At 48.0% G+C, this 144,179-nt stretch overlaps 6 protein-coding genes across 9 annotated transcripts; 4 read left to right on the top strand and 2 right to left on the bottom strand.

The window, feature by feature from the left end:
• The first annotated feature begins 30,664 nt into the window (after positions 1-30,664).
• SH2B1 (SH2B adaptor protein 1) lies at positions 30,665-44,577 on the top strand. 4 transcript variants are annotated; one of them, XM_040439401.1, is made up of 10 exons: positions 30,665-31,428; positions 33,166-34,004; positions 35,430-35,531; positions 35,874-35,965; positions 38,101-38,228; positions 38,501-38,689; positions 38,780-38,991; positions 39,079-39,250; positions 41,133-41,232; positions 41,682-44,577. In XM_040439401.1, the coding sequence occupies exons 2-10, from the start codon at positions 33,189-33,191 to the stop codon at positions 41,698-41,700; spliced, it is 1,830 nt and encodes a 609-aa protein (XP_040295335.1). In that variant the 5' UTR covers positions 30,665-31,428; positions 33,166-33,188; the 3' UTR covers positions 41,701-44,577. The 4 variants fall into 4 exon arrangements, with proteins under 4 accessions (XP_040295335.1, XP_040295338.1, XP_040295336.1 ...); XM_040439404.1 differs by having other exon boundaries at positions 33,163-34,004; positions 38,122-38,228; XM_040439402.1 differs by having other exon boundaries at positions 33,163-34,004; positions 38,119-38,228.
• Positions 44,578-49,297: 4,720 nt separating this feature from the next.
• On the top strand, positions 49,298-68,284 carry MTO1 (mitochondrial tRNA translation optimization 1). Its single transcript, XM_040440932.1, has 13 exons — positions 49,298-49,449; positions 52,918-53,116; positions 53,272-53,471; positions 53,689-53,806; positions 54,050-54,339; positions 55,576-55,688; positions 55,769-55,959; positions 56,120-56,250; positions 56,368-56,572; positions 58,739-58,910; positions 59,180-59,298; positions 63,681-63,838; positions 67,117-68,284. Exons 1-13 carry the CDS (start codon positions 49,393-49,395, stop codon positions 67,291-67,293), a joined length of 2,130 nt encoding a protein of 709 aa, XP_040296866.1. The 5' UTR covers positions 49,298-49,392; the 3' UTR covers positions 67,294-68,284.
• A 4,675-nt stretch (positions 68,285-72,959) lies between these two features.
• On the top strand, positions 72,960-82,976 carry LOC121007488 (serine/threonine-protein phosphatase PP1-gamma catalytic subunit A-like). The gene is made up of 7 exons (XM_040439431.1): positions 72,960-73,252; positions 78,711-78,842; positions 79,340-79,570; positions 79,646-79,750; positions 80,222-80,445; positions 80,523-80,657; positions 80,878-82,976. Exons 1-7 carry the CDS (start codon positions 73,198-73,200, stop codon positions 80,980-80,982), a joined length of 987 nt encoding a protein of 328 aa, XP_040295365.1. The 5' UTR covers positions 72,960-73,197; the 3' UTR covers positions 80,983-82,976.
• A 3,133-nt stretch (positions 82,977-86,109) lies between these two features.
• Positions 86,110-91,663, bottom strand: LOC121008584 (tectonic-3-like). The gene is made up of 14 exons (XM_040441219.1): positions 91,515-91,663; positions 90,983-91,106; positions 90,733-90,848; positions 90,527-90,657; positions 90,064-90,169; positions 89,845-89,963; positions 89,723-89,758; positions 89,581-89,652; positions 89,318-89,440; positions 89,085-89,177; positions 87,809-87,888; positions 87,571-87,727; positions 86,548-86,682; positions 86,110-86,353 (listed from the first exon to the last, which is right to left on the bottom strand). Exons 1-14 carry the CDS (start codon positions 91,591-91,593, stop codon positions 86,153-86,155), a joined length of 1,572 nt encoding a protein of 523 aa, XP_040297153.1. The 5' UTR covers positions 91,594-91,663; the 3' UTR covers positions 86,110-86,152.
• Positions 91,664-93,379: 1,716 nt separating this feature from the next.
• LOC121008408 (B-lymphocyte antigen CD19-like) lies at positions 93,380-104,086 on the bottom strand. Its single transcript, XM_040440940.1, has 11 exons — positions 103,831-104,086; positions 103,520-103,627; positions 102,982-103,012; positions 102,781-102,842; positions 101,431-101,532; positions 99,009-99,062; positions 98,881-98,934; positions 98,741-98,791; positions 98,563-98,652; positions 96,204-96,374; positions 93,380-93,583 (listed from the first exon to the last, which is right to left on the bottom strand). Exons 1-11 carry the CDS (start codon positions 104,015-104,017, stop codon positions 93,543-93,545), a joined length of 951 nt encoding a protein of 316 aa, XP_040296874.1. The 5' UTR covers positions 104,018-104,086; the 3' UTR covers positions 93,380-93,542.
• A 15,212-nt stretch (positions 104,087-119,298) lies between these two features.
• On the top strand, positions 119,299-129,430 carry RABEP2 (rabaptin, RAB GTPase binding effector protein 2). The gene is made up of 11 exons (XM_040440929.1): positions 119,299-119,457; positions 120,624-120,898; positions 121,213-121,329; positions 121,411-121,509; positions 122,695-122,826; positions 124,259-124,397; positions 124,737-124,748; positions 124,822-124,877; positions 125,173-125,271; positions 125,510-125,626; positions 128,966-129,430. Exons 2-11 carry the CDS (start codon positions 120,641-120,643, stop codon positions 129,065-129,067), a joined length of 1,131 nt encoding a protein of 376 aa, XP_040296863.1. The 5' UTR covers positions 119,299-119,457; positions 120,624-120,640; the 3' UTR covers positions 129,068-129,430.
• The last annotated feature ends 14,749 nt before the right edge of the window (positions 129,431-144,179 follow it).

The following is a 144,179-nucleotide window of genomic DNA, read 5'->3' as shown; positions in this document are numbered from 1 at the left end:
TGAAAAACTATAAGGAAAAAAATAGAACATGTAAAAGACAAATAAAAGCAGCCAAACTAGAGACCGAGAGAGTAAAACTAACCCAAAAAGTTGCAGAGAGCGCTGAGGAGAAAGCAAAGCTATTAAATATTTTTTTCTCCAATGTATTCACTGAGGAAAATAAACTGTCAGAGGAAATGCAGAATGTAAAAGTAAATTCACCATTAAAAGTGTCCTGTCTGACCCAGGAAGAAGTACTTAAAAAGATTAAAATAGACAAATCGCCAGGACCAGATGGCATACACCTCCGTATCCTAAGAGAATTAGTTAATGTCATATCCGGACCCTTATTTCTGATATTTGCGGACTCTATACTGACAGGGAATGTCCCACAGGATTGGCGCATTGCAAATGTGGTGCCAATATTCAAAAAGGGTTCATATCAGCATTAGTTCATGAGGGATCGGTCATGTCAATATTACTCTCAAAGGTAACACTCCAATTGGGTTATTAGTTAATTAAAACATAACTTTTAATATGAATATTCTAAAATAAGGTGATAAATACGTGACGAGTTACCTAATAGGTAGGGAACTCATCGCTGGGGACAAGCGATGGCATTAGTGATCACTGCCCCCTATACTGTGGGGGAGATCGCTGCATGCAAATGTGTCTCTGACGAGCAGGCCATAGTCGGGACAGAATACTTCTTCATGACAATCGTCTTCTAAATCTATCAGTGTTATACAGCCCTAAATCATGAAGAGGCTGCCCCTTGAAACAGCTGATCGACAAGGTGCGCAGTGCTGGCCCCCTCCCCATCTAATATTGATGACCTGGTATTCTCCTTTAAAGTGGTTTTCCTATAAACTGCCTGATTGTGGGGATGGTCCCTGACAAATGCATGGAGGCCTCCTGCTGCATTCGCGGTCTCTAACACTGCAGTCCTACAGGTAGTGAATGCATAACGCCCAAGGTTTGAAAAGCCCAAAAGAGAGACACTAGCAGAAGTGCAGCAGCTTAGTTTATGTATACTAAGCCAGAGGCCTCATTCACATTTCCATTTGATGCCCGTGGAAAAAAAACTTCCGCGTTTCATATGTGATAGGTCATTTGAATTGCACGGACACTGCTCAGCTGAAAGTTAATATCCAGAGCATCTCCTACTAGTGGTCTGTGAAAAACGGACCAAACGTGAATGCCATCCATGTTGTGTCTGTGATGTGTTGTGTTATATGTCAATGGGTACGTGTGCTGTCCATGGGAAATGCAGACAGCACACATCGAAAAACGGAAAGGTGAGTGAGGCCTAGCAAAACGGAAAGGTGAGTGAGGCCTAGCAAAACAGAAAGGTGAGTGAGGCCTAGCAAAACGGAAAGGTGAGTGAGGCCTAGCAAAACGGAAAGGTGAGTGAGGCCTAGCAAAACAGAAAGGTGAGTGAGGCCTAGCTCCGCCCAATGTCTCTGTATCCTTATTGCATAACATTATATTATATGTATTTTTATTGTTTATGATTCAGGAAATTATTATATGCAAATATATTGTAACCTAGCCATTTTTCCTAATGTTGAAAAATGTTATTGTCCGTAACCCCCATCTCCCCCCTCAGAAGTGCGCATTCAAAAATTTGCTGTGGGGCCTACGGTTGGGCGATGTCAAAAATATTCCCACGATAACGATATTAAGAAATTTATTGCGACAACAATATATATATATATCTCGATAAATGCCTATTTAGAAGAAAAGACACTCAAAACATGTCCTCGTGTTTCCTTGTTGCCCCCGTACATTATAAAGGTCTCCTTGATGCCCCTATACGGTAATATCTCTTAGTTGCCCCACCAAGAATGGGGTCACTGTTCCCCCCAATCTGATGGAGCAGCCCCCGGAGCGCAGCGACTGTTATCCAACACCAGTCTCTCAGCGCAGCAGCCCCCGGAGCGCAGTGACTGTTATCCAACGCCGGTCTCTCAGCGCAGCAGCCCCCGGAGCGCAGCGACTGTTATCCAACACCAGTCTCTCAGCACAGCAGCCCCCGGAGCGCAGTGACTGTTATCCAACGCCGGTCTCTCAGCGCAGCAGCCCCCGGAGCGCAGTGACTGTTATCCAACGCCGGTCTCTCAGCGCAGCAACCCCCGGAGCGCAGTGACTGGGTTCCAACACCGGTCTCTCAGCGCAGCAACCCCCGGAGCGCAGTGACTGTTATCCAACACCGGTCTCTCAGCGCAGCAGCCCCCGGAGCGCAGTGACTGTTATCCAACGCCGGTCTCTCAGCGCAGCAGCCCCCAGAGCGCAGTGACTGTTATCCAACACCGGTCTCTCAGCGCAGCAGCCCCCGGAGCGCAGTGACTGTTATCCAACACCGGTCTCTCAGCGCAGCAGCCCCCGGAGCGCAGTGACTGTTATCCAACGCCGGTCTCTCAGCGCAGCAACCCCCGGAGCGCAGTGACTGGGTTCCAACACCGGTCTCTCAGCGCAGCAACCCCCAGAGTGCAGTGACTGTTATCCAACGCCGGTCTCTCAGCGCAGCAGCCCCAGGAGCGCAGTGACTGTTATCCAACGCCGGTCTCTCAGCGCAGCAACCCCCGGAGCGCAGTGACTGTTATCCAGCACCGGTCTCTCAGCGCAGCAGCCCCCGGAGCGCAGTGACTGTTATCCAACGCCGGTCTCTCAGCGCAGCAGCCCCCGGAGCACAGTGACTGTTATCCAACACCGGTCTCTCAGCGCAGCAGCCCCCGGAGCGCAGTGACTGTTATCCAACGCCGGTCTCTCAGCGCAGCAACCCCCGGAGCGCAGTGACTGGGTTCCAACACCGGTCTCTCAGCGCAGCAACCCCCAGAGCGCAGTGACTGTTATCCAACGCCGGTCTCTCAGCGTAGCAGCCCCAGGAGCGCAGTGACTGTTATCCAACGCCGGTCTCTCAGCGCAGCAACCCCCGGAGCGCAGTGACTGTTATCTAGCGCCGGTCTCTCAGCGCAGCAGCCCCCGGAGCGCAGTGACTGTTATCCAACGCCGGTCTCTCAGCGCAGCAGCCCCCGGAGCACAGTGACTGTTATCCAACACCGGTCTCTCAGCGCAGCAGCCCCCGGAGCGCAGTGACTGTTATCCAACACCGGTCTCTCAGCGCAGCAGCCCCCGGAGCGCAGTGACTGTTATCCAACACCGGTCTCTCAGCGCAGCAGCCCCCGGAGCGCAGTGACTGTTATCCAACACCGGTCTCTCAGCGCAGCAGCCCCCGGAGCGCAGTGACTGTTATCCAACACCGGTCTCTCAGCGCAGCAGCCCCCGGAGCGCAGTGACTGTTATCCAACGCCGGTCTCTCAGCGCAGCAACCCCCGGAGCGCAGTGACTGGGTTCCAACACCGGTCTCTCAGCGCAGCAGCCCCCAGAGCGCAGTGACTGTTATCCAACGCCGGTCTCTCAGCGCAGCAGCTTCAGGAGCGCAGTGACTGTTATCCAACGCCGGTCTCTCAGCGCAGCAACCCCCGGAGCGCAGTGACTGTTATCCAGCGCCGGTCTCTCAGCGCAGCAGCCCCCGGAGCGCAGTGACTGTTATCCAACGCCGGTCTCTCAGCGCAGCAGCCCCCGGAGCACAGTGACTGTTATCCAACGTCGGTCTCTCAGCGCAGCAGCCCCCAGAGCGCAGTGACTGTTATCCAACACCGGTCTCTCAGCGCAGCAGCCCCCGGAGCGCAGTGACTGTTATCCAACACCGGTCTCTCAGCGCAGCAGCCCCCGGAGCGCAGTGACTGTTATCCAACACCGGTCTCTCAGCGCAGCAGCCCCCGGAGCGCAGTGACTGTTATCCAACACCGGTCTCTCAGCGCAGCAGCCCCCGGAGCGCAGTGACTGTTATCCAACACCGGTCTCTCAGCGCAGCAGCCCCCGGAGCACAGTGACTGTTATCCAACACCGGTCTCTCAGCGCAGCAGCCCCCGGAGCGCAGTGACTGTTATCCAACGCCGGTCTCTCAGCGCAGCAACCCCCGGAGCGCAGTGACTGTTATCCAACGCCGGTCTCTCAGCGCAGCAACCCCCGGAGCGCAGTGACTGTTATCCAACACCGGTCTCTCAGCGCAGCAGCCCCCAGAGCGCAGTGACTGGGTTCCAACACCGGTCTCTCAGCGCAGCAGCCCCCGGAGCGCAGTGACTGTTATCCAACACCGGTCTCTCAGCGCAGCAGCCCCCGGAGTGCAGTGACTGGGTTCCAACACCGGTCTCTCAGCGCAGCAGCCCCCGGAGCGCAGTGACTGTCATTCAACGCCGGTCTCTCAGCGCAGCAGCCCCCGGAGCGCAGTGACTGTTATCCAACGCCGGTCTCTCAGCGCAGCAGCCCCCAGAGCGCAGTGACTGTTATCCAACGCCGGTCTCTCAGCGCAGCAGCCCCCGGAGCGCAGTGACTGTTATCCAACGCCGGTTTCTCAGCGCAGCAGCCCCCGGAGCGCAGTGACTGTTATCCAACGCCGGTCTCTCAGCACAGCAGCCTCCGGAGCGCAGTGACTGTTATCCAACGACGGTCTCTCAGCGCAGCAGCCCCCAGAGCGCAGTGACTGTCATTCAACACCGGTCTCTCAGCGCAGCAGCCCCCAGAGCGCAGTGACTGTTATCAAACGCCGGTCTCTCAGCGCAGCAGCCCCCGGAGCGCAGTGACTGTTATCCAACGCCGGTCTCTCAGCGCAGCAACCCCCGGAGCGCAGTGACTGTTATCCAACACCGGTCTCTCAGCGCAGCAGCCCCCAGAGCGCAGTGACTGTTATCCAACACCGGTCTCTCGGCGCAGCAACCCCCGGAGCGCAGTGACTGTTATCCAACACCGGTCTCTCGGCGCAGCAGCCCCCAGAGCGCAGTGACTGTTATCAAACGCCGGTCTCTCAGCGCAGCAGCCCCCGGAGCGCAGTGACTGTTATCCAACACCGGTCTCTCAGCGCAGCAGCCCCCGGAGCGCAGTGACTGTTATCCAACACCGGTCTCTCAGCGCAGCAGCCCCCAGAGCGCAGTGACTGTTATCCAACACCGGTCTCTCGGCGCAGCAGCCCCCAGAGCGCAGTGACTGTTATCCAACACCGGTCTCTCGGCGCAGCAACCCCCGGAGCGCAGTGACTGTTATCCAACACCGGTCTCTCGGCGCAGCAGCCCCCGGAGCGCAGTGACTGTTATCCAACACCGGTCTCTCAGCGCAGCAGCCCCCGGAGCGCAGTGACTGTTATCCAACGCCGGTCTCTCAGCGCAGCAGCCCCCGGAGCGCAGTGACTGTTATCCAACGCCGGTCTCTCAGCGCAGCAGCCCCCGGAGCGCAGTGACTGTTATCCAACGCCGGTCTCTCAGCGCAGCAACCCCCGGAGCGCAGTGACTGTTATCCAACGCCGGTCTCTCAGCGCAGCAGCCCCCGGAGCGCAGTGACTGTTATCCAACGCCGGTCTCTCAGCGCAGCAGCCCCTGGAGTGCAGTTACTGTTATCCAACACCGGTCTCTCAGCGCAGCAGCCCCCGCAGCGCAGTGACTGTTATCCAACACCGGTCTCTCAGCGCAGCAGCCCCCGGAGCGCAGTGACTGTTATCCAACACCGGTCTCTCAGCGCAGCAACCCCCGGAGCGCAGTGACTGTTATCCAACTCCGGTCTCTCAGCGCAGCAGCCCCCGGAGCGCAGTGACTGTTATCCAACGCCGGTCTCTCAGCGCAGCAGCCCCCAGAGCGCAGCTATTGTTATCCAGCGTGGTCTTTACAGCCGTAAGATGCCATTTCTTGGTGAGCTAAAGGACCTGAGAGGACGTTATGCCCCCGTGAATAGGGTTGTCACAATACCAAAATTTTTATTCGATTTCGATCCCATAAAAAACTATTGCAAAACTCAATACCATTCGATACCACGCAAAAGAAAAAGAAAACACCAAAAAAGCCGTTTGTATTCCGCATTTTATGGAACGTCCAGGCCCATAATAGAACAGTCCTATCCTATTTTTTGGGGGGGACAAAGTGTTTTCTTTTTAACTTTTTTACTTTTAAATTTATATTAGCCACCTTAGGGGTTAGAACCCTTGTCCTATTCACCTTACTAGAGCTCTATTAGGGTGCATAAGACTTTACACTCTCCCTGCGGCCCTGGGCTCTGTGCACACAGCAGCCATGGAAGGCTTCAACCATGGTAACCGATTGGAGCCCCGCGATTTTACTGATGGGGCTCCAAGCGGAAGCAGCCACCACTGCACCACCAGCGAATATACTGAGGAGGAGGGGAGGGGACCCTGTGGCCACTGTGCCACCAATGATTAAAATACTGAGATGGGGGGGGGCGCACTGCGCCACCAGTGATTACAATGCTGAGGGGGGGGGGGGGCGCACTGCGCCACCAGTGATTATAATGCTGAGGGGGGCGCACTGCACCACCAATGAATATAATTAACCCATTATTACAAATGGAAAGGTTATTTGATGGGGATCGCAGTGCTCTGTTGCCTCCATTTGTATATATTTTTTTTTATTCAATTACAAAACTTATACTTATACTTTCAACCAATTTTTCCCCCTTTCCATTAACCCACCACCACCCAAACCACCCCTGAGAAGAGAGAAAATGGGGGGGGGGGGGGGGGGAACATCTACCTCTCTATATTATTACAATAATCAATACATGGCTGGCTCTATTTCAGATATAACTATCTTTTATTACCTGTACCATAAAATACCTAATTGCATATCAAAAAGGAATACATTCAAAGCTAAAACATATAATAATAGCATATATGATAATAAATATCACTTGATAGAAAAAATAATAACAAGCCGTAGTCCCAGTCCTTAGTTCTTATTGCGGAGCGAACATGGAGAGCGGTTCCATAAAGATATTGGGTAGTTGAAGTGCCAATTTTTTACTTCAACTACCCAATAAAGATATTTCTACAATGGAGAACGGGTATCATGGTTGGTGATATTAACCTCCTGTTTGTGGCACATTAGTATATGTGAGGGGGGAAACTTTTCAAGATGGGTGGTGACCATGGCGGCCATTTTGAATCCAACTTTTGTTTTTTCAATAGGAAGAGGATCATGTGACACATCAAACTTATTGGGAATTTCACCCAAAAAACACCCTCACATACCCTGTATATTATTATTCAATCAAAAATTCCATAATCTAAAAGAAAATTCCTTCTTACCCCTATTTTTATAGATTATCCTCTCTATCTTAATCATATTATCAACCGATCTCTTCCAGTCTGTTACAGAGGGTGGATCTTTGTCTATCCATTTCTTTAATACGAGAAGTCTTGCTTGCAACAACAGTCTACAAAGTATCTGTTTGTCCATTTTTGAGACACGCAGATGGATTGTCCCCCCTAATACACGAGCCAATGGATCCTCTATTATTTGTATTCTTTTAAGGCTACTTTCACACTTGCGGCAGAGTGATCCGGCAAGCAATGCAAACGGACAGCATTTGTAGACGGATCCGGAAACTGATCCGTCTTACAAATGCATTGCAAGAACGGATCCGTCTCTCCGTATGTCAACCTGGAGAAACAGATCAGTTATATATTTTTTTCATTTTTACCGGTCTGCCGGATCTGGCATTCCGGCAACTGATCTGGAATTTTGGACGGAGATAATACCGCAGAATGCTGCGGTATTTCCTCTGTCCAAAGCGCCGTTCAGTGACTGAACTTAAGACATCCTGAACGGATTTTTCTCCATTCAGAACGCAAGGGGATATAACTGATCAGTTCTTTTTCTGTATTGAGCCCCTAGGACGGAACTCTATGCCGGAAAAGAAAAACGCTAGTGTGAAAGTACCCTAACTTTTTAAATAATAATCGCTATCTCTGACCAATATCTAAACAACTTGGGACATCTCCATACTAGATAAAAAAGGCCTGGATGTTCCATACCACATCTGTGGCATTCATCCGTTGGTTTTAAAACCATCTTTTTCAATAAAAGAGGAGAACGATACAACCTAGGGATAATAAAAAATTGAGAAACCCCATGAGAGGCCATCATTGAAACCAGAGACCTATTCTTCAATGCGTCCGCCCACTGTTCATCTGATAACCCAACAATATCTTTCTTCCATTTTTTTTTAGCCACTATTTTAATCTTAGGCTACTTTTACACTAGCGTTTTATGCGGATCCGTCATGGACGGATCTGTTCCGATAATACAACCGTCTGCATCCGTTCAGAACTGATCCGTTTGTATTATCTGTAACATAGCCAAGACGGATCCGTCATGAACTCCATTGAAAGTCAATGTAGGACGGATCCGTTTTCTATTGTGCCAGATTGTGTTAGAGAAAACAAATCCGTCCCCATTGACTTACATTGAGTGCCAGGACGGATCCGTTTGGCTCAGTTTCCAGAGCGGAACGGAGGCAAACTGATGCATTCTGAGCGGATCCTTTTCCATTCAGAATGCATTAGGGCAAAACTGATCCATTTTGGACCGCTTGTGAGAGCCCTGAACGGATCTCAAAAACAGAAAGCCAAAACACCAGTTAATTTTCAACAATAATCTATATCTTCTTGAGATACTTCCTTTTATCTTTCTACAACGCTACACCTGTGTGCGTCATCCTGCACCATCTACTCAGCCGTATGCAGGGTGGGGGGGGGGGGGGGGTACAGGTCTATCGGGGCATTTATACCCTTGGAAACCTACCTTGTGTACTCTGGTTATCCCTGAACATCGATCTGTGTCATTGGCTATGTTCTTCACCCTTTCATCTATCAGTATACTGGTCTTGTATACCCTTTATGTACTGTCTTTTTGTCTATAGTTGCACTGTTTCCCATACGGACACCCTGAAGGGGGAAACGCGTTGGGTTAGAGGGAAACCCCTTTTATTAGGGTCTGTCTAGGGTATGTAGGGTAGGCACGAGGACGGAGGGTTTCCACCATTAGGAGATTCCTCCGGGCTTTAGGGGTTATAAGTAGGGTGTTTCTAGGGGAAGATACCCCCACCCTTTCACCCCCTTACTCTGCCTAACTACCTCCCCCTATGGTGTTACCGTATCTATGTTCATCGTCACTGACTGGGATATGTGTTTATATGTACATGACCCGATTGATAGGTCTTTTTAGAGGATCATAATAAATATCGACATTTTAAGGTCTTATTTGATTTGGTTTAGTGTTGTTTGAATAATAGGACCCATGTTTATCTGATTATAGAATCATTTTGTCTGTTTCTTTCCTCTTTTATCCTTCTATCATCCAGGAATTGAGTAATATTATCCACAGGGGCCTTTTTATATTTCTGGGAGTCTGCCTTTGTTGAATTAATTGTATCCCTCAGTTGCAGATATTAATTTAATTTATTCAATATCCCAAATTATTTTTTTAATGTTTCAAACTCTTTTAATTCATCCCCATCAAACAAGTGAATCAATAAATAAATTCCTTTATTTTCCCAATTTAAATAGTGTTTAATTTTCAGAATTTCTCCCAAATTAATATTACTCCATATGGGGGTAAAATTTGTGTATCCTTTAATACCCATCATTTTTAAAATTTCCCTCCAAACGTGATCTATTAAATTACAAACGTGATTATCACTACTTGTACTTTCCAATAATCCTGATTCTAATAACTGCATCAAATTCAACTGATTAGATTTACAACCTAATTTCTTAAGATTCCAACCCAGAATGTGTGATATATGACCCCCACTCATTAATCCAAACTGTGCAACCAAAAATTATAAATACCAATCTGGAAGCGCCATTCCCCCTTCTTTAATCGGTAACTGCAAAATCTCTTTCCTTATCCTAGAGTTCCCCCCCTTCCAAACAAATTCCCTCATCAACCTATCCAAACTAGTGAAAACCCTAGTAGGCAACAAAACTGGGACACAATGTAATACATATAAAATTTTGGGAAGAAAAATCATCTTTATCAAATTAATATGTCCCATCATTGAGAGAGGTAGCCTTCTCCAGATATGGGTTCTTTTTTTTTTAACTCATCCATAAGCGAATACACGTTCAATTTCACATATTCACTCAGGCTTCTTGAAATATTTACTCCCAAATACTTAAAAGGAACCTGTCACCGGGAATTTGTGTATAGAGCTGAGGACATGGGTTGCTAGATGGCCGCTAGCACATCCGCAATACCCAGTCCCCATAGCTCTGTGTGCTTTTATTGTTTATAAAAACCGATTTGATACATATGCAAAATAACCTGAGATGAGTCAGAGCTTGAAAATATGACTCTTCTCTGGTCACACAAGTAAGATATGACTCTTTAATGTTAATTTGCATATATATCAAATCGTTTTTTTTCCCACAATAAAAGCACACAGAGCTATGGGGACTGGGTATTACGGATGTGCTAGCGGGCATCTAGCAACCCATGTCCTTAGCTCTATACACAAAATCCCGGTGACAGGTTCCCTTTAAAACTATTTTCCCTATCCACCACATGTACAGTCAGGTCCATAAATATTGGGACATGGACACAATTCTAACATTTTTGGCTCTATTCACCACCACAATGGATTTGAAATAAAACAAACAAGATGTGCTTTACCTGCAGACTGTCAGCTTTAATTTGAGGATATTTACATCCAAATCAGGTGAACGGTGCAGGAATTACAACAGTTTGTATATGTGCCTCCTACTTGTTAAGGGACCAAAAGTAATGGGACAATTGTCTTCTCAGCTGTTCCATGGCCAGGTGTGTGTTATTCCCTCATTATCCCAATTACAATGAGCAGATAAAAGGTCCAGAGTTCATTTCCAGTTTGCTATTTGTATTTGGAATCTGTTGCTGTCAACTCTCAAGATGAGATCCAAAGAGCTGTCACTATCAGTGAAGCAAGCCATCATTAGGCTGAAAAAACACAACAAACCCATCAGAGAGATAGCAAATACATTAGGCCTGGCCAAAACAACTGTTTGGAACATTCTTAAAAAGAAGGAACGCACCGGTGAGCTCAGCAACACCAAACGACCCGGAAGACCACGGAAAACAACTGTGGTGGATGACCGAAGAATTCTTTCCCTGGTGAAGAAAACACCCTTCACAACAGTTGGCCAGATCAAGAACACTCTCCAGGAGGTAGGTGTATGTGTGTCAAAGTCAACAATCAAGAGAAGACTTCACCAGAGTGAATACAGAGGGTTCACCACAAGATGTAAACCATTGGTGAATCTCAAAAACAGGAAGGCCAGATTAGAGTTTGCCAAACGACATCTAAAAAAGCCTTCACAGTTCTGGAACAACATCCTATGGACAGATAAGACCAAGATCAACTTGTACCAGAGTGATGGGAAGAGAAGAGTCTGGAGAAGGAAAGGAACTGCTCATGATCCTAAGCATACCACCTCATCAGTGAAGCATGGTGGTGGTAGTGTCATGGCGTGGGCATGTATGGCTGCCAATGGAACTGGTCCTCTTGTATTTATTGATGATGTGACTGCTGACAAAAGCAGCAGGATGAATTCTGAAGTGTTTCGGGCAATATTATCTGCTCATATTCAGCCAAATGCTTCAGAACTTATTGGATGGCGCTTCACAGTGCAGATGGACAATGACCCAAAGCATACTGCAAAAGCAACCAAAGAGTTTTTTAAGGGAAAGAAGTGGAATGTTATGCAATGGCCAAGTCAATCACCTGAGCTGAATCCGATTGAGCATGCATTTCACTTGCTGAAGACAAAACTGAAGGGAAAATGCCCCAAGAACAAGCAGGAACTGAAGACAGTTTCAGTAGAGGCCTGGCAGAGCATCACCAGGGATGAAACCCAGCGTCTGGTGATGTCTATGCGTTCCAGACTTCAGGCTGTAAGTGACGGCAAAGGATTTGCAACTAAGTATTAAAAAGTGAAAGTTTGATTTATGATTATTGTTGTGTCCCATTACTTTTGGTCCCTTAACAAGTGGGAGGCACATATGCAAACTGTTGTAATTCCTACACCGTTCACCTGATTTGGATGTAAATCCCCTCAAATTAAAGCTGACAGTCTGCAGGTAAAGCACATCTTGTTCGTTTCATTTCAAATCCATTGTGGTGGAGTATAGAGACAAAAATGTTAGAATTGTGTCGATGTCCCAATATTTATGGACCTGACTGTACATGAAAACTCCTCACCCCTACCTCTTCTCCTAATAACATCAAATGTGACTTTTCCCCAGTTTATTCTCAATCCTGAATAATATCCAAATTTATCAATTACCTCCATTACCTTAACCAACTTCTTGGCAAAAACACTCCAAATCTGTCAGATTGCGAGGGCATCTCCTGGGCACGGCCCTCTTCAGATCACCCCACAGATTGTCAATCGGATTCAGGTCTGGGCTCTGGCTGGGCCATTCCAAAGCTTTCCTCTTCTTCTGGTGAAGCCATTGCTTTGTTGATTTGGATGTATGCTTTGGGTCGTTGTCATGCTGAAAGATTAAGTTCCTCTTCATGTTCAGCTTTCTAGCAGAAGCCTGAAGGTTTTGTGCCAATATTGACTGGTATTTGGAACTGTTCATAATTCCCTCTAGCTTAACTAAGGCCCCAGTTCCGGCTAAAGAAGAACAGCCCCTTGGCACGATGCTGCCACCACCAGGCTTCACTGTGGGGATGGGGTTCTTTTGGTGATGTGCAGTGTTGTTTTTGCACTAAACATATCTTTTGGAATTATGGCCAAAAAGTTCAACCTTGGTTCCATCAGACCATAACACCTTTTCCCACATGCTTTTGGGAGACTTCAGATGTGTTTTTGCAGAATGTCGCCTGGCTTGGATGTTTTTCTTGGTAAGAAGAGGCTCTCGTCTTGCCACTCTACCCCATAGCCCAGACATATGAAGAATACGGGAGATTGTTGTCACATGGACCACACAGCCAGGACTTGCCAGATATTCCTGCAGCTCCTTTAATGTTGCTGTAGGCCTCTTGGTCGCCTCCCAGACCTGTTTTCTTCTCGTCTTTTCATAAATTTTGAAGGGACGTCCAGTTCTTGGTAATGTCACTGTTGTGCCATATTTTCTTCACTTGACGATGACGGTCTCCACTGTTTTCCATAATATATCTAATGCCTTGGAAATTCTTTTGTCCCCTTCTCCTGACTGATACCTTCTAACAATGAGATCCCTCTGATGCTTTGGAAGCTCTCTGTGGACCATGGCTTCTGCTGTGGGATTCGACTAAGAAAATTTCAGGAAAGACCAACTAGAGCAGCTGAGCTTTATTTGGGGTTAATCAGAGGCGCTTTACATGATGGCCGGTGTATGCTGACTCCTATCTAACAGGATTCTGAATGTGATTGCTTAATTCTGAACACAGCTACATCCCCAGTTATAAGAGGGTGTGCACACTTATGCAACCACATTATTTTAGTTTGTTTTTCTTCCCTCCACCTAAAAGATTTCCGTTTATAGGTCACATTAAAGGTGAAAAAAGTTCTGAAATGATTTATCTTTGTCTAATTTTTTTTACAGCACAGAAACCTGACATTTTAACAGGGGTGTGTAGACTTTTTATATCCACTGTATATCCTCTTCCGATTCCTCTGGGCTTCAGTAAGTCTCCTGAAGGGAATACCATCCAGATATTGACATAATTGTTCCTTTTTGTATGTAATTTTTGATGTATACAATTCTTGATAATATTCAGAAAATATGTTACTAATCTGTTTTGGGGTTTTGACTATATGTCCCATTTTATTCCTTATTGCCCCAATCCAACTTTTTTTCTTTTGTTGATTATTGATTATATTTACTAGAAGCTAACCCGCTTTTTCACCCTCTGCAAAGAACCTAGCTCTCTGGAAATCATCGACGCTTGAGATTTTTCAATATATAATTCTTTTTTCTCTTTCCAGCATCTTAAATTTTCCACTGAGGGATCCTCTGCAGAGTTTTTGAAATTCTTTCAATCTCTGTTCCCCATTTAAAATTTTACTATTTATTTTATTTTTTTAAATTACTTACCTGTTTAAACAGTATTCCCCTCAGGAAAGCTTTTGCCGCATCCCAAATCACTTGCCTATTGGCCGAGTCTCTATTTACACAAAAGAGAAACTTCAATTCTTCTCTAATACCATCTTTATCATTCATCAAGTTAAAGAGGACCTTTCACGGGTCCAGACTTTATAAACTAAGTATCAGGGTATGTAGGGCATGAAGCGGGGATCTAATTTTTTCTGGGCGCCGCTCCGTTCACCCGCTGTGGCACCCGTTAAATTCTCCCGCCTTGGCATCGGTATAGGGAGGAAGAGACTGCCCTGTTTCTCAATCGGCGTCTCCTTCCCCCTGGCGGTAGCGCTGTCCAATCGCAGTGGAGAGCGTCACAGCCGGGGAGAAAAAAAAAGCTCCCCTTCTCCCTGGGTGTGACGCTCTGCGCTGCAGTTGGACAGCGCTACCGCCAGGGAGAAGGAGACGCCCATTGAGAAACAGGGCAGTCTCCTCCTCCCTGTACCGATATATAATAATATATACGTGCGATTCCACCATTGATTTTAGGTTTTGTTTATTGTGTGGTGAAAATATGATGAGGGTATTCTGCGGTCAGTGCAATTACTGTGATTTATAGAGATGGGCCCGTAGACTTTGACTCTGATTCCGTTTTCTGTAGCAAGAAACAGAAAGGGCGTTATGTTAACACTCCTCTCTCCTGGTTCTAGTGATCAATGGGGGTCTCAGCACTCAGACCCCCACCGAGCAAAACCTTTCATATATTTCTATATATTCCATACGGCTGCACACAGACACCCTATAGGTGAGTGCGATGGATTTATTGTGCGACTTGTGTTACATTTTGGCACATACCACTTATTTGTCCATAAATCTTCACCGGTTCCCAGTCGATCCCCAAATATAGCGCCAATCTCAATATGAATAGCTACTGAGGATAATACACAGTCCAACAAGTGGATTATAAAAGTTAAAAGAATAGATTATTTGGCGAAGGGAATTGGATCGTCAGATGGTTTCCCCCAGAAGGTGATGGAGATTAGCCATAATGAATACAAAAAAAGCCTAATATTTCGAATCCAATGGTGAATAAATAAATAAAATAAGTAGCTGAATATATAAACAATAAAGTATGCAGATATTGGTTATTTAAAACCTAATAAAACCAAAATATATATCCAAAGTATATAGTATCACTTCACTGGGGGGTGGTCTGTAAGATAACCTCAAGACACCTACAGATCCTAAAACCCCCCCTGGCCAGAATCGCCTGTAGAACGGTGGATACTTGATGGCAGCCCAATAAGGAGATGGCTTCAGATCAATATCCTTTATTAAAGATTCTGCTCAACGCGTTTCCGGGAGTCAGCAGGGTCCCCTTCATCAGGAGCAATACAGAGAAAGCATAAAAACAACATACCAGTGCCTGTACATATATGTGTGGATGTCCAAAATGCCACCAGAAAACGTGGGGAGGCTCGTGTGGGGCCAGGGATGACAAGTTCCGGTCCCACGTGTGACATACTTCCATTCTTGCGTGCGTTCCAACATGAAACGCAATGCGGAAGTACCTATGTATAAAGGAATTGGAGGATGTCTTCTCTCTACAAAGCATAGGTAGCGGTATTGTTAGTGAGCGCAACATACGGGATGGAGTTTGGGAAGATGGATATGTATGTGGGGGCTCGGTTCTGTGTATGTCGCTCAAAGTATGCCAGTATTAACTTTACAGGAGAACAGGCAAGGGGTTGACAGTATTAAAGGGGTTGTCCGGGTTCAGAGCTGAACCCGGACATATCCCCATTTTCACCCAGGCAGCCCCCCTGACTTGAGCTAAATCACGCAGGGCGTTCTGGTGACGGACCGGGCTCTCCATAGGGCTGCCAGGTGGAGGCTTCCACCCATCAGAGCCGGTGATGTCACCGAAGACACTGCTGGGTGGAAACCTCCGCCCGGCAGTGTGTTATTGTAAATAAAAGAGCCCTTGCCCTGCGCGATCCAGTGCAGGACAAGGGAAAGCATTTTCTTTGAGTTTCCTATTGGTGGATTCCTTAATGAGTTGTAGGGGATAGCCCTTCTCCATTAACCTAGTACTCAGGTTGTTAATCTGTTCTTTCAAAATGGCCCCATCTGAGCAGTTCCTTCAGATCCTTTTCATCTGCCTGAAAGGAATGTTTGTTTTCCACTTGTGGTGGTGACAACTCTTGAAATCGAGATAACTGTTGGCGTTGACACTTTTGAAATGTGTCTTGGTGGAAATTCGGTTATTGGTACTGCTCAGATGAAGATCTAGAAAGGTGGCATCTCTAGGCTGGTATTCTCACGTGAGGTTCATATTCCAATCATTGGAGTTGACCTCTTCTATGAATGATACCAAATCCTCAGTATTTGTCACATCTGTGACAGGTCCCAGAAGGTCTGAAAAATTATCTACACATTAGTGATCTGACAGCCTCTTTTGGTTTTACTTTGTCTGTGTGTTGCTGGTATGTCCACACCTCCTGTTCAGGTGTGGATCATGTGACATTTACCTCGCCCTATTTAGTCTGACTTTTTCCATCACTCCTTGCTCTGGATTTGCGGCAGGGAGATCGTTCCACGGAGACCTATTGCTCAGAATATAGGAGATGGGCTACCGATACTGAGTGGAATGATTCTGCTCTCCATAGCCAATTCTGCCAGGGTCTCTCTGAGAGACTGCAGGACGCGTTGGCCTTTCATGAAAATCCTGTGTCATTGGAGGCAGCTATGTCCCTTGCTGTACTTCTAGATAGACGCCTGAGGGAGAGATCTAGGGGTCCTCACCTTCAGGACGTACTGTCCAATAAGGGTACTGCTTCCTTTGACACTTATGGTGGAGAGACACTGGTAGTTGCGCCTTGTGATGAGTCTATGCGGTTAGGAGGAGCTACTCCTGGCAAAAGCTTGGGTCATATGAAAGGAGTCTGCTTTTATTGTGGCAAGAAGGGACATTTTGTGAATATTTGTCCGTACTTGCAGCATCAAGGTGTAAACAAAAAGAAAAAACCTTTTAATCCTCAAATTAGTATTGGTGGTGTGCATGGGGAGCAAGAAAACCTAAATTTGTCTTTTACTGGTAGTACCTGTTTTCTCCTGTCTGCCGAGGTGGCGCTAGAGTCCAAAACTGTGAAAATCAAAGCATTTATTGACAGTGGGGCAGGAGTTAACTTGATTGATGGAGAGTTTGTACGCATTCACGGGTTGACTACTAATGCATTAGAGAAAAGTATTTCTGTCTTTGCAATTGACTCAGCACCTCTCGCCCAAAAATGCCCGTCGCAGGTAGTGAATGGCATTCATTTAAGAGTCGGTGATTTGCATCAGGAATCTATCTTCTGTTATGTATTGGAGGGTCTGCCTTCTCCGTTGGTGTTGGGCTTACCATGGTTAAGCAAACATAACCCTAACATCAACTGGCAAGCGAGACAGATTCTCGATTGGAGTGATTTTTGCATGGACAACTGTCTTAATGCATCATTCTCTATGGTGACCACTAAAACTGTACCCTCGTTCATTTCAGAATTTTCTGATGTTTTTTCTGAGAGTGGTAATCAGGAGTTGCCTCCACACCGGGAGTATGACTGTCCCGTCAATCTTATTCCCGGAGCTATATTGCCCAAATCTCGGTTGTATAATCTTTCAGAACCCGAATGAAAGGCCATGCGAGAGTATCTTACCGAGAGTTTGGCAAAGGGACATATTAGACCATCCAAGTCCCCAGTGGCTACTGGGTTTTTCTTTGTAAAGAAAAAAGATGGTACCCAGAGACCATGCCTGGACTTCCGTGAGCTCAATCGTATTACCGTCCGTGATCCTTACCCCCTTCCTTTGATTCCGGATTTGTTTAGTCAGATTGTCAGTGCCAAGGTGTTCTCTAAGTTGGATCTGAGGGGGGCATATAATCTGGTAAGGATCAAGGAGGAGGATGAGTGGAAGACCACATTTAATACCCCTGAGGGTCATTTTGAAAACCTGGTCATGCCCTATGGGTTAACCAATGCTCTTGCGGTTTTTCAACACTTTGTCAATGACATCTTTCATCATCTGGTGGGGAGGTTTGTCGTTGTATACCTTGATGACATACTAATTTATTCGCCTGATATGGAGACTCATCAGGATCATGTGAGACAGGTGTTACAGATCCTAAGAGAGAATAAGTTGTATGCTAAGATTGAAAAGTGTGTATTTGCTGTACAGGAAGTGCAATTTCTGGGTTTCCTGCTCTCATCCTCAGGTTTTCGTATGGATCCCGAGAAGGTCCGTGCCGTGTTGGACTGGGATCGACCCGAAAATCTGAAAGCGCTTATGCAGTTTTTGGGGTTTACCAACTACTACCGTAAATTTATCTTGAACTATTCATCGGTGGTTAAACCTTTAACAGACATGACTAGGAAGGGTGCGGATATTTCTATTTGGTCTGATGCGGCATTACAGGCCTTTTCTGCCTTAGAATTTTTTTTTGCTTTGGCCCCTATTCTGATGCAACCGGACGTGACTCAGCCATTTATTGTTGAGGTTGACGCGTCCGAGGTAGGGGTAGGAGCAATCTTTTTGCAAGGTCCTTCACCTAGTAAATCGCGCCCATGTGCATTTTTCTATAAAAAAAACTCTCTACTGCTGAAAATAATTATGATGTGGGGAATAGGGAATTGCTGGCCATTAAGTTGGCGTTCGAGGAATGGCGGCATTGGTTGGAAGGAGCAATTCACCCTATTACGGTAATTACGGATCACAAGAATCTGGCCTACCTGGAGTCTGAACCCAAGGCAGGCCAGATGGTCATTGTTTTTCACCAGATTTAACTTCATCGTCACTTACTGCCCTGGGGTTAAGAACGTCAAGGAGGATGCTTTGTCGCGTAGCTTTCCTGGGGGGGGGGGGGGGGGGGGGGCGAGTCTAATGACCCTAGTCCCATTTTATCTGAAGGGGTAGTCCTATCCGCTCTTTATCCTGATCTTGAGACCAGGGTGTTGGAGGCACAGGAGGATGCTCCGGACTCTTGTCCTCCGGGGAAGTTGTTTGTTCCCTCCGAATTACGTCACAAGGTGTTCGAGGAACATCACTGTATTGTGCTTGCTGGGCACCCTGGGAGCAGATTGACTGTCGATCTCATCTCTCGCAGATTCTGGTGGCCGGGGTTGCGTAAGTGTGTTGAGGACTATGTGTCAGCCTGTGATACCTGTGCACGTGCTAAGGTGACACATACTCGGCCTTCCGGATCTCTGCTTCCATTGCCCATCCCGTCCAGACCTTGGACCCATTTGTCCATGGATTTTATCACGGATTTTCCGAATTCTTCGGGAAAAACTGTGATTCTGGTGGTTGTAGATCGTTTTAGTAAAATGGCACACTTTATTGCATTACCTAGTCTACCCAATACGCAGGTGTTTGTTGACAACATCGTGAAACTACATGGCATTCCCTCTGATGTGGTGTCCGATAGAGGGACTCAGTTTGTTTCCAGATTCTGTAGAGCATTCTGTACTCGTATGGGCGTACAATTGTCCTTCTCTTCGGCTTTTCATCCTCAGTCGAACGGACAGACGGAGCACACTAATCAGAGTCTGGAGACTTACTTGAGATGTTTTGTTTCAGAGAATCAGGAAGAGTGGTCTTCATTTTTGTCGTTAGCTGAGTTTGCTATAAATAACCGTAGACAGGAATCCACTGATAAGTCGCAGTTTTTTGGGGTATATGGGTTTCATCCACATTTCGGTACATTTTCTGGTGCTCAAAATTACGGCATTCCTGAGGAGGAACGATTTTCCTCTTCTTTGTCTTCTATTTGGCGGAAAATCCAAAATAACCTGAAAAAGATGGGCAACAGGTATAAGCGTGCGGCTGACAGGAGACGTATGAGTGGTCCGGACCTGAGAGTGGGTGATTCTGTGTGGCTGTCTACAAGAAACATTAAACTTAAGGTACCTTCTTGGAAGTTGGGACCAAGATTTATTGGTCCATATAAGATCACTTCCATTGTTAACCCTGTAGCCTTCCGTCTTGAACTTCCTCAGGCATTGAAAATCCATAACCTATTTCATAAATCGTTGCTAAAGAAATGTGTCGAACCTGTTGAGCCGTCCTCCTTACCTCCCGCTCCTGTCATGGTGGACGGCAATTTAGAATTTCAGATCAGCAGGATTGTGGACTCCCGAGTTCTCTGGAGATCCCTCCAGTATCTCGTTCATTGGAGAGGGTATTGTCATGACGGGTAGACCGTGCGGTGTCAGAGGGTAAAGAGGATCAGCCTGGCCAAAAGGAGTAATGAGGGAGCAGGTCACCTCCTACCGAGTCCCTAATCCTCTCCCTGACTCCTCACTGTATGAGCGGACCCCGATGGTAGGACGACTCATACTCAGGATTCCTAGAAACCCTGAGTCGCCCTGGTAATCCCTCACCAAGGAGCAGGGAAGAGACGACCTGTTCATCCCAGTCATGGAGGAACAGGAGTCTCTATTTGAGGCCAGGCTGCAAGGAGAGGGGAACACATACAGCATAAGGAGATGGCAGGTAAGCAAAACCCATAACACACTTACCTGATACAGACACACTGACTGGAACCTGTGCACAAGTGCTGGTGTCCACACCAACATTAAGGGACACAGCACACACCACAAACCACACAGGAACCCAGGACACCCATAGCTGCAATAAACGTGAGACACCATAAGAACATCTAACATCTTCTATGACCACAAGGGTGGCCCTCACTGGACAGATGGCATATGAAGACCAGGAGGATAGCTCCAGCATATACCATGGCTGGAGTACCCCTCAGCTTCAGGCATCCAGCAGAGGCTAAATAGCCTAAGCAGCCACACACACACATAAACCAAGTGTTAAAACACTAGGAAGGGAGTTAACCCTTCCAACACCAGACAAGGGGAGGAAGCCACTTAAAGGGGAAGTGCACACACAAGCATAGGAAAGCTACACGTTGCCGCAGGCAACAGCATGCGTGGAAAACCATGTCACAGCAATCACCCAGAAGGCCAAGACACTGCCACCGCATGCACACACAGCAACACGTTGCCGCGGGCAACTGCAAGTGTAGCAACAGTGTCACAGCGCACACCATAGGCCGTGACAGGTACGGACCAGAGGAGAGGATGTGGGTTCCAGCGACCGATGTTAATGCTAGTAGTCTGGTGAGAGCATTCCACAGAGCTCATCCTGATAAGGTCGGTCCTGGGTGCCCGGAGGTCACCCATAGAAGGGGGGGTACTGTCAGGTCCCAGAAGGTCTGAAAGATTATCTACACATTAGTGATCTGACGGCCTCTTTTGGTTTCACTTTGTCTGTGTGTTGCTGGTATGGCTACACCTCCTGTTCAGGTGTGGATCATGTGACCTTTACCTCGCCCTACTTAGTCTGACTTTTTCCATCCCTCCTTGCTTGGAATAGCTTCATTTGGTCTTGGAAGAGCTGGAGTGTGGTTCGTGTTGAAGTCCTGTTCATCCTTCATCCTCTGAAGTTAAGTGTTCCGCTTGTCGTGTTTTGTATCCCCCCCCCACCCCCGGTTGTTTACTAGGCCTCACCAGGGAAGGAACAGGTGGTCTCTGCCCTGTCATTATCTTTAGGGCATCTGAGGGTCACCAGGGTTTTCTAGGTACCCATGTATGGGTATCTCTACCATCGAGAGCTGCCCATACAGATAGGAGTTAGGGCCAGGAGCAGGGTTTGATAGGTGGTGACCCTTTTACTTCCCTAGCGGTGAGGCCTAGTGTCTTTCCCCTTCCTTCTTGATTGCCTTTTGGTGTTCTCCCCTACTACATCCGTGACAGTATTACCATTCCAAATTAAAATAATGTCGTCAATATACCTTCTGTAAAATATGATATTAGGGTTTTCTTGGAGTCCAATCTGGTTTTCGAAAGCCCCCATTAAGAGGTTGTCATACGATGGGGCAAATTTTGTGTCCATCGCAGTCCCTTTTTCTTGTAAGTCGATGGTACCATTAAACGTGAAGTAATTATGAGAAAGGATAAACTCAGTTGATTTTAGTACAAAATCCCTTTGTACAGGTGGCATGTGTGCATCGAAGTTTAGGAATTCTTGAACTGCTTTGATGCCTAATGAATGTATTATGTTACTGTATGTAACTGGATGTTACATCAAGTGTAGCCGATAGGTATCCCTCTTCCCATTGTACCGTTTCAAGGATATCGAAATGTGAAATATCACGGAGATAGGAAGGCAGAGCAAGGACGGGTCTCTGTAATAAAATGTCGATATATTCATAAAGGTTGGAAGTCAATGAACCTATTCCGGATATAATTGGTTGTCTGGGGGGTTGGAAAGAGATTTGTGTATCTTGGGTAGGAAGTAAAATTGGGCTAAGACTGGATGAAGTGTCTTAAGGTAGGTGCTTTTTTGTTTGTTTATGAGGCCCCTATCGAAATAGTAGTTTCTTATATTCTTTTGTGGGGTCCTTATTCTGTGGTCGATAATAATTTAAATCAGAGAGTATTCTCAGGGATACAGTTAGGTAATAGCTTGAATCCATGATAACAATTCCCCCTCCCTTGTCTGCATTTTTGATGACTATTTCTCTATTATTCCTGAGGCTTTTTAGGACAAGAGTTAAGTCGGAGTTTAGATTATTAGGTTCATGGTTGTGGATGGGAGGATTTCCTAAAGAGAAATTGTCTCTCAGGTCTCCCAAAACCATATTGTAAAAGCTCTCAATGTGGGGGCCTCGGCTTTCAAGTAGATAAAAGGTTGATTTGCTGTGAACGTTAGACGGAATAGGAGCTAGATGTGGCCCCAGACTCTTCTTGGTTGGTGGTAAGGAAGAAGGGAGATCACTAGGCAAGGTGTTCGTACGAGGCCCCCCCTGTCCGATAGGGGTCTTTAATGATGAAATGGCGTTGAATTGTTAGTTTTCTTGTAAATTGATTTAAAGGGGGTTTCTCATCTCAGACAATGGGAGCATATCGCTATATCAAGAACGGAGCCCCGAAAGTGAAGGAGAGCGCACTGCGCATGCGCAGCCACCCTCCATTCATTTCTATGGGGCCGCCGAAAATGCTATCTGCCACATAGAAATGAATAGGAGCATGGGCCGCACGGCACGCTCCCATTCATTTCTATGGGAGAGGCGGGGATTAGCGCTTGGTGGTGGATGGACCCTGGTGGGGCCTCCAGCCACAGCGCTCCCCGCTCCATTCTCGATATAGGTGCAGGTCCCAGCGATATAGGTGCGGGACTACCTCTTGAAGCTCATCAAGAGAATGCCAAGAGTGTGCAAAGTAGTAATCAAAGCAAAAGGTGGCTACTTTGAAGAACCTAGAATATGACATATTTTCAGTTGTTTCACACTTGTTTGTTATGTATATAATTCCACATGTGTTAATTCATAGTTTTGATGCCTTCATAGTCATGAAAATAAAGAAAACTCTTTGAATGAGAAGGTGTGTCCAAACTTTTGGTCTGTACTGTATATAGATATCTCATGTGGATGGTTTACCCCAGAAGGTGATGGAGATTAGCCATAATAAATACAAAAAAAGCCTAATATTTCAAATCCAAATGGTGAATAAATAAAATAAGTAGCTGAATATATCAACAATAAAGTATGCAGATATTGGTTATATAAAACCTAATAAAACCAAAATATTTATCCAAAGAATATAGTATTGACTCACTTCACTTCTGTAAGATAACCTCAAGACACCTACAGATCCTAAAACCCCCCCAGGCCAGAATCTCCTGTAGAACGGCGGATACTTAATGGCAGCCCAATAAGGAGATGGCTTCAGATCAATATCCTTTATTAAAGATTCTGCTCAACGCGTTTCGGGGAGTCGGCAGGGTCCCCTTCATCAGGAGCAATACAGAGAAAGCATAAAAACAACATACCAGTGCCTGTACATATATGTGTGGATGTCCAAAATGGCGCCAGAAAACGCGGGGAGGCTCGTGTGGGGCCGGGGATGACAAGTTCTGGTCCCACGCGTGACGCAATGCGGAAGTCTCTAGGGATAAAGGAATTGGAGGATGTCTTCTCTCCACAAAGCATAGCTAGCGGTATTGTTAGTGAGCGCAACATACGGGATGGAGTTTGGGAGGATGCATATGTATGTGGGGGCTCGGTTCTGTGGATGTCGCGCAAAGTATGGCGGTATTACCGTAACTTTACAGGAGAACAGGCAGTATTAATAAATGATATTGGTTATGCACCGGATAAACCCTTTATTAAGTTTGGCACAGCTTACTCCAGTGCATTTCTGATCAAAATGGTGTATATCTGCCTGATGATACTGATCCGTAGGAAACGTGTATGCCGCCACCTATAGAGAGTGTAATACAGCAGCTCTGTACACAGTGACACTATACACAGTGTAATACCGCGGCTCTGTACACACTGACACTATACACAGTGTAATACCGCAGCTCTGTACACACTGACACTATACACAGTGTAATACCGCGGCTCTGTACACAGTGACACTATACACAGTGTAATACCGCAGCTCTGTACACAGTGACACTATACACAGTGTAATACCGCAGCTCTGTACACAGAGACACTATACACAGTGTAATACCGCAGCTCTGTACACAGTGACACTATACACAGTGTAATACCGCAGCTCTGTACACAGTGACACTATACACAGTGTAATACCGCGGCTCTGTACAGTGACACTATACACAGTGTAATACCGCGGCTCTGTACAGTGACACTATACACAGTGTAATACCGCAGCTCTGTACACACTGACACTATACACAGTGTAATACCGCAGCTCTGTACACAGTGACACTATACACAGTGTAATACCGCGGCTCTGTACACACTGACACTATACACAGTGTAATACCGCGGCTCTGTACACAGTGACACTATACACAGTGTAATACCGCGGCTCTGTACACACTGACACTATACACAGTGTAATACCGCAGCTCTGTACACACTGACACTATACACAGTGTAATACCGCGGCTCTGTACAACTGACACTATACACAGTGTAATACCGCGGCTCTGTACACAGTGACACTATACACAGTGTAATACCGCGGCTCTGTACACACTGACACTATACACAGTGTAATACCGCGGCTCTGTACACACTGACACTATAAACAGTGTAATACCGCGGCTCTGTACACACTGACACTACACACAGTGTAATACCGCAGCTCTGTACACACTGACACTATACACAGTGTAATACCGCAGCTCTGTACAGTGACACTATACACAGTGTAATACCGCGGCTCTGTACACACTGACACTATACACAGTGTAATACCGCAGCTCTGTACACAGTGACACTATACACAGTGTAATACCGCGGCTCTGTACACAGTGACACTATACACAGTAATACCGCAGCTCTGTACACACTGACACTATACACAGTGTAATACCGCAGCTCTGTACAGTGACACTATACACAGTGTAATACCGCAGCTCTGTATACACTGACACTATACACAGTGTAATACCGCAGCTCTGTACAGTGACACTATACACAGTGTAATACCGCGGCTCTGTACACAGTGACACTATACACAGTGTAATACCGCAGCTCTGTACACAGTGACACTATACACAGTGTAATACCGCGGCTCTGTACACAGTGTAATACCGCAGCTCTGTACACACTGACACTATACACAGTGTAATACCGCAGCTCTGTACACACTGACACTATACACAGTGTAATACCGCAGCTCTGTACACACTGACACTATACACAGTGTAATACCGCGGCTCTGTACACAGTGACACTATACACAGTGTAATACCGCGGCTCTGTACACACTGACACTATACACAGTGTAATACCGCGGCTCTGTACACACTGACACTATACACAGTGTAATACCACAGCTCTGTACACACTGACACTATACACAGTGTAATACCGCGGCTCTGTACACACTGACACTATACACAGTGTAATACCGCAGCTCTGTACACAGTGACACTATACACAGTGTAATACCGCAGCTCTGTACACAGTGACACTATACACAGTGTAATACCGCGGCTCTGTACACACTGACACTATACACAGTGTAATACCGCGGCTCTGTACACAGTGACACTATACACAGTGTAATACCGCGGCTCTGTACACAGTGACACTATACACAGTGTAATACCGCAGCTCTGTACACAGTGACACTATACACAGTGTAATACCGCAGCTCTGTACACAGTGACACTATACACAGTGTAATACCGCAGCTCTGTACACACTGACACTATACACAGTGTAATACCGCGGCTCTGTACACACTGACACTATACACAGTGTAATACCGCGGCTCTGTACACACTGACACTATACACAGTGTAATACCGCAGCTCTGTACACACTGACACTATACACAGTGTAATACCGCAGCTCTGTACACACTGACACTATACACAGTGTAATACCGCAGCTCTGTACACACTGACACTATACACAGTGTAATACCGCGGCTCTGTACACACTGACACTATACACAGTGTAATACCGCGGCTCTGTACACAGTGACACTATACACAGTGTAATACCGCGCTCTGTACACACTGACACTATACACAGTGTAATACCGCAGCTCTGTACACACTGACACTATACACAGTGTAATACCGCAGCTCTGTACACAGTGACACTATACACAGTGTAATACCGCAGCTCTGTACAGTGACACTATACACAGTGTAATACCGCGGCTCTGTACACAGTGACACTATACACAGTGTAATACCGCAGCTCTGTACACAGTGACACTATACACAGTGTAATACCGCGGCTCTGTACACAGTGACACTATACACAGTGTAATACCGCGGCTCTGTACACACTGACACTATACACAGTGTAATACCGCAGCTCTGTACACACTGACACTATACACAGTGTAATACCGCGGCTCTGTACACACTGACACTATACACAGTGTAATACCGCAGCTCTGTACACACTGACACTATACACAGTGTAATACCGCGGCTCTGTACACAGTGACACTATACACAGTGTAATACCGCGGCTCTGTACACACTGACACTATACACAGTGTAATACCGCGGCTCTGTACACACTGACACTATACACAGTGTAATACCGCGGCTCTGTACACAGTGACACTATACACAGTGTAATACCGCGGCTCTGTACACAGTGACACTATACACAGTGTAATACCGCGGCTCTGTACACAGTGACACTATACACAGTGTAATACCGCAGCTCTGTACACAGTGACACTATACACAGTGTAATACCGCAGCTCTGTACACAGTGACACTATACACAGTGTAATACCGCGGCTCTGTACACACTGACACTATACACAGTGTAATACCGCAGCTCTGTACACACTGACACTATACACAGTGTAATACCGCAGCTCTGTACACAGTGACACTATACACAGTGTAATACCGCGGCTCTGTACACACTGACACTATACACAGTGTAATACCGCAGCTCTGTACACACTGACACTATACACAGTGTAATACCGCAGGCTCTGTACACAGTGACACTATACACAGTGTAATACCGCGGCTCTGTACACACTGACACTATACACAGTGTAATACCGCAGCTCTGTACACAGTGACACTATACACAGTGTAATACCGCAGGCTCTGTACACACTGACACTATACACAGTGTAATACCGCAGCTCTGTACACAGTGACACTATACACAGTGTAATACCGCGGCTCTGTACACACTGACACTATACACAGTGTAATACCGCAGCTCTGTACACAGTGACACTATACACAGTGTAATACCGCGGCTCTGTACACAGTGACACTATACACAGTGTAATACCGCGGCTCTGTACACACTGACACTATACACAGTGTAATACCGCAGCTCTGTACACACTGACACTATACACAGTGTAATACCGCAGCTCTGTACACAGTGACACTATACACAGTGTAATACCGCGGCTCTGTACACACTGACACTATACACAGTGTAATACCGCAGCTCAGTACACACTGACACTATACACAGTGTAATACCGCGGCTCTGTACACAGTGACACTATACACAGTGTAATACCGCGGCTCTGTACACACTGACACTATACACAGTGTAATACCGCGGCTCTGTACACACTGACACTATACACAGTGTAATACCGCGGCTCTGTACACACTGACACTATACACAGTGTAATACCGCAGCTCTGTACACAGTGACACTATACACAGTGTAATACCGCGGCTCTGTACACAGTGACACTATACACAGTGTAATACCGCGGCTCTGTACACACTGACACTATACACAGTGTAATACCGCAGCTCTGTACACAGTGACACTATACACAGTGTAATACCGCAGCTCTGTACACACTGACACTATACACAGTGTAATACCGCGGCTCTGTACACACTGACACTATACACAGTGTAATACCGCAGCTCTGTACACACTGACACTATACACAGTGTAATACCGCGGCTCTGTACACACTGACACTATACACAGTGTAATACCGCAGCTCTGTACACAGTGTAATACCGCAGCTCTGTACACACTGACACTATACATAGTGTAATACCGCAGCTCTGTACACACTGACACTATACACAGTGTAATACCGCAGCTCTGTACACACTGACACTATACACAGTGTAATACCGCAGCTCTGTACACAGTGTAATACCGCAGCTCTGTACACACTGACACTATACACAGTGTAATACCGCAGCTCTGTACACACTGACACTATACACAGTGTAATACCGCGGCTCTGTACACACTGACACTATACACAGTGTAATACCGCAGCTCTGTACACAGTGTAATACTGTACACACTGACACTATACACAGTGTAATACTGCAGCTCTGTACACACTGACACTATACACAGTGTAATACCGCAGCTCTGTACACACTGACACTATACACAGTGTAATACTGCAGCTCTGTACACACTGACACTATACACAGTGTAATACCGCGGCTCTGTACACAGTGACACTATACACAGTGTAATACCGCAGCTCTGTACACAGTGACACTATACACAGTGTAATACCGCAGCTCTGTACACAGTGACACTATACACAGTGTAATTCCGCGGCTCTGTACACAGTGACACTATACACAGTGTAATTCCGCGGCTCTGTACACAGTGACACTATACACAGTGTAATTCCGCGGCTCTGTACACAGTGACACTATACACAGTGTAATACCGCGGCTCTGTACACACTGACACTATACACAGTGTAATACCGCGGCTCTGTACACACTGACACTATACACAGTGTAATACCGCGGCTCTGTACACAGTGACACTATACACAGTGTAATACCGCAGCTCTGTACACACTGACACTATACACAGTGTAATACCGCAGCTCTGTACACACTGACACTATACACAGTGTAATACCGCGGCTCTGTACACAGTGACACTATACACAGTGTAATACCGCAGCTCTGTACACACTGACACTATACACAGTGTAATACCGCAGCTCTGTACACAGTGACACTATACACAGTGTAATACCACAGCTCTGTACACAGTGACACTATACACAGTGTAATACCGCGGCTCTGTACACAGTGACACTATACACAGTGTAATACCGCAGCTCTGTACACACTGACACTATACACAGTGTAATACCGCAGCTCTGTACACACTGACACTATACACAGTGTAATACCGCAGCTCTGTACACACTGACACTATACACAGTGTAATACCGCAGCTCTGTACACAGTGACACTATACACAGTGTAATACCGCGGCTCTGTACACACTGACACTATACACAGTGTAATACCGCGGCTCTGTACACACTGACACTATACACAGTGTAATACCGCAGCTCTGTACACACTGACACTATACACAGTGTAATACCGCAGCTCTGTACACACTGACACTATACACAGTGTAATACCGCGGCTCTGCACACACTGACACTATACACAGTGTAATACCGCAGCTCTGCACACACTGACACTATACACAGTGTAATACCGCAGCTCTGCACACACTGACACTATACACAGTGTAATACCGCAGCTCTGTACACACTGACACTATACACAGTGTAATACCGCAGCTCTGTACACACTGACACTATACACAGTGTAATACCGCAGCTCTGTACACACTGACACTATACACAGTGTAATACCGCGGCTCTGCACACACTGACACTATACACAGTGTAATACCGCAGCTCTGTACACAGTGTAATACCGCAGCTCTGTACACACTGACACTATACACAGTGTAATACCGCAGCTCTGTACACAGTGACACTATACACAGTGTAATACCGCGGCTCTGTACACACTGACACTATACACAGTGTAATACCGCGGCTCTGTACACACTGACACTATACACAGTGTAATACCGCAGCTCTGTACACACTGACACTATACACAGTGTAATACCGCAGCTCTGTACACACTGACACTATACACAGTGTAATACCGCGGCTCTGCACACACTGACACTATACACAGTGTAATACCGCAGCTCTGTACACACTGACACTATACACAGTGTAATACCGCGGCTCTGTACACAATGGCCACATGACACTAATGGCCGGTGTGCTCTCCCTCTATACACCGGTTGTGCGCACCTCCCTGCTCTAGGGGGCGCTGACGTGACTGATATTTGCCCTCAGCTCTGACTGGGAGGCGCTCCTTCGGCTCTCCCCGTATCTCCATGGTACGTGTAAGACGCTCTTGCTTTGTTTACATGCCATCTCGATGGTTTTTGTGGCGACGTCACGCTCATTGCGCAGGCGTGGTAGTTCCGAGGCCGCAGCCCCTTGGACGCGACTGGACCGAGTCAGTCAACAAGACGGACCGTGGAGCCGCGCAGGGAGGGGCCAGTGATATCGGGGAGATGCTCCTGGGAGGTCCGGGGGCAGGGGGTCTGTAACCTGCGACAGAAGGACGAGACTGGGGCCTGTGGGCGCTGTTCACACTGCCAGCAATGCCGACAGGGTCTGAGTGACAGGAGGCCAGCACTGTCACTGGGGGGGGTCTCTGAGCCGAGCCCATCCACCCTGCATTGTCACAGGGGCCCTCATAGTTGTATCAGGGCCCTCCTCTTACTGTCACTTGGAAGCTTTCTCATTACTGTGTCAGGGGCCCCTCCTCAGGAGCCCAACCTCTGTCACAGGAGCTCACCCAGCATTGGTATTGGGGGCCCTCTTATCCTGACATTTGGGGCCAACATTAGAAGCCTGCAGATTTCAGTTATAGAGTTCCGCTTTAAGGGCCCCCAGGAGCCGTGAGGGAGGAGGTGAAGGTGGCGGCTTCCCATCCAGCTCAAATAACACTCTTTCCAGGGGCCCCACGTCTAAATGACCTGAGGCCACGATCTCCCCTCCTCACCCCAGAGATCTGCGGCCCCAGGAGCCTTACCTAAGGAGCGGAGCAGCAGAAAGGCTGGGGCCACAACCCAGGAGAATCATACACTGCCAGGGGCCACATCCCGGGGGCCCTGTGCAGAGAGGTTCCGGGACAGGATGGGGAGAGACGAAAGGGATTCCAAGAGGTAACTATGAGCTCCCTCTGTGTCACGTGACTACTATCACACCCATCAGGTATCCGGAGGATGGGAGTGTGTGGTCATGTATTTTCTCTGTGTGCGTGATTGTATTTCATCAGATTCACTGTCATGTTGGGAAACATCTCTGAGTGCAGCCTGCGGTGTAAAGCATGGTGCTATTCACATTTATCTCCGCTGTGATTGAGTATCTTAAAGGGGTCTTCCAAGTGTTTCATACTGATGACTTATCTTTAGGGTAGGCCATCAGTATCTGATGGGTGGGGGGTCAGCTCCCAGCACCCCCAGCCTATCGGCTGTTTGAAGAGTCACCAGTGCCGTGGTCAGTGACATCATTGGTCACATAGCGTAGACGCAGGCCAGTCTTATTCAATGGAATGGAGCTGAGCTGCAATTCCAAGCACCGCCACTATACAACGGAGGGCGCTGTGCTTGGTGAACTGCGAGGAGGTCACAGCCGATCAGCGAGGGCGCCAGGAGTCAGACCCCCCCACCGAGGACAGGAGATCAGTAATACGGGACACCCCTTTACCCAGTTCCTGACCAGGAGCATTTTCCGTTTTTTTAAGGATGTGCATGTTTTAAAGCCATAATTTTTTTTCTCTCCGTTCGGTTATATACATAATGTATTATTTAATGTGGGTCAATATTTTTGTCATATTTTATTTTAGTATTATTTATTTTTATCCACATGGAACTATTTAAAAGAAGGGAAAAAGTCAGTTTTTCACATTTTAAGTCTTTTTCTTTAGTAGCGCAACATGCAACAAAATATTTTATTGTCATTTTGTCCCTTTTCTGTACCGGTTATGGTGGCCGGGGGCGGGGCAAGAAGCTGAATTCTGGAGGATGGTGGTGGTTATGTGTTCATAAAAAATATTTTTTATTTTTTTAATACACCTGAGCCGCCCATAAGATGATATCAGCCCTTTGTGTTTATTGCTGGTAGCCCCAGTGATGGGGGGTATACAGACCCCAGAGTGGTTTCTGGAGCTTTACTATGACCCAGCTCCGCAGACTCCCGGTGGTCACATGACCAGAGCAGTAAGGGGGGCGCCGCGTATAGATGGATGGGAAAGACCTTCTCTCTGGGAGGCCCCGCTGTCACTGACATTACAACCTTACATTAGCGGACTCTGCAAGGACGCATATAAAAGTCCTTGAAGAGACGAGTGCCGACCGCTTGGCGGTAAGCCTGGAGGAGACGTTGGGGGTCCTTTATGAAAGACCCCGCTCTGTCAGAGGATGTGCCTAGTTTATGACGAGCAATGTACTCCAGGAAATTTGCGTAAATGATGCTTAGACCCCCACCGATCAAACATTTCAATATTTCTCTTATACATATATTCTCTTATATATATATTTCTTTAAAATCTCCTTGACAAGTTTGCTGTGGAGCCTCTAAGCCTGTTTTTAGACAAGTTACCTCCACAGAGCTTCTGCTCGCACCTCCATAACAGCAGAATTCACTGGTGGAGCTGAGCAATAACCAATATGGCTGCCATCAGGGATTTCACATGGGCTGGCACCCCCTTGAAATCAGTGGCTGGGCGATTAACTGGTGAGCCACATGATATCTCCACCGCCGGTATACAGCCCCACTACAAAATAATGTCCACGACTCGCACCAGTCCGTTTTTAAAGGGCCACTAACCAGTCCCACATCTGGATGTGAATGTTGTTGATCCGCAGTACTCATCACGTTTCTGTCCTTCTGTCCAGCAGCTGATCCTGCCGGAGCCCCCGCCATGAATGGTAGCTTACCCTTGGAGGGTCCCTCCTCCTCTCCTTCACCAAACTGGAAGGAGTTCTGTGAGATCCACGCTCACGCCGCTGCTCTCGACTTCGCCCGTCGCCTCCGGGCTTTCCTGACCGAGAATCCACAGTACGCCACGCCAGGGGCCGAAAGCAGCTTCTCCAGACGGTTCGCCGAGCATTTTGTGGAGCACTTTGAGACTGAGGTGAACAAGACCAACGCGCCCGACGGCCCCTCCCCCACCCACTGCAGCATTGCCCCGTTTACAGGAGCGCAGACCTCCACCAGGGATCTGTCGGAGACGTGCAGCGACTCCTCTCTGGCCTCCCCTGTAGAGACTCAGCCCCGGCAGGACTCGTCCGGGATCACTTCTGGTCTCTCCAGCAGTCAGTCCCACAGCTCGGAGGAATTCTCCACATCTTCTGCCACCGCCAAGCCGCGCTTGAAGAAGCGATTCTCGCTGCGCAACGTGAGCCGCAGCGTGCGGGGGAGCGTCAGGGGAATCCTGCAGTGGAAAAGCTCAGCGGAGTCTCCCACGGACGAGACAGGGGCCAACAGCAACTGCAATTCCTCAGCCGGCGGCAGGGCCGGAGGAGATAGATGGATGCATAGATTTGAGAAGCTGCGGCTCAGCCGGCCTCCAGCACCCCGGGCCGACCTGCGGGATGTCAAGAGGGAAGGGGTCCTCAATTATGTGGTGGCCGAGGAGGTCAACAGCAGCAGCAAACCCCGGTGGCAGAAGTGCCGGCTTCTCCTGCGGAAGGCCGAGACTGAGGGCTACCTACTGGAGTTCTACATTCCTCCCAAGGTAAGATGTCAGGTACCTTCAGTAATGTGTCTTATTCGGTAGCCTCAGAAAGCTGGTGGGGCCGATTAAGGACGGCCATGTTGGTGGTCCCTCAGCAGAGTGGCTGACGTGAATTTTTTTATGTTTTGGGTTTTCTCTCCATTTTCAAATTTTCTGACCTGCAGAGGGCGAGAACGTGTCTTGACCGCGTCCAGCTGACATAGACCTTGCTTGTTACAGGGTAACAGTTTGGCCACGCGGTGTGGCGAGAACCACGCGGCTCGGCAAGCTTCACTGGTATTCAATTAACTCATTAAAAGCTGATTGGACTTTCACAGCGCATTGTTTTGCGGGTTACCACATGGCCATTAACTACGCACAATGAAAGCAACCAGTTTTTGAAGAGTTACTTGAATGCAGCGAGACCCACAGGATTGGTTACATTTTGGCACCCAGCGGCACGGCCCTGCCATGTGGCCCTCGGGGTCCCCTCTTTATTATATGTACCAGTGCACTTCTTGGATACGATCAGGACGGGTTGTCAACCCATAGGGTGCATCCACACAGAACAGGTACGTTGCAGAATTGCTGCTGCGGATCTGTGTGCGGAGATTTCTCAGTCTGTCACAGTACCTGAAAAGTGGATGAGGTTTTAGGAAATATTATGCACACCCTGCAAAGGAAATATGGGGGGTTTAGCACCAAGCGGACCTGCAGTGTGAGCCTTAAATCCTCAGCATGTCAGTTCGTGCTGCAGATTTCCACTGTGGATTTCACCCTTCACAAATGAGCTATCCTAATGACAGGCCGTCAGATCTTGTAAATGCAGAAACCCTTTGAGGCCCTGGTGCAGGTCCTGGTGGCGCGAGGCCCTGGTGCAGGTCCTGGTGGCACGAGGCCCTGGTGCAGATCCTGGTGGCACGAGGCCCTGGTGCAGGCCCTGGTGACACGAGGTCCTGGTGACACGAGGCCCTGGTGCAGGTCCTGGTGGCACGAGGCCCTGGTGCAGGTCCTGGTGGCACGAGGCCCTGGTGCAGGTCCTGGTGGCACGAGGCCCTGGTGCAGGTCCTGGTGGCACGAGGCCCTGGTGCAGGTCCTGGTGGCACGAGGCCCTGGTGCAGGTCCTGGTGGCACGAGGCCCTGGTGCAGGTCCTGGTGGCACGAGGCCCTGGTGGCACGAGGCCCTGGTGCAGGTCCTGGTGGCACGAGGCCCTGGTGCAGGTCCTGGTGGCACGAGGCCCTGGTGCACGTCGCAGTATTGCAGTGCTACACTGTTACACATTTAAAGTGCATACATGGGCACATTGCGAGCCTCAAGGCACCGTGACACAGAAGCCGGCAGAGATCCAGCAGGTTGACTTACATTGAGTTGAGATGTCGCCTCTTACTTGTGGCCTCAGTTCTTCTCAGACATGTGGCACAGTCTAACTGTATATCTTCTCACAGGCCACCAAGCCACGGGTCAGCATCCTCTGCTCAACTATTGCTGACGTACGGACCACAACCCCTTTGGAGATGCCTGATAAAGAGAACACCTTTGTGCTGAAGGTAAGGACTCCATGGCAGCCTGTACTCTGTTACACAGGACGCACCCGCTGGTGCGGGGGGAGATGGAATTGCTGTTTATTAAGTTTCCGTCATATTCACCAAAGATCCACACATTAACATTGGGATCTGAGCCGACGGGAGCAGCGATCACCCCAGGACCAGGCGATGTGAGTGGAGCTCCCGTACACTCAGCTGCTCGTGCTGCACTTTTCTCCTCTTCTGTTTTGTACCGACGGTTGTCCCTGGTCTGAGTTGTGGATGGTCATGGCGGTCATTTGTTATTACTATTCTGCTTTCCTCACTGTCCACGATCTACATTATTATTTTCTTGTTTTACTTCAGACAGAGAATTCCTCAGAATATATCCTGGAGTCAGTCGACCCTCTGCAGATGAGGTCATGGCTCTCCGACATATATGACTGCATGTTATCCAGGTAGGTGTAAAATATAGACGGGAAGAGTCGGCTCCTGTAATGTAATGTACTCGGTGACTCCAGCAGCAGAATAGTGAGTGCAGCTCTGGAGTATAATACAGGATGTAACTCAGGATCAGTACAGGATAAGTAATGTATGTACACAGTGACTGCACCAGCAGAATAGTGAGTGCAGCTCTGGGGTATAATACAGGATGTAACTCAGGATCAGTACAGGATAAGTAATGTAATGTATGTACACAGTGACTGCACCAGCAGAATAGTGAGTGCAGCTCTGGGGTATAATACAGGATGTAACTCAGGATCAGTACAGGATAAGTAATGTAATGTATGTACACAGTGACTGCACCAGCAGAATAGTGAGTGCAGCTCTGGGGTATAATACAGGATGTAACTCAGGATCAGTACAGGATAAGTAATGTAATGTATGTACACAGTGAATTCACCAGCAGAATAGGGAGTGCAGCTCTGGAGTATAATACAGGATGTAACTCAGGATCAGTACAGGATAAGTAATGTATGTACAGAGTGACTGCACCAGCAGAATAGTGAGTGCAGCTCTGGAGTATAATACAGGATGTAACTCAGGATCAGTACAGGATAAGTAATGTATGTACACAGTGACTGCACCAGCAGAATAGTGAGTGCAGCTCTGGAGTATAATACAGGATGTAACTCAGGATCAGTACAGGATAAGTAATGTATGTACACAGTGACTGCACCAGCAGAATAGTGAGTGCAGCTCTGGAGTATAATACAGGATGTAACTCAGGATCAGTACAGGATAAGTAATGTAATGTATGTACACAGTGAATTCACCAGCAGAATAGGGAGTGCAGCTCTGGAGTATAATACAGGATGTAACTCAGGATCAGTACAGGATAAGTAATGTATGTACAGAGTGACTGCACCAGCAGAATAGTGAGTGCAGCTCTGGAGTATAATACAGGATGTAACTCAGGATCAGTACAGGATAAGTAATGTATGTACACAGTGACTGCACCAGCAGAATAGTGAGTGCAGCTCTGGGGTATAATACAGGATGTAACTCAGGATCAGTACAGGATAAGTAATGTAATGTATGTACACAGTGACTGCACCAGCAGAATAGTGAGTGCAGCTCTGGGGTATAATACAGGATGTAACTCAGGATCAGTACAGGATAAGTAATGTAATGTATGTACACAGTGACTGCACCAGCAGAATAGTGAGTGCAGCTCTGGGGTATAATACAGGATGTAACTCAGGATCAGTACAGGATAAGTAATGTAATGTATGTACACAGTGAATTCACCAGCAGAATAGGGAGTGCAGCTCTGGAGTATAATACAGGATGTAACTCAGGATCAGTACAGGATAAGTAATGTATGTACAGAGTGACTGCACCAGCAGAATAGTGAGTGCAGCTCTGGAGTATAATACAGGATGTAACTCAGGATCAGTACAGGATAAGTAATGTATGTACACAGTGACTGCACCAGCAGAATAGTGAGTGCAGCTCTGGAGTATAATACAGGATGTAACTCAGGATCAGTACAGGATAAGTAATGTATGTACACAGTGACTGCACCAGCAGAATAGTGAGTGCAGCTCTGGAGTATAATACAGGATGTAACTCAGGATCAGTACAGGATAAGTAATGTAATGTATGTACACAGTGAATTCACCAGCAGAATAGGGAGTGCAGCTCTGGAGTATAATACAGGATGTAACTCAGGATCAGTACAGGATAAGTAATGTATGTACAGAGTGACTGCACCAGCAGAATAGTGAGTGCAGCTCTGGAGTATAATACAGGATGTAACTCAGGATCAGTACAGGATAAGTAATGTATGTACACAGTGACTGCACCAGCAGAATAGTGAGTGCAGCTCTGGAGTATAATACAGGATGTAACTCAGGATCAGTACAGGATAAGTAATGTATGTACACAGTGACTGCACCAGCAGAATAGTGAGTGCAGCTCTGGAGTATAATGCAGGAATAACATTAATAATTATATGGGTACAGTGGGACTCTGCAGTGTATGTAGCCTAATTCTGTGTAATTAGTAAAGCGTAGTTCAGATGTTTTAGCACTGTTTGTGGTTGGTGTTGATGTGTTTTCAGGGATTTTGTATTTTCCATTATTTTCAGAGTCTTTTACTTTTCCAGCAGGGACAGAGCTGACACCTCAGACCTTCCACACATAAACCATTCAGAAAGCATGCCCAGCCGGGACCTACCTCTGTTACCCACAGAGAGCAGTGAACAGCTCTGCCAAGGTATGTTACCCTGACCTCTGCAGGGGGCCCTGTGCTTACCTGGGATCTGGGGCCCATCTACAGCAGGGGCAGACGTGGATTGGTTTACACTGTTGGGTTATTATGATTGGGCACCTCCCATGTGTCGTTTATTCTACAGCATAGCACCATATAACAGGACATCCTTCTAGCAAGACAGTTTGATTGTGTTTCATTGAAGAGCTGATATTTATGGATGAGAAGTGCCTAAAATGTTGTAAATTGTCCAAAAACTATTTACTTCCCCTTAACAGGAGCCTATGGCGGTCTGTCCGATCGTCCCACTGCCTCCATCTCACCCAGCGCTGTTTCCATGGCGCCCTCACACTTCGACTCTATGGAGCTCCTCCCGCCAGAGCTGCCTCCTAGAGCCCCCATCGATGAGGGGGAGAGGACACAGAACCCTATAAGTGCCCCCTTCCCTGAGATAGCCGATGGCACAGGTATGACGGCTGGCTAGGTTCAGATCCGCCTCGTACCGCGCCTGGGGTATTCACACTCCTATTAGAATCGGATCTTTTTCATTTGTGCAGCTTCATTCCTGTTCCAAGGAGAACCCGATCCCGGTGATGGCGAGCACCCGTTGTCAGAGTACCAGTGGTTCCATGGCACCCTGTCACGTCTTAAAGCTGCACAGCTGGTACTGGCTGGAGGCACCAACAGTCATGGTGTCTTCCTGGTCCGGCAGAGCGAGACGCGGAGAGGAGAGTATGTGCTGACGTTCAACTTCCAGGGCAAGGCCAAGGTGAGCGCGGGACTCTGGACCGGCGTCCGCGCTATCTGTTCACCCTGCCCCTTGGCCGCTCACGACTTTTTTTGTTTCCTCCCTCAGCACCTCCGCCTGTCCCTGAACGAGGACGGCCAGTGTCGAGTCCAGCACCTCTGGTTTCAGACCATCTTCGACATGCTAGAACATTTTCGCGTCCACCCCATCCCGCTCGAGTCCGGTGGCTCCAGCGACGTCACCCTCATCAGTTACGTGGTGTCTTCTCAAAGGTTACACGGTGAGCAGAGAGAAAATGTATAATGGCCCGTAACCCCTTAATGCCCAGACCTGTTCAGGCACTACTTTCTATAATTATAATATCCCGTTTTTCACGTTTGTATTTTTCCTTTTTGAATGTATGAGGCCTTGTGTATGCAGAAGAAATGATTATTTCTAGTATTTGTGTGTACTTCTAGATTATTGTGCAATTTATGTCATTTGTTTTCTGTGGCAAGAATTTATAAAAACATGCAATTTACAGATTTTTATTTTTATTTTATACAGTTCTCATTTTACTGTTAAGTGAATTCTTCAGCTTTTTATGTAAAGTATCTGCAAGGAAATGTTTCTTATATTCAATAACTACTTTTTTTGTTAATTAATCTTTCTTTTCCCATTTACGTATTACTGTATCACGTGCCTATTTTGCACTTAGTATGTTTTAGCATGCTCCTACGTCATAACTCTGTCTTGCAGCCGGATTTACATGGGCCGACTGAGCGGGGGGGGGGTCGCTATTGTGATCTCTCGTCCCCATACAGATTCATGGTTTCTGAGCAGCAGATCACGGTTTAGACCAGGGATACCCAACCTGGTGGCCCTCCAGCTGTTGCAAAACTACAACTCCCAGCATGCCCAGACAGCCTACAGCTATCTGCTGACTGCAGAGCATGGTGGGAGTTGTAGTTTTCCAACAGCTGGAGGACCTCAGGATGAGCATCCCTGGTTTAGACCACACGATCTGTTGCTCAGAAGCCATGATCGGTGGTGCCTGTATGATCGGCAGCACATTTACATGGCCAGATTGTCGGGAATGACCGTCCTGCCCGATTCTCGGGCCGTGTAAATGCACTTTTAGCGTCGCTACGAGCACCTTCTCCAGCAACATGAGACTTGCTAGAGCAGGCATGCTCAACCTGCGTCCCTCCAGCTGTTGCAAAACTACAACTCCCAGCATTCCCAGACAGTCCACAGCAGGGCATGGTGGGAGTTGTAGTTTTACAACAACTGGAGGGCCGCAGGTGGAGCATGCCTGTGCTAGAGCAGCAACGACATTGAGCTCCAGAATAAGGCCCCTTAACGGGTGCAGCAGAGACATAGCGTGGTCATTACAGGGGGTTGTCTCCCTTGAGTAAATGGCATTTATCATGTAGACCAGGGGTTAGCAACCTTCGGCACTCCAGCTGTTGTAAAACCATTACTCCCAGCATGCTCCGTTATCTTCTGTGGGAGTTTCAAGAACGGCCCAGAAAGTTTGCATGCTGGGAGTTGTAGTTTTACAACAGCTGGAGTGCCAAAGGTTGCAGCTCAAGATTGCTCGATTCGTTTTTCCATCACATCATACACTGCTCGTTTCCCCCGGGGGTTCGCTGCCATCGCTGCAGCGCAGATACAAGGGATCGGTGCTTTTTCCTATAGTGTGCAAGCACGACCGCTGCTAGATTGCTGGGTGGTCGTAACCCCTGGTCAAGAGCAATGTAAAAATGAATGAAGCGCTATGGACAATCACAATACATTAGTAAGTGCCTTGTAACTTTATCTACATGATAAATGCCAGACAACCCCTTTAATGTTTTTTTTTTTAAAGCAGGGCAGGGATTGATTAGTTTTTCTCTGTGGAGGTCTCCATCGCCAGGTGACTTCTGTTTCTATGATGCTTCCGAGACAGAGATTTCTTTCCTTTTTGGTCCCTTTTATATATTTATTTGGACGTATATTGCAAATCTTCATCTTCTATGCGTTGCGTCAGGTGGAGGAGACCCCGGAGTGTTACAGGAGCGGGTGGAGAGCTGGATCCTCTTAGTGTCTGTGTCCTTCTCTCCCCCTCCCTTCACGTCATCGCTCCTTCACCCTCCACCCCATGCTTTTCTCTGATTGGGCCCCGTCTGTGTTCTTTGCAGGCCGAGACAGGGCTGACAGTAGAACAACCGTGTGTGAGGTTCCCCACCGCATCCCAGACTCACCATCAAACCCCATCTCCATTGGAGCGAATGACTGTATGTAAGTGCTGGTTACAACCATTCATGCCCCTTATGTATCCCCCCCCCCCCCACCATCATCCCCAGAAGGTGAGGGCTCACAATAGTGAATTGACGCTTATCCCCTCGCCGCCAGGAGAAGCGACTCCACAGAAGACCATGCCTATAGTAGGACTAATATGGTCACGGGGTGATTTGGACTTAGCCAAAGGGGTCAGACACCTTCATAATAAGCCCTACAGACCTAATGCATCTCACAGATGAGGGTTTGTTACAGTTGTATCCAGTCGATAGCTAAATGTATCATCAGTTTAGTGTGATACATTGTAATAAACTGGAATAAAAGGGGTCACTAGGGGGGGGGGGTCGTCTCTATTACAAAGCCTTGAAGACCATTGAAGTTCTGTGTTTCCTCCATCTTGTGGGCGGAGTCTGAGATTTATTCCTGATTGGTTGTTTGTTCTCTTGCAGAGGCGGCCAGCAGCCGTAATCCTCCCCCACTGCCTCCCCATCCCTTATCCCGTCATCACAGCGCAGAGGGGAACCTGCAGCCTCCTTGGTATCCACCGGGCACCTCTCCCCCTGAGGAGCCCCTGGCCAGCAGCAGCAGACCCCCTCCAGAGCCCCCCGTCACTCAACACGAGGAGGGACCGTCACCTGCCGAAGATCAGGAAGACGCTGCCATCCGCCTGCAGCAGCTCCAGCCGGGTAGCGCCAGCCTGGAGGACCCAAGCGATGCGGCTTCGAGAGCCCGAGCTGTCAACAACCAGTATTCCTTTGTATGAGTGGAGGTTGGAGTGACTAACACACAGACGTGGAGTTTAGCTTTCCCTCGTTTTCGCTCTCTGATATCGTCTGCTTTTTGTAGCTTGTCCTTATAAATATTTTCTGCTCTCTGACACACTAAAACGGAAACCCACCACCCCAGCCTTACAATACTGGGGTGCAGCCTAAGCCTCGTATCTTAGGAGACACTACACCTAACTGATTATATCCATACACTACTGGGGGGGAGGGAGGAGAGCGGCTGACGAGGGTCCGTCCTCTGTAAACGCATGTAGTGAAAACATAGTTCAAATGCAGACGGCCCCTTACTCGTCGTGTTCACTCGGCCCTCCTCCGAATGGTTCCGTGCCAAACAGGCTCTGTGCGGTCCGTGCCCAGTAGGTGTGTAAACCTGAGCATGAGGGTAGGGGGTGACAACCATTGGGTATTGACCACTATGGGGTGTAGATGATCCGTGGGGCGGTGGAGACCCCTCAACACAACCTGAGCAATGTCCTACCGCCTGGACACAGCTACGTCCTTGGACCCCGATGGAGAGTGAACCTACCACTGGTACTATATAGGGTCAATAACGGTACACGCACTAGAAAGTGGCAGCGCCACTGAGGCTCGAGGTACAAAGTGCTGAATGGTGATAGGACGATATCGGTACGGAGGGGCGTCCAGGTACTCGTTATAATGAGCCCCGGGTTCTATCAGATTAAGGGACGCATCAGCGATCGGACTTCAGCTTCTGAAATGATTCAGGTTTTTGGGATTTGTGGAGTTTACCACGTAGGTAGAGGCTAAAGGGGCCCCTGATGGATCAGATCACAAGAACTGGGGATCATGTGTCCCCGTGTGTGAATGGAGCGGCGGTCAAGCACGCGCACTGCCACTGTATTCATTCTCTATGAGACTGCTGAATGGATACAGCCCCGCAGAGGTGGCCGCTGCTGCATTTACACAGGGGAGCCTCCCCTCCCCCTCTCCGACTATCCTCTTGGGACAATCCCTTTAGCTCTACGTACCGCCTGGGTAACTCTCTATGCACGTCTCCTACTCCAGTCACGTCCAGATCTGCTTCCTGCCCTCTGTACGGCACCTGATCTGCTGCACTGTCTTCTGGCAGGAGCGGCGGCGGCCACAGTAGACCGATGAAAACCCCCTCGAAGAATGCAAAAAACATTGCAGTATGTGCATCAAGTTGAACGCAGCTTTGGATGTGACCGGAGTACAGAACAGAATCGAAGAGCGGTACGAGATATAAATAAGTCATGAGGTGGAGCGGCCCCTCGGAGGAGGCGGTTTACGGTTTCCACAGGTGAACGGTGACATCCATTTCTCTTTGTCCTTTCGCTTGTGAATGAATTGAACGGTACAGGAGTTTTTGGGGGGCTGTGAACCCCTTTCCTCACTACAGTACATAGTAATTTAATAACCACAGGCTGCTCCCCCCTGTTGTGGCCCCCTCATACCCTAAAGGGCCACATCCATTTTTTTCTCTCTCATTTTTTAATTTTTTTTAAATGCTTTTTCTAATAGTAAAATGTCAGAAAAAGCGTTTTGGTCGCTGACGGCTCTGAGATAGTTGTGTATTCCACTACTTGTCGCCCCAGTCCCTTCTACCCTTTACCACAAAATCCCACGTGGGGCGGCGTCAGTGGCCAGCATTGTGCCCATAAACTTACAAGGGAGGGGTAACCCTTTATGGAAAGTGATCTGCCCTCCTCGCTCTGCCCTATCCTTAGACAATGCCAACTTGCTATGTAACGAGTTGCTGCCTACGCACCAAAAAATAAGAATATTACCCGTCACCGCCGCCCGGAGGGGGGGCAGCTATTTGGGTTTAATGAGCCAGTATTTACCTATGGAATCTAGGAGTCACAGGAAGCCACGCGTCAGGGTTATTGACCCTCGGCCTTTGAGTTGAGCCCTATTAGGTGGGAGCGCCCCCACATGGCTGTTTTTGGATACATTCGGCGGCTGCTGCCGTCATTGAGCCATAGAAGAAAATTGAGGCGCTGCGTTATCGCGGTTGTATGTACCCCAAATGTCAGTCCCCCCGCCGTGCGCACGTGATGGGTAACGCATCAGTCCATGATTTCAATTCAGTGCAGAGTCTCCATTTTTGACAAGGGTGCGGTCTGCTTCTAATTCTGCGTACACACGTGTGTGTATATATATATATTATATATACATATACAATGAGTGTATATATTACTCCTCCCGGCAAACACTATAGAGATATATATATATATCTCCCTATTATTAATTAATCCTTTTTTTAATTTATTTTTCTACTGTGTAATAGTGAGAATAGGAACTTTTTTTTGTTGTTGTTTGTTTTCTCGGAGGTTTTCTGTTTGTTTATTTTGCATTTGTAAAACCGTATTTACCAATAAGATCTATTTGCCTAAAGTCTATAAATTATTTATTATGGGAAGAAAAAATAAACCACACAGAACATTGTTGGATCGGTTTTAGATACAAAAAAAAAAAAAGAAAGAAAAAAAAAAAAAGGGGGGGGGGGGGAAAGAGACATCTCTTCCTCTGAAATACAAAAAATGTATTGTTTAACAAGATTAAAACACTTAACTAAGTTGTGTGCGTCCTGTGGTTACTTAAAGGGGAGGCTGCCTCCACACAGCACTGTTATTCTGCCATTTTGTACGTCATGGAAAAATTGCACTTAAAGGGGTTGTCTCATCGCAGACAATGGGGGCATACAGTATCCTATAGGTGCAGGTCCCACCGCTTGAGAACGGAGACCCGAAAGTGGTGGAGAGCGCACAGCGCATGCGCAGCCGCCCTCCACTCATTTCTATGGAGCCGCTGAAAATTGCTGAGCGCTGGTTTGGCTATTTTCGTCGGGCCGATAGAAATGAATGGGAGAGGCGGCCGGTCATGCGCGGTGTCCGCTCCCGTTCACTTCTATGGGGAGAGCGCTTGGTGGTGGCCGGACCGGAGTCCTCCAGCCACCACCTTGCGGGGCTTCAACCCCGATGCCTGATATAGGGACCCACACCTAGCAATATGCCCCCATTGTCTGTGATGAGACCACCCCTTTAAAACCCCAGTGTTGATTTTTTTATATATATTTTTTTTTTTTACTTCTAAGAGTTGTAATTCAAACCATATACACATTGATTTTGTATTGTTCTTTTGTATTTTTTTTTTAGTTGATTGCTGTTGCACATCACTCGAAGTATAGGAATTATGAAACCCAGGAAACAAATCCATTTGGTGTTTCCAATTTGGTGGCATTGTTTGTGTCTCTGGCATTTTCTTTTTTTTTTTATCCAGCTTGTTGATGTTTTGGTGTGTTTTTCTTTTTTTTTTTTTATTCAAACAATTTTCTTCCCCTTTTGTACACCCTGGAAAAAGAATGGCATTCAAATCCAAAAACGCCAGTAAAAAAAAAAAATTCATGCAAATTTTTGTGTGAAAGAAGTCTCTAAAAAGAACCTATTGGCAGGATCAACCCATTGTAAAGCTGGTACACTGCTTGGTAGGGTTGATCATGATGAGTGCACCAACCCGTCTTTTACAATCCTTCAGTTGTTTCTGAGAAATTAGTATTTTATTTGTATGAGACAACCCCCCTTCCCTCAGAGCACCTCTTTATCACTTACTGATGTATTGTGATTCTCCACATTGCCTCCTTTACTGACTTCATTCATTTTTCCATCACATTATACACTGCTGCTTTCCGTGGTTATGACCACTCTCCAATCCATCCGTGGTGCTTGTGATTGCACACTATAGGAAAAGGGGCTGGACTCTCCGGTGGGTGGGAGCGCACATAGGCTGGTGCTTTTTTTCTATAGTGTGCAAGCGCGACCACCGCTGCTGTCCTCGCTTCTGAGATCCAATCTGATTAAACTCTGGGCGGTGTGTGAGATTTCAAGCCCAGCCATCAGAACCACGATTTTGCCACAGATGATGTCGGGGGGTAGAGAAGGATTGAGTGTGTGATCTCCAGGGAGAGGGGTCGGGCAGCTCTTCTCTTTCCACTGAAAATACATATTCAGCAGATCTGAGCAGATCCTGTGCATTAGGGAGAAGCCTCGCTGCCTGAACAACCCCTGTAACATTATGGCGGGTAAAAAGCTAAACATGCTTTTGCTCTTTTACCCAGAATGCATGGGGGGGGAGATGCAGGCGTTCAATGTAACATCTGTATATATTATCCCCCCACAGTGCCCCAAGTATATATTATCCCCCCACAGAGCCCTCAGTATATATTGTGCCCTCAGTATATATTATCCCCTCACAGTGCCCCAAGTATATATTATCCCCCCACAGTGCCCCAAGTATATATTATCCCCCCACAGAGCCCTCAGTATATATTGTGCCCTCAGTATATATTATCCCCCCACAGTGCCCCAAGTATATATTATCCCCCCACAGTGCCCCAAGTATATATTATCCCCCCACAGTGCCCCAAGTATATATTATCCCCCCACAGAGCCCTCAGTATATATTGTGCCCCAAGTATATATTATCCCCCCACAGTGCCCCAAGTATATATTATCCCCCCACAGTGCCCCAAGTATATATTATCCCCCCACAGAGCCCTCAGTATATATTGTGCCCTCAGTATATATTATCCCCCCACAGTGCCCCAAGTATATATTATCCCCCCACAGTGCCCCAAGTATATATTATCCCCCCACAGTGCCCCAAGTATATATTATCCCCCCACAGTGCCCCAAGTATATATTATCCCCCCACAGTGCCCCAAGTATATATTATCCCCCCACAGAGCCCTCAGTATATATTGTGCCCCAAGTATATATTATCCCCCCACAGTGCCCCAAGTATAGATTTTATCCCCCCACAGTGCCCCAGTATATATTATCCCCTACAGTATATATGATCCCCCTATAGCGCCCCCAGTATATATTATCCCCCCACAGTGCCCCAGTATATATTATGCCTCCAATATATATTATCCCCCACCACCACACCCTCACAATGCCCCTAGTATCCTTAATGGCCCTAGGGATCTCCTCTGTACCCGGAACATAAAACCCACTTGCCTGTCTGCGGTCCCGCCGCTGCTCTGGCCCCATGACATCTGTGATTGGCCGCAGTGGTTATGGGACCATGCCGCCTCCTGTTCCTGTGGGACCGCAGACAGGCAAGTGAGTTTTATTTACATTCTGGGGGGACAGAACTACACTTTAAGGGTGTATTCACACACAGTGGATGTGCCCCCAGTATATATTATCGCCCCACAGTGCCCTTAGTATATATTATTCCCCCCACAGTGCCCTTAGTATATATTATCCTCCCACAGTGCCCCCAGTATATCTTATCCTCCCACAGTACCCCCAGTATATCTTATCCTCCCACAGTACCCCCAGTATATCTTATCCTCCCACAGTACCCCCAGTATATCTTATCCTCCCACAGTACCCCCAGTATATCTTATCCTCCCACAGTGCCCCCATTATATCTTATCCTCCCACAGTGCCCCCATTATATCTTATCCTCCCACAGTACCCTCAGTATATATTATCCCCCCCAGTGCCCTCATTATATATAATCCCCCCCACAGTGCCCCCAGTATATATTATCCCCCCAGAGTGCCCCCAGTATATATTATCCCCCCAGAGTGCCCCAGTATATATTATCCTCCCACAGTGCCCTCATTATATATAATCCCCCCAGAGTGCCCCCAGTATATATTATCCTCCCACAGTGCCCTCATTATATATAATCCCCCCCCCAGAGTGCCCCCAGTATATATTATCCCCCCAGAGTGCCCCCAGTATATATTATCCCCCCAGAGTGCCCCCAGTATATATTATCCCCCCACAGTGCCCCCAGTATATATTATCCTCCCACAGTATATATTATCCTCCCACAGTGCCCTCAGTATATATTATCCTCCCACAGTGCCCCCAGTATATATTATCCTCCCACAGTGCCCTCAGTATATATTATCCCCCACAGTGCCCACAGTATATATTATCCTCCCACAGTGCCCTCAGTATATATTATCCCCCACAGTATATATTATCCTCCCCACAGTGCCTCCAGTATATATTATCCCCCACAGTTCCCTCAGTATATATTATCCCCCACAGTGCCTCCAGTATATATTATTCCCCCCCACAGTGCCTCCAGTATATATTATTCCCCCCCACAGTGCCCTCAGTATATATTATTCCCCCCACAGTGCCCTCAGTATATATTATTCCCCCCAACAGTGCCCTGTCCGCTGCTTTGGCCCCATGACATCTGTGATTGGCTGCAGTTGTTATGGGACCATGCCGCCTCCTGTTCCTGCGGGACCGCAGACAGGCATATGGGTTTTATTTACATTCTGGTGGACAGAACTACACTTTAAGGACTCATGCACACGACCGTATGCCCTCCGAGACATACGGTTCGTGAGCGGCATACATCGTGCGCACGGGAGCACACAGCATCATAAATACTGTGCGCATTGGGCTGCCCGCGGGACTATTGTTATGCACTCATATGAGTGCAGGACAGTAGTCCCGCAGGCGGCCCGATGCGCACAGTATTTATGATGCTGTGTGCTCCCGTGCGCACGATGTATGCCGCTCACGGACCGTATGTCTCGGAGGGCGTACAGTCGTGTGCATGAGCCCTAAGGGTGTATTCACACACAGTGGACTGTTGCAGAAATTTTGGGGACAGAAAAGTCACATGGGACTGTTTTGGCAGCAAGCACGTGGACGTCTGTGCCTCATACAGTGTGATCACATGTAACGGATGTGCAGATTAGGACACATTTGTCTCATGCACAAAACCATTCCGATTTTTGCAGAAGCCGCCAGTTTGCCTTCAGCAATTTGCGGAATGGAACGGGCGGCCCATTGTAGAAATGCCTATTCCTGTCCGCAAAACGGACAAGAATAGGACATGTTTTTATATTTTTTTTTGTGGGGCCACGGAACGGAGCAACGGATGCGGACAGCACACGGAGTGCTGTCCGCATCTTTTGCGGCCCCATTGAAATGAACGGGTCCGCATCCAAACCGTAAAAACTGCGGCTCGGATGCGGACCAAAACAACGGTCGTGTGCATGAGGCCATAGACTGACACTTTTCTGCCACGGATCCGCACAATTAGCGCATTCGATGGAGTGAATCCATCACTTGTGCGGTGCAGCCACTGATGTGCACTGGTTGCGGATTGGTGGAAGATGCCTTTAAATCCTGAACGTGTGAACAGGGCGCTAATGTTGTGTGACGTGATGTGCGGGTTTGGTGCCACTGTCCATGGAGATGTTATGGCCGCTCTCCACAAGGACACACACAGGGCTCTATGAGGAAGGAGGGAGCAGCATGGAGACCATAGACACAATGCCACCATAGAGACCTGCCGCTGCGGTCCTCCAGCGTGCAGAGCGGATGGCAGAGCGTTTCCCGTCTGCATGGTAGGTCGGAAGGTCATCAAGATGGCGGCGTCCATCGCAGAACATGGAGGAAAGGTGAGGATGGAGATACCGGGGGAGACAGGACACCGGGAGCCGGGACGTCCTCATCACACGGCACCGGCTGTTATCAGAGACGTCCTGCAGGGAGCCGCACCGGCTGCGACCTGTAGTCCTACAGCATCTCAAGAGTGCATCGCCCATGACAGGCTGAGATTCATCAACCAGTATCACAAATACAATTACATACACGGCTCAGTCAGCAGACAGTATCACACTGATGGGATTAGATACACAGCTCAGCAGACAGTATCACACAGGATTAGATACACAGCTCAGCAGACAGTATCACACAGGACAGGATTAGATACACAGCTCAGCAGACAGTATCACACAGGATAGGATTAGATACACAGCTCAGCAGACTATCACACAGGACAGGATTAGATACACAGCTCAGCAGACAGTATCACACAGGACAGGATTAGATACACAGCTCAGCAGACAGTATCACACAGGACAGGATTAGATACACAGCTCAGCAGACAGTATCACACAGGATAGGATTAGATACACAGCTCAGCAGACAGTATCACACAGGAGAGGATTAGATACACAGCTCAGCAGACAGTATCACACAGGACAGGATTAGATACACAGCTCAGCAGACAGTATCACACAGGATAAGATTAGATACACAGCTCAGCAGACAGTATCACACAGGAGAGGATTAGATACACAGCTCAGCAGACAGTATCACACAGGACAGGATTAGATACACAGCTCAGCAGACAGTATCACACAGGACAGGATTAGATACACAGCTCAGAAGACAGTATCACACAGGATAGGATTAGATACACAGCTCAGCAGACAGTATCACACAGGAGAGGATTAGATACACAGCTCAGCAGACAGTATCACACAGGAGAGGATTAATTTACTTTCACATCTGCGTTTTCCCTTTCTGCTATTGATATCCGTTGTAGGATCTCAATGGCGGGGGAAAACGCTTCCGTTTTGTCCCTATTCATTGTCAGTGGGGACAAAACTGAACTGAACGAAACGGAGTCACCAAAATGCCTTCCGTTCAGTTTAGTTGCGCTCCCATCACGGACAGAATAATGCTGCAAGACGGATCCGTCCTGGCACACAATGTAAGATTTCTGACAAAATCGAACACAATAGAAAACGGATCCGTCTTGGCTATAGAAGACATCATACAACCGGATCCGGTCATGACGGATGCATGCGGTTAAATTATGGTAACGGAAGCGTTTTTGCAGATCCATGACGGATTTGCAAAAAACGCGAGTGTGAAAGTAGCCTTAGAAACAGCTCTTTGCTGACAGTATTGCACATAAGAATAGATACACCTCTCAATAATTCACATTCCTTGGATATGTTACAGAACTGCTTGGTTACCATGGATACGCTGAATATCAGGAAGGGTTAATGACTGTCTCTGCCTCTACAAGGAGCAGCTCTTGCTCGGGGTGATGAGGAATCCTGACATAGGGCGGGGTTCCTCTGGGGATAGTTCATGGTGGGCAGCAGGACCCCAATCTGCTCACTATCAGGGGGTGCCTCAGGGTTTATCTGGGGGATATGGAGGGCAGAGCTGGTCACATGTCCAGGCCGTTGCCTGCCTCTGACTCTGTCTGTGACTATCTCACTGTATCTCTGCCAGTATCTCTGCCAGTAGTCCTGACTGTATCTCTGCCTGTATTCCTGGCTGTATCTCTGCCAGTATCTCTGACTGTATCCCTGGCTGTACACTGCGTGCAGAATTATTAGGCAAATGAGTATTTTGACCACATCATCCTCTTTATGCATGTTGTCTTACTCCAAGCTGTATAGGCTCGAAAGCCTACTACCAATTAAGCATATTAGGTGATGTGCATCTCTGTAATGAGAAGGGGTGTGGTCTAATGACATCAACACCCTATATCAGGTGTGCATAATTATTAGGCAACTTCCTTTCCTTTGGCAAAATGGGTCAAAAGAAGGACTTGACAGGCTCAGAAAAGTCAAAAATAGTGAGATATCTTGCAGAGGGATGCAGCACTCTTAAAATTGCAAAGCTTCTGAAGCGTGATCATCGAACAATCAAGCGTTTCATTCAAAATAGTCAACAGGGTCGCAAGAAGCGTGTGGAAAAACCAAGGCGCAAAATAACTGCCCATGAACTGAGAAAAGTCAAGCGTGCAGCTGCCAAGATGCCACTTGCCACCAGTTTGGCCATATTTCAGAGCTGCAACATCACTGGAGTGCCCAAAAGCACAAGGAGTGCAATACTCAGAGACATGGCCAAGGTAAGAAAGGCTGAAAGACGACCACCACTGAACAAGACACACAAGCTGAAACGTCAAGACTGGGCCAAGAAATATCTCAAGACTGATTTTTCTAAGGTTTTATGGACTGATGAAATGAGAGTGAGTCTTGATGGGCCAGATGGATGGGCCCGTGGCTGGATTGGTAAAGGGCAGAGAGCTCCAGTCCGACTCAGACGCCAGCAAGGTGGAGGTGGAGTACTGGTTTGGGCTGGTATCATCAAAGATGAGCTTGTGGGGCCTTTTCGGGTTGAGGATGGAGTCAAGCTCAACTCCCAGTCCTACTGCCAGTTTCTGGAAGACACCTTCTTCAAGCAGTGGTACAGGAAGAAGTCTGCATCCTTCAAGAAAAACATGATTTTCATGCAGGACAATGCTCCATCACACGCGTCCAAGTACTCCACAGCGTGGCTGGCAAGAAAGGGTATAAAAGAAGAAAATCTAATGACATGGCCTCCTTGTTCACCTGATCTGAACCCCATTGAGAACCTGTGGTCCATCATCAAATGTGAGATTTACAAGGAGGGAAAACAGTACACCTCTCTGAACAGTGTCTGGGAGGCTGTGGTTGCTGCTGCACGCAATGTTGATGGTGAACAGATCAAAACACTGACAGAATCCATGGATGGCAGGCTTTTGAGTGTCCTTGCAAAGAAAGGTGGCTATATTGGTCACTGATTTGTTTTTGTTTTGTTTTTGAATGTCAGAAATGTATATTTGTGAATGTTGAGATGTTATATTGGTTTCACTGGTAAAAATAAATAATTGAAATGGGTATATATTTGTTTTTTGTTAAGTTGCCTAATAATTATGCACAGTAATAGTCACCTGCACACACAGATATCCCCCTAAAATAGCTAAAACTAAAAACAAACTAAAAACTACTTCCAAAAATATTCAGCTTTAATATTAATGAGTATTTTGGGTTCATTGAGAACATGGTTGTTGTTCAATAATAAAATTAATCCTCAAAAATACAACTTGCCTAATAATTCTGCACTCCCTGTATCTGTATCTCTGCCAGTATCCCTGACTGTATCTCTGCCAGTATCTCTGCCTGTATCTGTATCTCTGCCAGTATCCCTGCCTGTATCCCTGACTGTATCTCTGCCAGTATCCCTGACTGTATCCCTGACTGTATCTCTGCCTGTATCTGTATCTCTGACTGTATCTCTCTCTATCTCTCTTGCAGTGGATCCTCTATCATGGAGCTCGCTCATCATTTTCCCAGATGTCCAGACGGGCACTCAGTTCAGCCCCGAGCGATGAGGAGGTGGCGCGCTACAACGTGGTGGTGGTGGGGGGAGGACACGCGGGCACTGAAGCTGCTGCAGCCGCGGCACGGTCTGGAGCCAGGACCCTACTCATTACACACAAGGTGGCGACAATAGGTAACAACTTCAGTGTATGCCCTATATACACAGGGCAATGTTCAGATAGTCTGCCATCCATTGGGCTTGGCATAATGCCATGCTGTCACCTTAGCCAGACTGCCGGGCACATGACTAAGCTGTGATGCCCTCTATGGTCCATATCTTACCTTCAGGTCAGATGTCTTGTAACCCGTCCTTCGGGGGCATCGGTAAGGGTCACCTAATGAGAGAAGTGGATGCTCTGGATGGAGTTTGTGGGAGGATTTGTGATCTCTCTGGGATCCATTACAAGGTCTTGAACCGACGCAAGGGCCCAGCAGTATGGGGGCTGCGAGCACAGATCGACAGGAAGTTATACAAGCAGAACCTGCAGGTAGGTGCCTTTCACCAGTAGGTTGCGTTGCGCTATTTATACAGTGGGCAGATTGACACAATGTGAGAAGACTGTTTTCTATGCACAGTTTTCTTGTCCGGAGACATTGAGAGATCTGTCCTACATTGTGTATCGGCGTTCACCAGCAGATGGCAGCACACTTGCATTGTACTCTATGGGACAGCTGTATACGTGAATATCTGTATACTCTCTACAGAAGGAAATCCTGAACACACCGGGTCTCACTGTAACAGAAGGTTCTGTAGAAGACTTAATCCTGGACCCCCCAGACCCCAATCACCCTGGGAAATGTCAAGTCAGCGGGGTCATCCTGGGTATGTATGGTCCCCATGTCCTTCCCCACTCTTATTGCCTGTTGTTTTCCTGAGCTGAATAGTCCGTGACCTGCACATGTGATACATACAGTCTCCAGGCTCCCTGAGTCCGGATTTCATGCTCAGCTTGTGTTTATACACTGCATCCACTCAGAGTAGGCAAAGCTGCAGTGTAAAGCATGGAGCAGAACTTGGTACCAGCACAATATCACAATGTTACATTATGCCTCTTTATTTCTCCAGCGGATGGAAGTAAGATTTTTGCCCACAGCGTGGTGCTGACCAATGGCACGTTTCTGCGTGGAATGGTGCGTGTGGGTACGGAACATATTCCGGCCGGACGTTGGGGTGAAGCTCCGGCTGTCGGTCTTGCACAAACTCTGGAGCGCTTGGGGTTTGCTGTTGGGAGGTTGAAGACTGGAACCCCTCCTCGTATATCGAAGGATTCTGTTAACTTCAGTGCTGTGGCGAGACACGAGGCTGATAATCCACCTGTGCCCTTCAGCTTCATGAATGACCGGGTCTGGATCAAGGTATGGAAGGCTGTGTGCCTGGAGATGACTGGTCCTGGGCCGGCATGTCCCCCGACTGCCGCTTGTAATCCATTAGCTCTGTGCCGACTGATCTGACCCTAACAGCTTAGGCGAGGTCCTGCTGCACCGCGCTGTTGGGGCTGGAGATTCTGCACTGCGGCCGGCCATGGGGAGAACCTAACTGTTAAGTGCTGATATGTTACCCCAATACCCAGACTCCTTAATAATCAGATCCCAAAAGTTATTCAGACCCCGGACCTGACCCTTAAACTCTTTCAGACCCCGGACCTGACCCTTAAACTCTTTCAGACCCCGGACCTGACCCATAAAATCTTTCAGACCCCGGACCTAACCATTAAATTCATTCAGACCCCGGACCTGACCCATAAAATCTTTCAGACCCCGGACCTGACCATTAAATTCATTCAGACCCCGGACCTGACCCATAAAATCTTTCAGACCCCGGACCTGACCCATAAATTCATTCAGATCCCAGACCTGACCCTTAAAATCATTCAGACCCCGGACCTGACCCTTAAACTCTTTCAGACCCTGGACCTGACCATTAAATTCATTCAGACCCCGGACCTGACCCATGAAATCTTTCAGACCCCGGACCTGACCATTAAATTCATTCAGACCCCGGACCTGACCCATAAAATCTTTCAGACCCCGGACCTGACCCATAAATTCATTCAGATCCCAGACCTGACCCTTAAATTCATTCAGACCCCGGACCTGACCCATAAAATCTTTCAGACCCCGGACCTGACCCTTAAATTCATTCAGACCCCGGACCTGACCCATGAAATCTTTCAGACCCCAGACCTGACCCTTAAATTCATTCAGACCCCGGACCTAACCCCTAAATTCATTCAGACCCTGGACTTGACCCATAAAATCTTTCAGACCCCGGATCTGACCCCTAAATTCATTCAGACCCTGGACCTGACCCCTAAATTCGTTCAGACCCTGGACCTGACCCCTAAATTCATTCAGACCCTGGACCTGACCCCTAAATTCGTTCAGACCCAAATCCAGACCTCAAAATGATCAGATCCCAGACCCGAAAATGATCAGATCCCAGACCCGAAAATGATCAGATCCCAGGCCAGACCCCTAAATAGCAGCTTCCGCATTGATACGTCCGCCATTGTACAGGGAGATGTTGGGTCTTGGAGCAGGAGGACGGCAGATCTTCATTAACAGTGAGAACTTTTCATGCCTTTTCTTCAGCCCGAGGAACAACTTCCGTGTCACTTGACCTACACGACGGCTGCGGTGGAGCAGATCATTCAAGAAAACCTCCACCTGAGCAGTCATGTGAAGGAGACGAGCGCTGGCCCCCGGTAAGGACTCTCAGATCCTACCTGTCATTAAACCTAACCAGACCTGTCCTGATCACCTAAGCTTCACCTTTCTCCCTTAGATACTGCCCCTCTATTGAGTCGAAAGTCTTACGGTTTCCGGGTCGGAGACACCAGGTCTGGCTGGAGCCCGAGGGCCTGGACTCTGACGTCGTCTACCCCCAGGGCCTGTCTGTGACTCTTCCGACCGAGGCTCAGGAGAGGCTTTTGAGGGAGATCCCTGGACTGGAGAACGCTCGTATGCTGATGCCTGGTTAGTGGTCCTTCCTCTACCGCTCTGCACACTGTGTTGGTGCGATAGGAAAATAATAAAGTATGTTATTTTTTTTCTACGCTCCCCTCCCCCATCAGTGCAGTGTATGTGTTACCCATCATGTAGGTGTAAATTCTGACCCCGCTCGTCTCATCTGCAGGTTATGGGGTGCAGTATGATTTTCTCGACCCTCGGCAGCTCCGCTCTTCTCTGGAGACGTTACTAGCCCAAAGACTGTTTTTGGCCGGACAGATCAACGGCACCACTGGATATGAAGAGGCGGCGGCCCAGGTAGACATCTGCAGGCTTAGCTGTTTTTGATGTGTCCATGTTCATACACGGAGATCGCGCCTTTAAGGGCGCACGTGCTGTAATGGCCTCCTTAATTTCTATGTCGTGTCCTTCCAGGGGATCGTTGCAGGAATCAATGCCGCTCTCAGGGCCAAGGGTCGGCCGGCCTTCACCGTGAGCCGCACGGAGGGGTACATTGGAGTCCTTATTGACGACCTGACCACGCAAGGCACGCGAGAACCGTACCGCATGTTCACCAGCCGCGCAGAATACCGCATGACTCTGCGACCGGACAACGCGGACACGCGGCTTACACTGAGGGGTGAGGAGGTTGACGGGTGCGGTGGAAAGTTCTTTCTAATGGACCATGGGGCAGATGTATAGAAGGTTTTACACCACACGTTTGCACTTTGCGACTTTTCTCTCACCGCGTGGCGAGAAAGGTGGGTGTGGCTTATCAGGAGAAGGTGGGGTCATCCGTGGCCTGTCACATTTACTATAATTTCCACCGGAAGGTGGCGTAGATCCGAATTTCTGCCACACAGACCTTTGAATCATCTTCATAAATTTGGTGCATTTTTCGCCAATTCACTTTTCATGGACTCTGACTTAGGAAACTCGAGCGAGTATTCCGCGCGGGTGCAATGCGTGATGCGAACGCGTTGTGCGCCCGCACGGAATCCAGACCCATTCATTTTAATAGGGCTGTGCACCTGAGCGTTGGTTTTTACGCATCACTTGTGCGTTGCGTGAAAATCGCAGCATGCTCTATATTGGGCGATTTTTTTTTTTTCACGCAACGCAGGCCCCATAGAAGTGAATGGGGCTGCGTGAAAATCGCATCCGTACTTGCTTGCGTTTTTCACGGATGGTTGCTAAGAGATGTTTGTATACCTTACGTTTTTTATCACGAGTGTGGAAAACGCATGAAATTGCATTGCACCCGCGCAATAGAAACTGAACGCGATCGCAGACAAAACTGAATGAACTTGCTTGCAAAATCGCGCATTTTTCACTGAACACATCCGGACCTAATCCGCTCACGCTCGTCTGCAAGGGGCCTTAGGCTACTTTCACATCTGCATTTTGAATTCAGGTTTTGAGATCCAGCCGAGGATCTCAAAACCTGAATTAAAAGGATCCGTTACATTTAATATATCCTGATGACGGATCCGGTTGTATTAAATCAAAACGGAACAAACCTGATCAGGCATGAAAAGCATTGCTCCTGAACGGAATGTTCTCCATTCAGAATGCATAGGGAAGAAACTGATCAGTTTTTTTCCCGGTATTGAGCTCCTGCATCCTGATCAGTTCTGTCTCCATTGGCAACGAATGGGGACAAAACTGATCGGTTTAATTCAGGTTTTCAGATCCTCGGCCGGAATTGAAAACCTGAATTAAAATGCAGATGTGAAAGTAGCCTTTTAGTATATCTGCCCCATTAGGTTTCAGTTCCCTCTGCTTGCTGCCAGTGACTGGGAACCTCCTGACCTACTAGTTCTCACAGCTGACAGATTGGATGCAATTGTAGCAAACTCTCATCTGTGTGAAGTGTTAGGACTGTTCACGGATTTCAGCCACTTGACATAAACTTCCACTGATTGCAAGCAGAGATCTTGAAACTGGTGATGGAGTAAACAGAGCATGTTAGAAAGTTGCAGACATTTACATAATGCAATGATTAAAGGCTGTGAACACATTGGGGGCAATTTTGGTTTATGAGTGCCTTTTACTCAGTTTGGGCTAAAAATAATTTTTCACTTGCTCTTTATTAAAAGTTCTTGTGCTACAGGTTTAGGTCTTAGCCTGGTTGTGCACTGCCTCCTTGATGCCTTGCTCTATAGCCCTTATCTCTGAACTCCTGACAGCTCACATACACACATTGTAGCTCAATTATTAAGATAAATGAGTGTTAGTGAGCTGTCAGGAATTCAGCGATAAGACTACACATGAGCACTCGCTGAACATCCTGCTACTCTACAGGCTCACATCTGTGCAAAGAAATATGATTTGTAGCTCAAAATTAGTAAAATGCAATAATAAAAACCAGTTTTTACGTAGCCCTCCTCCCACCCAGCATGCTTGACCTATACGAGAAACATATGCTGCTCCGGTGTTGTGCCCTCACTGCATTCGGCTATCTTCCAGTCCCAGGCCTGCAAATTGGGTCATGTGCACTGCTGCAGCCAATGACTGGCTTCAGCAGTGTCATGTCCCCAAGCGGTACGTCACTGCAGGAGCACGTGCTGATTGGGGACACTTCACCGCAGAGGCCAGTCATTGGCTGCAGCAGTGCACGTCCACAGGACAGGATCGTAGCGACTTGGACCAGGTGAGTGTGATACAGGTCAGACACCCCAGGGGAAGGGGGCAAGTAAAAACCGAGGAGCTCCTGGAAGACCCCTTTCCTGATAATTTGGCATGGGGACAGGATTTTGGATTAGCGGTGCCTCATTAATGTCATATTGCATTCTTGTTTGTTTAGGATATGAAGAAGCGGACTGTGTGTCTCGGGAGCGGTACGAACGGGCGTGTGCCACCAGACAGGCTTTAGACGACGGGCTCTCTGCTCTCCGCTCCCTCCAGTTTCCATCCGTCAAGTGGCAGAAGCTGATTCCAGAGGCGCAGATCAGCAGAGCCCGTGTGAACACGCTCAGGTAATCTCTACTGCCTCCATCGGTGCAGCTCATAGCTTCACCTGCAGGTGGCGCCATCTAGGTATGGGAAGGTGGAAGTGGAACTGTGCAGCCCCCATCGTACTGGGATATCAATGCGGTACGCTTCTCTCTCTTGATGGAAGGTTGTGTGGTCATGAACTGGGAATTCCCTTCATCTGGTTAATCGTGCATTTACTATTCCGAGTCTGAGCCCGTATCCGCCATCTTGGCTGCACAGATGTCTAACACGTTGTCATCTCATCCTCTAGTGGGGTGGAAGTGCTGCGCTACGATGGAGTGGAGCTCCAGACCCTCTCCAGGCTGTTTCCGGAAGCCCTGAGGAGATTTAGCGAACGGCATGATATAGCTCAGCGCTTAAAGATAGAAGGTAACGCCAGTTATAGGACATTGGGGGGCAGACTGCCATGTAATGCATGTGCTGTAAAACGTCTTCTGTACATCCAGATGCGGTCATCAAACAAGGCGTCTGCTCTTTTACACAGTAGACACCTGGGTCTGCGATCGGCAATAATGCGGATTTCATTGTCATTAATGGCTTTCCCCATTCTCTGCTCAGAGGTCAAGGGAGCCATTCGGTATCGATGGCAGCATCAGGCTTTCCGAAGGCTTCAAGGCCCGCCACAACAATGTTCATATGTAGCAGGGCTCCATCGGTGTGTGTATTGAGCTTCCCATAGGCTGCAGTGTTAAATCACTGCAGTCAATAAGAGAAACGGTCAGATGATCGCACGGTAAAGTCCCCTAGAGGGACTTAATTTTTTTTTTTTTTTTAAATGCAAAAAATATACACTGCTCAAAAAAATAAAGGGAACACAAATATAACACATCCTAGATCTGAGTTAATTAAATATTCTTCTGAAATACTTTGTTCTTTACATAGTTGAATGTGCTGACAACAAAATCACACAAAAGAAAAAAATGGAAATCAAATTTTTTAACCCATGGAGGTCTGGATTTGGAGTCACCCTCAAAATTAAAGTGGAAAAACACACTACAGGCTGATCCAACTTTGATGTAATGTCCTTAAAACAAGTCAAAATGAGGCTCAGAAGTGTGTGGCCTCCACGTGCCTGTATGACCTCCCTACAACGCCTGTGCATGCTCCTGATGAGGTGGCGGACGGTCTCCTGAGGGATCTCCTCCCAGACCTGGACTAAAGCATCTGCCAACTCCTGGACAGTCTGTGGTGCAATGTGACGTTGGTGGATAGAGCGAGACATGATGTCCCAGATGTGCTCAATTGGATTCAGGTCTGGGGAACGGGCGGGCCAGTCCATAGCATCAATGCCTTCGTCTTGCAGGAACTGCTGACACACTCTAGCCACATGAGGTCTAGCATTGTCTTGCATTAGGAGGAACCCAGGGCCAACCGCACCAGCATATGGTCTCACAAGGGGTCTGAGGATCTCATCTCGGTACCTAATGGCAGTCAGGCTACCTCTGGCGAGCACATGGAGGGAGGGCCGCACGCCCTCCAAAGAAATGCCACCCCACACCATTACTGACCCAATGCCAAACCGGTCATGCTGGAGGATGTTGCAGGCAGCAGAACGTTCTCCACGGTGTCTCCAGACTCTGTCACGTCTGTCACATGTGCTCAGTGTGAACCTGCTTTCATCTGTGAAGAGCACAGGGCGCCAGTGGCGAATTTGCCAATCTTGGTGTTCTCTGGCAAATGCCAAACGTCCTGCACGGTGTTGGGCTGTAAGCACAACCCCCACCTGTGGACGTCGGGCCCTCATATCACCTTCATGGAGTCTGTTTCTGACCGTTTGAGCAGACACATGCACATTTGTGGCCTGCTGAGGTCATTTTGCAGGGCTCTGGCAGTGCTCCTCCTGTTCCTCCTTGCACAAAGGCGGAGGTAGCGGTCCTGCTGCTGGGTTGTTGCCCTCCTACGGCCTCCTCCACGTCTCCTGATGTACTGGCCTGTCTCCTGGTAGCGCCTCCATGCTCTGGACACTACGCTGACAGACACAGCAAACCTTCTTGCCACAGCTCGCATTGATGTGCCATCCTGGATAAGCTGCACTACCTGAGCCACTTGTGTGGGTTGTAGACTCCGTCTCATGCTACCACTAGAGTGAAAGCACCGCCAGCATTCAAAAGTGACCAAAACATCAGCCAGGAAGCATAGGAACTGAGAAGTGGTCTGTGGTCACCACCTGCAGAACCACTCCTTTATTGGGGGTGTCTTGCTAATTGCCTATAATTTCCACCTGTTGTCTATCCCATTTGCACAACAGCATGTGAAATTGATTGTCACTCAGTGTTGCTTCCTAAGTGGACAGTTTGATGTCACAGAAGTGCGATTGACTTGGAGTTACATTGTGTTGTTTAAGTGTTCCCTTTATTTTTTTGAGCAGTGTATAAAATTCAAATCGCCCCCTTACCCCATATTAAAAATAAATAATAAAAATATGAAGACCATTGGCATTGCCATGTCTCAGAATACCCAAACTATGAAAAAATATAAATGTAATTATGACTGGAATAATTCCCACTAGATTGCGCCTGACTGGTATATGGATGATGGGGGCGCTCCAGCAAAACAAAGTGCGATAGAACCTGGCAGATATTATACCAAAATATTAGGATTTATAGTTATATAAAATATTTCTTCAAAATGAATAATGAATAATAAACCGTATATTTGATTACACATAATCCCTCCACTAATAGTGACCGCGGGGCCCTCGTGGTTAGGATAAATAATGTGTCCTGTGGGAAATGTCCTTGTAGTGAAGGGTATTATATAAAAAAGTACAAAAATGAAAAAAACAAAAGATATAGAATAAAAAAACTAGGTAACGTTAGGCAGTCCACTTATTTAATCAAGTTCCCAATATCCATGTCCATCCACGATATGGCTGCCACGTGAAAAGAAGTGTTCAAAAGAAAAAGGTTTGGCACCGTGTTAGCGAATTGTACAGGTGGATTTACGTTCCTGCGAAAGCTCATTCCCGACAATCTGCTCGTCTCAATGTGCTGCCGATCGCCCACCTATCTTGATACCACGGAAGAAGGAGTTGAGATGAAACTAATACGCGTCTGGGATCTTTATGACGGTTCATTTATGGCGACCCAGTCACAGACCTGTCTGTGCCGAAAGATACACGAGGACGCTGCAGCGTTACTGACACCGGAGAGAAGGGCCCGTTCAGGATTACATAGACGCACAGTCGTGCAGAACGGTCAGACCCCGCAACTCAGAAAACCGTGAGCGGCGATACAGCCGCAGAGACGATACCCAAAGCTTAAAGGGATCATTAACTGTACAACATGCAATGAGGCGCCTGATCGGCAGCGCATCAGATATCCTGTACTCACTTATATTTATTCTGTACTAGGGGCAACGGCGCTAGAATTACCCGTAAGTCTAATATAAAGTCTGGGGACACTTCTATTCATGTGGCAGCCATCACAGAAACTATATCGTGGATGGACATGGATATTGGGAACTTGTAGACTGCATAACGTTACCTATTTCAATTCTTTATCTTTTAGTTTTTCATTTTTATATTTATATTTTTTTATTAAATATAACCTTTACTACAAGGATGCCTCGTTTTATGAGGACATTTCCTACAGGACACATTATTTATCCTTACCACGAGGGCCCTGCGGTCACTATTAGAGTCCAGTCACAGGTCCGTAAAACACTGACACCGGCCATGTGCACATCGCCGGCACTATAATAGAAAATGCCTATTCTTGTTGAGCCGCGGACCGGAAGTTCGGGATGCGCTGTCCGCGTCTTTTCCGGCCCCATTGAAAATTATTGGGTCCGCATAATTGCGGAACGGATCCGGACCATTCTTATGGATAACTGAATGGAGCCTTAGAGGAGGGATTGCGTGTAATTAAATATACCGTTTATTACTCCTGTTTTATATAACTATAAATCTTAGCTTTTTGGTATAATATCTGCCAGATGAGTGAGGGCGCCGCTTCTTTGTCTTAAATCTTGTACAGTGAACACCATAACGGAAAGAAAAATCAAACCTGCCGATTCAGTTATTTATTTATTTTTGCCGCTTAACTTGCGCCAAAAAACTTAAATAAAAAGTGATACACACTGCAAAGTGGTATCAGTAAAACTAGAGATCTCCCTCACACAGCTCAGAGAAGTTATGGTGATGCAAAAAAATATATATGTATATAAAATGTTTTTCCAATTTTTTTTTGCAGTAAAAACCTATAAGAAAAAAATATTCTAACCCCATCACTTTTTTATATTTCCATCTATGTGGTATCACTGTATTCCTACTGACCTGGAGAATGAAGGTAACAGGTCTGTTCTACCGCATAGGGAACACCCTTAAAACAAAACCCATAAAAACTGTGGCAGAATTATGTGGGTTTTTTTTTTTTTTAACAATTCCACCCCATTTTTCCAGCTTCCCACTACATTGTATGCAATATTAAATGGTGCCATTACAAAGTACAACTTATACAGGCCTCATACAGCTACATGAACAGAAAAATAAAAAATGTATGACTCTGGGAAGGCAGGGAGTTTAAAAAAAAAAAGGAAAATGGTTGAGGCAGGAAGGGGTCAAAACAAGAGCTTGATCAATGGTCCCAGTCAATCTCTACTTGCTGTCAGTGGAAGGAATTTTTCTTGCTCATATCCGAGCTGAAAACCCAACCAAGTCAATGATCTACTCAAGACTGGTCAGAGGTCTACTGGTTACTTTATGGGATGTCTACATCACTCAGGAAGACATAAAGGCTTTTATATTGCAGCTTTGTACGAGCTATACGTCACATTCCAGCAGAAAGAGATCGCTGATGTTCAGAGAGACGAGTCCTTGATATTGCCAGAAGACCTAGACTACATGGACCTCAATGTCACTTTATCACATGAAGTCCGGGAGAAGCTATCACTGAGTCGCCCTGAGACGGTAAGATTTTTACATGCTGGGATATAATATTGCCTCCTATGTACAATAATATAACTACTATAATACTGCTCCTATGTACAAGAATATAACTACTATAATACTACCTCCTATGTACAAGAATATTACTACTATAATACCGCTCCTATGTACAAGAATATAACTACTATAATACTGCTCCTATGTACAAGAATATAACTACTATAATACTGCTCCTATGTACAAGAATATAACTACTATAATACTGCCTCCTATGTACAAGAATATAACTACTATAATACTGCTCCTATGTACAAGAATATAACTACTATAATACTGCCTCCTATGTACAAGAATATAACTACTATAATACTGCTCCTATGTACAAGACTATAACTACTATAATACTGCCTCCTATGTACAAGAATATAACTACTATAATACTGCTCCTATGTACAAGAATATAACTACTATAATACTGCCTCCTATGTACAAGAATATAACTACTATAATACTGCTCCTATGTACAAGAATATAACTACTATAATACTGCTCCTATGTACAAGAATATAACTACTATAATACTGCCTCCTATGTACAAGAATATAACTACTATAATACTGCCTCCTATGTACAAGAATATAACTACTATAATACTGCCTCCTATGTACAAGAATATAACTACTATAATACTGCCTCCTATGTACAGGAATATAACTACTATAATACTGCTCCTATGTACAAGAATATAACTACTATAATACTGCTTCTATGTACAAGAATATAACTACTATAATACTGCTTCTATGTACAAGAATATAACTACTATAATACTGCTCCTATGTATAAGAATATAACTACTATAATACTGCTTCTATGTACAAGAATATAACTACTATAATACTGCTCCTATGTACAAGAATATAACTACTATAATACTGCCTCCTATGTACAAGAATATAACTACTATAATACTGCTCCTATGTACAAGAATATAACTACTATAATACTGCTCCTATGTACAAGAATATAACTACTATAATACTGCTCCTATGTACAAGAATATAACTACTATAATACTACCTCCTATGTACAAGAATATAACTACTATAATACTGCTCCTATGTACAAGAATATAACTACTATAATACTGCTCCTATGTACAAGAATATAACTACTATAATACTGCTCCTATGTACAAGAATATAACTACTATAATACTGCCTCCTATGTACAAGAATATAACTACTATAATACTGCTCCTATGTACAAGAATATAACTACTATAATACTGCTCCTATGTACAAGAATATAACTACTATAATACTGCTCCTATGTACAAGAATATAACTACTATAATACTGCTCCTATGTACAAGAATATAACTACTATAATACTGCTCCTATGTACAAGAATATAACTACTATAATACTGCCTCCTATGTACAAGAATAGAACTACTATAATACTGCCTCCTATGTACAAGAATAGAACTACTATAATACTGCCTCCTATGTACAAGAATAGAACTACTATAATACTGCTCCTATGTACAAGAATATAACTACTATAATACTGCTTCTATGTACAAGAATATAACTACTATAATACTGCTCCTATGTACAAGAATATAACTACTATAATACTGCACCTATGTACAGGAATATAACTACTATAATACTGCTCCTATGTACAAGAATATAACTACTATAATACTGCTCCTATGTACAAGAATATAACTACTATAATACTGCTCCTGTGTACAAGAATATAACTACTATAATACTGCTCCTATGTACAGGAATATAACTACTATAATACTGCTCCTATGTACAAGAATATAACTACTATAATACTGCTTCTATGTACAAGAATATAACTACTATAATACTGCTCCTGTGTACAAGAATATAACTACTATAATACTGCTCCTATGTACAAGAATATAACTACTATAATACTGCTCCTATGTACAAGAATATAACTACTATAATACTGCCTCCTATGTACAAGAATATAACTACTATAATACTGCTCCTATGTACAAGAATATAACTACTATAATACTGCCTCCTATGTACAAGAATATAACTACTATAATACTGCCTCCTATGTACAAGAATATAACTACTATAATACTGCCTCCTATGTACAAGAATATAACTACTATAATACTGCCTCCTATGTACAGGAATATAACTACTATAATACTGCTCCTATGTACAAGAATATAACTACTATAATACTGCTCCTATGTACAAGAATATAACTACTATAATACTGCTTCTATGTACAAGAATATAACTACTATAATACTGCTCCTATGTACAAGAATATAACTACTATAATACTGCCTCCTATGTACAAGAATATAACTACTATAATACTGCCTCCTATGTACAAGAATATAACTACTATAATACTGCCTCCTATGTACAAGAATATAACTACTATAATACTGCCTCCTATGTACAGGAATATAACTACTATAATACTGTCTCCTATGTACAGGAATATAACTACTATAATACTGCTCCTATGTACAAGAATATAACTACTATAATACTGCTCCTATGTACAAGAATATAACTACTATAATACTGCTCCTATGTACAAGAATATAACTACTATAATACTGCTCCTATGTACAAGAATATAACTACTATAATACTGCTCCTATGTACAAGAATATAACTACTATAATACTGCTCCTATGTACAAGAATATAACTACTATAATACAGCTCCTATGTACAAGAATATAACTATTATAATACTGCTTCTATGTACAAGAATATAACTACTATAATACTGCTCCTATGTACAAGAATATAACTACTATAATACTGCCTCCTATGTACAAGAATATAACTACTATAATACTGCCTCCTATGTACAGGAATATAACTACTATAATACTGCCCCTATGTACAAGAATATAACTACTATAATACTGCTCCTATGTACAAGAATATAACTACTATAATACTGCTCCTATGTACAAGAATATAACTACTATAATACTGCTCCTATGTACAAGAATATAACTACTATAATACTGCTCCTATGTACAAGAATATAACTACTATAATACTGCTCCTATGTACTAGAATATAACTGCTATAATACTGCTCCTATGTACAAGAATATAACTGCTATAATGCCGCCCTCTATAGATAAATGACATCATCTAGTGGACTGGATTTCCGGGTGTTATACTTGTCATGTGCCGCTCCTGCCCGGTGACGGAGCCTTTACATGGTGGATGTGATTGTCTTATATATATTTTCTCCACTTCTCACAGATTGGTGCCGCCTTCCGTATTCCTGGAGTGACTCCGGCCGCCATACTGAATTTACTAAGATACGTGAAGTCCAGCGTCCCGTCAACAGAGGCCACTAAAGGATCGCACAGATGCGGAGTGGCGGGTGATGAGCGCCCCTCCACTGATAGCCGGGCACTGCGTCAGCGCCCCCTGTAGGATAGCTCTGGAGGACTCCACCATCTGCTGTCACACATGAGGATGACTCCAGTCACCCCTCAGCCTTGGACTCGTCGTCTTCTTCTGTCAAGTTGGTGAAAGAAACCCTGGCTATCTTCTTTATATCTGTTTGTGGGAAAGCTGGGTGACAACCCATGGGCTCCTGAACAACAGGTCCTGCATCCGGCTGCTGCACAGCTCAGATTTAGGAGTCAAGGAAGATTCAGTGACAATCACGATGAGAGTTGTAGTTATTTTTTATTTATTTTTTTACGATCACTCAGCCTTGGACATCTAGCTTTATACGATATTCTCTAACTTATTACTGTCGGATTGTTGTTCTGCTTTCAGAAATATTTCAGTTTAAGTCTACACAAATTTGCTAATTATTTTGCCTCGTATTTCTCTAGTCACATCCAAAGCTGCTTTCAAAGTCTTCCTTGTTGCCTTGGAAACAGACTGCAGTCTAGCGCCACCTGCCTTCAGCTTTTTGTATCTGCTAGTTCCCTTCCCACAGTGCACACTGATTTCTGCTTATAGCTTTGAATGTGAGTGGGGAAGAATGGTTCATGTATCTAAAGCTGGCCATACACTTGAGATCCCGGTTAGATGAATTTACATTAAGGTTCCGGACCTCCCCGTACACGTGCATCGGAAGATAGGAGTTATACCACCGTCTGATATGTCTCCTGCGGTGGCTTCTCTCCCCCAATCCTCCACTCACCACCCGCTGATCCATTCCTACAGGGACACGGCCTCCTTCTCTTCTATGGGTGGGATATGGCTGATTCTGGCGTGCTGTATGCTCAGATACGTAGACTTCTTACTTAAATGCAGAAGAAGAGGTCCCTTGGTCTAAACTTCTCGCTCCCCGCCTCCTTCCATCTCTCTACAGTGCAAACTGTTTCTGACTGTCACACGAGAGGACCATTCCAATACATTGTGGCCTCACTGTGTGAAAGGTCCTGGGTGGACACTAGTGAAGCTGGTAATGAATAAACAGCAATTCTCCTACTTTCACTGTGCCACAATCTGGGATTTTTGTCTTCTGGTCCTTTCCACCCAGCGGTGCACAACCTGCAGCCCAAGGCACTTACTAATGTATTGTGATTGTCCATGTTGCTTCCTTTGCTGGCTGGATTTATTTCTCCATCACATTATACACTGCTCGTTTCCATGGTTATGACTAGAGATGAGCGAATTTCTCAAAAATTCAATTCGGCCGGATCACCAAATTTTTTGAAAACATTTGATTCGACCCGAATTTATTTGCGGTGAATCTCGTTAAAAACGTCTATTTCCTGGCTGCAGAGAGCCTCCATAGCGGTGTAGAACACTGTGCCTCCATAGCGGTGTAGAACACTGTGCCTCCATAGCGGTGTAGAACACTGTGCCTCCATAGCGGTGTAGAACACTGTGCCTCCATAGCGGTGTAGAACACTGTGCCTCCATAGCGGTGTAGAACACTGTGCCTTGCAGTAACACGCATAGGGAGTGAAATAATAGTCTGTATGACAGGCGTCGCTCTTAGAATCACACTTCACTTATTTGGGCAGTCACTGGGTCAAAACTGACCAAATAACTGAAGTATGAACTCAGCCTTACAGGTCGATGTTAGCGCCAAGAAGAAGCGCACTCCTTTTACACCGCCGTCAGCTGATTCCACATGGATGTCTACAGAACCTTTTCTATTACACGCTTATACAAGTAGAGCCCCCGACAGAGTGGAGAGGGGGTCAGCAGTAAGTTTGTGTTGACGTCACTGACTATTTTGCCCTTCCTCTGATCCGTCAGAACAATAACCCCCCAAAAAACGGATCCTGTCTGTTGAGCAGTCGCCTTCACTCGTCAGCATTTGGTCAGTAATCCATCAGTATTGCTAATGCCAAAAAAACAGAGATGACACGTGAATGGAATATTTGCATGTCTTCTGTGTTTTATAACCACTCCTGCTTTTGGCTTCCAAATCATAAACCAATTCTGATGGGACCATACAGGCCTTACAGCTGCTACACAGACAGGATCCGTTGTGTGTCTCATTTTTCCTTCCTTCTGACAGATCCGAAGGGTCAAATAAACGATGATGTCAGCCAGGCCGAAATGCTAAATAGTGGCCCAGTCATGAAGTGGGGAGGGTGGGAACAGCATGAGAAGTCCACAGAGTGGCCCTATGACAGAGTGTGGAGGTGGCGGCAGCATGAGGAGACCATAGAGTGGCCCAATGACAGAGTCTGGAGGTGGCGGCAGCATGAGGAGACCACAGAGTGGTACTTGGAACAGATGTGTGGCAGCATTAGAATAGTAGCTGAGGCAGGTAGCCAGAAGAAACCGGTCTCTTTTGTCAAGGTTTGGGTGAGGCAGCATGGATGATCTAATCTGATGCATCAGGAATTGGTGGGTGGAAATCCTGGCTGATCCACGCCTGATTCCTTGACAAAGGTCAGTCTCTTCACATTTTGGATGGACAGGCGAGTTCTTCTTGGGTAACTATGGCTTCCACTGCACTAAACACCTGCTCTGATACCACACTATTGGCCTGGGCAGGACTTTTCCAAGGCAAACTCTGCCAGTTTAGCTGCCCAGTAGTCCAGCGGATCTTGACGGCTGGCAGAGTGCACTCCAAGTATGAAAGCTGCTAATCACCAACTCTAGACTCAGAATGCTGCTGATGGAGCAGCCATGCCAGAGGAACGTGAGCGCAGAGGGCTCCCCCCCCCCCCCTGGTCAGACCTGCGAGAGGATGGACGATGGCGCAGATAGGCAGCCGCCAACTGACTACATAGGATGTCTCTATAGTAGTTAGTTCAGTTTGTCCTCCCTTTCAGCGGGTGTAAAAACGGACCCCATTTTGGACCGGTAGCGAGGGTCCAACAAGGTGGAGAGCCCGAAGTCATCCCGTTGACGAATGGTGACAATTCGGCTGTCACTACTAAGCAAGTGAGCATGCATCGGGCCATTTGTGCAAGTGACTCGGAGGGACTCCCTGCCTTCATCTCCACTGCATACTGCCACGGTGTGTCTGGGTCCTCTGTCTCATCTTCCTCATCGCCCTGTAGCTCCTCTGGCTGCTCCTCCTCTTTTGTCACCTGTGTAAAAAAAACACCCATTTCGCTTCACATTGCTTGTGCTCCAATGTCCTCCTCCTCCAGTTCAGCCCCCACAGGGCTCATGTGGCCGTGAGATCTAGACGCCACATCTCCTGTCCCCTGACCAGCCATATTCACCAGCATCTGTTCCAGGACATGAAGCAGTGGAATGACGTTGTTCATCCCGTAGTCCTGGCGACTGACAAATAACGTGGCCTCCTCAAAGGGCCTGAGCAATCAGCAGGTGTCACGCATGAGCTGCCACTGGCTGACATCGAAGTTACACAGGAGAGTACTCTTGTCCGCTTGGATCATCAAGAAATCGTTGATGGCCTTTCTCTGTTCGTACAGTCGGTCCAACATATGGAGGGTGGAAACGTTGCATATCAGCCTATGCTGGGGGATGCCGTTCTGCCGCTGCAGCTCAAGGAAGGTGTGCTTTGCGATGTACGAGTGGCTGAAGTGCATGCAAAGTTTCCTGGCCATTTTTAGGATGTCTTGCAGATGGGAGGAAGACTTCAGGAACCGCTTGACAACCAGATTGAACACGTGTGCCATGCAGGGCGCATGGCTCAGCCCTCCTTGACGCAGCGCAGGCACCATGTTTTTCCCGTTGTCGGTCACCATGGTTCCGATTTTGAGTTGTCGAGGAGAAAGCCAGGATTCGATTTCTTGATTTAGGACACGGAGCAGTTCCTCCCCTGTGTGACCCAGGCAAACGAGGTGTAGAACAGCGTGACACCGCCATGCCCTGCACATGTGGTATGCTGGCGGGGCACTGTGAATTGTCCCTGCAGTGGAGGCTGAAGACATGGTGGAGGATGAGGAGGCAGAGGCGGACATTGTCGCAGGACCAACGGACTGAGAACATGGAGGCAGAAGCAGCATCACCTGGCCAAGTTGCTGGTGTGGCTGTGCAGGAACCACATTCCCCCAGTGGGCCTTAAAGGACATGTACTCTCCCTGACCGTAGTTACAGCTCCACACATCAGCGCTGCCGTGCACATTGGCAGACACCGACAGGCTCAAGGACTGGCCCACCTTCTGTTCTACATGTGTGTGCAGGACTGGTACTGCCTTTTTGGCAAAGAAATGACGGCTTGGGACTCTCCACCTCGGCTTGGCGAGTGGGGGTTTGTTTTCTTTTGCATATTAATACGCAAAAGAAAAATAAAAACATTTGAAAAAACTAATATTTTCTTTCCTTCGCCGTATTCTGACTCCTATAATTTTTGTGCGGAGCTGTGTGAGGGCTCATTTTTTGTGGGGCGATCTGTATATTTCTTTGATGACTTTTTCTATTTTTTTTTGTGGGAGGAAAAGCGACCAGAAAACATCAAATTGGCCATTTTGAATTTTTGTTCCGTTTTGCCATTCGCCGTATGGGATAAATAGTTTTATGTTTTAAGAGTTCGAGCGTTTTCACATGCGGCAATGCCCATGATGTGCATTTTTTTTATTGTTTATGTATTTTAATTTTGAGGAAAGGGGGGGTTATTTTCATTTTTAGATTTTTTAAAATATATATTTTTAAAAACTTTTTATTTTTTTTTAAAGTTTATATAGTTTTTCTAGGGCGCTTGAACATGCGGTCAGTAGATTGCTTCTCTCACAGACCTCAGCGTATTAGCGCTGTCACTGTGCTCCTATAGCCACAGGCAGCGGCTGCATAGGAACTAATGTGCAGCAGCCTCTTCTTACTCGGGAGGACTGAGGCTGCCGCACACACACACACACAGGCTCCCCCGATCCTCGCTAAGGGGAGCCAGTACATTGTTGGGAGCGTGCGCTCCTAGTTTTTGACCTCCCAGATGCAATGGTCACAAACTCGTATGGGACACGTTCCGTCTTTTTTTGTGGGGTGGTTGAGTGCGCTGTCCGCGGTTTTTGCGGCCCCGATCCGCAGCAAAAATACGGGGCCTAAAACTGTCTGACGGTTGCACTACACTGCAATACAGAAGCAGCGCGTTACGACATCCACATATAAGATCGCCGTTTGGGCTGGGGTACATGGCGGGCTTAGAAATGAGTGGGGCGCAGCGTGACCCCAGAATGACTAAAAGGTCGTCAGGGTTGGATTTTTTGGGGACTCTGGGGGTCGCGGTTGGGTCACGCTGCCACCACACAACCTGACAGCTGTCCTTGCCATGTATCCCCAGCTTCTGTAGGCCAAAAATCGGTGACTACTCTGGTGCTATGTTTAGTTTCCATGGAAACTACACCCTGAGTCACCCACATTGGCGGGTGTTATCTGGGGCCCCTCATACAGTGAGGACAGGGGTGCAGCTCAGGCTCACTAATCACCACACAGGCCGTGACTCAGAGCGCACACTGAGCCAGCCAATCAGGCTTCGAGTCTGCCTGTCCTTCTCTGACGTCACTAACAGTCACTGCCTCTTTTACCGCTGGGACATTCCACCAATCAGCGACGACTTTGCCTCAGCCAACCACAGCGCGGCTGGGGGGGCGTGTCTTGCTCCTATTTGTAAAGATTCTTTTTTACGCAACGGAAAGAGGCGTGGTCAAAAAAAAAGTTCGAACTCCTCCATCATCTTCAGCCAATCGAATCCGGCGTCTTTGGCTGGCGCAAGCGCACTGCGTGCCCTCCTCCATTCACTGAAATACGCAAGCGGTCTCCGGGGAGGCCTTGTACGTGCGGTGACGTCATTAGCCGGCGGAGGTCGGGACCGGCTCGCACGTGATCGCCTCGCGCACAGGCCTGCCTCGGAGGTCGGGACCGGCTCGCACGCAGGCCTGCCTCGATCCCTCCCCGCTTTCTTACTGCGGTTAATCTTTGCCAGCGCTGATTACACGGACCATGGGGGACGGAGAGAAGCTCAACCTCGACTCCATCATACAGCGGCTGCTGGAGGGTGAGGGGCGGATACGGGAGGGATGGCTGATGAGGCCGTATAGTGTGTGATATGCTATATGTAGGGTATAGGGTGTGATGTATATGTATAGGTGTGTGATATATATACGTGTAGGGTATAGGTGTGTGATATACATATAGGTGTGTGTGTGTGATATACATATACGTGTAGGGTATAGGTGTGTGTGTGATATACATATACGTGTAGGGTATAGGTGTGTGTGTGATATACATATACGTGTAGGGTATAGGTGTGTGTGTGTGATATACATATACGTGTAGGGTATAGGTGTGTGTGTGTGATATACATATACGTGTAGGGTATAGGTGTGTGTGTGATATACATATACGTGTAGGGTATAGGTGTGTGTGTGATATACATATACGTGTAGGGTATAGGTGTGTGTGTGATATACATATACGTGTAGGGTATAGGTGTGTGTGTGATATACATATACGTGTAGGGTATAGGTGTGTGATATACATATACGTGTAGGGTATAGGTGTGTGTGTGATATACATATAGGTGTGTGTGTGTGATAGGTGTGTGTGATATACATATAGGTGTGTGTGTGAGATATACATATAGGTGTAGGGTATAGGTGTGTGTGTGTGATATACATATAGGTGTGTGATATACATATAGGTGTGTGATATACATATAGGTGTGTGTGATATATATATATATATATATATATATATATATATATATATATACACACACACACACGTACGTGTGGGGTATAGGTGTGTGATATACGTGTGGGGTATAGGTGTGTGATATACGTATAGGGTATAGGTGTGTGATATAGGCGGAGGGTATTATATACATGTAGGGTGTGTCTTATGAGCCTCTATATAGTGTATTGTATACCAGTATGATGTGTATATTTATGGAAGTCACATACCAGTGAATTGAAGGGGCTGTTGTCCAAAAGGTGGGGGGGGTCCCATTCTTTGATCAGCTGATGGCACCAGGGGGCGCTGTGGGTCTCAGTCTTATAGTTCTTGGCCCCAGAGTCGGGTTTATGGGGTCGTTCTGAACCCCAATAGTGGATGCGGACTGTTTACGTGCCCTTGTGCTGCCGTCTCGCTGTGGATAGTGAGGGTCATGTTCTCGCGGGCAGTATTTACACTGCTGCCGCTGTGCAGAGCAATCGATCAGATCGCACAGTTAAAGGGATTCGTCAATACTGTAAAAAAAAAAAAATGAAATAACCTCCCGGATCAGCGCCCCCGCTGGATTGGAGGCGTCGCGTGTAGTTTTGAGAGAACTTGTGCTTTAAGTTCTGCGTTCAAAGCTCAGGTTATCGGAGAATCCCATTGTGGATTCCGCTACCACAGACCATAGCGGGATTCTTCGATAACCCGAACTTTGGACGCAGACCTTAAAACGCAAGTTCGCTCAACACTAGTCGCGTGCCATCTACGTGCATGTCACTGCTGCTGGTTTCAGGGGTGACGTGTTGCTGTTATTTCAGGGGGTCTGTACGGGAAGGGTATTCGCACCTCGTGTTGTATCTTGTGTGCGGGGCGCAGGCAGTGCCGGTTATAATGCGGTTTGTGACTCTTCCCCCTGCAGCCATGATGGATCACGTATTACATGTGAACGCGGCCAACATATCATCTGCAGAAGCCTCTCCCCTGCTGCGCTGTGGTCTCTGCAGACCCTCCAGACACGTGCATCCTCGGCCTAGTGTGTGTGCAGCAGCCCGACTCCCGACAGGGGCGTATCCCCTCAGAGAGAGGTTCATGTTGAATTTGTCAGGAGGCCCCCGTATACGCGGCATGGCTGTTACCGATGGATTTGTCTAAGGCTACGTTCATGTCGTATCCGTTTTGCAGTCCGCATATCCCGGATCTACAAAGTACAGATGTGGTCAGTGTTCATCCAGGGTAAAAATACCTATTGTCTGCAAAACGGAAGAAAACGACCTGTTCTATACATGCGTGTGCTGTCCGCATATTTTTGTAGCTCCGTAGAATTGACAGGGGCCACATTACTAACAGGTCTCCCTCTCGCTAAGCTCTCCCCCCTTCAGTCTGTCCTAAATGCTGCAGTCAGGCTCATCTATCTATACATCCGCTATACTGATGCCACTAGTCTGTGCCAGTCACTTCACTGGTTGCCCATCCACCACAGAATACAGTTCAAACTTCTCACCCACAAAGCTCTCCACAGTGCTGCACCTCCATACATCTCCTCCTCATCTCCATCTACCACCCTACTCGTGCTCTCCACAGTGCTGCACCTCCATACATCTCCTCCTCATCTCCATCTACCACCCTACTCGTGCTCTCCACAGTGCTGCACCTCCATACATCTCCTCCTCATCTCCATCTATCACCCTACTCGTGCTCTCCACAGTGCTGCACCTCCATACATCTCCTCCTCATCTCCATCTACCACCCTACTTGTGCTCTCCACAGTGCTGCACCTCCATACATCTCCTCCCTCATCTCCATCTACCACCCTACTCGTGCTCTCCACAGTGCTGCCCCTCCATACATATCTCCATCTACCACCCTACTCGTGCTCTCCACAATGCTGCCCCTCCATACATCTCCTCCTCATCTCTATCTGCCCCCTACTCGTGCTCTCCACAGTGCTGCCCCTCCATACATCTCATCCCCATCTCAATCTACCACCTTACTCGTGCTCTCCACAGTGCTGCAACTCCATACATCTCCTCATCTCCATCTACCACCCTACTCGTGCTCTCCACAGTGCTGCACCTCCATACATCTCCTCCCTCATCTCCATCTACCACCCTACTCGTGCTCTCCACAGTGCTGCACCTCCATACATCTCCTCCTCATCTCCATCTACCACCCTACTCGTGCTCTCCACAGTGCTGCACCTCCATACATCTCCTCCTCATCTCCATCTACCACCCTACTCGTGCTCTCCACAGTGCTGCACCTCCATACATCTCCTCCTCACCTCCATCTGCCCCCTACTTGTGCTCTCCACAGTGCTGCCCCTCCATACATCTCCTCCTCCTCTCCATCTACCCCCTACTCGTGCTCTCCACAGTGCTGCACCTCCATACATCTCCTCCTCATCTCCATCTACCACCCTACTCGTGCTCGCCACAGTGCTGCACCTCCATACATCTCCTCCCTCATCTCCATCTACCACCCTATTCGTGCTCTCCACAGTGCTGCACCTCCATACATCTCCTCCGTCATCTCCATCTACCACCCTACTCGTGCTCTCCACAGTGCTGCACCTCCATACATCTCCTCATCTCCATCTACCACCCTACTCGTGCTCTCCACAGTGCTGCCCCTCCATACATCTCCTCCTCATCTCCATCTACCGTGCTGCACCTCCATACATCTCCTCCTCATCTCCATCTACCACCCTACTCGTGCTCTCCACAGTGGTGCACCTCCATACATCTCCATCTACCCCCCTACTTGTGCTCTCCATTCTGTTATTGACCTAAGCTTAACATCCTCCATATATCGTTCCTCTCACTCCCGTCTTCAAGACTTTTCTCGAGCTGCCCCTACTCTCTGGAATACTCTGCCCCGGAATATCAGGTCAATTTACTTCTCCACCTTCAAACGTGCCTTAAAAACACATCTTAAAATGACTTTTCCCAGACTAAACCTCTCCCCCACCAACTCCTCCGGCCTGAACTCGATCCTCTAGTAGTCCCAAACCCCGAAGCAGATCGGCCGCACCGCTCCTGTCAGTTCAATAATGGCTTGAATCCTACTTATCACAATCAACTACCTTATGTGTCTTCCCCAATTCCTCATAGATTGTAAGCTCTTGCGAGCAGGGCCCTGACTCCTAGTGTTTCAGTTGTATATTAGCCAGTTACTTTTGTTTTGTACATGAACCCTATGAGTTTGTAAAGCGCGGAACATGGTGGCGCTATAGAAATAATTTTGATCTGCAAAAAACCGCAGATTGAACGCAGACCAAAAACACGGTCGTGTGAATGTAGCCTAATGTGTATGGTCAGTCCTAGGGTCACTTGGCTCACGTGTTACGCCATTCATGCAGTGTGTCTCGATTTGGGGGATCCTTGTACAACTTCCCCGGCTCCCTGTATGTGGGCATGCCCCTCAGGTTACCCAGGCCAGTGGTGGGTGTAGCCGTCAGGTGTCATGTGACAGACGCCCGCCTGTTGCGTATGTGATGGAGAACTCGCTGTCCTCTGAATCGGCCGCCTGGCTTATTCTCTTGTATTGGAGTGGGGCTGCCCATATCTGGTCTGAGATGGCATTGCCCGTGTAACGTCTGACACCGCAGGTCACCATTGCAGGCATCGATCCCATGGGGGGCACATAATTATTTCCACATGTTGCATCAATCCTCGCCGCATTAAGAGCCTGTCGCCCTCTTAAAGGCGCAGTGCTTCCCTGGAGTTTCTGGTCTTAGGTCTGTTTCACATTTGCGTTTTGAGATCCAGCAGATCTATAAACCGGATCAAAACGGTTCCGTTGGTCTGGGGAAGAGGCTGCGTCCAGCAGCCGGGGCCCCACTTGTATGGAGCTGCTTTGCTCTGTCCTTCAGGTGAATGGCGGAGAAAAGATGACCTCTGCCCTCCACTGAATTACAAGCGTTTTCCACCATAAACCTTCATCGGGAGTGCTGCATCGGAGGGGCAAAGAAAAGCACCAGGAGAAGGGGCGACCATGATCTCATCACAGCGCTGCTCTGCCCGGGGACTTCGCCCCTTCTCCTGCTGCTTTGCCCCTCTGGTCCAGTACTCTGAAGGTTTACAGTAGAAAACGTTCAGATTCTTACTGGGGGTCCATGTAGTAAAGACTACAGCGCTGCCATTTTATTTGACCTGCGACCACTCGGGGTTGGTGTGCCATCGAACCAGTCCCGAGCCTCAGGTGGATGGGAGCATGTGTCTATCAGGTGGGGGTATGTTAGAGGACCTCCCTGATACACTGTAACGGCTCTGCCTTTAACCAGGATGTGTTTTCTGCACTGCTTGGGGGGAGGGAATGTGTATACAGCAAACAACCTGCGTGCCGCCCCCGCCGCAGTGCTGTATACGACTCCCCGTCCTCCCTCCGCTGATGTTTGCCGTTGCCTTGGTTGGAGATTCTCCTGTGATTGTGTTTGTGCCGTCGCTCACCTGTCATGGTCTTTAGGCTCCTGCACTGACCTTTCCAGTTTTTCTCCTGTCAGCGAGGCCGTACAGTCACGAATGAGATCCTAATAGACCTCGTTTCAGTTCCTCACTGATTTCAAGACCTCTGTTTGTAGTCGGTGAATGGAAACGTGCTAATAAACCTGTGACCACCCCGGCTGAGTAGACAGTCCTGTAGTCGGAGACTAATGCAGAGTGTATTCAGGCCGATGTTACACGTGGCGCCTTAAAGCTATAGACTTGGGGTTCACTAGTGTCGTCGTTGCCCCCCCAGTAATATTGATGGGTAGGACGTGCACTTATTAATTTCTTCCATTTTAAATCTTTCCCCAGTGAAGGGATGTCGTCCTGGGAAGAACGTCCAGCTGACAGAGAATGAGATCCGCGGGTTGTGTCTGAAGTCGCGGGAGATCTTCCTCAGCCAGCCCATCCTATTGGAGCTGGAGGCCCCACTAAAGATCTGCGGTGAGTCCGTGGTCTCCTCCCATGGCGGCTGCAGTCTGGGTCTGGTTTGTCGGGGTGACCGTACCCCAAGACTTCACTCTTTCTTGGGATCCGACATAACACTGGCGCTGCTGTGTTGCGTTCTGGGAGATGCAGTCACTTCACACTGCAGAGGAAGGCTCCTGCCACTTAGAAAGCTGTGGAATTGTGAATGCAGCTCTGGATGTGACTGGAGTAGCAGTGCTCCGCCTGTGTAACTCCAGTGCCATACAGACCCATAACCGCCGTCTAAGGCTAGGTCTACACGACGACATTTGTCGCGTAACAATTTTTATAATGGCAGTCTATGGTGTCGCACTGCAACATGCTGCGACTGTGACGCAACAGTCGCAGAAAATCCATTCGAGGCACCATAGACTGCCATTATAAAAATTGTCGCGCGACAAATGTTGCAGTGTAGCTGTGCCCGACTTATTGTCGTGGTGTAGACCTAGCCTTATGCTCTCACATTCTTGCAGGAGACGTTCACGGTCAGTATTATGACCTCCTTCGACTCTTTGAATATGGCGGGTTTCCCCCAGAAAGCAACTACCTCTTCCTGGGTGACTACGTGGACCGCGGCAAGCAATCTCTGGAAACCATCTGCCTCCTGCTGGCGTACAAGATCAAATACCCGGAGAACTTCTTCCTGCTTCGCGGAAACCACGAATGTGCCAGCATCAACCGCATCTACGGCTTCTACGACGAGTGTGAGTGGCCATCTTGTTATCTTTTTCGTGATTGTAGTGCCCCACGTTGAGACTTACACTGTGTCCTCCCTACAGGTAAGAGGCGCTATAATATAAAGCTGTGGAAGACCTTCACCGACTGCTTTAACTGCTTACCCGTCGCTGCCATTGTGGACGAGAAGATCTTCTGCTGCCATGGAGGTGAGGTCCTGCGTCATGGTGGGGGGGGCAGGGAGGTGTCAGTCACCACTCTGTGCAGGCTGAAGTGGCTGAGAACAGGAGGCAGTAGATGGCGGAATGAGACCGCAGGGTTGGCACCACCCCACACAGGCCTCCCCATAAGCTGTTATATTTTAGTGAGGTGTTGTGGTGCCCGGCTGTCTGCTCCCGTCCCGCCTGTGCCCGCTGTGTGGGCAGCTGCATTCTTGGCCATAATTAGGTTTACTATGGATTATGGAGTATCGGGTTTATGTTGGAGATTATGTGAACTTGTGGTCTCCTTTTACTTTATCACATGCCCCTATTTCATGCCAACAGCAGCGTCTGTCCAGTAACGTGTGTAATAGGTGCCCGCGATCCCGTTCGCACTTTGTCATCAGTCTCTTCCCACGCATGGAATATGACTGCTTTATCTGCGCCCCTCTGTTCATCTACTTTCATCTCCATTTTTAGGTCTGTCCCCCGACCTGCAGTCCATGGAGCAAGTGCGGAGGATACTGCGGCCCACCGACGTCCCCGATCAGGGCCTCCTGTGCGATCTCCTGTGGTCCGACCCCGACAAGGACGTTCTAGGCTGGGGAGAAAATGACCGCGGGGTGTCGTTCACATTCGGGGCTGATGTCGTGGCAAAGTTTCTTCACAAGCACGACCTGGATCTGATCTGCAGAGCACATCAGGTGAGTGGTGGGTGCAATGCTCTGCGGGCACACCGCAATGATCACCCTGACCTGACTCTACATGTCACTGCCCGCAGGTTGTGGAGGACGGTTATGAATTCTTTGCCAAGCGACAGCTGGTGACGCTCTTCTCTGCGCCCAACTACTGCGGGGAGTTTGATAACGCCGGCTCCATGATGAGTGTGGATGAGTCGCTGATGTGCTCCTTCCAGGTTAGTCTCGGCATGTTCTATAGGGCGGGTACCTGGGTACTACTGGTGGCAGTTGTCCTAGGCATGAGCAGACTGGTGTACGGCCTCCAGGGGCCAGTCATAGGGACGCTGTGCTCGGCACCTGGACACATAGGTGGTGGTGGTAACGTGTAAAGTCCTTGCTTCAGATGTTTCTCCTACGTTGTGGACTGACATGGTCTCCTTTTTTTTTTCCCTTCAGATACTGAAGCCTGCTGACAAGAAGCTATTTGGTTATAGTGGCGCTAACCAGAGCCGCCCCGTCACCCCACCCCGAAATTCTGCCAAAAACAAGCAAAAGAAATGATGACCCCCCCCCCCCCCCCGTCCTTCCCCCCTCGTGTCCCCACTTCCCTCAGTCCCCGTCCCCCCCCAACACACTGACATTAACCTCCCTCCAGGACTCCTGAAATCTATTCCTCCTCTTCCTCTTTGGAGGAGGACTCTGGGCTGGGAGCCTTCACGTTACCTCGCACTGACACAGGGTCTCCAGGGATGAAGACCACCTGCTATAGGAGCCGTCTCTGCCTTAACTCTGTGGACGCGGCCGGTTGAGATGCGCAGAGTCCGTTCTTCCGTGCGGTGCCTTACTGCAGTGTGGTGGCCATACAGCAAACGGTCTCAGGGCTTTTATTGCACACAGTAGCAGAACACCACCCAGACGTGAGCCGCCCCACCAGCTGTAGGACTGTGCGCCTTGTGTCTGCGTTACGTTGCCTTTTTATCTTTCTGTGTGTGTGTCAGCCGTGAGGTGGTGGCACTGCCAGTCCTGCCATCATGGCCCGGTTTGCTGGGAACTGTTCTGCAGCTGCTGTAGAGGCCACCGGTTGCCCACCTCCTGTAGAGCATCTGAATGTGTCCCTATGCGAGGACGTGGCCATGTTTGCTGAGTGTTTGTTTTTTAGATCCACTGCTGGACTTCTAGATCCGATATGGAGAGTCCAGTCCGCTATTCTGCGTTGACCTCACTTACTCTGGGACCAGCAGGTGCCTTTCTCCAGTACCCGCGTGGCGCTCATCTCCGGGTATAAAAGTAAAACCACTTGTGCTGGATTCGTATTCCTCTCTGGCGACCCATGTGTGTTGCATCATTTCTGCCTAACCCAATAGCGCACGGACCCCTGGCCAGGTTCTATAAACTGGCATTTACGGGGGGCATTATTTCCTTGTGCTTCAGGATTAAGGGGGCACAAGATGAAGGGTGAGCCAACCACTATAGCGACTCTCGGTTACTGCTGTAATGTCTTGCACTTGTCAGGTTTTATCGGTCGCCTGCTCTGGGCAGAAGCCATGTTTCATGGGCTTCACAGACCGACCTACTGGTTGTGCCCTGCATGGCCCCCCCTACCCCCGTGTATGTGACGGGTAAGGCTGGATGGTGGAGATGTACCTACTCTCTACCTGAACTGCTGCTGCTGGGATTTTCTGACCGTTTGGTTTCTTCTGTGGCGCCCGTGCAGATGGTGACGTACCACGTGTGGGACACGAGGTTAGTTGGCACTTTTGCAAAATGTGCTTTCATTCTTGGACGTGTCGGGTGAGACGTGGACCCCTGTTACATGATGGAGCTCCAGAGACTGATTTACATGGATTGGCCTCTAGTCACATCCACAGCTGCATTCATTGTATTGGCCAGAACTGTTGGGATTTGCCCTTTATGATTCCATAATGCTTTGCGCGGTGGGGGCAAAGTGCGACATGAGGGGGGTGCGAGACATTATGGGATCACGGTTAAAGCTGTGCGGAGTTTGGTAGCATACTGCTAATGGATACCAGGCGACTGCAGCTCTGGGTGTGACTGGAGCAGTAATGATTATGACTTGAACCTGTGCTTGAATTGCTGCTCAGGGACCAATAAGAGTCGTCGTGTTTTTTTTTTTGTTTTTTTTTATTAAAGTGTAAGGATCATCGGAGTATGGCTTCATGCACATGACCATATCAGTTATGCAGTCCGTGTACCCGCAAAATACACATACAGGCCGTGTGCAAGCTGCAAAAAAAAATTCAATAAAGTGGATCGGACGAGGACCCAGAACCGTGGTCGTGTGCTTGAGGCCTATGGCAGCGGAGGCAGGTAACGAGCAGCTCCGCATTCAGCTGGCCCTGTCCGTCCTCTGACTGTAAATGATGGGAAGTGTAGTCCTGAGTTTACATATCGGCTCCCATCGGAAGGGATGTACAGGGCGGCTGACGACGAGTGGGGGTAACATTCCTGTGTGTCTCTTCCCTGTTGAAAAGCTGGATTTGGGGTTTTTAATGGGAATTTCTATCTTGTCTGAAATAAAGTGAATGCAGAAATGATCTGGCGTCTTTGGGATTGGTGGACGGGTAGATTGGACGCGCACAGTGGATTCTCGTGCCGTCGTGGCTGCCTTTCCTCTTTGCAAACAGTTGGCATGCCGTGGATTTCGACTTCCGCACCCCATTGACTTAGCTGGCACTGTAATCCGCATGGTGCGCACATACCCTAATGGTGTATTCATTGCATCTAAAATGAAGCAATTGCACTAAAAATATATCTAGAATGCCTCTCTCCCCAGCACCCGCGTCCCTTCTGATGTTGGCACGGTCGCTGCTTTATAACCCCACCACGCGGGTGAAAACATCCGGCGACAGGTGCGCAGCCAATTGCTGGCCGCAACGGGGACGAGCCTCCCTAGCGTCGCCTGCGCTGCTAGGACGCCTTATCCCCGTTGTGGCCTGAACCCCACCTGACGTCGCTGCATGATGGGGAGATGCAGCGGTGGCCGTGCCAGCATCAGGAGCGGGGTAAGTATGTTGGGGGGGGGGGGGGGGGTTGGGGGCATTTTAGATCTTGGATAACCCCTTAAAGGGAACCTGTCACCGGGATTTTGTGTATAGAGCTGAGGACATGGGTTGCTAGATGGCCGCTAGCACATCCACAATACCCAGTCCCCATAGCTCTGTGTGCTTTTATTGTGTAAAAAAAAACGATTTGATACATATGCAAAATATCCTGAGAGGAGTCCTGTATGTGAGATGAGTCGGGGACAGGACTCATCTCAGGATATTTTGCATATGTATCAAATCGTTTTTTTTTACACAATAAAAGCACACAGAGCTATGGGGACTGGGTATTGTGGATGTGCTAGCGGCCATCTAGCAACCCATGTCCTCAGCTCTATACACATTATTCTGGTGACAGGTTCCCTTTAAGTTCCAGTTTACTCTCTGATATTGTAATTGCCCCTAGGTGCTCTCTGTTGGGGGGGGGCAGGTAGCCCCTGTGCCCCTCAGTCTACATACCACTGCTTATTAGGCTAATAGCCGTCTGTACGGTTGGTGGATTTTAGCGTCTGCGTTAGTCGTAAATCCCAGTCAGGCCGGGATTTGTGGCTGCCGTATGAATGCCCCCCACGTGACAAGCCTAAGAAGCATTACAGTGTATTATGTAAGTAATCAGGCGGGCATGTCGGGCGGGGGTGGGCAGCCCGTGCCACTCCAGCTGTGGTGAAACTACAATTCCAATTTATTTCTGAGCAGAGCAGGTATGCATGCTGGGAGTCGTAGTTTCACAACAGCTTTCGTGCTGCTAGAGTCAAGTCCGCTAAGTAACGGGGGGGGGGGGGGATAAGAGACGTGATTATTATCGCTGCATCCGGAACAGGCTGTTCTTTATTAGCAAGATCTTCCCACTAATGCCCGACCCTCAGATCTCCGGGCCCTGGCACCCTGCCCGTCAGCTGCGGCATGAGAACGCCTGTCCGGTAGGCGGAGCTGGTGACCGCAGCGCTGCTCCCGTTGGAGTGAATGGTAACCAGCCCCGTTCATTACGGACCTTGCTGCTCACATATTGATTCTTTCTTTCTAATAGTTATTTAGACATAATTCCCCCAAAATTGTGCTAATGACAATAGATTGAGCACAATGGTACCGTATACACACTGTCCTGACCCATTACCGCGGACAGGGCGACTCCATAAGGTCCGAGTAGGTTGTCACAGGTGTCTGCGTCCCTCAGCTGCATAGAGAGAATGCGGCCCTTGAGGTGGTCCTACAGATGTTTACGTTTAGGGGCCAGGCTAATACTTAGAAGTCTGGGTCCGGCTCCTCCAACCCATGTTGGACATTTCTAGACTTGTGACGTCTTCTTGCTGGAAGATCCCATCTGCCCCGGGGGAGACAATCGGCAGGGATGGATTTATACCCACAAGGATGAGCACGCCGCCCCCACCAGCTTGTGCTCTTCCAGTGACGGTTGCAGGGTGTTCCCTCTCTGATGTTTCTCTCCCGCCACCTTGAAAACACCCTCTGCTTCGGTTCTGGTCAGCACTGAAGCCGAGTTTGTTTTAAAGTAGTTTTCCACTTAAAAAAAAAAAAAAAAATCAACTACCGAAGTTATTCAACGAAGTCACGCGCGACTTCGCAAATAACTTACTTTGCCTCATCGGAGCCCATACATTCTAATAATTGATAGGGACGGATCTCCATACAGTATTCGGAAGTTTTGGATGAAGCCTCCGCAGCTCGCTTCGCTCAGAGTCGGCGTCCTTCCGTTCCATGAAGCAGGAAATGTGACTCCAGCTTCATTATCGGAGGTGCGGTGACCGCTGTCTGCGCCGGAGCCCCCCCACGCAGTAGCGTTAGACACCAGACTAGACACCCGTCTGGTGGTGAACTGTTCCACTGCAGCATGTTGTATCCATGGCACGCGGTGCCCCTGCAGTTTCCATGACGCTTATTCATAATGGCGCCATTTGTCCATACACAATACACTTTCTCCCCAGCAAAGCGGGAACAGTTCACACTGCGCAGTGAAGAAATACCGAAAACCAATAATCCTGTTTTACAACTGATAAATCACCCTTTTACTCATGACGGTAACCAGGGAAATGTGTGCACCCACCGAGCCGGCCCGGCACATGTGACATGGCCAGTAGAAAGTGGTCAGAATAATGTCAGTCCGGACTGTAGATCTGGATGCAGGTCAGTCCGGACTGTAGATCTGGATGCAGGTCAGTCCTCACCCCCCAGTGAGCGCAGGGGATTCTCATCTTTGTCTTTAGGGCAATTTCTGCAACAAATCTGCCACACGTGAATACAAGGAATCTTTGTAAGGCCTCTCGCACACGACTGTATAGCTTTTTCAGTATTTTGCGATCCGCAAAAAATACAGATGACGTCCGTGTGCATTCCGTTTTTTGCAGAACAGAACATATGGCCCCTGATAGAACAGTCCTATCCCTGTCTGTTATGCGGACAACAATAGGACATGTTCCATGTTTGAAGGCATACGAGTGTACCTTGAGTACCGTCTGTTTTTTTTTTTTGCGGATCCATTGAAATGAATAGTTCCGTATATGGGAAAAAAACCGGTCGTTGGTAAGAGGCCTAAGGGATGCGTTCTCTGCCTACGCTGCACCAAGCAGAAATAAAATGAGACGTAAATAGAAAAATACTTAATTTATTTTGAAAATGTAAATCTCTCCACCCATCACTGCCCCCCTCCTGGTGCTTTACTTGAGGATAGTCAGCATGTAGAGCGTCAGCCCCAGGAGAAGGGTCCCTGGTGTCGTCCCTGCCGCGCTGCTCCTGAATGGAAAGAAGAAGTCCAGGGGCGCTCGGCCGGTGACCGCGGGGCTGGAGCGCGGAGCAGGGCCACGTCTGGTCAGGTCCGTGAAGGAGACCTGGGTCTGGAGAGTGGTGGTGTCCCGACACTGCAGAAGGGGACACGTCAGACTAGGGCGGCACCAAAGTCACGTGACATTTTATATAATGATTGTCAAGTGGGATTTTTGTGCGACTGCCATGTCGCTCTGCAACACCATTGACAATTATTATATAAAAATAAAACGCACGACACCCGTGGTAATGTAGGTGCACATTGAGGTGGCAGCGGCTGAAGACTCACCTGTACAGACTGACAGCGGAAGACAAAGCGGGCCCCAAGCACCTGGGCCTGAGGATTAGACTGGAGGCCGACCTGGGCCCACAGGATCTGCATGTGCAGGGAGGTCGGGAGGAGGCAGCTGGAGGCGCAGTCACCCTGAGGACAGATGGATGAGCAGTGTCAGTCTATACTGTCAGAGTTTTAACCCCTGTGCTCTGGTCCTCACCACTGCAGTTTGTGTTTTTTTTTTTACTTGGCTGCAGAGTTGAGCTGTGTGCATGCAACGTCACCACTGCAGCCAGGAAGGTGACACCAGTAGCGGGAGGACCAGGGTAATCGGTAAAACGGGTGGGTGCAGATTCATTTAGGGGTTGGCCAAGTTTAAAGGGCATCTGTTGGTAGATTTGTCCCTATGACACTGGCTGACCTGTTCCATGTTCGCCCGCATTGCTGAGAAAAATAAAGTTTTAATATATGCAAATGAGCCTCTAGGAGCAACGGGGGCGTTACCATTACACCTAGAGGCTCTGCTCTCTCTGCAACTGCCACGCCCCCTGCACTGTGATTGACAGGGCCAAACAGCGAAAAACATCATCACACCTACCTGGCCCTGTCAATCAAAGTGCAGAGGGTGTGGCAGTTGCAGAGAGAGCAGAGCTTCTAGGTGTAACGGTAACGCCCCCGTTGCTCCTAGAGGCTCATTTGCATATATTAAAACATCATTTTTCTCAGCAATGCGGGCACATATGAACATGGGACCAACACAGACGCCTTCAGCTGCCAAGAGCACATGGAACAGGTCAGCCAGTGTCATAGGGACAGAACAGTAGAAAAGCAGAATAATAAATGTTTTCTACTCCAGTCACATCCAGAGCTGCATCTCAGGTGTAGCTTATACCAGTCACTGTACAACTGTTGAGCCATCGGCACAGGTCCCAATAATTTGCAGTTGCTGTGGAACCACAAGTCTCAGAATATCCTGACTGAATGCTGGGACTTGTAGTTCTCTGTGTAGCTATTATAGGAGGGTAAGAGAGGCGTCACCTGGAGGCTGCAGTTCTGGTATATTATGGGCATCCGGTCCCCAGTCTGCCCGGCGGTGATGTTACCAAACGTTGCCAGGCTCCCTGGTGCCCTTCCCCCGACCAGCACCTGGTACGCCCGCTCCTGGAGGCCACTGCAGGTTTCATTGTTTATTCCACTAAGGAGGAGAGAGACTTATCGTTATCGGCACTTTACATTCTGCCAGAACATACAGGACAGTAAAATCCGGAGCGCTCACCGGATCGCACAGCCGCTCAGAGAGTTCACGCCAAACTGGACATCACTGTGAATGCAAGACTCTCCTACCAGAGAGCGTAACTGGGAGAGCTGCAGGGGGTCAGGGGTAATAACAGGATGTAGACACCGGGGGAGCCAGAGAGCCGCAGGGGGTCAGGGGTAATAACAGAGAGTAGACACCGGGGGAGCCAGAGAGCCGCAGGGGGTCAGGGGTAATAACAGGATGTAGACACCGGGGGAGCCAGAGAGCCGCAGGGGGTCAGGGGTAATAACAGAGAGTAGACACCGGGGGAGCCAGAGAGCTGCAGGGGTAATAACAGGATGTAGACACCGGGGGAGCCAGAGAGCTGCAGGGGGTCAGGGGTAATAACAGGATGTAGACACCGGGGGAGCCAGAGAGCCGCAGGGGGTCAGGGGTAATAACAGAGAGTAGACACCGGGGGAGCCAGAGAGCCGCAGGGGGTCAGGGGTAATAACAGGATGTAGACACCGGGGGAGCCAGAGAGCCGCAGGGGGTCAGGGGTAATAACAGAGACTAGACACCGGGGGAGCCAGAGAGCCGCAGGGGGTCAGGGGTAATAACAGAGACTAGACACCGGGGGAGCCAGAGAGCTGCAGGGGGTCAGGGGTAATAACAGGATGTAGACACCGGGGGAGCCAGAGAGCCGCAGGGGGTCAGGGGTAATAACAGAGAGTAGACACCGGGGGAGCCAGAGAGCCGCAGGGGTAATAACAGGATGTAGACACCGGGGGAGCCAGAGAGCTGCAGGGGGTCAGGGGTAATAACAGGATGTAGACACCGGGGGAGCCAGAGAGCCGCAGGGGGTAATAACAGAGAGTAGACACCGGGGGAGCCAGAGAGCCGCAGGGGGTCAGGGGTAATAACAGAGAGTAGACACCGGGGGAGCCAGAGAGCTGCAGGGGGTCAGGGGTAATAACAGGATGTAGACACCGGGGGAGCCAGAGAGCCGCAGGGGGTCAGGGGTAATAACAGAATGTAGACACCAGGGGAGCCAGAGAGCCGCAGGGGGTCAGGGGTAATACCAGGATGAAGACACTGGGGGAGCCAGAGAGCTGCAGGGGGTCAGGGGTAATAACAGGATGTAGACACCGGGGGAGCCAGAGAGCCGCAGGGGGTCAGGGGTAATTACAGAATGTAGACACCGGAGGAGCCAGAGAGCAGGTATTCCTAACCAATCACCTATCTATGGCTAGAGGCTTCCTATGACTGTAACGGGGGTCTCACAGCAGTGAAGTGGGGGGTTAATTAAGGATACACGGCCAATGTCGCTCAGCACAGGAAGTCCAACAAGATATCCAGGATTTCCACTCCTCGACAGGACAGAACCACGAGAGGCCGAAGCAACGGGCTGTAGAAGAGACCACGATGTCATAGACATGGAGGAAGACATAATGTGAGCGGAGCGGCACAATGCATGCTGGGAGTTGTAGCTCCACAACCGCTGCTATATGAACCGACATAGCGCCCCCTATAGGCAGCAGGACGCACCTTGTAGAGCACAGAGAAGGTCTGGCTGATGAGGGCGCTCGCCGTGGACACGTTGCTGAGGGCGAAGTCCGCGCTCGCGCTTGTGATGCCCTGCGTACCGTTGTACAGCACCGTGTAGATCACCTGTCACAGAACAGCGAGGATCAGGGTCTGGCGTCACAGGAAGTCATCGGATACTACTTATTCTGCCCCTGGGAAAGCTGGGTGACACCAATATGGCTGCCATCAGAGCTCCCACAGGATGGGGGTCCGGCTCCAATCACCTGGGTAACGACGTTATTGCAGACGTTTCCTTGCAGGACGGGGGCGGCGGTCACGGAGCTGGTGATGGGGACCTGAGAGGACAGAGCGGTGAGAGGGTCTCAGCAGCACAACCCCCATCCTCCCATCAGTCCCTTCTCTTACCGTTACAGCGTTCTGATCCGTCGCATCCGCCGGGACCTTCACAGGACGACAAGAGAAATCATTCGGCGGTTTTATCTCACATTAGCGCCATCGCATTAAATTTACGAAGCAGCAGATCTCACCCTCAGTACGGACACATCCTGGTGATAGAAGGACGCTGCCAAGGAGCGCTCGGCCTCACAGCTGGCGGTCAGATTGCTGAGCGCCCGCACGCAGGACGTGGCGTCCGTCTGCAGGAATCCTGGGAAGTAAATACAAGCGGGGAATCGGACGCAATACACGCGCAGGAGACAGGACACAGAGCGGTGGTCATGGGGGTCCGGGAGGTCTCTCCGACTTACGTGCGGGGCTGCTGTCTGAACACAGGCTCTGATCTCCCAGGGGTGCCGGCTGCATCAACGCGCCCAACGCACCGGATGTGGAAACGGTGAGAACGGGGTCGCCGGCCTAAGAGGAGACAGCAGGAAATGTGACAGCACTGACCCAAACGCTGGGACCCCCAAAACATACCGGCTCCATCCACAAAATACAGATGAGGTCCGTGGGCCGCCCGCACTTTATTTGCGGTTCCGTTGTTTTCAATGGGTTTGTGTTCGGCATTTTGTGGAAAGGACATGATCCGTGTGTCAGAACAAAAAGACAGAACAAGTCCTATAAATGTCCGCAAAATGCCGACCCATTGAAGTCAAAGGGTCTGCAAAAAACGCGGTATCTGTATTTTGCGGATCTGCGATTTTCTCACTGCAAAATGGATCGGGTCGGGGGCCTGAGGAGGACTATAACCCCCATCCTGCAGTAGCTTACCCGGTAGAAGGCGGAGAAGGCGGGCGCGCCGGCAGAGGTCGGAGAGAAGGATGCTCCGCGGTACGGATCACTGACGGAGGCGAAGTTTGCTGCATCCACCTTCTGAGGGGTCGCAAAGTAATTCAGGGAGGCTGCAAACAGAGAGACATTGCATCGGGGGCTGCGGGGGTCAGGGGTCATATCCAGGATCGGGAGCCAAGTCTTACCATCTGCGGAGGAGACGCAGAAGAGCTGTGCGGGGGGCGCGCCCAGGATGGCGGCGGGGTAGGGCGTGTTATTCCTAAAGATGAGCCAGTTGTAGAGACACCGCCAACGTTCTGCCCTGAAGGAGAGAAAACGAAGCCTTTAAAGGGACGGTATCATCTGGTGTCAGCCAATCAGGAGGCACAACCCAGCGCTGAGACAGGGTGACGTCGGGCGCCGCAGAAATGACTTTTTGCTCCGGGATCATCTTACTTGGTGCTTCCAGGTAAACAGAAGGAGAAGACGTTTGTGGGGTCACCGGGCGAGCAGTCGGGGTCACAGCAGCAGTTAAGGTCACAACTTCCAGGTGAAAGGTCGCACGTGCAGATGGCCACACCTGCAATGCAAGACACTATCCCTTTAAGAGAGGACACTGTACTGTATCCCTCTGAGATGACGTCATATAGACCCTATCCCTTTAAGAAATGAGCTCATGCAGACACGACCCCTTTAAGAGATAAAAGTCACGGTGAGACCCTTCAGAGATTACATCGCATAGACAGGATCCCTTTAAGAGATGAAGCCGGGTAGAGTAGACACTGCCCCTTTAAGAGAGGAGTTCATGCAGACAGTATGAGGTCGTGTCTATCCCTTTAAGAGATGCCATCACGTAGACTCTGTCCCCTCAGGATTATAGGAGGTCATACAGTCACATAGCTTAAACGTGACGTCACGCAGACGCTATCCCTTCGGAGATGACGTCACACACGCCTGCAGCTCACTTTTCTTTACACAGATCACTTACCGCTCACTGCCCGGAGCCCCCACAGCACGGCGGCTATAAAAAGTAATAAAGCCCGAGGAGCTGCCAGGATCGGCGCCATCACTAGGCCGAGGCGTCCGGTTACCACAGAAACCGCGTCTCCTGACGTCACTCACAGGCGCCGAAACCTCATCCGTCCGCTGCGCGCTCTGTGCATGCCGGGAACTGTAGTCCTTTCTTCCTAATAGTGTGTTTTATTTCCCGCCACCACTAGAGGGCGGTGTGTCCGCCCCAAGATCTATAGTGATGACCATCAATGTGGAAAACCCTGATTCTTCTCTCCAGGATCCACTACTTATCACAGTGCAGAGCTCCAGACTGGTAAAGCTGACACATAGGCGGAGGCCTACTAAGTGGATTGTGCCATAAGTCAGACTCAAGTGCCACATTTATGAAATGCTTTAGATACTTTCTATGCCTCGCTCCCTGTGGCATTGGCGCAGAAATAACGCACATGTGGACGGTTTCCCCGGAGTGCTCCTTTAATTCCCTCACTCACCGGATACACTGAAACCTCAAAGATCTTATTAACCCGTCATGTCGCTATCCCATTTCTCGGGATCCTCCTCTCTGACTGCTTCCAGGCCCGATGCGCGCTATATCCCATCATATGTGTGCGGCGGGTGTATAATCATATGTGTGCGGCGGGAGTATAATCATATGTGTGCGGCGGGCGTATAATCCTATGTGGGCGGCTGGCGTATAATCGTATGTGTGCGGCGGGTGTATAATCGTATGTGGGCGGCGGGTGTATAATCGTATGTGGGCGGCGGGTGTATAATCGTATGTGGGCGGCGGGCGTATATTCGTATGTGGGCGGCGGGTGTATAATCGTATGTGGGCGGCGGGTGTATAATCGTATGTGGGCGGCGGGCGTATAATCGTATGTGGGCGGCGGGTGTATAATCGTATGTGGGCGGCGGGCGTATAATCGTATGTGGGCGGCGGGCGTATAATCATATGTGGGCGGCGGGCGTATAATCATATGTGGGCGGCGGGCGTATAATCGTATGTGGGCGGCGGGCGTATAATCGTATGTGGGCGGCGGGCGTATAATCGTATGTGGGCGGCGGGCGTATAATCGTATGTGGGCGGCGGGCGTATAATCGTATGTGTGCGGCGGGCGTATAATCGTATGTGGGCGGCGGGCGTATAATCGTATGTGGGCGGCGGGCGTATAATCGTATGTGGGCGGCGGGCGTATAATCGTATGTGGGCGGCGGGCGTATAATCGTATGTGGGCGGCGGGCGTATAATCGTATGTGGGCGGCGGGCGTATAATCGTATGTGGGTGGCGGGCGTATAATCGTATGTGGGCGGCGGGCGTATAATCATATGTGGGCGGCGGGTGTGTAATCGAATGGAATATCACTTTGTAAAAACTCTTTTAATTCGGCATTGATAAGACACGACCAGATATTCCAGATTATCAGGCGGCTATAACCGTGACCGCCATCACTTTAGAGAGGTGTCTGCTAGCTGGACGATCAGATGCCGGATTAAAGGAATGTCGCAGGATGTCGTTGCCTCCATTACTTTTCCCTGGGTTTTCTGTGTTTTTTTTTTTATACCTTTTAATTATCAGTATCTAAAATGCAATAAAATTCAACCAAAACTAAGAACAGAACGAGTCCTTTGGTATAAAAGGCGGCGTCTCGCGGCTCAGTCTATTTCAGTGCGGTCACATTGGCCTCAGAAACCAGGACTCTCCCGATTCCCCAGTGCGGACTCTTCGGCTGTTGTGTCGTCATCTAGTGGCCAATGTGAGAACTGCAAACAAGAAATGTCCCCAAAGATGTCTCCTCTTTATGAAGATAGCGTCTTTTTCACATCCCTGACTGGTCACGAATTGTCAGCTCTGCAGCCCAGGAACGGAGTCAGTAGACATCTTCATACATGTCCATAGGTCCTTGGTGCGGATCCAGCACCCGACGCCCCATAGTCTGCACTGATGATGGCTAATATTGGGCTGTGCTGCTGCGGGGATTCCCTCTCTGCGCTCGGATCCTGTCACAGGTTGTTGGTTTCATAGGAAACATAAAAATCTCCATCTGTCAACGAAGAGAAAGTGAGAAAAAGTGAGAGGAAAACAGCGAAAACGGGAAAATCACAGCAAAACGACACTGCACAATATATATGGACAGATCATCTTATCACTTTACATGGTACCGGTGCCTAATCTATAACACGGTGCATTGTATTGGTTTTTGTGGAAATATTTATGGATTTATGTATTTTATATCCAATCGTGCATTTGTAATTTCTATATCACCTATCACTTCATGCACATTTGTTTTTATGTATTATGGTGACATTTTTATGATTGATTCGTTCACTTTTTTAATTATGCAATTATGATCTTAATGAAATGTTTGAGCTATACAGCCAGGTCCATAAATATTGGGACATCAACACAAGTCTAACATTTTTGGCTCTATACACCACCACAATGGATTGGAAATGAAAGGAACAAGATGTGCTTTACCTGCAGACTGTCAGCTGTAATTTGAGGGGATTTACATCCAAATCAGGTGAACGGTGCAGGAATTACAACAGTTTGCACATGTGCCTCCCACTTGTTAAGGGACCAAAAGTAATGGGACAGAATAATAATCATAAATCTAACTTTCACTTTTTAATACTTGGTTGCAAATCCTTTGCAGCCAATTACAGCCTGAAGTCTGGAACGCATAGACATCACCAGACGCTGGGTCTCATCCCTGGTGATGCTCTGCCAGGCCTCTACTGCAACTGTCTTCAGTTCCTGCTTGTTCTTGGGGCATTTTCCCTTCAGTTTTGTCTTCAGCAAGTGAAATGCTCAATCGGATTCAGGTCAGGTGATTGACTTGGCCATTGCATAACATTCCACTTCTTTCCCTTAAAAAACTCTTTGGTTGCTTTTGCAGTATGCTTTGGGTCATTGTCCATCTGCACTGTGAAGCGCCGTCCAATGAGTTCTGGAGAATTTGGCTGAATATGAGCAGATAATATTGTCCGAAACACTTCAGAATTCATCCTGCGGCTTTTGTCAGCAGTCACATCATCAATAAATACAAGAGAAGCAGTTCCATTGGCAGCCATACATGCCCACGCCATGACACTACCACCACCATGCTTCACTGATGAGGTGGTATGCTTAGGATCATGAGCAGTTCCTTTCCTTCTCCATACTCTTCTCTTCCCAACACTCTGGTACAGGTTGATCTTGGTCTCATCTGTCCATAGGATGTTGTTCCAGAACTGTGAAGGCTTTCTTAGATGTCGTTTGGCAAACTCTAATCTGGCCTTCCTGTTTTTGAGGCTCACCGATGGTTTACATCTTGTGGTGAACCCTCTGTATTCACTCTGGTGAAGTCTTGTTGACTTTGGAACACATATACCTACCTCCTGGAGAGTGTTCTTGATCTGGGCAACTGTTGTGAAGAGTGTTTTCTTCACCAGGGAAAGAATTCTTCAGTCATCCACCACAGTTGTTTTCCGTGGTCTTCCAGGTCTTTTGGTGTTGCTGAGCTCACCGGTGCGTTCCTTCTTTTTAACCACCTCAGCCCCCCTAGCTTAAACCCCCTTAATGACCAGACCACTTTTTACACTTCTGAACCACTTTTTACACTTCTGACCTACACTACTTTGCTCGGTCATACAACTTTCCACCCAAATTAATTTTACCTCCTTTTCTTCTCACTAATAGAGCTTTCATTTGGTGGTATTTCATTGCTGCTGACATTTTAACTTTTTTTGATATTAATCAAAATTGACCTAAATGTTTGCAAAAAAATGACATTTTTCACTTTCTGTTGTAAAATTTTTCAAATAAAACTACATTTCTATATACATTTTTCTCTAAATTTATTTTTCTACATGTCTTTAATAAAAAAAAAGGTTCTACAATGCCCAGACAGTAGAAACACCCACAAATGACCCCATTTCGGAAAGTAGACACCCTAAGGTATTCGCTGATGGGCATAGTGAGTTCATGGAAGTTTTTATTTTTTGTCACAAGTTAGCGGAAAATGATTTTATTTTTTATTTATTTTTTCATACAAAGTCTCATATTCCACTATCTTGTGACAAAAATAAAAACTTCCATGAACTCGCCATGCCCCTCACGAAATACCTTGGGGTGTCTTCTTTCCAAAATGGGGTCACTTGTGGGGTAGTTGTACTGCCCTGGCATTCTAGGGGCCCTAAAGCGTGAGAAGTAGTTTGGAATCCGCCTTTCTTCCATTTTTAGCTAGACAGATATGAGATATGTTTAGATAGAATGCCCTACAGTGTGTAACATTACACTTATGCTGTGGCCGTATGTAGCCCAGGTGACGCACTAGCGCCACACATAGTCTGCACAGGGGGAACACAGCCCTAAGCTTACATTTGGCACACCCCAGGCATACATGCCAAACTTAGGGCTTAAATAATATAACAATAATTAGGACCCAAATAATACGGCCATATAGTCCCTATGTAATGCTGTCATACAGGATCAAGTAACAGCCATACAGTGCTCCAACAATACCGCCATATGCTGCCAAATACAGTCCTGTACAGAGTCCCTTCACATGCCCTGAAGACGGTGTTGGAAGCTTCAGCAGGTGGAGGTCGTAGGCCGTTCAACCCCCCCCCCCGACGACCCTCAGCTCACAATTAGCCCAGAGCTACTGTCCTGACACCTACTGAGTTCTTGAAGTTTGCGGGACTCTTTTCTGGGGTGCGGGTGGGGAGTGGGGTCCACCAGACTTGCCTTCCTGCCCTCAGCCTGCTCCTCGGTGGGTTTGTGTGGGGGGTAAATTATACGATTTAGTTGGGTGTACAGAGGAGTCTGCATGTTCTCATAGGAATCAGCATCTGCAAGAAAAGAGTGGAAGATGAGAATCTCCTCATTCACTATATGGCGGTGATACATCGGCAGTGGGAACGTCCTACACAGGCGGATGGGTCTGATTATATGCAAATATTGGTTAAAGCAAAAATTCACTATAGAAATCACTTACACATGCTACACCCCTGACCTGTTCTTCCTGTGTCCGCCAGTCACACCCCTGACCTGTTCTTCCTATGTCCGCCAGTCACACCCCTGACCTGTTCTTCCTATGTCCGCCAGTCACACCCCTAACCTGTTCTTCCTGTGTCCGCCAGTCACACCCCTAACCTGTTCTTCCTGTGTCCGCCAGTCACACCCCTGACCTGTTCTTGTTGTGTCCACCAGTCACACCCCTGACCTGTTATTCCTGTGTCCGTCAGTCACACCCCTGACCTGTTCTTCCTGTGTCCGCCAGTCACGCCCCTGACCTGTTCTTCTTGTGTCCGCCAGTCACGCCCCTGACCTGTTCTTCCTGTGTCGGCCAGTCACACCCCTGACCTGTTCTTCCTGTGTCCGTCAGTCACACCCCTGACCTGTTCTTCCTGTGTCCGTCAGTCAAACCCCTAACCTGTTCTTCCTGTGTCCGCCAGTCACACCCCTGACCTGTTCTTCCTGTGTCCGCCAGTCACACCCCTGACCTGTTCTTCCTATGTCCGCCAGTCACACCCCTAACCTGTTCTTCCTGTGTCCGCCAGTCACACCCCTAACCTGTTCTTCCTGTGTCCGCCAGTCACACCCCTGACCTGTTCTTCCTGTGTCCGCCAGTCACACCCCTGACCTGTTCTTCCTGTGTCCGTCAGTCACACCCCTGACCTGTTCTTCATGTGTCCGCCAGTCACACCCCTGACCTGTTCTTCCTGTGGTAAACAGTCACACCCCTGACCTGTTCTTCCTGTGTCTGCCAGTCACGCCCCTGACCTGTTCTTCTTGTGTCCGCCAGTCACGCCCCTGACCTGTTCTTCCTGTGTCGGCCAGTCACACCCCTGACCTGTTCTTCCTGTGTCCGTCAGTCACACCCCTGACCTGTTCTTCCTGTGTCCGTCAGTCAAACCCCTAACCTGTTCTTCCTGTGTCCGCCAGTCACACCCCTGACCTGTTCTTCCTGTGTCCGCCAGTCACACCCCTGACCTGTTCTTCATGTGTCCGCCAGTCACACCCCTGACCTGTTCTTCCTGTGTCCGCCAGTCACACCCCTGACCTGTTCTTCCTGTGTCCGCCAGTCACACCCCTGACCTGTTCTTCCTGTGTCCGCCAGTCACACCCCTGACCTGTTCTTCCTGTGGTAAACAGTCACGCCCCTGACCTGTTCTTCCTGTGTCCGCCAGTCACACCCCTGACCTGTTCTTCCTGTGTCCGCCAGTCACACCCCTGACCTGTTCTTCCTGTGGTAAACAGTCACGCCCCTGACCTGTTCTTCCTGTGTCCGCCAGTCACGCCCCTGACCTGTTCTTCCTGTGGTGGACAGTCACGCCCCTGACCTGTTATTCCTGTGTCCGCCAGTCACGCCCCTGACCTGTTATTCCTGTGTCCGCCAGTCACACCCCTGACCTGTTCTTCCTGTGTCCGCCAGTCATGCCCCTGACCTGTTCTTCCTGTGTCCGCCAGTCACGCCCCTGACCTGTTCTTCCTGTGTCCGCCAGTCACACCCCTGACCTGTTCTTCTTGTGTCCGTCAGTCACGCCCCTGACCTGTTCTTCCTGTGTCCGCCAGTCACGCCCCTGACCTGTTCTTCCTGTGTCCGCCAGTCACGCCCCTGACCTGTTCTTCCTGTGTCCGCCAGTCACACCCCTGACCTGTTTTTTCATTGTTAGCAGGAAGTAAGAGTAGCCATTTCTAGCTATGGAGCAGTTACCTAGTCACCTGGGCTTTATAGTGACGCACAGGCCCTGCCCGCTCCTCCCCGTTCCCTCACTTCCTGGCTCCGCCCATTGTCGATGACAGCCAGGACTGAGAAGCATAATCTCAACATGAAAAACTACCGCTACCAATAGATGGAGATCAAACCGCCCCCCACAAGGGCCAATGGATACACGGTTTTGTAGTAAAACATGCGGTTACTGGTGGCTTGGCGTGGTCTCCCCCTCCTATAGTTACAGCAGAGTTTCGGACGCTGCTCTTGCTGTGACTAGAGTAAATTGTCAGCCCCTGACCCTCGACATGATGGCCGCTCACCCTCGTCCTGCGTTATCCCCTCGTCAGGCAGAGTCTCGGTTTCCGTTTGTATACAGACGGATCCTTTCATGTCTTCATATGACTGGGACCCTGGGACACGGGGAGAGCATACATGAACTGGCGCCATTACTACATTAGAACATAGTCTTGAATACAGCACATAGTCCTGAGCCCGCACCCTCCGATCCATCTTTAATTTCTTCACTGGCATTTTCATAGCAGTCGCCATCTAGGAGACAGAAGAGAGGAGCGTCAGCCATGTTAGTGTCACGTAGTCGGACATCTTCATCCTTCCGACCACCCCTGAGGTCATTTTACCTAGGGAGCCCTGGTGGTCGCCTCGATCCGGAGTGGTGTTCTCGTAGCAGCCACCTGCTGGTGAAGAGAGGGTATTACACTCCTGCTCTCTGTGAGAGAGGGGTATACGGTATATTTCGTGTTCTCACCATCGGACACCTGATCACCTCCTTCAACTATCGGCTCCAGATAAGAATCGCCACCTGCGAGATTACATTATAAAACACTTAAAGGGGATGTCTAGGTCCCAGGGCGAGGGGGGGTGGATTTGTACTGATGCTGTATTTAGCTCTCAGAGGATTCTTAACACCAATACATTGCTACGAACCCTCAGCTGATTAAGCAGAATTAGGTCTGGGCAGGCAATCACCTTCTAATTGTAAACAATACATTGTTCCATTCACTGACAGCAAGCAGAGATCTTGAAAATGGTCACCCTGTAGGAGATAAGTCAGTAGAACCCGCCATGTTATGTATATAGGGGACTCACATCTCTCCCCTATGGTACAAGAATGGATCGAGCATGTTAAATTTTATTATGCCTGATCGTTTGTTGCCATGGGAGACGGCCCACCGCCTGAGGGATCTCCTCGCCCCAATGATAATGCATCTGAACCGAGCGTGCATGTGTACAGGGTAGGGGGCTGACGGGCATGGAAGGTCTATGGGCACCTATAGACTGTCCTTGTTGCCCCCAGCAACCAATCAGAGCTCAGCTTCCATTTCTCCAGAGCAGTTTCAAACATAAAAGCTGAGCTCTGATTGGTTGCTACGAGCAACAAGGACAGTCTTACAGTTTGGATAAGTGAGGCCTAGTGACTATTAGATTTTAATTAATTTACATAAAACAAGAGGGGCCCTAGAATGCAGGGGCCCGATATAAAGCTCATACCGGCTTCTTAGTGGACATTAGTGTTTATTAGAGACATGTTTTGAGGCTGACTTGTCAGGGGGAGACCGGGGAAGCGTGACACATGGCAACAACACGATGGAAGAAAATAATTTCATTTCCTCTTCTGTTCTGACTGTTGGGGAGTGACAGTTCTCAGAACGGCGGGTGGAGGAGGGGCGTGGTGCAGACCATGGAGAAGAGTAAGCAAAAAAGCATGGAAGTCTCAAAAATGACCCCCCCCCCCCCCCCCAATAGTGTGAACCAAAGACATAAAGTCCACGGAGCGATCAGCAACAACAACAAGTTCAAACCTGGGCCCCTAATGGGGCGTGTCCTGGGAGCTGAACCCAGTGTGCCCGTGTATGGGGAGGTGAGAGGGATAGCTTTGAACGATTCATCCAGCTTGAGGGTCAACTGTCCAGGCCCTGTTTCCTAGGGTGCCCGTAACAACTTGGGAGTGGAGCATGTGAACATTCACTTACCATTAAACCTTTCACTGCCCTGGACCATCAGGGACCTCACTTCACTGCCACAGACAACCAGGAAATTTATCATTAACCTTTTCACTGCCCCAGACCACCAGGGACGTTACCCCTTCACTGCCACAGAGCACCAAGGAGTTTACTATGAATCACTTCAATGCTGTAGACAACCAAGGACTTTACCACTAATCCCTACGCTGCCCTAGACCACCAGAGACTTTACCATTTATCCCATCACTTCCCTAGACCACCAGATACTTTACCACTAATCCCTACGCTGCCCTAGACCACCAGAGACTTTACCATTTATCCCATCACTTCCCTAGACCACCAGATACTTTACCACTAATGCCTACGCTGCCCTAGACCACCAGAGACTTTACCATTTATCCCATCACTTCCCTAGACCACCAGATACTTTACCACTAATCCCTACGCTGCCCTAGACCACCAGAGACTTTACCATTTATCCCATCACTGCCCTAGACCACCAGAGACTTTACCACTAATCCCTATGCTGCCCCCAGACCACCAGGGACGTTACCCCTTCACTGCCACAGAGGACCAAGGAGTTAACTATGAATCACTTTAATGCTGCAGACAACCAAGGACTTTACCACTAATCCCTACGCTGCCCTAGACCACCAGAGACTTTGCAATTTATCCCATCACTGCCCTAGACCACCAGAGACTGCAATTTATCCCTACACTGCCGCAGACCACCAGGAATTTTATCATTAATCATTTTAATGCTGCCGACCACCAGGGACTTTATCATTTATTTCTTCCCTGCCACAAACCACCAAGGACTTTACTATTAACCCCTTCACTGCCACAGACCACCAGGATGTTCACTATTAATCACTTCCATGCTGCAAACCACCAGAGACTTTACAATTTATCCCTGCACTGCCCTAGAAACCCAGGGACATTACCATTTATCCCATCACTGCCCTAGACTACAAGGGACTTTACCATTAGTCCCTTCATGCCACAGACCACCAGAAACTCTACCATAAAGACAATAACTATTTAGGATTTGTATGGCAGTATTATATTGACACCGAATCGGACTATTTCTTAGCCATGGCTGGCAGTGTCATGTGGGCCCTATATGGATGCATGTACATATACACATGTCCCGGCTGCTGAGAGGAGAATGTGTTCTGTCTCTTAGGATCCCTGGGATATACTCACCCACAGACAGGAAGGAGCTCTTGTTTGAGAAACAATCATCATTGACGACTTTAGACAGAGACACATTCTGATAGGTGAAATCCTGATCCTTGTGGGCAACGTCTAATTGGTGAAACAATAATGTAAAAAAAAAAGAGGATGAAGATCCTGTCTTATCATCATCATCATCATCACTATCACTATACTGGAAAATAACTACAAGATTATCATTAAAGGGTAACTGTCATTCTTCTTTTTTTTTTGTAATGTGTAGGGGCAGTGATACTGAGCATTTTTGTAATATACTTTCATTACTGAAATCGTACATTTCTATTAGAAAAATAGCTCTAAAGTGACCCATTTTGAGCCTTAGCAACGCTCCTCTGTCTTCTGTTTACATAACACGGTCAGTGTTAGTAAGTCTCCACTGTTATGTCAACAGAAGACAGAGGAGCGTTGCTAAGGCTCAAAATGGGTCACTTTAGAGCTATTTTTCTAATAGAAATGTACAATTTCAGTAATGAAAGTATATTACAAAAATGCTCAGTATCACTGCCCCTACACATTACAAAAATAAAAAGAAGAATAACAGTTACCCTTTAATATTATCGTTTTCATAAAAAAAAGGTGAAGGAACAAAAGAGGGAAATAAAGATAGGAAATAAGATGAAGATGAGAAAAAGTAAGAATAAGGAAAAGAAAGAGAAGGAATGGATAGAAAGAAAGGGGAAAGGAGGAGAAGAAAAAGGGAAGGGAAGTAAAGAGAAGGAAATGGAGGCAAATGAAAAATAAAGGGAAAAAAAGAAGGAAACTGGAGAAAGAAGAAAAAAAGAAGAAAAGGAAAAAAAGAAAAAAGAAGAAGAAATGAAATGGATACAAAAGAAGAAAAAAAAAAGAATAAGGAAACGGAGGAGAAGGTAGAAAAGAAGGAAGAGTGGAAGTAGAAAAAGGAAGAGAAGGAAATGGATGAAAAGGGAGAAAAGAGGAAAAGAAGTAGGAAACAGAGAGAAGAATTAGGAAGATGGAAAAGAAGAGAAGGGAATGGATGCAAAGGAAGAGAGGAAGAAAATAAAGAAAGAGAAGAATAAGGACAGGAAAGAGATGAAAAAGAAAGATGAATGGATGCAAACAAAGAAAAGAATGAAAAGAAGAAGTAAATGGAAACAAAGGAATAGAATAAAAAGTAAAAACAGGCGAAGGAAAAGGAGATGGAGAAGTAAAAGATGTAAATGTATATAAAAGATGAAGGAGGAGGAAATGAGAAGGAGAAGAAAAAAAAACAAGGATGAAAAGCCAAAACAAGATAAAAGGAAGGAGCAGGTAAAGAGGAAGTAGGAAAAGAAGTAGACATGACCCGACACAGAACATTACCTGCCTCCGGGTCGATGGAGTCTGTGTAGAGATTCCTGGCGGTTGTGCTCACCTTGAAGAACCTGGATGACAGGGAACAGCGTCAATCCACTGCAATGTCTGGACTGATACAATGCCCCTCACCCACGAGTCTATGAACGGTCAGCATTTCCATTATCAGGAAACAGAGTAGACGTTCCAGAGGTGACAGCGAGCACTCACCTGCTCTTGGCCTGTCTCCTCACCCTCCTCCCTGGAATGAAACGTGAAATATAATCATCACCCAGCTTTCCCGAGTTACGAAACCACACAGCCCCGGCATTACTAAACAACTAAGCACATCTGACATTTAATCAGGAACTTGGTAAGCCGGGTGACAACCACTCTGGGATCTAGAGCGCCAGCTTTCTAATTGAGAAGCAGCTTAATAGAATTTCTAATAATTCTAGTGAGAAGGATTGAGGCCACACCTGAAGTCACAATATACTAAGGTATCTTGGCCGCACGTCTTCTAGTTATTGGGGAGAAGGAAGGGAATTACAGACGTTTACACAATGGAGTGAAACGTAAATCTTCTAGAATCAGATATTTCTAAGACGCGATCATCCTATAAATATCTAAAATGAATGCATTCATTTATTGACAGCAAGCAGAGATTTTAAAAATAGGAAGCAATTAAACCACAAAGTCTATTGGAAAATTCCCTGCATATCTGCCCACACATCCTGACAGGTGCTGGGACCTGTAATGTAACACGCACTGCGTTTCACGCTTACGAAGCAGCCCATGAGCGCCAGGCAGAGCAGCGCAGAGGACGACGCCACAACCACGATGATCCAGTATCTCCCCTCCAGGAACAGCTGCCACCCTGCCAGGAAAGAGACGGCACAAGTCACCGTACCACCAGAGTCGCCATCATCATATCCCACACATTGCGCCAATTCATACATTATTTATGGGAGCCATCAGATACCCCCTCGCCCAGGGAAGGTTCTAGTGTGGGGCGCAGTTAGGCCGCCATGTCCCGTACTGGTGGAGCGGTCTACATGGCAGCCACAGCCGTTACTTTACCTTTCGCCTTGTTGGGTGGAGTCCACCACCGACACGTCACATTTAACGTCTTTATCACTGGTTCTTCGTAGAAGGGAGAACTCCCATCATCCTCTTCAGCGGTGGAGGTGATGAAGAATGCTGACCCGTTCCTGTCCACATTTATCACATTTATCCAGGCCTCCGCTTTGTGGACCATCGCTATCATGTCATCCCCTCTAGAGAACTGCAACTGGGTCCAGTTTTCAGTGGTGTGGCAGACAATCCACTCTGTGCGAAACAAGAAACGGGCGCGTTAAAATTCATAGGCCCCGTCTAACACAGCCATTGCTGCATCACTCTCCAAGGTGGTCATCTACCATCGGGGTCATTTATTAAGACCAGCGATTTCTATGCCGGTCTTAATCTCCATGGGCTGGCGGCGGATGCACCAAACTTATGTAGAGGCGCAGGCCTCTGCATAAATTTGGCGCTTGGTTCCACCGGCCGTGCGACATGGTTTAAACTATGTCAGCTCCCATGCTGGCGTAGTTTAGGACCATTTTCCACGCCATAAATTGCCGTAGAAAATGGTTAATCAGACGGCCCGGCCACCCTCTTCCCTCCCACGCTCACTTTTTCCGCAACCTCGAAAAAGTGGCGTGAGCAGGGAAAAGTGGCAGATTTTGCCGCAAAACCCCTTTGCAACAAAATCTGCGCCTTAAATACGCCAAAAAGTGGCATATATTTCTTAATAAATGACCCCCTAAGTATCCAGGGCTGGTCCCAGTGATGTCACCTGCGGGAACGATGACATCTCCAACGTACCCTGTCAGTGTAAACATCTGTCCGGGGTGATCCACCATCCGACCCCAATGTCTAAGCTTGAGGGCGATGCCACCCTACTCAGTCCATTCCCAATATTACCACCAAATATATACCGAATACTTGCCAACCTTCCAGAAGTGGGATGCAGAACGTGGCACTAGAGGTGCGGAGACAGCATTATTTTTGGACACTAACACGCCTTTTCTCAAATGACGTCCCTTTTCTTTTTGTTATAGACTGCACCCCTTGTTATGACACTCAGGATAACAGGGCTGAGTCTGATGATACACCACTACATTGAGGCTTATGCGGTGCCGGAGAGTTGCCATCTCTATCTGGAGGTCCCCCTATTTTTTTCTGGAGCCTCCTGGATGTTTGTTTCTGGAGAGTTGGCAAGTATCTTTATATTTTTTTTTTTAGGATTGCATGTTACTCATTTTTGGCTAAAAATCTTTTTTTTTTTTGCGGTCACCGGGAGCAGGCAGTTCAGAGAACAGCCGCCGGGGGCCTTCATTGGGCTGTTCTCGGAACTGCCTGCTCCCGGTGACCGCATTTGTTTCAGACTGGCTTCCGGCTCAGGCACAGGTAAGGGCTTACCTGTGCCTCGCCGGACTTGTGAGTTAAGATGGCAGCGGGCGAACACTGCGAACTGGCCATCACTGGTCATAAACACTTATTTAAGCCACATTCTTATCAGTAAGATAATAACTGAGCTATAATGAGTGTGTATAATGTCAGAGAGCGGAGATAAGGAGCCCGTCAGCTCCTGGTCTGATGGAAAAGACAGAAAATCCAAAGGGTGCCACTGCAGCGTGTCTCAGCTCTGTACAGAAAAAATTACTTCATTATTTTTATAAAGACCAATTAAAAAAAAAAAAATTTCAGCTCAAGATGAGTACAATGCAATAATAATAATAATAATAATAATAATAATAATAATAAAAAAGGCCCCAAAGGTGCACATAGCCTTTAGAGGAGTTCTCCAATTGTCTTTTTGCGAAAATCTGATTGATACGGCAGTAAGAAAGAGAGAAGAGCCTGGATTGGGGTCTTAAGAGTTTCCTGTCTCCTTCTTCACCCGCAGTTCTCTGCCGTTACGGCCTGAGTCGTCTGACAGACTGGTAACTCGGCAGATGTGTACCATACTGTAGTGTATCCATAGCAACCAGACTGAAAAAAGCAGCCGATCCTTGTCTTTTCCCATCTCATTCTGCTTTATTAATTAGATTCTTGTAGAGATTATGAAGAAGCGCCTGTTTAGGTTATAAGAGGAAATCGCACATTCTGACACTTTTTGATGCATCATAATGAATTTCCTGTAATATCTGAGGATGTGAAAATCGTGTGTTGTGGACCCGCAACATCCTGCGCTAATAATTACCACAAAGAGGTCCCACGTACAAAGCCACGACACTGGGAGTAAAGTGCACCTCCACCTCCATAGGAATGCTGGGTGACAACCAATATAACTTCTCATGCATCACCCACACAAGTTGTCACCCGTCTTCACCACATTCCGCATGACACCTTTCTGAAGGTGCCCATATGGGTGAACACTTTAATTAAAATAAATATACCCTTAGTGACAGCTGCGGGAAAATGCAGTGACTTCATGTTGGGAACAAAAGAAGGCTAACACCGGGCCCCTTCCCCCAGGACCCAACGCAGTTGGGCAGTCCGCCTCCATGGAAGGTAAAAGAGATGCATGGGGAAGACTCTCAGACAGGAAATGGCTACCAAAGGGTTAAAGCGGCCTACTCAACAAAGTAGTGCTGTTCAGGCCCGACTCTAATGTGCGCTTGTCAGATATTCCGATACCGTACAGAAGCTGCCAGAACGTGGTCCCGCTGGTATAGCAAAGCAATGGATGAAAACACAGATTCATGGGGCGCGAATGTCGACATAAAGCAGAGGAGATGTTATGGGAGAAAACGGAGGAGACGTTCCGGCAGAAAATAGAAGATACGTGTGACAGAAAACGGAGGAGACGTGCAGGCGGAAAACAGAGGAGACGTGGAGGCTGAAAATGGAAGATACATGTGACAGAAAACGGAGGAGACGTGCAGGCAGAAAACGGAGGAGACGTGCAGGCAGAAAACGGAGGAGACGTGCAGGCAGAAAACGGAGGAGACGTTCCGGCAGAAAATAGAAGATACGTGTGACAGAAAACGGAGGAGACGTGCAGGCGGAAAACAGAGGAGACGTGGAGGCTGAAAATGGAAGATACATGTGACAGAAAACGGAGGAGACGTGCAGGCAGAAAACGGAGGAGACGTGCAGGCAGAAAACGGAGGAGACGTGCAGGCAGAAAACGGAGGAGACGTGCAGGCAGAAAACGGAGGAGACGTGCAGGCAGAAAACGGAGGAGACGTGCAGGCAGAAAACGGAGGAGACGTGCAGGCAGAAAACGGAGGAGACGTGCAGGCAGAAAACGGAGGAGACGTGCAGGCAGAAAACGGAGGAGACGTGCAGGCAGAAAACGGAGGAGACGTGCAGGCAGAAAACGGAGGAGACGTGCAGGCAGAAAACGGAGGAGACGTGCAGGCAGAAAACGGAGGAGACGTGCAGGCAGAAAACGGAGGAGACGTGCAGGCAGAAAACGGAGGAGACGTGCAGGCGGAAAACAGAGAAGACGTGGAGGCTGAAAATGGAAGATACATGTGACAGAAAACGGAGGAGACGTGCAGGCAGAAAACGGAGGAGACGTGCAGGCAGAAAACGGAGGAGACGTGCAGGCAGAAAACGGAGGAGACGTGCAGGCAGAAAACGGAGGAGACGTGCAGGCAGAAAACGGAGGAGACGTGCAGGCAGAAAACGGAGGAGACGTGCAGGCGGAAAACAGAGAAGACGTGGAGGCTGAAAATGGAAGATACATGTGACAGAAAACGGAGGAGACGTGCAGGCAGAAAACGGAGGAGACGTGCAGGCAGAAAACGGAGGAGACGTGCAGGCAGAAAACGGAGGAGACGTGCAGGCAGAAAACGGAGGAGACGTGCAGGCAGAAAACGGAGGAGACGTGCAGGCAGAAAACGGAGGAGAGACGTGCAGGCAGAAAACGGAGGAGACGTGCAGGCAGAAAACGGAGGAGAGACGTGCAGGCAGAAAACGGAGGAGACGTGCAGGCAGAAAACGGAGGAGACGTGCAGGCAGAAAACGGAGGAGACGTGCAGGCAGAAAACGGAGGAGACGTGCAGGCTGAAAATGGAGGAGAAGTGCAGGCAGAACATGGGGGAGACATGAAGGCAGAAAACGGAGGAGACGTGCAGGCAGAAAACGGAGGAGACGTGCAGGCAGAAAACGGAGGAGAGACGTGCAGGCAGAAAACGGAGGAGACGTGCAGGCAGAAAACGGAGGAGACGTGCAGGCAGAAAACGGAGGAGACGTGCAGGCAGAAAACGGAGGAGACGTGCAGGCAGAAAACGGAGGAGACGTGCAGGCAGAAAACGGAGGAGACGTGCAGGCAGAAAACGGAGGAGACGTGCAGGCAGAAAACGGAGGAGACGTGCAGGCAGAAAACGGAGGAGACGTGCAGGCAGAAAACGGAGGAGACGTGCAGGCAGAAAACGGAGGAGACGTGCAGGCAGAAAACAGAGAAGACGTGGAGGCAGAACATGGGGGAGACATGAAGGCAGAAAACGGAGGAGACGTGCAGGCGGAAAACGGAGGAGACGTGCAGGCACAACATGGGGAGACGTGCAGGCAGAAAACGGAGGAGACGTGCAGGCTGAAAACGGAGGAGACGTGCAGGCTGAAAACAGAGAAGACGTGGAGGCAGAAAACGGAGGAGACGTGAAGGCTGAAAACGGAGGAGACGTGCAGGCAGAAAACGGAGGAGACGTGCAGGCAGAAAACAGAGGAGAGACGTGCAGGCAGAAAACGGAGGAGACGTGCAGGCAGAAAACGGAGGAGACGTGCAGGAGGAAAACGGAGAGCCACAAAATTGAGGCAAAGCGCAGTTTTTGCAAAACATTTTGCCGTGATTTCATGCAATAAACCGCGCAGTCTGAATATACCCTAATACGTCTTCAGGGCAGATGATCCTCCGAACCACATCAGCAGCAGAAATCTCGCTCTAGTCCACATGACACATGTGCACAGCTCGTTACAGTGTATCAGCGCACTCTATTGTAACAAGCTCTGCCACTTTTATGCCCTGGCATCTTCTACATCTAGGCACTGCCACGGAGAGGTCTTACTGTGGGACTGTCTGGGACGTGGCCGGCATTGATTCTGATATTGAGTGAGGGAGGATTTTACCTGTCCCTTTCAAAGCAGTTCTGGCCACGTTGTTCACGGAGCAGGAATAATTGCTGGAGGTGTCACTGTAGCCATCGGGAGCGAGCAGAATAGATGGCAAATACGCATCGAACATAAGTAACTTCAGGACCACAGGTTCCATCGCCACCACCACCCATGAGTCGTTGCGGTGCTCCTCCATCTGCAGCTTCAGCACCAGTGGAGGAGGACTTGTGGAGTAGTAGCCGCAGGGCACAGAGGTGGAACCTGAGGGACACAGGGCAGGACATTCAGAGGATGTAACAATGTCCGTATCTTATATTAGAAACTTGATCGTTCAGGTTTCGGCCAGCAGGGAACCATCAGGAATTGTAAACGCAGCTTTGGATGTGACAGGAGTATAAAACAGGATTACTTCTCATTATACAATACCAAGTTGTAGGAAGATCTTGCACATTGCTATGGAAACCATAAGGAAACCGTCAACAAGTAGACTGCTGATGATGGATCCTATTGATGTTTGAGGTTTTTATTCCATCTCTACCTTGTCTGAGGACCCAGGACTTCATAAGGGCTCATTCAGACGGCCGTCAGTGTTTTGCGGAACGCATGGGGCCAGCGCTATATAGAAATGCCTGTTCTTGTCCTGATTGCAGACAAGACTAGCACAGGCTCTGTATTATTTGCAGGGGCTGCAGATGCGGACAGCACGCGTCTGAATGAGCCCTTACATATAAATACTTGCTGCTTATTAACCCATAAACATCTGAGCCTTCTGATACCTCAAACCTGCACTGGACAGTTATGTGTAAGTCACTCACAGCAGGACCTCGATATACAGCAGCTTGTTGATGGTTTCCATGGAACTTTTTTTTTTTCTAAACTGTAAAAATAAAAAGATAAACAACACAAGTGGTAAAAACGAGCAAAGTCACTTTACACGGAAAAGGAAGGTCTTCTGACCAAAAAGACCCTGTTTTTCATCAACAGGTTGTTTTTCAGATTTTTTTCTCTCTTCATCACAATCAACGTGAACAATATGATAATAATATTAAGTGGATCATTAACATTCACAGTGTAAACCATGACAAGGTAAGGATTATATGGGTGGTGATGTAGGGATCAACTCTATGTAGTGAATGTAAATTATTCTACTGTACAGGAAGAGTAGGGATGATACAGGAGGGAGAGAAGGGATCATACAGGAGGGAGAGAAGGGATCATACAGGAGGAAGAGTAGGGATCATACAGGAGGGAGAGGAGGGAGAGAAGGGATCATACAGGAGGGAGAGAAGGGATCATACAGGAGGAAGAGGAGGGAGAGAAGGGATGATACAGGAGGGAGAGTAGGGATCATACAGGAGGGAGAGTAGGGATCATACAGGAGGGAGAGAAGGGATCATACAGGAGAGAAGGGATGATACAGGAGAGAGAGTAGGGATCATACAGGAGAGAAGGGATCATACAGGAGGGAGAGAAGGGATCATACAGGAGAGAAGGGATGATACAGGAGGGAGAGTAGGGATCATACAGAATGGGAGAGTAGGGATCATACAGGAGGGAGAGTAGGGATGATACAGGAGGGAGAGAAGGGATGATACAGGAGAGAGAGAAAGGATCATACAGGAGAGAAGGGATCATACAGGAGAGAGAGTAGGGATCATACAGGAGAGAGAGAAGGGATCATACAGGAGGGAGAGAAGGGATCATACAGGAGGGAGGGTAGGGATCATACAGGAGAGAAGGGATGATACAGGAGGGAGAGTAGGGATCATACAGGAGAGTAGGGATCATACAGGAGGGAGAGAAGGGATGATACAGGAGGGAGAGTAGGGATGATACAGGAGGGAGAGAAGGGATCATACAGGAGAGAGAGAAGGGATCATACAGGAGGGAGGGTAGGGATCATACAGGAGAGAAGGGATGATACAGGAGGGAGAGTAGGGATCATACAGAATGGGAGAGTAGGGATCATACAGGAGGGAGAGGAGGGAGAGAAGGGATGATACAGGAGGGAGAGTAGGGATCATACAGGAGGGAGAGTAGGGATCATACAGGAGGGAGAGTAGGGATCATACAGGAGGGAGAGAAGGGATCATACAGGAGAGAAGGGATGATACAGGAGGGAGAGTAGGGATCATACAGAATGGGAGAGTAGGGATCATACAGGAGGGAGAGTAGGGATCATACAGGAGGGAGAGTAGGGATCATACAGGAGGGAGAGTAGGGATCATACAGGAGGGAGAGAAGGGATCATACAGGAGGGAGAGAAGGGATCATACAGGAGAGAAGGGATGATACAGGAGGGAGAGTAGGGATCATACAGAATGGGAGAGTAGGGATCATACAGGAGGGAGAGTAGGGATGATACAGGAGGGAGAGAAGGGATGATACAGGAGAGAGAGAAAGGATCATACAGGAGAGAAGGGATCATACAGGAGAGAGAGTAGGGATCATACAGGAGAGAGAGAAGGGATCATACAGGAGGGAGAGAAGGGATGATACAGGAGGGAGAGAAGGGATCATACAGGAGAGAGAGAAGGGATCATACAGGAGGGAGGGTAGGGATCATACAGGAGAGAAGGGATGATACAGGAGGGAGAGTAGGGATCATACAGAATGGGAGAGTAGGGATCATACAGGAGGGAGAGTAGGGATCATACAGGAGGGAGAGAAGGGATCATACAGGAGGGAGAGAAGGGATCATACAGGAGGGAGAGTAGGGATCATACAGGAGGGAGAGAAGAGATCATACAGGAGGGAGAGAAGGGATCATACAGGAGGGAGAGTAGGGATCATACAGGAGGGAGAGTAGGGATCATACAGGAGGGAGAGAAGAGATCATACAGGAGAGAGAGTAGGGATCATACAGGAGAGAGAGAAGGGATCATACAGGAGGGAGAGAAGGGATCATACAGGAGGGAGGGTAGGGATCATACAGGAGAGAAGGGATGATACAGGAGGGAGAGTAGGGATCATACAGGAGAGTAGGGATCATACAGGAGGGAGAGAAGGGATGATACAGGAGGGAGAGTAGGGATCATACAGGAGGGAGAGGAGGGAGAGAAGGGATGATACAGGAGGGAGAGAAGGGATCATACAGGAGAGAGAGAAGGGATCATACAGGAGAGAGAGAAGGGATCATACAGGAGGGAGGGTAGGGATCATACAGGAGAGAAGGGATGATACAGGAGGGAGAGTAGGGATCATACAGAATGGGAGAGTAGGGATCATACAGGAGGGAGAGTAGGGATCATACAGGAGGGAGAGAAGGGATCATACAGGAGGGAGAGAAGGGATCATACAGGAGGGAGAGTAGGGATCATACAGGAGGGAGAGTAGGGATCATACAGGAGGGAGAGAAGGGATCATACAGGAGGGAGAGTAGGGATCATACAGGAGGGAGAGTAGGGATCATACAGGAGGGAGAGAAGAGATCATACAGGAGAGAGAGTAGGGATCATACAGGAGAGAGAGAAGGGATCATACAGGAGGGAGAGTAGGGATCATACAGGAGAGAGAGAAGGGATCATACAGGAGGGAGAGAAGGGATCATACAGGAGGGAGAGAAGGGATCATACAGGAGAGTAGGGATGATACAGGAGGGAGAGAAGGGATCATACAGGAGAGAGAGTAGGGATCATACAGGAGAGAGAGAAGGGATCATACAGGAGGGAGAGTAGGGATCATACAGGAGAGTAGGGATGATACAGGAGGGAGAGTAGGGATCATACAGGAGGGAGAGTAGGGATCATACAGGAGGGAGAGTAGGGATCATACAGAATGGAGAGTAGGGAACATATGGGAGGGAGAGTAGGGAACATACAGGAGAGAGTAGGGATGATACAGGAGAGAGAGAATGGATCATACAGAATGGGAGAGTAGGGATCATACAGGAGGGAGAGTAGGGATCATACAGGAGGGAGAGTAGGGATCGTACAGGAGGGAGAGAAGGGATATTAGAATATATGTCACATAGGTATATAATAGTATTTTCAGAAACTGTGATAATGTAGGAAGAAGAGTAGTGATAGGGGTCGTGGTAGTTGTGGGGAGGGTAGGGATCATCATATAGATAATTTTTGAACATCACCTGTAGACTATTGCAGAGAGTGATGAGAGTAGTAGGGATCATCGTAGCGTACAGAGTGTGTAGCACTGATGCTAGGGATGATCACCGGGTGGATGGGTGCTATGTCATCTCTCACCTTCTGCGGGTACTGTAGTAATCCCGGAGTAGTCTGGATTTGGGGCTGAGCAGGCGACCCGCAGGCAGAGGACGAGGAGCAGCAGCATGGTGGTCCCAGCGCTGACGATGAGTAACCAATGAGGCCGATCACTGAGTAATAAGCACAAAGTCACAGGAGCATAAAATTCTCAACAACTGGGTCCCCGGGGAGAGGCAGCTGCACCTGCTGGTGGGCGAACGGGGAGGGGGGGGGGGGAGGGGAGTTCTGCTGCAGCCAGAATCAAGGGTGTCCTTAATAGACTCTGTCCGCGAATACAACGAAACCAGAAGATGAAGGAAGTTCAGCCAAACCACCAGTTCTGGACACTTTCAACAGGAACATCACAATTTTTTTATCCCAAAAACGTTAGCTGGCCCCATGGAGGCGGAGACACAATGGACGTCCGTACGCGTCCTGCGCCAAAATACGCCCGTGATCTGCATCACACGCATACAAATGGGTTTTTGCATAGGAAAATTTCCACCATTTCTGTGGCTTTTCACTTACTTTTGGCAGAATGCAGGATTACATCATTAGCGGGGCTTCGCGCGGATCTGTGGCAGTGCACTGGATACATTTTGGGAAATATTCCTTTGTGTGAACATATTCACAATGCGAGCTCTACAATGAGCTCCCTCTAGTGGCGGCTGCAGGAAGCCAGAATTTTACCATTTAATTTGAGCTGCGGGTCTAGCCCCAAGGACAATGCCCAGCTGCCCAGTGTTCAGTCTGTCCCCATGGACACCCATCAACCTCCACAATGTATAAGGGTACACATACATGTAGAAGACCCCCTTAATATTAGACTTTACAGAAATTTGATATTGATGACCAATCCTCAGGAGAGGTTATCAATATCACATCGTGGGGGTCCAACACCCCACACCCCTGCCAATCAGCTGATAGAAGGGGCTATGATCCTAAAATAAAGCACAGCAAGCACAGCGCCATCTTTTCTGTAGTGGCAGTGCTTGGTATTGCAGCCCAATCCCATTGACTTGAATAGCAGAGGAAGAGGCCACAGCGATTACCCGAGCGCCACGGAGCCAGACCACCACCAATCTGATATTAATAACCTATCTCAAGGATAGGTGATCAGTAGGTAGGTCCTGGACAACCCTTTTAACCCCTTCCTCCTGCATGCATTTTTGGCTCTAGCAACCTGGCAATTTTTTTCATCATCGCCTTCCAAGAGCTATGACTTTTTTTTATTTTTCCATTCATGTAGCCGTATGAGGACTTGTTTTGTGCAGTAAAAGTTGTAGTTTTTAATGGTGCCATTTTGGGGTGCGCATAACTCACTGATTTAACTTTTATTAACTCTTTCTGGGCGGAAAAGTTGCTATACTGCCTCTGATTTTTTGCTATAAATTTTGCAGTATAAATAACATGATAACATTACTCGCTGGGTCAGTACCATTACAGCAATATCAAATACCTATCATTTTATTTTTTATTTTCATTTTTACTGCTTTTGCACAATAAAGATCCTTTTAAAAAAAAAGTTTTTGCATCGCCGCATCCCAAGACCCATAACTTTTTTCTTTTTCTTTCTACAGAGCTGTGTGAGGGCTTGATTTTTTGCAGGACGACTTGGTATCATTTTGGGGTACATACCACTTTTGATTGGTTTTTATAATTTTTTTTGTGAAAAATAAGCAAAAAAACAGCAAATCTGGCATTTTTAACAGCATTCACCGTATGGTATAAATGACATGATAATTGAGTAGCACAGGTCCTTACAGATACAGCAATACCAAATAGGTGGTGGGAATTTTTTTATTTTGGGAATTTTTTACATTAAAAATCTTTTTTTTTTTTTTAAAAGGGGTATTTATTTATAAAATATTTTAGTTGTTTTTTGACCCTTTAGGAGTTCCACAAGGAGTCGTTTCCCAGGCAATCTTTTGATCGCTTTTATAGTGCATTGAGCAGCTTATGCAATACAATGAATTATACTGTCAGTGCTATACTGACAGTCACCATCAGGATGCGCCAGAGAGGCGCAGCCTGACAGGAAACACCGCAGGCAGGTCTGGGGCCTTCACAGCATCCCATGATCTCATTTGTGGGGTGGACAGTCTGCTCCCTGTGCATCTGCTTAGATGCCGCGGTCGCTATTGGCCGTAGCCTGTAAGGGGTTAAACAGCCCAAATTGGCGCTTCTGCATTTCCAAGCCATTAGAACAAAACTCTGTTTCTCATGTGAGGGCCGAGCCCCCGGTCTCCGCTGCACGGGGGGCCGCTGCAGTGCTTATTCTAGGCTGCCATAAAAAGGCGGTGACCTAGACTAAAGCCCATTAAAGTCCACCGTAAAAACACGATAGTGGTGGCCATTAAGAGGTTAATGGTGCTGAAGCATCTTATAATACCACCAGAAATGAAACAGACGTCCCGCCGGTGGTGGATGTTCAGTAAAAGCCACTTCTTTCTTCAATGACCGGCCTCCTGCGGCTTCCCCGCTTCCTTCTTTTTTTGACCACCAGAGTGGAAAGAAAAGTGCAAGCAGAGAATGAGGATTTTTTTTTTTCTGCTGAAGGACTTGTGAACTTCCAGTCTTGCTCACTATAATTTTCTGTGCTGATCTGTTTCTTCATGTTTCTTTGCGGCCGTCATAGCTCCGTTTTTCTGATACAGATCTCCAATCCTTTGCACAGACATGGATGTAATTTACAGAATTCTGTCTTCCTGTGGCCACCACAAGAGGGAGCTCACCGCACATACATTAGACCTCAATGATAGTACAGCAAGCAGAAAGCTCCTGAGCTCCCCCTAGTGGTGGCTGCAGGGAGATATAACTTTTTTATGTCATTGCACGCAGGAGATTCAGTACTAGCTATGCTATATTATATACAAGCAGGAGGACCCGGCTTCGCACGGGTATATTTCTTCTATATAACGTAATGTTTCTGTGTGTCGTTAAAAGATATCGACAATATCCCCCATAACAGTGACCTCTACAGCACCCTGCCCCTTTAACAGTAAACTCCACAGTGCCCCGCCACTTAAAAATGGGACCATCACAGCAGCCCATCCCCTTAACTTTGACCTTCACAGCAGCCCGCCCCTTTAACAGTGAGTTTCAGGGCACCCCACTCCCTTGACAGTGACCTCCTCAGGGGCCTGCCCACTTAACAGTGACCTCCACAGTACCCCGTTCCTTTAACAGTGATCCGACAGTACCCTGCTGCCTTAACAGTGACCTCCACAGCAGTTGCCCCTTTAATAGTGGCCCCTGTCCCTTAACAGTGACCTCCACATTGTCCGCCCCTTTAACAGTGATCTCCACAGCGACCTGCCCCCTTCACAGTAACATCCACAGTAAACGCCTCTTTAACAGTGACCTCCACAGTGCTTGCCCCTTTAACAGTGATCTCCACAGCGACCTGCCCCCTTAACAGTAACATCCACAGTGAACGCCTCTTTAACAGTGACCTCCACAGTGCTTGCCCCTTTAACAGTGACCTCCACAGTGCCTGCCCCTTTAACAGTGATCTCCACAGCGACCTGCCCCCTTCACAGTAACATCCACAGTGAACGCCTCTTTAACAGTGACCTCCACAGTGCTTGCCCCTTTAACAGTGACCTCCACAGTGCTTGCCCCTTTAACAGTGACCTCCACAGTGCTTGCCCCTTTAACAGTGACCTCCACAGTGCTTGCCCCTTTAACAGTGACCTCCACAGCGTTATAATGATAGGCTATGGTGTCGCACTGCGACATGTGACATGCTACGACTGCTACACGACAGTCACAAAAAATCCATCCAAGATGGATTTTTCTGCGACTGTCCCCTTGCAGTCGCAGCATGTCACATGTCGTGCGACACATGTAGCAGTGTAGTTGTGCCGTATGTGTCGTGCGACTTATTGTCGTCCTGTAGCCCTAGCGTGACAGACAGACGTGGGGACAGACAGACAGAAACTCATTTTTATAATATAAGAGATTAGTATTTAGAAGCCTGGTAGAGCTCGGCCTCCAGCCCTGTGGACCCCCATAGTCAGATGAGGACTCGCTGCTTTGTGTGCACTGCGCTGAGGGTTAACGGAGTGTGGAGGGTCTTCCTCTGAAGTCGGTCCCACGCGGCTGCATCCTGTTTGTGGCTCTCACTCGCTGGAGGATGTGTTATTTTTGTCTGGTTTTACGTTGCACGACCTGGTTGATACAGGAAGGTTTGGAATCGGCTGTGAAATGCTGCCAGACCATGCGAAAAGCAGCGTCTTTGTGAAAACAACGTTATATCATAGTAATACCGTAATATACAACTATACATACACTCCCTCCCCCCCCCAATAGAAATGTCAGATTGCTGCAAAACTCGTGCAGTCTCTGGCAGATATGATTAGACACAAAGGGTGTAAAGGTGGGCCTGTAAATAAAAAGTCTCTCAGGGGCTACTTTTGGGTAGTGTACCTCCTGGTAAAAGATCAGTGACTACTAGACATCTCTACGACGCACTTGCCCGGCTGACACTTTGAGATGCTGCATCACTGGACTGAGAGAAGCAGGGTGGTCCTTTCGATGAATCGCAGCCATCTAGTCCATTCCGACCTCGCTGTTAAAGAGATGTTGGGGGCAGTAGTTACATGAAAGCCCACGCAGTAGAGAAGATCGTTGTCCCCCAGCCAGACACAGGCGACCCCTTCATTACACCCACCTCTGCCCGGATCATTTTCAGGAGCTTAGCAAGAGATTTGGTGTCCCTGCGCCCATTACGTGTCCTGCCATTGACACCCGCCGCCGCCTTCACCCACAGTGGGGTAATGAACCGGACCCTGGACTGATCCGGACCAGAACCGGATCGTCTTTAGTGATGAATTCAGGTTCTGTTTGGGATCTGGTGATGGTCGGGTTGGAATATGGAGGCCTCGTGGTGAGAGCTTCCATCCTACCTGTGGAGGACACACTGCCCGCCAGCTGGTGTGATGATCGGGGAAGCCATACCAGAGTCATCACCCCGGACATCAGCAGTGGCCGACAAATCCCACCGGACTTGGATTCCCTCGTGTTTCTCCAAGCTGCAGATAAACCTCAGGTTGAGGGCGCAGGATACCCAAGGAATTCTTTATTGCGCGTGTAACGCGTTTCAAAGGCCGCCACCTACGTCATCAGACACCGTCAGCACAATACATAGAGATCCGAACGACGCGTAAATCCCGGTCCGGATAATAAAACGCTAATGAGAATTTTACACTCTGTAAATGTATTATCCGCTCAGAGTTTTACCATCCGGCCCGGGGTTTACGTGTTGCTTAGGTTCCTATAAGGCATCGTTCAGACGACCGTATGTGGTTTGAGATCCGCAAAACACGGATTCCGTCCACAGGCGTTCCGCAGAACCCACGCGGCCAGCCCAATGATAGAAATGCCTATTCTTGCCTGCCATTGCGGACAACAATCGGACACGTCCTATCTTTTTTTTGAACGGACGTACGGATGCGGACAGAACGCGGTGTGCTGTCCGCATCTTTATCGGTCCCATTGAAGTGAACGGGTTCGCATCCGTTCCGCAAAATTGCGGAATGGATGCGGACACATAAATACGGTCATGCGAGTGAGCCCTACATTGTGCTTCTTACGGTGCACCGAACGCGTTACATGTATCCTGCGCCACTCAGCTTCTTTTGGACGCTTATCTGTAATTTCGGGGATCGGGTAGATTACCGGCTGGCGGTGCGGCGGTTACCCGCGCTCCCTCCTCTGGAGGCTTCATCTGCCTGGATTGTCTACCTGTCCGAGGTCTCCTTTACATGCGGTTCCTCACCGGTATCCATCATTTGGGCTAAAAAAACAGCCCTACGTGTGGCGCCATTTTTTCGAATATGGCGTGGGCTGCGTCTGCGGCAGATGTGAACACAGCCAACCCTAAAGATGGACATAGACGTCTGACCGCCATCCTCAGGGAGTCATCATTGGTCTCTGGCCAAATATTAGGGGCAAGTGTCTCCAGAAACACAAGGATCAGAGAGGTCCTTCTCACAGGAGTCTGCTCCATCTACCCAAGCACTGCCCACCTGCAGACATCACGGATATAACACCGCTTGCTGTATCTTGGACCGAACTCTGCTTGCTGTGTGCCCTCCAGGATGAGGAGGCCTATGGCGGAAATTGCCGAAGCCTCTGAGCCAAGCGCTGACGGAAATCCCCGAGCCGCCACCGATTGTAACAGGCAGGAGGCCGAGCGCTGACGGAAATGACCGAAGTCGGTCGCAGAGCCGAGCGGCCACGGAGATTACCGAGCGGATACGGAAACGTGTCCCATGCGGATGCGGATTTGCTTAGTCCTGAGCAGGAAAGTTGGGGGTCGGGAGGAGAAGAAGAAGAAGGGAAGGGCTCCCCCAAAAGGTCTGAGGGCAAGCCCGAGAAGCCTGCAGCAAGGGTCGGTACAGACTATGCGTCCTGCATGGCGTTATTACTTTCTGTCATATGGTATGGATAATGCAGGGATTTACTGCAACCCCCAGCATGCTTCAGTCAGGGAATGCTGGGGGTTATAGTACCACAGCAGCTCGAGGTGCATGTATCCATGAATGTATTGTCATTTGTGAGTGTATAAAATGATGGGAGTAGTAGTAGTTATAGCAGTAGGAGTTATAGCAGTAGTTATATTTGGAGTAGTAGTAGTTATATTTGGAGTAGTAGTAGTAGTTAAATCTGAATAGTAGTAGTAGTTATAGTAGTAGTTATATTTGGAGTAGTAGTAGTTATATTTGGAGTAGTAGTAGTTATATTTGGAGTAGTAGTAGTAGTTAAATCTGAATAGTAGTAGTAGTTATAGTAGTAGTTATATTTGGAGTAGTAGTTATAGCAGTAGTAGTAGTTATAGTAGTAGTTATAGTAGTAGTTATAGCAGTAGTTATATTTGGAGTAGTAGTAGTTATATTTGGAGTAGTAGTAGTTATATTTGGAGTAGTAGTTGTAGCAGAATAAAAGGGCTCATGCACAAGCCGTATGTATTTTGCTGTTCGCCAAAAACACAGATCCCAAAAAACTAAACGGATGATGTCCGCGTTGCATCCCCCCCCCCCCCGATCCATTGTAACAACGCCTGTCCTTGTCCACAAAACGGACAAGAGTATGACATGTTTTATTTTATTGCGGAACGGTCTAGCGGACATACGGAAACGGAATGCACATGGAGTCATTTCCGCTTTTTTTGCGGCCCCATTAAAATGACTGGTTCTCCGTATGGGCCACATAAAAAAAAAAGACAAGAAATCCGTTTGTGTGCACGAGCCCAGATAGACACGGTGAGCAGAGCCGATGGTATCTGTACCTGCTGCAAACACAGCGCGTCTGTGCAAACATACCGCCATCAGATAACATTACCAGCACGTTGCGGCTCCGCAGCTGGACCCCTCGCAGGAACCGATCCGAGAAGGGACCGTATGAAGGACAGGGCAGATTCCCAATGGAAGCAAGTCCGGTCTCCATATTCCGCCGACTAGACCCTTCAGATCCCCAATAGATAAGGCTGAGACGCTGTGGATCCGTTCTGCTTCCCATAAGCCGTGTGTGATGTGCGTTACTTCTCGTGTCCTGCAGGAAACCGCCGTGCATTGATGTCTGAGGAAGAAGATGGCAGCTTTGGGCCGGACCCCCTCACCTCCTCTCCGGAGGGCCCCTCAGACGACTCGGAGCTCCTGGCTGCGGCGGAGGCCTTTGCCCGAGGCTTTGATTGCGTCTCAATTTCCTCTTTTCCGGGGGACAGGCTGATCCAGGGCCAGGAGGACACGGCCTCCCTCATTTCCACCGCTACCCTGGTACCCGAGTGCATATACATCCCTCCGGCGGGCTACCAGCTACTGTCTGAGCAAGAGGTAACCGGGCCGAGCGGCCCCCAAAAAGACTACTGAAGCAGCGGTGAAAATAGCCCTGCCGTCTTGTGTCCACGGCTCCTGTGCAGGTTTATGTGTTTCCATGGTAACGGACAACACACAAAGCTTGTGTAGTCTGATCGCTGCGATATGTCCCCTACTACCTCGTATGCTACTAAGAATTAGAGGACTGCCGGGTCAGACTACACAGGGCGTGTTTGTAGTCTGTTACCATGGAAACCTATAGCCTTGGATAGGACTATTAGGAAAGTCGTGACTTTTTTTCAGTTTTGGGGGTCTCGTTCTTCACCTTCCAGTTTGCCCAGCAGAAGGCCGCCCTGCAGAACACGGCGGAGCGGCTGGAGAAGGCGACGCAGGAGAAGGAGGCTCTGCAGGACGCTCTGAGATGCAGCTCGGAGGATTGCGCCCACCAGGTGAGTGATTATACAGACGGGTCTCGCCACATGGGGGTTATACTTCTTTATGTTCACGCTGCGCTCCCGCCTCTCCCGCAGGTGAAGCAGTTACTCGATCAGATAAAGAATTCGGAAGAAATTCTGCAAAGTCTGCAGAAAAACATGGCTGACAGCCAGCAGAAGACCGCGCAGAAAATGGTGAGATCTGCTTCCGAGGTCCTTCTCCATAGTCATTTTTAACCCTTTTACGTCAGCCTCGACATGTCATACGTTTTCACTTGAGGTTGTACGTCAGCTGCCTGGCATTGAGCTGACAATCCAAAACGTTAGGCCCCTTTCACACGAGCGTGTTTTCCCGCGCGGGTGCAATGCGTGACGTGAACACATAGCCCCCGCACTGAATTTTGACCTATTCATTTCAATGGGTCTGTGCACATGAGCGTTTAAATTTTTTTTCACGCATCATTTCTGCGCTGCGTGAAAATCGCAGCATGTTCTATATTCTGCGTTTTTCACGCAGCTCCGGCCCCATAGAAGTGAATGGGGCTTGAGTGAAAAAACGCATCGCATCCAGATGCAATGTTTTTTTTTACGGATGGTTGCTAGGAGATGTTGTTTGTAAACCTTCAGTTTTTATCACACACGTGAAAAACACATCAAAACGCATCGCACCCACGCGGAAAAAACTGAACAACTGAGCGCAATCGCTGACAAAACTGACTGAACTTGCAAAATGGTGCGAGTTTCACTGAACGCATCCGGACCTAATCCGTCACGCTCGCGTGAAAGAGGCCTAAGGGCCCTTTCACACGAGCGCGTATTCCGTGTGGGTGCAATGCATGATGCGAACGCATTGCGCCCGCACGGAATCCAGACCCATTAATTTCAATGGGGCTGTGTACATGAGCGTTGGTTTTCACGCATCACTTGTGCGTTGCGTGAAAATCGCAGCATGTTCTATATTGTGCAATTTTCACGCAACGCAGGCCCCATAGAAGTGAAAATGCGAGGGCGGATGCGATGCTTTCTTCACGGCTAAGAGATGTTGTTTGTAAACATTCACTTTTTTTTATCACGCGCGTGAAAAACGCATCAAAACACATTGCACCCGCGCGATAAAAACTGAACAACTGAACGCGATCGCAGGCAAAACTGAATGACTTTGTTTGCGAATTCGCACATTTTTCACTGAACGCATCCGGACCTAATCCGCACACGCTCGTCTGCCGGCGGCCTCAGATTTCTGGGTTCATCAGTTGCCAGATGATCCTGATATTTTCCCGATAATTGGCCGGAAATGATGGGCATGGGCTCAGTTATTCCCCGTCCTCCTGTTTTGTCGCTTTCGGCTTCACGCTGTCCGTTTTCATGTTTTATACGCAGGCTGCTTTAAGCGCCTCCTTCAGCCGCTTGTGTCAGGAGGTGAACTGCCTGAGCGATGAGAATGAGAAGCTGAGGACGCTCAGTTTACAGGCGCCCCCCGCAGGACAGACCGCGCAGCTTTCGTCTCCGCAGGTAGGTGTGCACAGTGTCAGTCAGCAGATACAAAAGCCTGCAGTTTATTATACGTTTTTTTTTACACTGAAGGAACAAATTTGGCGTCTTCACCACATAAAGGAGCAGATTACACAGCACTTATGTGACCTGCAGAACCTGCACACGTCTTATACACAGTGGTCCTCTGGCCCTCCATCTGCTGTGAAACTACAACTCCCAGCATGCAGACATGCTTGACTGTTCTTCTAACTCCCACAGAAGTGAATGACTCATTCGGGGATTCGGTTTCTGAACAGATGGAGCGCCAGAGGCGGCTGATCCCTGCTAAGTGTTACTGGGCATTCTTGCGGGAAGTGTTACCGGGCATTCTTGCGGCAGGCGTTGCCGGGCGTTCTTGCAGGAAGCGTTGCCGGGCGTTCTTGCAGGAAGCGTTGCCGGGCGTTCTTGCAGGAAGCGTTGCTGGGCGTTCTTGCAGGAAGCGTTGCTGGGCGTTCTTGCGGCAGGCGTTGCCGGGCGTTCTTGCAGGAAGCGTTGCTGGGCGTTCTTGCAGGAAGCGTTGCTGGGCGTTCTTGCAGGAAGCGTTGCTGGGCGTTCTTGCGGCAGGCGTTGCTGGGCGTTCTTGCAGGAAGCGTTGCTGGGCGTTCTTGCAGGAAGCGTTGCTGGGCGTTCTTGCAGGAAGCGTTGCTGGGCGTTCTTGCGGCAGGCATTGCCGGGCGTTCTTGCGGGAAGCGTTGCCGGGCATTCTTGCAGGAAGCGTTGCCGGGCATTCTTGCAGGAAGCGTTGCCGGGCGTTCTTGCAGGAAGCGTTGCTGGGCGTTCTTGCAGGAAGCGTTGCTGGGCGTTCTTGCGGCAGGCGTTGCCGGGCGTTCTTGCAGGAAGCGTTGCTGGGCGTTCTTGCAGGAAGCGTTGCTGGGCGTTCTTGCAGGAAGCGTTGCTGGGCGTTCTTGCGGCAGGCATTGCCGGGCGTTCTTGCGGGAAGCGTTGCCGGGCATTCTTGCAGGAAGCGTTGCCGGGCATTCTTGCAGGAAGCGTTGCCGGGCGTTCTTGCAGGAAGCGTTGCTGGGCGTTCTTGCAGGAAGCGTTGCAGGAAGCGTTCTTGCGGCAGGAAGCGTTGCCGGGCGTTCTTGCGGCAGGCGTTGCCGGGCGTTCTTGCGGGAAGCGTTGCCGGGCATTCTTGCGGGAAGCGTTGCCGGGCGTTCTTGCAGGAAGCGCTGCCGGGCGTTCTTGCGGGAAGTGTTACTGGGCGTTCTTGCGGCAGGCGTTGCTGGGCGTTCTTGCGGCAGGCGTTGCTGGGCGTTCTTGCGGCAGGCGTTGCTGGGCGTTCTTGCGGCAGGTGTTGCTGGGCGTTCTTGCGGCTAGCGTTGCTGGGCGTTCTTGCGGCGAGCGTTGCCGGGCGTTCTTTCGGGAAGCGTTGCCGGGCGTTCTTGTAATGTCTCCTATGGTTTTCCAGATGGCGGCGCAGCACAGACAGGAGCGATTGTGCATCGAGATCGTGTCGCTGCAAGAGGAGCTGAAAGCAGAACAAGTGGCAAAGCAGGACCTGGAGGAGCAGCTGAGGCGGGCGATGGACACTCACACCGAGGAGAGGGGTGAATGGGTTAAATCTGTAGAGTGGGGTCACTTCTCCTCCCCTGGGGTCTTAGATTGGGTTCTGGGTCCCCATATTAATACCCATAGCTACAAAGAGGGGGGGGGGGGGGGGATATCTGCTGTACAGTAGACTGCCCTCTGTGCTGCACAGACTTGTCTCAGACCCCAGTAGAGATCATGAGACGACGCCAGAAACCATCAGGGTGTAAAACAAGATGGGGCAGAGGGCGCAGGGGCAGACGCGCGGGGGGCCGCGTGCACTCTGAGGGTATACGCGCAGTGACCTCACAGTTAACGTCATCTCTTTCCCTTCTCTCCTCGGGTCGTCCTGACTGCAGAGATTATGGAAGGTAGGTGCCGTGTCCTGGGCGGGGGCTGGGCATGTCCTCCGACGTCTCTCACTGGCTATCTGTCATTTTGCAGCCACCCTTTCCAGCCTGAGGACTGAGATGGAGCGGATACAGCAGGACAGGAAGCAGGTGAGATAAAGATGGACGATGGGAGTTATACTTCACTTCCTTCACTGTCATGTTGCGTCTACAGTCCCCGGTTTTCCTGCCAGTCCATAGCTCATAGAGGTGAAGCTTCACCAGTTCACTTCATCATCTATGGGACCACCTTGACTAATGCACCAGTTGCAGCAGTATTTAGCTGTTTCTCTCTCCTGTGCTTTACACTGCAGCTCTGCTTCTTCAGAAATAATCAGGTAACCTGCTCGGATCTAACTAACCAAGCTGACTGGTCGGGATGATCTCTCTCCTTTGCTTCCTACAGGCCGAGATACAGCTGCAGGAATCGGAGGGTCAGGTCCAGAAGCTCTGGGAGTCTCTCGGGGACCAGGAGAAGATTCTGCAGAAGGAAAAGGAGGAAAAGGTACAAGTTCCCCGAGTCGTCGTCCTCATTTTTTTTAGTGCTAACGGTTCCTGGGGGAGGTCAATATGGCTGCATTATAATCCGGCCTCCATATTACTATGTAATTACTTGCAGATGTGGTTCAGGATTCTTGGAAAGCTGGGTGAGAAGATGTCACCGCAATGTCGCCCAGCTCTCCCAGATACAACCTGCTGGACAGGATAGTTTTATCCCATGTCGCACGTCGTCTCCTCTCCAGGTCTCTCTCCAGATGTCGCTGAACGATGAAAGGAATAAGATCTCGAGGCTCCAGAGCGAACTGAGGACCAGCGAGGAGGTGCAGAGGGACTTTGTGCGCTTATCACAGAGGCTGCAGGTAACCGAACACCGGGGTCAGATGTGTACGGGCTGCTGCACCCAACGTAGTCAGCTTATAATAGTGCTGGAGCGTTATAAGAGGAGCGGCTGATATCAGTCACATATGATGTCTCTGGAGGTTATATCAGTGCTGGAGCGTTATAAGAGGAGCGGCTGATATCAGTCACATGGGATGTAATGTCTCTGGAGGTTATAAGAGGAGCGGCTGATATCAGTCACATGATGTAATGTCTCTGGAGGTTATAAGAGGAGCGGCTGATATCAGTCACATATGATGTAATGTCTCTGGAGGTTATATCAGTGCTGGAGCGTTATAAGAGGAGCAGCTGATATCAGTCACATGGGATGTAATGTCTCTGGAGGTTATATCAGTGCTGGAGCGTTATAAGAGGAGCGGCTGATATCAGTCACATGGGATGTAATGTCTCTGGAGGTTATAAGAGGAGCGGCTGATATCAGTCACATGATGTAATGTCTCTGGAGGTTATAAGAGGAGCGGCTGATATCAGTCACATATGATGTAATGTCTCTGGAGGTTATATCAGTGCTGGAGCGTTATAAGAGGAGCGGCTGATATCAGTCACATGTGATGTAATGTCTCTGGAGGTTATATCAGTGCTGGAGCGTTATAAGAGGAGCGGCTGATATCAGTCACATGGGATGTAATGTCTCGAGGTTATATCAGCGCTGGAGCGTTATAAGAGGAGCGGCTGATATCAGTCACATGGGATGTAATGTCTCGAGGTTATATCAGCGCTGGAGCATTATAAGAGGAGCGGCTGATATCAGTCACATGGGATGTAATGTCTCGAGGTTATATCAGCGCTGGAGCGTTATAAGAGGAGCGGCTGATATCAGTCACATGGGATGTAATGTCTCTGGAGGTTATAAGAGGAGCGGCTGATATCAGTCACATGATGTAATGTCTCTGGAGGTTATAAGAGGAGCGGCTGATATCAGTCACATATGATGTAATGTCTCTGGAGGTTATATCAGCGCTGGAGCGTTATAAGAGGAGCGGCTGATATCAGTCACATGGGATGTAATGTCTCTGGAGCTTATATCAGCACTGGAGCGTTATAAGAGGAGCGGCTGATATCAGTCACATAGGATGTAATGTCTCTGGAGGTTATATCAGTGCTGGAGCGTTATAAGAGGAGCGGCTGATATCAGTCACATAGGATGTAATGTCTCTGGAGGTTATATCAGTACTGGAGCGTTATAAGAGGAGCGGCTGATATCAGTCACATGGGATGTAATGTCTCGAGGTTATATCAGCGCTGGAGCGTTATAAGAGGAGCGGCTGATATCAGTCACATGGGATGTAATGTCTCGAGGTTATATCAGCGCTGGAGCGTTATAAGAGGAGCGGCTGATATCAGTCACATGGGATGTAATGTCTCGAGGTTATATCAGCGCTGGAGCGTTATAAGAGGAGCGGCTGATATCAGTCACATGGGATGTAATGTCTCGAGGTTATATCAGCGCTGGAGCGTTATAAGAGGAGCGGCTGATATCAGTCACATGGGATGTAATGTCTCGAGGTTATATCAGCGCTGGAGCGTTATAAGAGGAGCGGCTGATATCAGTCACATATGATGTAATGTCTCTGGAGGTTATATCAGTGCTGGAGCGTTATAAGAGGAGCGGCTGATATCAGTCACATGGGATGTAATGTCTCTGGAGGTTATAAGAGGAGCGGCTGATATCAGTCACATGATGTAATGTCTCTGGAGGTTATAAGAGGAGCGGCTGATATCAGTCACATATGATGTAATGTCTCTGGAGGTTATATCAGCGCTGGAGCGTTATAAGAGGAGCGGCTGATATCAGTCACATGGGATGTAATGTCTCTGGAGCTTATATCAGCACTGGAGCGTTATAAGAGGAGCGGCTGATATCAGTCACATAGGATGTAATGTCTCTGGAGGTTATATCAGTGCTGGAGCGTTATAAGAGGAGCGGCTGATATCAGTCACATACGATGTAATGTCTCTGGAGGTTATATCAGTACTGGAGCGTTATAAGAGGAGCGGCTGATATCAGTCACATAGGATGTAATGTCTCTGGAGGTTATATCAGTGCTGGAGCGTTATAAGAGGAGCGGCTGATATCAGTCACATAGGATGTAATGTCTGGAGGTTATATCAGTGCTGGAGCGTTATAAGAGGAGCGGCTGATATCAGTCACATGGGATGTAATGTCTCTGGAGGTTATAAGAGGAGCGGCTGATATCAGTCACATGATGTAATGTCTCTGGAGGTTATAAGAGGAGCGGCTGATATCAGTCACATGATGTAATGTCTCTGGAGGTTATAAGAGGAGCGGCTGATATCAGTCACATATGATGTAATGTCTCTGGAGGTTATATCAGCGCTGGAGCGTTATAAGAGGAGCGGCTGATATCAGTCACATGGGATGTAATGTCTCTGGAGCTTATATCAGCACTGGAGCGTTATAAGAGGAGCGGCTGATATCAGTCACATAGGATGTAATGTCTCTGGAGGTTATATCAGTGCTGGAGCGTTATAAGAGGAGCGGCTGATATCAGTCACATAGGATGTAATGTCTGGAGGTTATATCAGTGCTGGAGCGTTATAAGAGGAGCGGCTGATATCAGTCACATGGGATGTAATGTCTCGAGGTTATATCAGCGCTGGAGCGTTATAAGAGGAGCGGCTGATATCAGTCACATGATGTAATGTCTCTGGAGGTTATATCAGCGCTGGAGCGTTATAAGAGGAGCGGCTGATATCAGTCACATATGATGTAATGTCTCTGGAGGTTATACTAGTGCTGGAGCGTTATAAGAGGAGCGGCTGATATCAGTCACATAGGATGTAATGTCTCTGGAGGTTATATCAGCGCTGGAGCGTTATAAGAGGAGCGACTGATATCAGTCACATATGATGTAATGTCTCTGGAGGTTATATCAGCGCTGGAGCGTTATAAGAGGAGCAGCTGATATCAGTCACATGATGTAATGTCTCTGGAGGATATATCCGCACTGGAGCGTTATAAGAGGAGCGGCTGATATCAGTCACATGGGATGTAATGTCTGGAGGTTATATCAGTGCTGGAACGTTATAAGAGGAGCGGCTGATATCAGTCACATATGATGTAATGTCTGGAGGTTATATCAGTACTGGAGCGTTATAAGAGGAGCGGCTGATATCAGTTGCATGAGATATAAATGTGTGTAGATGTGGTGGTGATTTGAATACACATAACGTCCCTGTGATAACACTGAACGGCTTGAGCATGTGACAGGAAGGGTTGTCATAGAAATCCAGGATTATGCGGCTTTAATCTTTTTTGTTTTCTTTTCCCGCGACAGGTCAGCTTGGAGAAAATCCGACAAGCTACTTCCATGGAGGACGTCCACGACATACTGGAAGGGACACGTTTCACGGACGTCAGCCAGTTGGGCGAGACCTGACGGCCACGAGCTGTGATGATATGGATGCTGTATACTGTGTATATAGAGCAATGCAATAATCAGTAGTGATTAACGGAATAACCGCGTCTTCCCTTTGGAACTAGGCTGATTCTATATTATCCGCACGTGGATTGAACAAGCAATAAGGTTGTGTCCTAACGTTTAAGGGTTGTGTGCGGACAAAGCCCCGGCCAATGGCCGCACAGTTTTGAAGTATTGCCTTCAATTGGCCATTGGCCCTTGTGTGTCGATGGGGGTTTCGGCTGCTGCAACGTTTATAAGTACCCTACAAACTGAGACAGTGAGAGAACTCGTTACCTTTTGTGACTAATAACGATCACTAACCACTTTATTAAAGGATCTTTTATATTACGTGTGTCATTATGTCTGGTTTACAGAGCGCCAATCCCCCCGCATAGACAGACAAATGATATAATTCTGTCTTCCTGCAGCCACCACCAGGGGGAGCTGTCTGCATACTTACCTCTGTGTGGAGATGGGTTATATAGGTAATGGGTTCCCTAGCTTTCTCTATGCTCACTATCCTGCTAGTGTCCGGAAGTTTTGAAGATGTAGAGAAGTGGTTTATGGTGACATTATAATCCACAGATACTGGAAAGCATTAGCTTTAGAATGTAAATCTGTTTTCCCTTAGTCTCGTCAGCAGCACAACATATGGGATTTCACCACCTTGCAGGCCGATAGGACAGATGAAACTTTTAATTGACGCCTAAACACTATATGTAAGGTATACTATTAAATCTTGCTTAGGCCAAGTTCAGACTTCAGTTATTTGGTCAGTTATTTCCATCAGTTATTGTGAGCCAAAACCAGTAGTGAAGTCTACACAGAGATAAGGTGTAATGGAAAGATTTGCACCTCTTCTGTGTTTTTGACCCGTACCCGGTTTTGGCTCACAATAAGGCCCCATTCACACGACCGTATTTATTTTGCGGTCCGCGGGTCCATTGTAACATTGCCTATTCTTGTCCGCAAAACAGACAAGAATAGGACATCTTTTTTGTCGAGTTACGGATATGGACAGCACACGGTGTGCTGTCTGCATTTTTTTTTTTTGCGGACCCATTGAAAGGTCATGTGAATGGGGCCTAACTGATGGAAATAACTGAGATGTGAACTTGGCCTTAGCAGGCTGACTAATATAGGAAAGGAGCCATGTGCTGCTGACGGGACTAAGGGAAAACAGATTTAAATTCTGAATCGACTGCTTCCCTTACAGCAGCAAAACATATGGGAATGTAGCAAGTAAAATTGCCTATGGACAGACCTCTTGCAGAGATTTTAATAGTGACTACCAAAAGGGAGCCTCTTCTGAAGATCTTTACAAAGACTTATCCTGCGTAAAGAAAAAATTAGGAGTGGTCAAAAAACCACCTTCCATTTTATTTTATTTTTTCATTGCCATATTCTGACCCCCATAACTTTTTTATAGTTATGTCTACAGAGCTGTTTGAGGGCTAATTCTTTTGAGCAACGATCTGTAGTTTTTAGTTTTTAATGATACCACTTTTTGGTCACTTTTTTGGGAGCTGAAATGACAAAAAAGTGGCGAATCTGCATTTTTATGTTTTTTTTCCATTATGCTGTTCGTCGTATGGATAAATATTTTTATATATTTAATAAGTAACATAGTTTATAAGGCCAAAAAATGCCCTCTGTCCATCCAGTTCGGCCTGTTACCCTGCAAGTTGATCCAGAGGAAGGCAAAAAACCCTTGTGAGGTAGAAGCCAATTTTCCCTAGTGTGGGCATTTTCGCAAGCGGTGATGCCCATGATGTTTATTTTTTTCAGTGTTTATGTATTTTTATTTTTATTCTGGGGGTGATTTGAATTGTTATATTTTTTTAAAAAAATTATATTTTTTTACATTTTTTTTCTAAACCTTCTTACCTTCTTTTAGGCCCCCGAGGGCCTAACATCATGCAGTCCTTAGATTGCCAATTTTATATATCAATGGAAATAAATGAATTGATAGAACATTCAGTATATTCCAATGCAGTGCTGCCACCTGCAGGCCTACATTGGAATATTCTTGTGAAAAGCATTGGAGCCTGAGCAGGGCCCCGAACCTTTCACAAGTAATGAACGGCTCCCCCGATCACCATTCCAGGCCCAGAAGAGCAGCTCTTTTGGGTTTTGCAATCTCAGATGCTGTGGTCACATTTGACCACGTCACTTGAGGTGTTAAATGCCTGCAATTGGCGTTACCGCTGATCGCTGGCATTAGCCCTGGGTGTCTGCTGTATGGGAGGTCGGGAAAGGGTTAATATTAACAAGGAAGCAGAATAATGGTAGAGACCTCAGTCTAACTGATTCCAGAAGAAATTTAAGGATCTGAATAGTCCAGAACCTGAAGCATCTTTGCTATTTGACCACATTGTAGAGGTCTACCTAAAGTAGTCCTTCAAGGGCTCAAAGGGAGGCTCACACATTTTAATATTTTTTTAGCCAATGTGATCCCACCGAGAAACAGGTTGGCTTGGGGCTGGAGAATAACTGGTCAGAGTATATGAACCAAAACGAAGAGGAAGCAGATAAATCTATAAACTGGTCTTGAATGTAGAAGGCCTAGCAACAATCTCAACCCTTGTGTCAATTGAGAGACGTAAACCATCCAGAAAACCCTTTTATTAGCAGGTCCTCTAAGAACATCATGATTTATCTACACGAGTATGATAATAACCCATACACTATTAGGCCGATAGAAATGATGGCTATGAGAGATGTAATGCTGTTGTACTTTCACTACTTGTCACGGATGATGTTGCAGATAGCTGGAAGTTATGAATAAACGTCCGACTGGCTTGATCCCAAACTAAGGAGCATAAAGGTGACCCCTATAAAACCCTAAGAGCTCACCGTGACTGCTAAGCACATACAAGGGTCTCAGAGGTAGGCGATTGCATGCCCTCGTACCTAGACTGTATGACACCTGAAAACCCTATAATAGTGAGGGGACTCGACCACCGGCTCCCTGCACTTCATACGGAGGGAGTCAGGGTCACCTAGAATCAAGCCAGCAAGGAAACACAATACATGAAAGGACTTATCTGAACAAGCAGAAACAGAAGTCTCCAGCAATGAACACTTCAATCCAGGAAGTAGTATAAACCGCAAAGTGAGGCAGTATGGGAGGGAATATAAAGGAAAGAGGATTAGTCTAAATAGGTGACACCTGGGAGAAGGAAATGAGATGAGAAAGTGAAACCAAAACAAAGAACATCATGCAAGAGGTAGAGAAGGACGTCTGTCAGACCTTCTCACAGAAGTGGCGGTGACACTACTAGAGGAAAAGTCATACACTTCTGAGGGCCCTTGGAAGATTTCCTGGTTAGCCTTTCAGGATTTAAATGTCCTGAGAAAGTAGAAGAAAAAGTGTGTTGAGTCACTTAAGAGGCAGTGGTGCTGTTAGCAAGGAAAAATATCATGTCCTTAAGATATAATCTGATGATCGAGGTGCCTGAAGTTCACTAAACTCTTTTGGTGGAAACCTTACAAGAGAGAAGACTCCTGAAGAGGATCTCACAACCTTCTTAGGACCAACCAAAAATCCTGTGAGGAGATAGGTTGATGCATTCTGGGCCTTCTAAAGTCTCTTCACCAGATGATCTTGAGCATATTTTATGCCAGCAGAGACAGACAGAGCTGTAACTTGGACCTTCAAGGTGGATGGACGTAGATCCTTCACAAACTCTTCTTACAAAAAACTCCAGGACTGGAATCACTGATGGAGGATTACATGTTATCCCTGGATTACACCTGGTGAAGATATAAAAAGAAAATACATTTATTGCCATAGTTTAAAACTAGCCGAGGTGGCAACAGCACAAAGCGTTCACCAACCCTCCAATGGTATGGGGACCTGTAAGCAGTGTTCCCTCTAAGCCTTGGCAGCTGCTGAGAGGGGTCGGCTCAGAGCTGGGCACAGCGCCATCAAAGGTGGGCGATAGGAAAACCTAACATAATTGTCACATCAAAGAGCATATAGTGTAACCCCTGCACCATGCTGTGTAATATACAGTATAATCCCTGCACTGCTGTACAGTATACAGTATAATCCCTGCACCATGCTGTGTAATATACAGTATAATCCCTGCACCATGCTGTGTAATATACAGTATAATCCCTGCACCATGCTGTGTAATATACAGTATAATCCCTGCACCATGCTGTGTAATATACAGTATAATCCCTGCACCATGCTGTGTAATATACAGTATAATCCCTGCACCATGCCGTACAGTATAATCTCTGCACCATGCTGTATAATATACAGTATAATCCCTGCACCATGCCATACAGTATACATTATAATCCCTACACCATGCCATACAGTATACATTATAATCCCTACACCATGCCGTACAGTATACATTATAATCCCTGCACCATGCCATACAGTATACATTATAATCCCTGCACCATGCTATAAAATGTACATTATATTTCATACACCATGCTGTACAATATACAGTATAGCACCTACACTGTGGGGTTATGCTATATATTGTATGGCATGGTGCAGGGGTTATAATGTATATTGTACGGCATGGTGCAGGGGTTATAATGTATGGCATGGTGCAGGGGTTATAATGTATATTGTATGACATGGTGTATGAAATATAATTAATATTATACAGCAAATGCATGGAGGTTACCCCATGCCAGACAATATAACCCCTGCGCCATGCTGTACAATATACTGTATATTGTGCGGCACAGTCTATACATACGATCCATAAAAACTTACAATTACTTGGCTTGGCCCTTGGGGATCTCGGACGCCACTTCAACACTTTGGAGGGGGCAAGGTCCAAGAAGATGCCGCCCGCCTCTTCTTTTCTCCTCTTTTGCCGCGCTGCACGTGTTCTCCTCTTCCAGTAGCAGCGCGGCATGAGGAAGGCGGCGGGGCCAACGGGAGCACCGCACAGGAACGTCCTGACACTGGGTAACGTCAGGACGCTGTGGGCAGTATGGTGGGTGCCTGTTCCGAGCCCACCACAGCCATGCACACAGTGATAATGGTGTGCATTTGCCAGGATGGGCTTTACGGAAAACAGGCACCCACCATTACATGAAGTCCGGGCTGCGGCGGTGAGCATGCTGCGTGGCCGCGCAGTTTACAGGGAACACTGCCTGTAAGGTGATAACAGAGACAATATATAGCAATGTAAAAACCTTCCTTGCCAGGGCAATTTTTCAATTTTAGCAATGGACCTAATATTGGACACTTTAGACCTTTTTATTTTGCCGTGACATATCTAACATAAACAAATATCTAAGGAAAAGCCAAATATCACAAAAGAAATGTATATTTTTCATTTCTTCTTATTATTTTTTCTGTTACAAAACATTTCAAGACATACAATTTCTAAATGTTTGGAAAAAAGGTGTTTTTTTTTATGGGGGGGTGGGGGGATGTGTGAATGTACCTGGTCTGCTATACTATTGCTGAGACTATTCACTATAGAACTATAGCTATACCTTTTTCTTTTTAATTTTCTTTATTTGACTTTTTATTCATTTTGACTTTTTTTTTAATGAAACGGGGAATCAATCCCTTCCTGCCCCAGTAAGCAAAAGGTTAACAGGCGCAGGATCTTTTAGCAGCTGGTGACTCCAGAAAAGTTTACAGCAGGTAGATAATTGTTGGATTTTACTAGTGTATGACGTAAAGTCATGATTTTATGAAAGACACTGAGGCGAGTATTGCTTAACTCTTTCTTTACTGAAATACAGCAGCAAAGAAGATAATCAGAAAAAACATTTGACCAATGAGGATAAAGTCCCGCCCCTTACATCCCCTATATAGGGACCTCCATCACACCACATCTTCCTCTCTCTTTGATAACGGCAAACACTCCAACTCGAACTGGGACGTCCAAACTCAACGGAGAATCAGAATGACATCCAACCATGCCGGGAGAACAGAATGGCCCCCAATCTGAAGTCTTGACGGAACGAAGCACAACGCTGGGGCACTATCGGCCACAGGCCGCAGGAAATCTGTAATCAACCTGGAAAGAAAATAATTATACATAGAAACAAGTAGAAAAAATAATCTAGGTAGGAGTGCTACCACAACAAAATTGCATAGGATTAAGTCAGAGACAATAAAATGTACTGTACAGAAGAAAAACATACCACAGATGAAAAATCACTAAAGAGGAGGGAGATATGGGGGGGACAATACTCGCCTCCGTGTCTTACACTAGTAAAATCCAACAATTTTATATCAAGACACGGAGGCTCCTATTGCTAGTTCAAAGCCCTATTTACGAGGGAAGGAAATACGTGTGGATCCGGTCTGAAGTAAAACTCCCTGAAAGTAGACGCTCGAGACCAGTCCGCCAATCTCATGACGTCCTCCAACTTAGCTCCTGACAAGGCCAGAGAAGTGGCAGAAGCCCCCCCCCCCGCACGGAGTGCGCCATGAAAACGGAGGTATCGATGCCGGACAGGGACAGGATCCATTTCACCCAACGTGAAAAGGTAACGCTCGTGACCGGCAAGTAAGGACGGCGGAAAGAAATGAATATCTGAGGATGAGACGAGGACCGTAAGGAACAAGTCCTAACCTCATACTCCTTAAGACACGCCACAGGGCAGAGCGTAGAAACCCCCGGAAAAACCGGGTAAGTCACGGACTTGATGCTGGTCTTAGTACGCCGTGAAATATTAAATGTCACCCAAGTGTCGTAGTCCAACGCCCGAACAAGAGATGAGGCATAGGAGGGTAACCAACTTCGCCGATAACTGGCGTAATGAAAAATCATCATTAGCCAGCCAAGATGACAAAAAAGATAAGACCGTAGAGACGTCCCACAAACTTGAAAAACGGGGGCGCGGAGGCCGGGAGCCTTGTAACAGGCGACACACAAGGGGATGGCGTCCAGCCGGGCATCCCTCAAAGCCTCTAAGCCCCGAAGAGATGGCAGATCTAAAAACGTTTATAGTGCGGTAAGCCTTACCATCCTTGTAGAGGGAAGAGAGAAAAAAAATGATATTATTCACCGAAGCCGTAGAGGGATCCAGGTCCCTAAGCAAGCACCAATCATCCCATGACCGCCAGGCTGATCCAAAAAGCCAGAAGGAATCTAGCCGTTTCCGAAATTTCTGAGAGCCGCCCGGAATCCCTGATACCCTGCAAGCCAATAGGCGCAAGGAATTGGCTAAAACTAGAGGGTGAGGCTGACGCAATGGTCCCAGTAGCAGGTTCGGCGACTGAGGCAACAGAAGGGGTCTGTCGATCAGCATTTCCAGAAGCTGCGGGAACCAAGATTGGGTCCCCCAAAATGGGACCACCAGAACCATGTCTGCCGCTTGGTGGCGAACCATGGCCAGAACCCGAGGAATCAGGGAAAAGGGCGGGAAAGCGTACGTCAGGACCCCCGACCATTGTTGCAGAAATGCATCTACCGCCTCCGCGACCGGGTCTGGTCTCCAACTGAAGTACCGGAGTAATTGAGCGTTCCATCGAGACGCAAAGAGGTCGATGGAGAAGGGGCCCCCATAGAGATAACACAATGGCGAAGATCTCCTCGTCCAATTTCCAATCGCTGGAATCGGACATGAAATGAGAACTCCAATCGGCCTGGGTGTTGTGAAGACCCGGCAGATATTCTGCCACCACCGACACATTGTTGGAGAGACAAAAGTCCCAGAACTCCTTGGCCAGATGAGTTAGCATCCTGGACCGGGTACCACCCATGGAATTGATGTAACGGACAGCAGACACGTTGTCCATCCGAAGGCAAATACACGCCTTGACTTTCCCTTTGGCGAAACTGCGGATCGCAAAAGATCCCGCTAGGAGTTCCAGAGCATTGATATGCAGGTTCGCCTCGTTGGACGACCAAGGACATATGCACCTTCGCAGTCGAGGACGACTTAGTCACTGCCGGGCGAGACAACTGGGGAGACCCAGAGTCCTGCATGGCCTGGTCATTCTCAAAATGCAACTCGAGTTAACTGGGGACTGTAACATCACCTCCTTCTCAGACTCCTGAGAGTCAGATTCAGGTGCCGGCTGGGATCTAGCGGCTTTCCAACTCCGTGCATGTTCTGCCTGGCGCGGACAGGCTCTTTTGCGCGACCGGAGCGCGCTGTCAGAGGATGGAACTAAGCCATCATTCAAGGTATTTCTGGAGGTATTAGGCAGAGCTGGCATAGTGTCAGAGGTTGCAACCCCGGTCTGGGCACAGAGGACCTGTGACAAAGAGCTGGTCAGGGCCGAGGACATAGAGCCCATTGCAGAGAAAATGGCATCAGAAATGGTTTGTTGTATAGCCCTAGCCTGGGCATCCGCCGAAGGAGGAATACTCCCTGCGGATGGGGGCACTGATCGCACTGTAGCCGGGGCAGGGCTAGCCTCCGGAGTGGGGCCACCCTGAAATAAGGTCGATTTCTGGGACATGGCAGGGAGACACAAATACCCACAAGCAGACTGCGGCAACAGGGAACAAGGGTATACCGAAAATGACAGAAAAAACCCTAATGCAACTAATCTTAATCAGGGGCGAGAGGAGCGCGGCAAGTACCGGGTGTCCGTAGTGAAATCGCAATGGCGTCCGAAGTCTCGCGAGAGTCCGGACGTAACTGGTGGGGAGATCTTAGGCGGGACTTCAGGTAAAGGAGGAGAAGCGCGAAGATGGCGCCCGGTCCTAGTGAGCGCGGGAAGGAGCGCAACGACCGGGAAGACTGCAGAAGTACAAGCGGGGAAAAAACCAGGAGGAACAACCGCCTAGGCAAAGAGGGGAGGGGAAAAACTCCCCTCCCTAGGGAAATCGTCCAAGATGGCACCGGTAGGTGGGCAGACACAGAAGAAGGGGGGGGGGCGAACCCAGTAGGAGGGAAAAAACGTTATAAATATATAGGACTAAGAATATATCTATATAAAATAAGAATTATATAAACAATATAGACACTCCTGAAACTGCGAATTAAGATACAGAAAACACAATTATAGATAAACCCCCCCACAGTCCCAGAGGAAGATGTGGTGTGAAGGAGGTCCCTATATAGGGGATGTAAGGGGCGGGGCTTTATCCTCATTGGTCAAATGTTTTTTCTGATTATCTTCTTTGCTGCTGTATTTCAGTAAAGAAAGAGTTAAGCAATACTCGCCTCCGTGCCTTGATATAAAATCCTGATTTATCTCTGTGGTCCAGAGTTCAGAAAAGACCTGAAAAGAGAAGAGATCTGTTATGGCTGTATTACACCAAAAGATTATCTGACCAATATCTGTCCAATCAGACCAGTAGTCGGTGTGTCAAGGATTGGTCAGAACATCTGCTGGTCATTATACTAGGGATGTCCAACCTGCGATCCTCCAGCTGTTGCAAAACTACAACCCCCAGCATGCTCTGACACCTGTAGGTTGTTAGGGAATGACAGGCTGGACATCCCTGTGTTAAAGTCCACTAGTCCACCTGGAAAACACAAGGATGGGGGGGGGGAGATTGGGGCACCTTATATACAGCATTCAGGTATCAATTAAAATGCCCATCTGTCCTATCAGCCCGCAGGGCGGAGCATCCCCGTATGTTGTGCTGCTGGAAGGGACGAATTTATGCCTTTTAGGGTCCATTCACACGTCCGTGGTGTGTTGCGGACCCGGCCGGCACCCCCATAGAAATGCCTATTCTTGTCCGCAGCTGCGGACAAGAATAGGACATGTTCTATCTTTTGCGGAGCTGCGGACCCGAAGATCGGGACCGCGCTACGCAAATGCGGATGCGGACAGTACACTGTGCGCTGTCCGCATCCATTCCGTCCCCATAGAGAATGAATGGGTCCGCACCCGTTCCGCAAAATTGCGGAACGGATGCGGACCCATTTGCGGACGTGTGAATGGAGCCTTAATAGATTTTTGCACATAACAAGAAAAGTCAATAAGGGTAGATCTTACTACTTACCTTAATCCCACTGTTTATCTGGATCTTACTACTTACCTGGATATTACTACTTACCTGGATATTACTACTTACCTTAATCCCACTGCTTTTCTGGATCTTACTACTTACCTGGATATTACTACTTACCTGGATATTACTACTTACCTTAATCCCACTGCTTATCTGGATCTTACTACTTACCTGGATATTACTACTTACCTGGATATTACTACTTACCTTAATCCCACTGCTTATCTGGATCTTACTACTTACCTGGATATTACTACTTACCTTAATCCCACTGCTTATCTGGATCTTACTACTTACCTGGATATTACTACTTACCTGGATATTACTACTTACCTTAATCCCACTGCTTATCTGGATCTTACTACTTACCTTAATCCCACTGCTTATCTGGATCTTACTACTTACCCTGATCCTACTACTTACCTGGATCTTACTACTTACCTTGATTCTACTACTTACCTGGATCTTACTACTTACCTTAATCCCACTGCTTATCTGGATTTTACTACTTACCCTGATCCTACTACTTATCTGAATCTTACTACTTACCCTGATCCTACTACTTATCTAGATCTTACTACTTACCTTAATCCCACTGCTTATCTGGATCTTACTACTTACCTTAATCCCACTGCTTATCTGGATCTTACTACTTACCTTAATCCCACTGTGTATCTGGTTTTTACTACTTACCTTAATCCCACTGCTTATCTGGATCTTACTACTTACCTTAATCCCACTGCTTATCTGGATCTTACTACTTACCCTGATTCTACTACTTACCTGGATCTTACTACTTACCTTGATTATCTGGACCTCGCTTCCAATGTGTTACAATGTCTCCATAAATGCCTGGTACAGCTACATTGTAGCACCGCAGAGTGACCGCGCCCGACCGCCCCTCGTGTAAACACTTTCTTTAGAGCGAGGCAGCGCTAATGCTTTATTATAATGGGAGATTACATTTTTTATTGGGATTTCCCTTCAAGTGCAGATGGAAATATTCTGTTATTCCTGAAGCAACTTCATCTAAAACATATGTACGATGTGGAATGACGGACCGTCTGTAAAACACCATTATAGACCATTGATTGCAGGCCAGAGCAGAAAGGGTTAATGTCAGCAATCCAGATCATTTTCAGTTTCATTTTGTCAGTTTCCCGTAAATAAACCGCGTAGAAACTATTCGGGGTGAGTCGGCGAAGATTAATCTAATTCAGATACAAGAGAAAGAAAGAAATGCAGCCTTCAGTCGGCCTCGTAAAGTTCCATCCGTTTCTGGGAAAGCTGGGTGGGCACCACTATGACGACATTTAGTGGGATCTATATACACTGCTCAAAAAAATAAAGGGAACACAAAAATAACACATCCTAGATCTGAATTAATAAATATTCTTCTGAAATACTTTGTTCTTTACATAGTTGAATGTGCTGACAACAAAATCACACAAAAATTGAAAAATGGAAATCAAATTTTTTAACCCATGGAGGTCTGGATTTGGAGTCACACTCAAAATTAAAGTGGAAAAACACACTACAGGCTGATCCAACTTTGATGTAATGTCCTTAAAACAAGTCAAAATGAGGCTCAGTAGTGTGTGTGGCCTCCATGTGCCTGTATGACCTCCCTACAACGCCTGTGCATGCTCCTGATGAGGTGGCGGACGGTCTCCTGAGGGATCTCCTCCCAGACCTGGACTAAAGCATCTGCCAACTCCTGGACAGTCTGTGGTGCAACGTGACGTTGGTGGATAGAGCGAGACGTGATGTCCCAGATGTGCTCAATTGGATTCAGGTCTGGGGAACGGGCGGGCCAGTCCATAGCATCAATGCCTTCGTCTTGCAGGAACTGCTGACACACTCCAGCCTTATGAGGTCTAGCATTGTCTTGCATTAGGAGGAACCCAGGGCCAACCGCACCAGCATATGGTCTCACAAGGGGTCTGAGGATCTCATCTCGGTACCTAATGGCAGTCAGGCTACCTCTGGCGAGCACATGGAGGGCTGTGCGGCCCTCCAAAGAAATGACACCCCACACCATTACTGACCCAATGCCAAACCGGTCATACTGGAGGATGTTGCAGGCAGCAGAACGTTCTCCACGGCGTCTCCAGACTCTGTCACGTCTGTCACATGTGCTCAGTGTGAACCTGCTTTCATCTGTGAAGAGCACAGGGCGCCAGTGGAGAATTTGCCAATTTTGGTGTTCTCTGGCAAATGCCAAACGTCCTGCACAGTGTTGGGCTGTAAGCACAACCCCCACCTGTGGACGTCGGGTCCTCATATCACCCTCATGGAGTCTGTTTCTGACCGTTTGAGCAGACACATGCACATTTGTGGCCTGCTGGAGGTCATTTTGCAGGGCTCTGGCAGTGCTCCTCCTGTTCCTCCTTGCACAAAGGCGGAGGTAGCGGTCCTGCTGCTGGGTTGTTGCCCTCCTACGGCCTCCTCCACGTCTCCTGATGTACTGGCCTGTCTCCTGGTAGCGCCTCCATGCTCTGGACACTACGCTGACAGACACAGCAAACCTTCTTGCCACAGCTCGCATTGATGTGCCATCCTGGATAAGCTGCACTACCTGAGCCACTTGTGTGGGTTGTAGACTCCGTCTCATGCTACCACTAGAGTGAAAGCACCGCCAGCATTCAAAAGTGACCAAAACATCAGCCAGGAAGCATAGGAACTGAGAAGTGGTCTGTGGTCACCACCTGCAGAACCACTCCTTTATTGGGGGTGTCTTGCTAATTGCCTATAATTTCCACCTGTTTTCTATCCCATTTGCACAACAGCATGTGAAATTGATTGTCACTCAGTGTTGCTTCCTAAGTGGACAGTTTGATTTCACAGAAGTGTGATTGACTTGGAGTTACATTGTGTTGTTTAAGTGTTCCCTTTACTTTTTGGAGCAGTGTAAATATATACATAATATACATCGCATGTTCTCGTATATAAGACTATTTTATTTGGTATTCAGAAAAAGTACAACTTGGCATCGACATTTCCCGGCCGGACCCCATAGCTGTGCCATAATATGTCATAATGCCCTCCAGCACTCGCAGAACTACAACTCCCAGCATCTCTTAACAGTCTTTAGCGGTCTAGTATGGTCACCATAACCACTCCTGCAAGTTTCTGATATACTTTGTTGTTCAATTTACAAGAACTTGCTTGCTGGGTGCGGTCGGGAGGTATTTTGCGGTACATTCCGGGGATTTCTCGTCACATAATATGAGGATCGCTACCTCCATATCTGTAATACGGGGGAGGGGGGGGGAAACATTGCACCAGAGGATCAGAGTCGATGATCTCTGCGACCCGCGCACATCCTGTAAACCATCGACAAGGTGCTGTTGACGGATCTTTAGTAGGGGTCTCTCTTCAGTATGGAGTGTATAATGGGCTCCCGGCTTAATACCCCTACTGCCCCAGTGCAGGTAATGAAACTATTTGGACATTCATGTGTTAATGAGTCAGTGTTGTAAATAGAGGTTTGGTGAGAGTTGGCAAGTGTCTACTACACTATGGCCACGGTGCCCCCTCTAGTGCCGGCGTAGTGGAGGAGGGGTGGCTGGGTGTGTAGCAGTCCAGGCCAGTCTCAGAGGGGTGACACTTATCCCTGCCGCTCTTCTATCAAAATCACCTTACCCCGTGAAAATTCCTTACAGCTAGGCTCCGGGAGACACTGCGCATGCGCACAGAGCCTTAGCTGCGGTAGGAGGGTGCAAGCCGCGATGTACTCCCGTCGGCCACAAATGTCAGGGTTTGCTCAGCGAACCGCCATCCGAACTCCCTACCCCTCAGTGCGCACGCGTGGAGCCAGCCAGCACAGCCTGACTCACGGACACTGCGTGCCTAGCTGATGGTGGTCGCGCATGCGCATTTGGTGGCCGCTTCTCCCGCAGCGCTCCCTGTAACTTTACCTTACCCGTGGTAGTGCGCTTGCAGCTGAGGCGCACACCCCCTCCTCCAGCTGATCTTCGTCATGTCCGGTGCGGCCACGTCACCCGAAGTCACGGCGGGTAAGGAATTTTCACGGGGTACATTTTTTTGTTGATAGAACACCGTCTGCACAGTAGTGCCCCATTCCTGCACACACACACTGTAGGCAGCGGGGAAAGCGTTTCGCTCACGACACGGAGCAAGCAATGTCAGCCTGGCAGCGATCAGGAGATCAGCCTTCTCTCCCCCCGACCGAGATCCAAGAAGAGTTGATGGTGGGTCGACCGGTGTTTGCTGGTGTCTGACGCTGTGTGGGGCGTCCCAGAGATTTGGCGGCTCTTTCTTGAGTCTGGCAGATCCGCTCCCCCCTCCGTTCTGAGTTAGTATGCCTGTCAGGATATTTTTGGGTGTCATCCCTTTAAAAGGTGTAGAACAATCATATATACTGTATATATAGACACCAGGAAGCACCATCTCCAGGACTTTGGCATCTAATTGCCTCTCATGCAAATCCTCCCCGTACGGTGCAGTATATGAGGCCTCTTCCACACCGCTGTGGAATTTTCTATAAAGGTAGGTGGACGCTCGGCAGCTCGACCTGAATTGAGTGGATTTACAGGTGACTCTGCGTAGGTAAGTGAATCTCTGGCTGTTGTGAGACTACAACTCCCAGCATGCCCTCACATCCCTAAAGGTCACCTCTCGGGGACTGAAGTCACATTATACCAGAACTTCAGGTGTCCGTGGGTGCAAAGTGCTAAAAAAAAACTGTCACGTCCCTTTCATCCTGGCCTGTGGGATAGGTGGCCTTAATTGGTTTCTCCCTTGGTTTGCAGGTTTTGATGGTTTTTCACCCGTTTGCGCTGTGACATGGCAGTGAAAGATGACGCGTTCCTGCAGAGGCTCCTCCATTACAGTCCAGAACCCAGATACGTCCAGCAGGTCAGCCTGCAGTTATTTGGGATGCCGGGGCACGGCAAATCCTCTCTTATTAACACGTGTCTGCATATTGTCCATGGAGGGAGCTTCAGAAACACCGCCGGGTCTGGAAGGTCCAACCACCCCATCACGATGGACAGGAAGGACTACCGGCTGACGGCTAAAGTGCTGATCACCGATAACCGAGGGTTGAATAAGATGAGCCTGGAAGAGCAGGAGGAGATCGCCGCTCAGATGAGTACGTCCTGCCATTGGTAGTTGTCTCTTGGATTAAAAGCTTGGAAACC

This window comes from Bufo bufo, chromosome 7 (genome assembly GCF_905171765.1).
Source record: "Bufo bufo chromosome 7, aBufBuf1.1, whole genome shotgun sequence".
Taxonomy (NCBI): Eukaryota; Metazoa; Chordata; class Amphibia; order Anura; family Bufonidae; genus Bufo; species Bufo bufo.
Note: the sequence above shows the minus strand (reverse complement) of the source record. Positions and strands in the feature narration are given on the sequence as shown.

Bases quoted from the DNA above. Each gene is read 5' to 3' on its own strand.
- RABEP2 (XM_040440929.1), top strand. From the start codon at position 120,641: ATGTCTGAGGAAGAAGATGGCAGCTTTGGGCCGGACCCCCTCACCTCC. The intron at 122,827-124,258 runs GTAGGTGTGCAC...ATGGTTTTCCAG, and splicing joins CGCAGCTTTCGTCTCCGCAG to ATGGCGGCGCAGCACAGACA. The intron at 124,878-125,172 runs GTGAGATAAAGA...TGCTTCCTACAG, and splicing joins TACAGCAGGACAGGAAGCAG to GCCGAGATACAGCTGCAGGA.
- LOC121007488 (XM_040439431.1), top strand. From the start codon at position 73,198: ATGGGGGACGGAGAGAAGCTCAACCTCGACTCCATCATACAGCGGCTG. The intron at 78,843-79,339 runs GTGAGTCCGTGG...ACATTCTTGCAG, and splicing joins GGCCCCACTAAAGATCTGCG to GAGACGTTCACGGTCAGTAT. The intron at 79,751-80,221 runs GTGAGGTCCTGC...CTCCATTTTTAG, and splicing joins GATCTTCTGCTGCCATGGAG to GTCTGTCCCCCGACCTGCAG.
- LOC121008408 (XM_040440940.1), bottom strand. From the start codon at position 104,017: ATGATAGCGATGGTCCACAAAGCGGAGGCCTGGATAAATGTGATAAAT. The intron at 103,013-103,519 runs GTGCGTGTTACA...GTTTCATTCCAG, and splicing joins CTTCGTAAGCGTGAAACGCA to GGAGGAGGGTGAGGAGACAG. The intron at 98,792-98,880 runs GTAAAATGACCT...TCTGTCTCCTAG, and splicing joins CGACCACCAGGGCTCCCTAG to ATGGCGACTGCTATGAAAAT.
- SH2B1 (XM_040439401.1), top strand. From the start codon at position 33,189: ATGAATGGTAGCTTACCCTTGGAGGGTCCCTCCTCCTCTCCTTCACCA. The intron at 38,229-38,500 runs GTATGTTACCCT...TCCCCTTAACAG, and splicing joins CAGTGAACAGCTCTGCCAAG to GAGCCTATGGCGGTCTGTCC. The intron at 38,992-39,078 runs GTGAGCGCGGGA...TTCCTCCCTCAG, and splicing joins ACTTCCAGGGCAAGGCCAAG to CACCTCCGCCTGTCCCTGAA.
- LOC121008584 (XM_040441219.1), bottom strand. From the start codon at position 91,593: ATGGCGCCGATCCTGGCAGCTCCTCGGGCTTTATTACTTTTTATAGCC. The intron at 89,653-89,722 runs GTAAGAGAAGGG...CTGTCCTCTCAG, and splicing joins CGGATCAGAACGCTGTAACG to GTCCCCATCACCAGCTCCGT. The intron at 86,683-87,570 runs GTGACGCCTCTC...ATCTGTCCTCAG, and splicing joins ACCAGAACTGCAGCCTCCAG to GGTGACTGCGCCTCCAGCTG.
- MTO1 (XM_040440932.1), top strand. From the start codon at position 49,393: ATGGTAGGTCGGAAGGTCATCAAGATGGCGGCGTCCATCGCAGAACAT. The intron at 53,117-53,271 runs GTAACAACTTCA...TCTTACCTTCAG, and splicing joins ACACAAGGTGGCGACAATAG to GTCAGATGTCTTGTAACCCG. The intron at 54,340-55,575 runs GTATGGAAGGCT...CCTTTTCTTCAG, and splicing joins ATGACCGGGTCTGGATCAAG to CCCGAGGAACAACTTCCGTG.